Source organism: Chiloscyllium plagiosum, unplaced genomic scaffold, assembly GCF_037043375.1.
Source record: "Chiloscyllium plagiosum isolate Xiang-an unplaced genomic scaffold, Cpla_swu_hap1 HiC_scaffold_39, whole genome shotgun sequence".
Taxonomy (NCBI): Eukaryota; Metazoa; Chordata; class Chondrichthyes; order Orectolobiformes; family Hemiscylliidae; genus Chiloscyllium; species Chiloscyllium plagiosum.
Window position 1 is genome coordinate 42,309,399 of NW_028270177.1, and position 121,896 is coordinate 42,431,294.

General features: G+C 43.5%; 1 protein-coding gene across 2 annotated transcripts; it reads left to right on the top strand.

Annotated features, from left to right (window-relative positions):
- Positions 1-2,483: 2,483 nt before the first annotated feature.
- On the top strand, positions 2,484-119,089 carry LOC122541109 (mitochondrial adenyl nucleotide antiporter SLC25A23-like). Of its 2 annotated transcripts, XM_043677674.2 has the most exons (7): positions 2,484-2,881; positions 63,979-64,146; positions 77,529-77,678; positions 82,451-82,558; positions 89,384-89,551; positions 90,619-90,769; positions 117,605-119,089. In XM_043677674.2, exons 2-7 carry the CDS (start codon positions 64,000-64,002, stop codon positions 117,787-117,789), a joined length of 909 nt encoding a protein of 302 aa, XP_043533609.1. In that variant the 5' UTR covers positions 2,484-2,881; positions 63,979-63,999; the 3' UTR covers positions 117,790-119,089. The 2 variants fall into 2 exon arrangements, with proteins under 2 accessions (XP_043533609.1, XP_087837298.1); XM_087981172.1 differs by lacking the exon at positions 2,484-2,881 and having other exon boundaries at positions 63,838-64,146.
- The last annotated feature ends 2,807 nt before the right edge of the window (positions 119,090-121,896 follow it).

Here is a 121,896-nt window from a genome sequence, read left to right on the forward strand (position 1 = left end):
CCCTGCCAAATTAGTTTAAACCCCTATGGGCAATTCACCTAACCCGCACATCTTTGGATTGTGGGAGGAAACCGGAGCACCCGGAGGGAACAGGGAGAACGTGCAAACTCCACACAGACAGTCGCCCGAGGATGGAATCGAACCCAGGTTCCTGGTGCTAACCACTGAGCCATTGTGCTGTCCTATTCTGTCGAATAAATGGGCAAAATTGGTTTTAAATAGTCGATCAAAGAGGGGAGTAATGAATATACCTAAGTAGAGAAAGCTCTCCTGTGACCATCTAAAGGGAAGTTAAGATTTGTCCTCAGGACCAAGCATTTTCAGGAGACCACCCATGGGCATGGCCTCTGATTTCACAAAGTTGAAATTATAATCCAAAAATCCACCAAATAAATTAATGCACTGAAACTGTTGGGTTTGATAAAAAGACAAGAACATCATCTGCATACACTGCTATCTTATGTGACTTTGCCCCACCTTCTGGAGCCGTTCTTTTATGATCCCTGCATATTGCCTCCACCAGTGGTTTGATCACCAATGTGAAAAGCAACAATGGCAAGGGACTGTCCCTACGAATATTGAAATTGCTTGACCGCACACCATTGGTGAGGACTGCAGCAAGAGGGTCACTATACAAAATCTTTACCCATCTGATAAAGACCTCGCCCAACCCAAACCGCTTTAAATATATCCTAGGATTATGTGGGAAGCAAGAGAGGAAATTGCAGAGCCGTTGGCAATGATCTTTTCGTCTTCATTGTCAACAGGGGTGGTACCAGGGGACTGGAGAGTGGCGAATGTTGTGCCCCTGTTCAAAAAAGGGAATAGGGATAACCCCGGGAATTACAGGCCAGTTAGTCTTACTTCGGTGGTAGGCAAAGTAATGGAAAGGGTACTGAGGGATAGGATTTATGAGTATCTGGAAACTCCCCCCCCCCCCCCCCCAAGAATAATATGCTGAGATGCGAGGTGAACCAGTTTAGAAAGTGTGTCTGTCAAGAACTTGAGGGGATGGGCCAGGGGGCAATAAACATTTAAGATCCCACATTCTTCCCCATTTATCAAAGCCTTAAGGATTACAAATCTCCCGTGTGTGTCTTTAATAAACCCGAAGAACTTAAATGGGAAATTCTTCCTAACAAGTATGGCCACCACCCTACTCCTCATATTGACAGATGAGAAATGAACCCAGTCATATCCATTCTGTTGCAGTTTCAGATACTCTGCATCATCTGGGTGTGTTTCCTGCAATAAGCAACATCCACCCTCTCCCTTTTAAGACTGGAAAGTACCTTCTCCTCTTGACCGGGGAGTGACTGCCCTTAACGTTCCAGGTGCACCATTTGGACACATCCTTAGCCATTTAGATTCCAGAGGGAGAATTCGAACTACAAATCGCTGAGCTTCGGTACAAGAAAGTCCATAAAACACAAAAACTACATAAACTAAAACAGCTACAACCCATAAACCTACAAAACTTGTAAAAACTATATACACCAAAATGAAAAAACACACAAGGGCCAAAGGCACTGATTAGAGAAATTTACCCCCCCCACCACCGTATTCTGGGGGCACCTACACATCCCAAAACCCTACTAACCATCCCCACCACCCTCTTAATTCCTACTAGCTAGGGTCACGCCACAAACACGGATACCCAGTAGAGAAAAAAAAATTAGCAATGTATACAAGTAAGTTAAAAGTAAATACGTCACCCATTCTTCGGTGTAACTTAATTTAGAAATTAAAGGCATCCATCCCCAGTATAATTTAATGCAACTTATTACCAACAAAAGGAGACTCCACCAACTCCTCTCAAAAGAAAGACAAACCCGAACAACTCTGTTATCTGTGCCGTGGGCGGCACGGTGGCACAGTGGTTAGCACTGTTGCCTCACAGTGCCAGAGACCCGGGTTTAATTCCCGCCTCAGGCGACTGACTGTGTGGAGTTTGCACTTTCTCCCCGTGTCTGCGTGGGTTTCCTCCGGGTGCTCCGGTTTCCTCCCACAGTCCAAAGATGTGCAGGTCAGGTGGTCATTGGCCATGCTAAATTGCCCGTAGTGTTAGGTAAGGGGTAAATGTAGGGCTATGGGTGGGTTACGCTTCGGCGGGTCAGTGTGGACTTGTTGGGCTGAAGGGCCTGTTTCCACACTGTAATGTAATCTAATCTAATCTTTTCAATCGTCCAGGTTAAGTCAGTTTGTCCACATAGTTCCACAAAGTGAATCAAATAAATGTACCGATCCATATAATTAATCCAAAGCACCACTAGATATCTTAGAGACTACTGGATCCCAAGCTCTCTCAGTCTCTTCTTGATGCCATCGTAGGACTTCCCTTTCCAAATCACTGCCGCTGAAATGTCTTGGAAAAACACGACTCTGGAGCCTTCGTACACCAACACCCTCTGATCCTTCCCTTGGGCTCTTGAAGCTTCCATGACACTCAGCTTGTCTTTCTAATAATGGAACCATGTCAGGAGAGGGCAAGGGCGCTGGTACATTCCTGGCCTTTGTGCTGTGATCCTGTGGGCTCTCTAAATCTTTATCCTTCCCTTACAGCCTCCAAACAATGGAATTCTGGGAACCACTTCTTAAAGAATTCCACTGGCTGCTCACCTTCTGTCCCCTCTAGCATGCCAATAACACGAAGATTCTTTCTTCTGCCCCTGTTCTCAAGGTCATCTACCAGATCCAGCAAACCACGGACCTATGTTTCCAGGGCATCAATCCGACTCTTGGATGTGTCAGCCTCTGCCTCCACCCTTGTGGCCCAGCGCTCAAGCTCATCAGTCCTTTTCCCCAAGTTTTGCAGCATAGCAGAGACCAGGACCAGCTTTTGGACCTCGCAAGATTTGGCAAGCTCCTCAACCAACACCTGGTGAGTAAGCAAGCCTGCCACCTCAGTGGATTGAGCCGTGGCCCCAGCTCCAGGCGAATGTCCTTTTTTCAGCATTCTCCTGCAGCAAAAATGAAGGTAAGGAAAATTTTAAGGTCTGTTGCTTTATTTTTTGTTCATTTACTCACAGTAACATGGATGGGATGGGTTCTAGCTCTGTCCTGCTAAAGTTATGGCGTGGAGCCCAGAAAACACGATTCTCCTAGATCGCTGCCATCTTGAACCCCCCCCCCCCCCTCCCCACTGAGTCTAGTTTTTATTTCTTATGACAACATCATACAGTATTCAGAGATAATTGACAGCCCTGTATGGGATCTGGTAACTGGCAGCGCCATATGCAGGCTGGGGTAATGAATAGGCTGTATGAGGTCCAGGTTAAGTGACAGCAATGTATTGGATTTAGAGGGGGTGGGGAGGGGGTGGGATTGGGGGATGGTAACTGGCAGCAGTACATCCTTAGAGAATGTACATAATGGATTGGAATGTGATTACTTGAAAGGAGCCAAGACTGGTTTGAGTTCCAGCGTCTGAGAACTTGCATATACACAAAACTGGTAAACTAGCCTGTATTCCTGAAGCTGAGAAACAACCGTTGCTTTACCAGACCACACAACCACCTCAGATTTTGTGCTTGTATAGATCCCAGGACATGTGCACATATCTCAGAATTCTATATTGCTACTAGGGGTAACTGACAACACAATATGATTTATAGAGTAATTGGCAGCACTGAATGGGTTTCAGGTGTAACTCTCAGATCTGTATATGGTTATGGGGCAGCACTGCATAGGGTTCAGGGGTAAATATCAGCATGACACGGCATCTGGGGGTAAAAGACATCATTGTATTTGGTTCAGAAGTAACTGAGAGAGGAGGGTTCCAGGAACAGAGATGACAGCAAGCCTCTGTCTTGAGTTTTTGCGACATTTATCAGAGAACATTGTAGAATTCTGAGCTATGTGTTAGGATGCAAGTTCTCAGATATTGGAACTCAAACCAGTCTTGGCTTTTATCAAGTTAGCATATTCCAATGCAGTACATTTCTCTTCTCAGCAAACCTATTCCTTAATACATTGTAAGCTGCATTGTGATCTAAGATGTGCATTGTGGCCATTTACTGCATCCATTGCTCTTGACGTGGTCTCCTTTACATCAGGGAGACCGAGGGCCAACTCGCGGAGAGGTTCAGGGAACATCTCTGGTCTGCATGCACCAAACAACCGCATTGATTACAGATTACATTACAGTGTGGAAACAGCCCCTTCGGCCCAACAAGTCTACACCGACCCGCCGAAGTGCAACCCACCCATACCCCTACATTTACCCCTTACCTAACACTGCGGGCAATTTAGCATGGCCAATTCACCTGACCTGCACATCTTTTGGACTTTGGGAGGAAACCGGAGCACCCGGTTGACCTGTGGCCAACCACTTCAACTCCCCTCCCACTCTCCCAAGGACATGCAACCCTAGGCCTCCTACACAGCCAAGTCAAAGCCACCCGCTGAATGGAAGAAGAACACTTCATCTTCCACCTCGAGACCCTGCAACCACAGGCATCAACATTGACTTCACCACTTTCCAAATCTCCTCACTCCCCAACTCATGCCAGATCCAACCCCCCAATTGGGCACCTCCCTCTTGACCTGTCCTACCTGTCCATCTTCCTTCCCACCTATCTGCTCCTATCACAATCACCTTCCAATTGAATCGACCCATTGCCATCCCACCTATCTTCCTCCCAGCACCATTCCCACCTCCCTATTTATTTCTCCTGCTCTTTGAATGCTGTCTGACCTGTGCTTTTTCCAGTGCCATACTTTTCGACTCAAGACTCTTGAGCATCTGTAGTCCTCATTTTCTCTTCAGAAATGTTTCCAATAATTTCCTGACTAACCAGTCTGTAATTACCTGGCCTATTCCTGGAGCCCTTCTTGAACAAAGGAACCACATTAGCCATCTTTCAGTCATCTGACAGTTCACCTGTGACCAAGGAAGTATTAAATATCTCTGCCAGGGCTCCAGCAATCTCCTCCCTTGCCTCCCACAGCAGCCTGGGAAACATCTCATCAGGCTTTGGGGAGTTATGCAAATTTATGCCTACTAAAACATCAAATGCCTCCTTATTAATCTTAACATGTTCTAGAACATTACCTTTCCAACTGAAATCTCTAGCTAAATGTCTTTCTCCTCGGTAAATACAGATGAAAAATATTCATCTAAAACATCACCTTTGTCCATTGGTTCCAAGCACAGTTTTCTCTTTGGTCTCTAATAAATCTCATTCTTTTCCTGGTCCTCTTGCTCTTAATATACTTATAAAATGTCTTCAGGTTTTCTTTAATCTTTTCTATCAAAGATGTTTTGTGGCCCCTCCTTGCCCGCCTAATTTCTTTTTTAAGCAATCTTCTACATTATCTATACTTCTGAAGTACCTCCTCTGAGATTTATGCACTGTACTTGACATTAATTTCCTTCTTTTTCTTCATGAAACTCTAAATATCCTTTGACATCCAGATTTCTGTGGACTTGCTGTCCTTTTCTTCACTTTCAGAGGAACACACTGGCCCTGAACTCTCACTATGCTACTGTTAAACGACTACCACTTTCCAAATGTAGTCTTACTGCATGTAGTTGCTCCCAGTCTCTGTTTGCCAGCTCTTGTCTAATAATTTTGAACAAAGAACAAAGAAAACTTACAGCCCAGGAACAGGCCCTTTGGCCCTCCAAGCTTGAGCTGATCCAAATCTACTGTCTAAAGCTGTCGTTCAATTCCTAAGCATCTGTATCCCTCTGCTCCCCACCTACTCATACATCTGTCTGGACGCATCTTAAATGAATCTACCGTGTCTGCCTCTACCACCTCTGCTGGCAACACGTTCCAGATGCCCACCACCCTCTGTGAGAAGTACTTGCCGCATGTTTCCCCCTTAAACTTTCCACCTCTCACCTTGAAAGCATGACCTCTCGTTATTGAATCCTTCACCTTGGGAAAAAGCTTGTCTCTATCCACCCTGTCTATACCCTTCATGATTTTGTAAACCTCAATCAGGTTCCCCCTCCATCTCCTTTTTTCTAATAAAAATAAACCTAACCTACTCAACCTTTCTTCATAGCTAGCACCTTCCATACCAGGCAACATCCTCGTAAACCTTCTCTGCACCCTCTCCAAAGCGTCCACATCCTTTTGGTTATGTGGCGACCAGAACTGTACACAGTATTCTAAATGCGGCCGAACCAATGTCTTATACAATTTTAACATGACTTGCCGGCTCTTATACTGAATGAAGGCAAGCATACTATAAACCTTCTTGACCACTCTATCCACCTGTGCCGCAACCTTCAGGGTACAATGGACCTACACTCCCAGATCTCTCTGCCCATTAACTTTTCCCAAGGCTCTTACGTTCATTATATAATTCGCTCTAGAATTAGTCTTGCCTAAATGCATCACCTCACATTTGTCTGGATTGAAATCCATCTGCCACTTTTCCGCCCAACTCTCCAGTCTATCTATATCCTTCTGTATTCTTTGACAGCCCCTTATGCTTTCTGCTACTCCACCAATCTTTGTGTCATCTGCAAACTTGCTGATCAGACCAACAGTGCCCTTTTCCAGATCATTTAGATTAGAATAGATTAGATTCCCTACAGTGTGGAAACAGGCCCTTCGGCCCAACCAGTCCAAACTGACCCTCCGAAGAGTAACCCACCCAGACCCATTTACCCTCTGACTAATGCACCTAACACTATGGGCAATTTAGCAAGACCAATTCACCTGACTTGCACATCTTTGGACTGTGGGACACGCAGACACGGAGAGTGTGCAAACTCTACACAGACAATTGCCCGAGGCTGGAATCGAACCTGGTACCCTGGTGCTGTGAGGCAACAGTGCTAACCACTAAGCCACCGTGCCACCCTTTATGTATATCACAAACGACAATGGCCCCAACACTGACTCCTGTGGAACACCACTGGTCACCTTTCTCCATTTCGAGAAACTCCCTTCAACTACTACTGTCTCCTGTTGCTCAACCAGTTCTTCATCCACCCAGCTAGAACACCCTGCATACCATGTGACTTCACTTTCTCCATTAGTCTACCATGGGGAACCTTATCAAATGCCTTACTAAAGTCCATGTATATGACATCAACAGCCCTTCCTTCATCTATCAACTTGGTCACTTCCTCGAAGAACTCTATTAAGTTGGTAACGCACGATCTCCCCTGCACAAAACCATGTTGCCTATCACTGATAAGCTCATTCTTTTCTAAATATAAATAGATTTTATCCCTCAGTACCCTCTCCAGCAACTTTCCTGCCACCAACATCAGGCTCACTGTGTGTAGTTACCTGGAATATTCCTACTACCCTTCTTGTACAGGGATCAACATGAGCAACCTTCCAGTCTTCTGGCATCTCACCTGTATTTAAGGATGCCACAAAGATTTCTGTCAGGGCCCCAGCTATTTTCTCTCTCGCCTCCCTCAGCAACCTGGGATAGAACCCATCCGGTCCTGGGGATTTGTCCACTTTAATAACCTCTAGCCTACCCAACACATCTTCCCTCCTTATGACAACGTGATCCAGACTACTCAAACTTCTATCTTTAATCTAAAGATTCATCATGTTCCTTCACTCAATGAACACTGATGCAAAGTAATCATTCAGAATCTCACTTATTCTCTCAGGTTTGACACATAGCCTTCCTTCAATATCCTTTAGTCAACCAATCCTTTCTCTTGTTACCCGCTTGCTTCTCATATAAGAATAAAATGCTTTGGGATTCTCCTTAATTCTGCTTGCTAAAGCTATTTCTTGACCCTTTTTAGCCCGCTTGATTCCTCTTTAAGACTTCTCCTACTCTTCTGATATTCTTCCAGGGCCTGTTCCGTTCTTAGCTGCCTAGACCTTATAAACGCTTCCCTTTTCCTCTTGGCTAGTCGTACAATTTCTCCTGTCATTCACGATTCATGAATCTTGCCCTTCCTATCCTTTGCCTTCAGCGGGACATGTCTATCCTGCACTACCGTTAACCTATCTTTGAAAGCCTCCCACATCTCAAATGTGGACTTCCCTTCAAATATCTGTGTCCAATCCACATTTCCGAGCTCCTGCCTAATTTTGATATAATTTACCATGGCCCAGTTTAGTACTCTTCCCTTAGGATCACTCTCATCTTTATCTATGAGTATTCTAAAACTTACAGAATTGTGGTCCCTGTTCCCAAAGAATCCCCCACCGCAACTTCTACCACCTGTCCTGGCTTGTTCCCCAGTACCAGGTCCAATAGTCCATCCCTCGTTGGACTATTGACATACTGCTCTAGAAAACTCTCCTGGACGCTTCTTACAAATTTTACCTCATCCAGACCTCTGACGCTAAGTGTATCCAGTCAATGTTGGGAAAATTAGAATCTCCCATCACCACTACCCTATTGCCTCTACATAGAAATTCACCTTCTCCCAATTTAGACACTTGCCTTCGGCACTATCCTTTTCCCTTTCCATACTGACTTTGAAACTTACAGATATGGTTACTTTCCTCAAAATTCTCACCTTTTGAAACTTGGATCACTTGACTAGCTTCATTCCCAGGGAATGGGTCTATCACTGTCCCATCTCCTGTGGGACTGTATCTAATACTGGTTCAAAAAGGTCTCCTGGGTGCACTTTAAAAATTCCATCCCATCTTATCCTTTCAGACTAAGCTTTTCCCAATTAATGTGAGCAAAATTGATACTGTTACAACTATAATCCTGTTTCTTTCATACCTCTCTGCAATTTGCTGTCATATCTGTTTCTTTATCTTGCTCTGACTGTTGGGAGGCCTGTAGTATAATCCCAGCAAATACCTCATTTTTTTTTCCTAAACCCTTCCCAGATGGCTTAATTTGGTGACCCATCTAGGACATCCTCCCTCATTGCTGCGATCATGGTTCTCTTTATCCATAATCCAATGAACCCACCTCTCTTACATTCCACCCCTTCCATCATGCCTGGAACTTCTATACCCTGGAATGTTCAGCTGCCAGTTCCATCCTTCCTTTAACTATGGCACAGTGATTGCAACAATATCATATTTCCATGTGCTGATCGATGCTGTAAGTTCATCTGCCTTGCCAGCCAAGCTCTTTGCATTAAAATAGATACAGTTTAGCTTTCTAGACCTTCCATGTGCCCTATGCTGCCCATGTCTTCTCTGTCTATTGGACTGGAGTTAGATATAGTTCAAAAGAATCAAATGATTGAGAGAGAAAGTAGGAACAGGATACTGAGTTAGATGATTAGGCATGATCGTATTGAATGGCAGATCCATCCTTGTCACCTGCACTTTATAGCTCCCCTTTATCTGTTACCGTCTCTCACCTTCACCCTTCCACATTTCCAGAATTTTTAATTTCTAGGCTAATGAGTCAAATAAGTCTCACTATCTAATTATTTAGTTAGAGGTTGAGGCTCTGTGATATTCTATAGCATCATAGAAATATTAGGAACCTTACAGAAAGATACCATTCAGCCATCATGTCTAGGTTGGCTGAATAAATTAGCCACCCATTCTAACACCATTTTCCAGCCCCTGATCTGTAGCCTTGCAGCTTACAACATTTAAGGTAAGCATTTGAGAGTTATAAGGTAGCCAGGAAGGATCTGAAGAGAGAACTAAAAGCAGCAAGGAGGGGACATGAAATGTCCTTAGTTGGTAGGATTAAGGAAAACCCTAAGGCTTTCTATAGGTATGTCAGGAATAAAAGAATGACTAGGGTAGGAATAGGTCCAGTCAAGGATAGTAGTGGGAAGTTGCGTGTGGAGGCTGAAGAGATTGGGGAGACACTGAATGAATACTTTTTGTCACTATTCACTCAGGAACAGGACATTGTTGCCGATGTGAATATTGAGTCACAATTAATTAGAATGGACGGCTTTGAGGTATGTAGGGAAGAGGTGTTGGAAATGCTGGAAAGGGTGAAAATAGATAAGTCCCCTGGGCCTGATAGCATTTATCCTAGGATTCTCTGGGAAGCAAGGGATGAGATTTCAGAGCCATTGGCCTTGATTTTTATGTCCTCGTCTACAGGAATAGTGCCAGAAGACTGGAGGATAGCAAATGTGGTTCCCTTGTTCAAGAAGGGGAGTAGGGATAACCCTAGTAACTATAGGCCGATGAGTCTCACTTCTGTTGTGGGCAAAGTCTTAGAGAGAATTGTAAGGGATAGGATTTATGAACATCTGGATAGGAATAATGTGATCAAGGATAGTCAGCATGGTTTTGTGAAGGGCAGGTCGTGCCTCACAAACCTTATTGAATTCTTTGAGAAGGTGACTAAGGAGGTAGATGAGGGTAAAGCGGTAGATGTGGTGTATATGGATTTTAGTAAGGCGTTTGATAAGGTTCCCCATGGTAGGCTACTGCGAAAAATACGGAGGTATGGTATTGAGGGTGAGTTGGAGGTTTGGATTAGGAATTGGCTGGCTGGAAGAAGACAGAGGGTAGTAGTTGATGGTAAAGGTTCATCTTGGAGTGCAGTTACTAGCGGTGTTCCGCAAGGATCTGTTTTGGGACCATTGCTGTTTGTCATTTTTATAAATGACCTGGAGGAGGGGCTAGAAGGTTGGGTGAGCACGTTTGCGGATGATACGAAAGTCGGTGGAGTTGTTGACAGTGAGGAAGGATGTGTCAGGTTACAGCGGGATATAGATAAGCTGCAGAGCTGGGCAGAAAGGTGGCAAATGGAGTTCAATGTAGCTAAGTGGGAGGTGATTCACTTTGGTAAGAGTAACAAAATGATGGGGTACTGGGCTAATGGTCAGATACTTGGTAGTGTGGATGAGCAGAGGGACCTTGGTGTCCATGTACACAGATCTCTGAAAGTTGCCAACCAGGTAAATAGTGCGGTAATGAAGGCATATGGCGTACTGGCTTTTATTGGTAGAGGAATTGAGTTCCGGAGCCCTGAGGTCATGTTGCAGTTGTATAAGACTCTGGTGTGGCCGCATCTGGAGTATTGTGTGCAGTTTTGGTCGCCATACTATAGGAAGGATGTGGAGGCACTGGAACGGGTACAGAGGATGTTTACCAGGATGTTGCCTGGTATGGTAGGAAGATCGTATGAGGAAAGGCTGAGGCACTTGGGGCTGTTTTCATTGGAGAAAAGAAGGTTTAGGGGTGACTTGATAGAGGTGTACAAGATGATTAGGGGTTTAGATAGGGTTGACCATGAGAACCTTTTTCCACGTATGGAGTCAGCTATTACAAGGGGGCATAGCTTTAAATTAAGGGGTGGTAGGTATAGGACAGATGTTAGGGGTAGATTCTTTACTCAGCGAGTCGTGAGTTCATGGAATGCCCTGCCAGTAGCAGTGGTGGACTCTCCTCTTTATGGGCATTCAAACGGGCATTCGATAGGCATATGGAGGATAGTGGGCTAGTGTAGGTTAGGTGGGCTTGGATCGGCGCAACATCGAGGGCCAAAGGGCCTGTACTGCGCTGTATTTTTCTATGTTCTATGTTCTATGTAAAGGTGCTGGTTACCTTTAAGTGAGTTTGAGAATATCTGGCCTCGAATAACAAACCGGGTAGTGAATTCCAGACACTACAGCTCTCTGGGTGAAAACATTTTTCCTCATGTCACCTCAAATCCTTCTACCAATAAACTTAATTCTGTGTCCCCTGGTAATTAACCTCTCTGCGAGGAGAAGTAGATTTTCCCTGACCACTCTTCCAAGCCCCTCATTATTTTGTGAGCATGAGTGGCAGGGAAAGTGACGGAAAGAGCAGATAATCAGTTGACACTGGAAGATACCTGTTCTTTCCTACCTCTTTAGCAATTAAGTTCAAAATCACTCAATACCAGGTTATAGTCCAACAGGTTTATTTGGAAGCACGAGCTTTCAGAGCACTGCTCCTTCATCAGGTAGCTGTGGAGCAGGATCATAAGACACAGAATCTATAGCAAATCATTACGGTGTCATGCAACTGAAATGATATATCAAATAAACCTAGATTGCTGTTAAGTCTTTCATCTTTTAGAATGGGTCGCAGGTTTTGGTTCATTAATATGTAAATCCCGGAACTTCTTTTCAGTTACATTCTCAAGATAACTTAAGGTTTTGTTAAAAAAAGGGTGAAATCTCAGCTCAGACAATGCATTAAAGGTTAGAGTCTGTCTGTATCCCAATTTTGAGTCAGACTGGTTCTATTTTCAAAGTGGAATTTACAAAACATTACATGGATTGAAAGTTTGCAATGACTGCCTGCAGGTTGTGCACCTTTTTGTGCATGCTTGGTAAAGTGTGTGTGTCAGTGTGATGGAGTATAAGCTTGTGGGTGGATGGGTGTGTGTCGGTGGATGGGTGGGTGTGTCAAGCTCTTTGCATTAAAATAGATACAAATTAACTCTCTAGACATTCCATGTGGTGTGTGTGTGTGTGTGAGTGAGTGAGTGTTCACAGTATTGGGGTCACCTGTAGTGTGACATGAACCCAAGGTCCAGGTTGAGGCCATCCCCATGAGTACTGAACTTGGCTATCAGCCTCTGCAGAGCCAAAGGTGAAGGAGTATCACTCCGAAAGCTAGTGCTGCCAAAGAAACCTGTTGGACTATAACCTGATCTTGTGTGATTTTTAACATTGTCCACCCCAGTCGAACACTGGCTCCTCCACATTCAGCAATTAAGTATCTGGGAATGAACATCCATGTGGTTGGTCTTTGCTGACAATTCACCATTTAAGACCCATAAGAGATCAATAAATGTCCATCTAAGGGGTTCAATACACACCAGGCTGATTATTGGCCTTCCCACTGTCAATAGTGGAATGGTCACATTGGTGGAAGAACTTAAGCCATTCTGAGGGCAATTGGGAGTGGGGCAGTATAGTGGCCAATGAAAATCACACCTCTGACTTTGCCTGTGAAAATGTCTCTTCCCCAATCTCCATCCTCCACCCAGTGTGACCTCCAGCAGCTTCATGACTGCACAACAGTGACCTCCAACCCCTACCTGGCTGCCTGGCTCTGACTGACCGGCAGCTACTGGGAGCTTGGGATTTCAATGTCAAGGCTCCTGATAGGCTGAATGGCTAACTGGACATCTCTGTAGTGATTGATTGGAGGTCAATCTGATGGTGTTTCAGACTGGGCAGAAAAGGTAAATCACTCTTGAAGATGTCTCTTTACTTTGTGCAGAGACATTTCCATGCACTGGACTATCATTGTATTTAGGTATTCCTGTATCACTGGCATTGGTAATTCGAATGCTTGGGTATTTAGCACTATGAAGGCTTCAGTAGCTCATGTGTATATTCACTGACCTATTCTTGGAGTCTGCAGTCATTTCTTCCTCCACCCATGTCACTTAAATTCTGTGTTATGATCGAGCCCTCCACAATCACCTGATGAAGGAGCGTCGCTCCGAAAGCTAGTGTGCTTCCAATTAAACCTGTTGGACTATAAACTGGTGTTGTGTGATTTTTAACATTTTTACTGGTACTTTTCTTTTGCACATGTGTCAAACTACAAACTGTTTACAAACTGCAGTTGAGCTCCATGAAGTAGCTCTCATATTGAGTTAATGCCACGAAGAAACAAAGGCTAATGTTGCAGATTTGTATTTCAAACAACACCCAACTCAACATCACTCCCACTCCCTGAGTGCTGTACTTTGCTGAAGTCTCAGACTGCTCGTGCTGACATTCAGTCCTTGATGAGCCAAAATTCCTTTCTGTTAAACACGGAATCCATGGCCCCATTGTCATTGATCCCTCTCGCCAACCGCATTCTCTAGTCTCCTTTATCATCCCTCCTTCTAACATCTATCAGAAGCTGAGTCCGAAGATTCACAGCCTTAGTTTCAGATGCGATAAGCTTCCAGACACAAATCCTGTCCAAATCCAAAATCAACCACCTTCATCTCTGCAACACCCATCCATTCTGCTCCTGCCTTGGTCTTTCTGCTGCTGAAACCTCTATGTAATGGCTATGGCTCAGCTGGTGGGGATTTTACCTCTGGGTTAGAAGGCTGTGGGATCAAATTCAACACAAAGTCTTTAAATATTGAAGATAATAGTGAAGTGCAGTATTGAGTGGATGTTACGCAGTCAGAGCTGCTACATTTTGGATAAGACCGTAAATGAAGCTTCTGTTGCTTTCTCAGGTGAATGTAAAAAATCCCAAGGCACAATTTGAAGGAAAAACTAGAGGGTTCTCGCCAGAATGCTGGCTAATATTTATCTGTTAGCCAAATCGTTTGGAAACAGATGATGTGGTTGTAAGTTTTTTGGTTTCCAGAAGTTTGAAATCATTTCATTTTTCAATATTTTGTAGAGAAATGTAATAGTACTTAGTGTATTCACTTGCTGTGACCTTTTCATTTGCTCTAAGTGTCTTTGTGTGCAGTGTGTGGCAGCAATTAAACAGATCTCTTGAACCATGGTGTCAAGACTGGTGCAGCTATAGATTTTTAGAGCTGTTAAAATAGTCAGTTACTGAAAGAAACAGCAAAGTGCAATAAAAAAGTAAACAGCTGTTTGCAACTTTGATTTACTGTATGATGTAAAATAGCTGTGTATTTTCCATTCCCAACTCCTCTGGAAATGAAATCAGACATGAAACAGAATTGGAATATTTCCACTTTCAACAGTAGACTGTGAAATAGCTGTAGAATTAAGGTTAAAAAAAACTGAACATGTAAGAGTAGCATTACTAATATTACTGCTGAGGAAAGAATGATACAAGCTGTATTGCAGATCTCATTGGGAAGTAGAAATGAAAGATGACAGAGATTTTGAAGGATTTGAACTTCATATTAATGTTGCTTATGCACAGTACAGGTTCAATATCAGGGCTTGGGGAACAGAGAGACCGCTGATCAGTATGTGACCACTCCAATACATCTAACTGGATCCTATGAGTTGAGATAACTGAAAGATAATCTCATTAGGGATAGAACTTTCAAAATCAAAAGACTTCTTGCCACGTGAGCACATCTGCTGAGGGAGGAGAATGTTACTCTCAAGAAAGCTATCGACATACGAAGAAGCTGTGAATTTATCAATCATTAGCTTAAAGTGTATTAGATAGATAAAGCCAAGACAACTGTGGGTGCTGAAAATCAGAAACAAAAACAGATATTGCTGGAGAAAGTCCTGAAGAAGGGTCACTGGACCCAAAACATTAGCTTTGATTTCTCTCCACAGAGAAAAGTGAGAGCTAAGATGAGCGAGGAGGGGACATGAGAAGTTGTTGGCAGATAGGATCAGGGAAAACCTCAAGCTTTCTATAGGTACCTAAGGGATAAAAGAATGACTAGAGTAAGATTAGGGCCAATCAAGTGGTAGGAAGTTGTGCATGGAGTCAGAGGAGATAAGGGAAACGCTTAAATGAATACTTTTCATCCGTATTCACACTGGAAGAAGACAATGTTGTCGATGATAATACTGAGAAACAGGCTAATAGACTAGATAGAATTGAGTTTCACAAGGAAGAGGTGTTAGAAATTCTGGAAAGTTTGAAAATAGCTAAGTCCCCGGGCTGGATGGGATTTATCTGAGGATTCTCTGGGAAGCCAGGGAGGAGCTTGCCGAGCCTTTGGCTTTTGATCTTTGTGTCATCATTGCCGACAGGAACAGTGCCAGGAGACTGGAGGAGAGCAACTGTCCCCTTGTTCAAGAAGGGGAAGAGAGACAACCCTGGTCATTATAGGCTAGTGAGCCTTACTTCGGTTTTGGGCAAAGTGTTGGAAAAGGTTATAAGAGATGGGATTTATAAATATCTTGATAGGAATAAGTTGACAGTCAACATAGTTTCGTGAAGGGTAGGTTGAGCCTCTCAAACCTTATTGAGTTTTTTGAGAAGATGACCAAACAGGTGGATGAGGGTTTCAGTAAGGCATTTGATAAGGTTCCCCATGGTAGGCTACTGTACAAAATACGGAGGCATGGGATTGAGGGCGATTTAGTGGTTTGGATCAGAAATTGGCTAGCTGAAAGAAGACAGAGGGTGGTGATTGATGGGAAATATTCATTCTGAAGTTCAGTTACTAGTGGTGTGCCACAAGGATCTGTTTTGGGGCCACTGCTGTTGTTATTTTTATAAACGACCTGGATGAGAGTATGGAAGGATGGCTTAGTAAATTTGCTGATGACACTAAGGTTGGTACAGTTGTGGATAGTGCTGAAGGATGTTGCAGGTTACAGAAGAACATAGATAAGCTGCAGAACTAGGCTGAAAGGTGACAAATGGAGTTCAATGCAGAAAAATATGAGGTGATTCTTTGGAAGGAGTAACAGGAATGCAGAGTACTGGGCGAATGGTAAGATTCTTGGTAGTGTAGATGAGCAGAGAGATCTCAGTGTCAATGTATGTAGATCCCTCAAAGTTGCCACCCAGGTTGATAGGGCTGTTAATAAGGCATATGGTGTGTGTTAGGTTTTATTAGTAGAGGGCATGTGAGGCAGCATATAAATCACTAAGTCCCTGTATCATCCAGATCTCTGATGTCTCAAAGTGGATGAGGGTGTGAAAGCAATACAGCAAAGGAAATTTTGGCTGTCCTCAAGTTTAGCCTGTAAAACAAAATAGGAAACCTGGTCGATATGGAAAGTTGGCCCGAAAGGCTTATTCCTGTGCTTAATGACTCTATGAGTCAATCACAGGGAAAGAACCTTTGTTAACTGGTCCCTCGTCCACAAACCAATCAGCTTTACTATTAATAACAGCTCGGCTCCAATTCATCTGCATTGCTAACCCACAGCTATGCCAAGTTCAAAGGTATCAAATTCCATACTTTCAACCCATGCAATGATCATTATAAATTCTTGGCTTTCAAAATAGTTTTTTCTAATTTCAGTCCACAGTTTTAAAAATCTCAGAAATAAAAAGTCACAGTCCTTAAAAAAGAGGGATGCTTTTTTTGCTTGTGTGCTATTTTGCCTCATCACTAGGTGTCCTAAGTGAATCTTCAGATTTGTGCTCCCAACACTCAAGTTCTGAAAGCAAATGTTGTATATTGTAACAGCCCCTTGTCCTTCTCCATTGTATGAATAAAAGCTCTGCATTTATCATTACAGATAGTTTTCCATTTGAGAAAGGACAATATGGTTGTTTTGAGTGTACATTCTCATTGTTCTGCATCTGATTTACCCTCAATAAAATGAACATTACAATATGTAAAATGGCTCACATGATGTAATACTATGTGCTACTGTAACAATTATTGGATGGTTTTATATACAATTTAGCAATCAATAATCATTATAATAGAGCTGGCTAAGTCTTTGATATTATTTACTGATCTCCACTTTGGAATCATCCTAAATTTGTAACAGTGTTTCATAAACAGAAGAGGAATATTATCCAACATTTTGAAGTGAGAGTGGCTTTAGGCAAAAAGGACTGAAAATGTGAAGATGAATCATTAGTCACAGTGCTTTTTACTTATCTTCAAAAAATGAATACATTTCCAGGCCACTTCAAATGAGACAAATTATTAATGCTTAAATGGATTGATATATGAATTTTCTATTTTGTTTACTTTCTTTCTGTTAGGATCATGGACCACTACGAGTGCATCAACTCACCAAAGTAGTTCAACATTTGATGCAGTTAGTGTCTCTGATCCAGATTAATGGCATAACATCACCTTGCTGAATTACATACAATTGAAGTGAAACAAAGGCCATGGCAGTGCCTTGCACACTATTTTCCAGTGAGGCCCCATTTCAACCTTCTAAAAGGGCAACTACAGGAGCAACAAAAGCTCACCTTGCCAGCAATGCCAATATCCTGTGAATGAATATAAATATAAAAGAAATTCATTAAAATTAGCATGACCTCAAATGCCAGCAATAACAAAACAGCAATAAAGCAGCATAGCAACATTCAGCATTAAATTTCACGTTATTGATCAATGCATCAAAGAAATATGTAATTCTTCATTTTTGAATTATTTGTAAAAATGTTAGATTTCAGCCAAGCTCTCAATATTTCCTAATGACAAAAGATGTAGTGAAGCTATTCTTTCCCCATACATATAGTAATCAGCTAATTTCCTCAAACCTCACCAGAACCCGCTTCTTAATCCTGTTCACCAGATAAACTCGGCAGCCCCACTTCCCAAGCCCCTGCCTCCTCACTCATGCTCACCCTGTCCACTCAGCCCCTCATCCTTCTCCATTTTATCCCACTACTAGGATTTCTCCATCTTAGGAGAATGTGAGGACTGCAGATGCTGGAGGTCAGAGTCAACAAGTGTGGAAAAGCAAAGCCGAGGGTCAACGTTTCGAGTATAAACTGATGAATAGCTTATGCTGGAAACATTGACTCTTCTGCTCCTTGGATGCTGCCTTACCGGATGTCCTTTTCCAGCACCACACTTTTCTCTTACACAGACTTGATCTCTTGTTGCTGCTACCTCCCACCTCAGTGGATGATTCCATACCAGCACTTAAACTAAGGGCAGGAACTTACCAATTGAGCCCTTGAGTCTGCTCCACCATTTGATAAAACCATGGATGATCTAATTGTAGCCTCAACTTCACTTTGCTGCTTACCTTCTGTACCCTTTAACTCACTGGTTGGCCAACAATCTATCAGACCTGCCGTAAAGTATTCAATGAACCAGCTCCCAATTCTTTCAGGCAAGGGAATTCAACAGAATAATGACATTCATCTCCTACTTAAATAGGAGCCCTCTTATTTTAAAACATGGTCATTTAGTGTTACTGTCTTTCAGACACAGAAACAACCTCTGAACATACACCCTATCAAGTGTGCTCAAGATCTTGCCTATTTCAATAAGTTCATCTCTCAGTCTCTTAACCTCCTAAGGATACAGTTCCAATCAGTTCAGCATTTTCTTGACATAACTCCCTCATCCTAGGAATGAGTCTGCTTCTAATGCAATTAGGTTATTGCTTAAAACTGTACACAGATGCGGTCTCACCAATGCTCTAAATAATTGCAGCAAAACTTCCCGACTTTTACAGTTTATTTCTTTTGTAATAAATTAAAACATTCTATTTGCTTTCCGAATCACTTGCTGTACATGTGTACTAACCTTTTATGATTTATTTACCAGACACCCAGATCCCACTGTATGGAACACTGCAACCACTGTCTATTTATTTAGCAACCATGATTTCAGTCCTTTCATCCAAGTCATTGATATTGATTGTGAGACGTTGAGGCCCTGGCACTAATCCATTTGGCACAGTATTCATTACATCTTACAAACTTGATAATGACCCAATTCTCTGCTTCCGGTTTGTTAACCAATTCTCTGTCCTCTGTAAGAAATTAGGTCTCTCATTAAGTTGTAACTTTGCATAGTATTGCATAGTAACTGCTGCAGCAGCAAAACCCTCTCTCTAGAAAGGCAAAAACAGTTGGGCCGTAATACATAGGAGCAGAAATTAGGCCATTTGGTCCATTGAGACTGCTCCACCATTCAACCATGGCTGATAGGTTTTTCAACCCCATTTTCCTGCTTTCTCACTGTGACCTTTGATCCCCTTGGCAATCAAGAACCTATCTATCTCTAATCTAAGTATACTCAATGACCTGGCCTCCACAGCCTTTTCTGACAATGAACTCCACAGATTCACCACTCTCTGGCTAAAGAAATTTCTCCTTATCTCTGTTCTAAAGGGTTTTCCTTTAAAACATTGAACATAGAACAGTACAGCACAGTACAGGCCCTTTGGCCCACAATGTTGTGCCAAGCATTTATCTTAATCTAAGATCAATCTAACCTACACACCCCTCAATTTACTGCCATCCATGTGCTTCTCCAGCAGTCACTTAAATGTCCTTAGTGTCTCTGATTCTACTACCACTGCTGGCAGTGCATTCCATGCACCCACCTCTCTCCTCATAAAGAACCTACCGCTAACATCTCCCCAATATATTCATTCAACATCTTAAAATTAAAATTATGACCTCTCGTGACAGCCATTTCTGCCCTGGGGAAAAGTCTCTGGCTATCTATTCTATCTATGCCTCTTATTACCTTGTTACACCTCTATCAAGTCACCTCTCTTCCTTCTTCTCTCCAGTGTGAAAAGCCCAAGCTCAGTCAACCTCTGTTCATAAGAAAGGTCTCCAAACCAGGCAGTATCCTGGTTTCCTCTTCTGCACCCACTCTAAAGCATCTACATCCTTCCTATAATGAGGCGACCAGAACTGGACCCAAGTTCCAAGTATGATCTAACCAGGATTTTATAGAGCTGCAGCAAAACCTCACAGCTCTTAAACTCAATCCCCCTGTTAATGAAAGCCAAAACACCATCCACCTTTTTAACAACCCTATCAACTTGGGTAGCAACTTCGAGGGATCTATGTACGTGGACCCCAAGATCCCATTGTTCCTCCACCAGGCGACACGGTCGCTCAGTGGTTAGCACTGCTACCTCATAGTGCCAGGGATCTGGGTTCAATTCCTGTCTTGGGTGACTGTCTGGAGTTTGCACATTCTCCCCGTGTCTGCGTGGGTGCTCTGGTTTCCTCCAACAATCCAAAGCTGTGCAGGTCAGGTGAATGGGCTGTGCTAAATTGTTCATAGTAATAGGTGCATTAGTGAGGAGTAAACATAGGGTAGGGGGAATGTTTCTGGGTGGGTTACTCTTCGGAGGGTCAGTGTGGACTTGTTGGGCCAAATGGCCTGTTTCCATCCTGTAGGGAATCAGTGTTTAACCCTGTAATCTGCATTCAAATTCGATCATCCAAAATGAATCACTTTGCATTTGTCCAGATTGAACTCCATCTGCCACTTCTCAGCCCAGCTCTGCATCCTGTCAATGGCCCTCGACATTATCTACAACACCACTGACGTTTATGCCATCGGCAAACTTACTAACTCACCCTTCCACTTCCTCATCCCAGTCATTTATAAAACTACAAAGACCAGAGGCCCCAAAAGAGATTCCTGTGGGATATCACTGATCACCGACCTCCAGGCAGAATACTTCCCATCCATTACCACTCGTTGTCTTCTTTTGGCCAGCCAATTCTGTATCCAGACAGCCAAATTTCCCTGTATCCCATTCCTCCTAACTTTCTGAATGAACCTACCGTATGGAGCCTTATCAAATATCTTACTGAAATCTATATACACCACATTCACTGCTTGTCCTTCGGCAACTTGCTTTGTTACATTCTCAAAGAACTCAAAAAGGCTTGTGAGGCATGACCTGTCCCTCACAAAGCCATGCTGACTATCTTTAATAAAACTATGTTTTTCCAAATAGGATTTCAGAGTCCTTTCCAGTACATTGATTACCACAGATATAATACTGATGTGTCTGTATTTCCCAGGAATTTCCCTGTTCCCTTCCTTGAAAAAAGGAACAACATTCACCTCCCTCTGATCATCCGGTACTACCCCTGTGAAGAGTGAGGATGCAAAGATCATCACCAGAGGCACAGCAATCTCATTCCTTGCTTCCTGTAGTAACCTTGGATGTATCTGATCTGGCCCTGGGGACTTATCTATCTTGATGCTTTCCAGAATTTCCAGCACTTTCTTAATATCAATCCAACGTTCATCCAGCTCCAGGTCCAGTTCCCTAACGTGGTTTCTGTTGAGCTGGAGTTGGGTGCACTTCCTGTAAATGTAGTCAGTGGGGACACTATTGGTGACCTTTACCTCCCACATCCTACAGGAGGAGCGTGCAACTGCCCTAACATCCATTCCCACTGTTCTGAATTCCCGAAGAGACTATTGAAAACAATCTTGCTGAATCGGCACACAGAACCATTTTGTCTGGTTAGAGGAGGAGGATGGGAGGGGAGACAATCCCTAAGTAGTATTTCTAGTAACGTAACCGCACCTCTACTCTAATGCTGTGCCCTCGGTTCCTCATCTCTCCAGCCAATGGAACTATCTTCCCAACGTCCACACTGTCCAGGCCATTCAATTATCTGTAGGTTTCAATCAGATTCCCCCTCATCCTTCTAACCTCCATTGAGTAAAGTCTCAGAGTCCTCAAACATACCTCATATGTTAAGCCTTTCATTCCTGGGATTATACTCATGAACCTCCCCTGAACCCACTCCAGCGCCAGGACATCCTTCCTGAGGAAAGTGACCCAAATTGCTCACAATACTCTAAATGTGGTCTGACCAGTGCTTAATAAAGCCTCAGAAGTACAACCATGCTTTTCTGTTCAAGTCCTCTTGAAATAAATGCCAACATTGTATTTGCCTTCCTAACTACTGACTCAGCCTGCAAGCTTGCCTTGAGAGAATCTTGGACTAGGACTCCTAAGTTCCTGTGCACTTCAGATTTCTGAATTTTCTCCACAACTAGAATATAGTCCATTCCTCTATTCTTCCAACTAAAGAGTATGACCCTACACTTACCCACGTTGTATTTCATCTGCCACTTCTTTGCCAACTCTCCTAACCTGTATAAAACTTTCTCCAGCCTAGCCATTTCCTTCACCTATCTTTGTATCATCTGCAAACTTCGCCAGGATGTCCTCAGTTCCTTCATCCAGATCATTAACGTATAAAGTGAAAACCTGTGGTCCCAACACTGACCCTTGTGGAACACTGCAATTCACTGGCTACCAACCCGAGAAGGACCCTTTTATCCACATTTTCTGCCTTCTGCCAAACAGCCACTCTTCTATCTATGCTCGTATCTTGATTCTAACACCATGGGCGTTATCTTACACAGCAGCATCCTGTGTGGCACCTTATCAAAGGCATTGTGGAAGTTCAGGTAGATAACATCCATTTGCTTTCCTTGGCCTAACCTGCTTATCACCTCCTCAAATAATTCTAAATAGTCCCTGGAAATGTCGATCACTTTGTTTAGCTTCCACATTGACATTTCTAAGTTGATACTTGGTGTGTTGTATACCTTCTTATAAATGCAAGTGTTTAGAAAGGAGTAGGAAGTGACCCCAGTATGACGTAAACCAAAAATGTCGAACATAACATCTTAAATAGTGTATTAGAAAAGTCCAAGATGCAATGTACAACTTACTAGAATTAAAATATGTTGTGAAATGCTTGTAGACAATCAGTGGGAGAAGGGGGCAGTGCTTGTCAGGCAGTTACCTTCTTCAGATGGAAAAGGCCAACAGAAAAGGAAGGAAGGAAGGAAGGGAAAAGTCCTTTAACACTTCAGCTAAATAGCAGGATACTGCCTCCTCAACTACTGAGATCAAAACACTTTTCTAATCGTCTATTCAGTTTTCAGTAACAGTGAATCACCCTTACCTGTCACAAGTTGTACACTAAGAGCAGCATGGTGGCTCAGTGGTTAGCACTGCTACCTCACAGCACTAGGTACCCGGTTTTGATTCCCTCCTCAGGTGACTCTCTGTGTGGAGTTTGCACATTCTCCCCGTGTCTGTGTGAGTTTCCTCCGGATGGTCAGTTTTCCTCCCACAATCCAAAGATGTGCAGGGTCAGGTGAATTGGCCATGTTGAATTGCCCATAGCGTTAGGTGCATTAGTCAGGGGTAAATATAAGGTAGGGGAATGGGCTGGAGAGGTTACTTTTCAGAGGGTCAGTGGACTTCTTGGGCCGAAGGGCCTGTTTCCATACTGTATGGAATCTAATCTAATCTACACTTATAGGGTCAAAGAGTCACAGAATCATATGGCACAGAAACAGACTCTTAGGTCCAACCAGTCAACACCGAACATAATCCCAAACTAAACTAGACCCACTTGTTCTTGGTCCATATTCCTCCAAACGTTTCCTATTCATGTACTTATCCAAATATCTTTTAAATGGGTGGCATGGTGGCACTGTCGTTAGCACTGCTGCCTCACAGTGTCAGAAACCCAGGTTTGTTTCCAGCCTCGAGTGACTGTGTTGTTTGCCCATTCTTCCCGTGTCTGCGTGGGTTTCTTCCAGGTACTCGGGTTTCTTCCAGGTACTCCGGTTTCTTCGCACAGTCCAAAGATGTGTAGGTCAGGTGAATTGGCCATGCTAAATTGCCTGTAGTGTTCAGGGATATGTAGGTTAGGTGCATTAGTCAGGGGTAAGTGTATGGACAATAGGGTAGGGGAATGGGTTTGGGTGGGTTACTCTTTGGAGGGCCAGTGTGCACTTGTTGGGCCAAAGGGCCTGTTTCCACACTGTAGAGATTCTATAAAACGTAATTGTACTGACATCCATCACTTCCTCAGGAAGTTTATTCCACATGTGAACTATCCTCAGTATAAAACATTGCCTCTCTTGTCTTTTTAAAATCTTTCTCCTCTCAACTTAAAAATCTGCCCCCAGTCTTGAAATTCCCCCATCCTCTCTCTACCCCTCATTATTTTATGAATTTCTATCAGGTTACCTCTCAACCTCCTACACTCCAGTGAAAAAGGTCTCAGCTTATCCAACCTTTCTTTACAACTCAAACCTTCCATATCCGCAGCATTATAACTGGGTGGCCAGAACTGGACACAGTATTCCAGAAGAGGCCTTACCAATGTCCTGTTTCTTTCACCCGCTGCATCATTTCTGAACTGCTATTTTTTAATAAACTAGTTTAAAGATATTTACCCATAGTTGTCCTTGCTTAACTGTCGCCCACAAAATCTAAACCTTACACAATATTACCCACTATAGCATCAGCTCTTATTTTGATCTAGCGCTCTCTGGAAATCCATGCACACCATATCCATGGATGCCTCTTTATTCCTGTTGTGTTTACTTTCTAAAAGGACTCTAATTTATCAAACATGATTCCCCTTACACAAAATCATGTTAACTCTGCTTAATTGCATGAAGTTTGTTTTAAGTGACCTGTTGTAATCTTCTTAATTGCATTGCATTACAGTTGCATCTGTGGTTCAGTGGTAGAATTCTTCCCTGCCACGCAGGAAGCCTGGGTTTCATTCCTGGCAAATGCATGGCAGCTATTTCTTCTAATCTAAAAACCAGAGAAAACAAGAAAAAAATGCAACAGTATAAAAGAAGGTTGAAAGAGCTTGTTTACATATCTAAAAGGTTACGTGGAGGCAAGAGTTGACATTGGACAGCTGGAGAAGACCATAATGGGGAGCAAATGAACGGTCGAGGAACTTAATGGCTCAGTGGTTAGCACTGCTGCCTCATAGCACCAGAGTCCCAGGTTCGATTCCAGCCTCGGGCAAGTGTCTATGTGGAGTTTGCACATTCTCCCCATGTCTACATGGGTTTTCTCTGGATGCTCCAGTTTCTTCCCACAGTCCAAAAATGTGCAGGTCAGGTGTATCGGCCATGCTAAATTGCCCGTCGTGTTTAGTGTTTAGTCAGAGGGAAATGGGTCTGGGTGGGTTACTCTTCAGAGGGTTGGTGTAGACTTGTTGGGCCGAAGGGCCTGTTTCCACACTGTAGGGAATCTAATCTTAATGTAGAATCCAGCATTTTCCCTCTGACAGACGTTAAGCTAACTGGCTTGGAGTTTCTTGTTTTCTGTCTCTTCCCTTTCTTTAATGTAATGAATTTTGCTAATTTCCAATTAGCTGGCATCTATTCAGAATCTAGGGAATTTTGGAAAGTTAAAATTTATGCATTCACCATCTTCGATCTTTTAAGATACCAGGATGAAATTCATTAGGACATGGGGACTAGTCAGCTTTTCATTGTAATAATTTTCTCAATGTCATTTGCCTGCTGATAGTTATTGCTTTTAGATCCTTTCACATCTTCACTACCGATAAGTAGTGCTTGGGGAACAGTGCTGGGACCACAATTGTTTACAATTATTATTAATGACTTGGATAAGGAAAGTGAATGTACTATAGCCAAGTTTGCAGATAATGCAAAAATAGTGGCAGGGCAAATGGTGAGGATGATACAAAGAGCCCACAGAGGGTGAATGGGCAAAAAAATTGGCAGATGGAATATAATGTGGAAAAAGGTGAGGTTATACACCTTGGCAGGAAGAATAGAAGAGCTGAATATTCATTAAATAAAGAAAGACTACAGAAATCTACAGCACAGAGGGATTTGGGCATCCTCATGCGTGAATTACAAGAAGCCTGTGCACAAATTCAACAGGCAATAGGGAAGAAAAATAAAAAACAAAATGAAATTGGCCTTTATTTTGAAGGGAATAAAAGACAAAAATAGGGAAGTATTGGTAAAAGCACACATGGCCCATAAACTATTCCCACAAGTGATTTCTTATCTTTATTTCTTCTCCCTACCCAAACTGATTATACATCTTGTTCTTTAGAATTAAGTTGAAAATTCATCATAGTAATGTTATCCTTAATTAACAGAACCAACCATCCACCCCTTTTAGTTTCTTAATTTTCAGAAATATTCTGTACACTGTACATTCAAGTTCTGGCCTTTATTATATTAGAGCAAGGGTGGTTGAGTGATGTTATGATTATGGGAGCTGAGGCATCAAGCATGAGAGACTAGAGTTTGTGATTGGAAGAGTAGCTATGTCTTTCCCGCATTTGTTGCTATTCCAATCACTGTTCAATTGTCAGTTCCTGCTCTCAGAAGCTGACAGTTGTTGAAAGTGGGAACTGCTGCTTCTCTTTGGGTAGCTTTATGGTTGACTAGCATTTTAGAACTTCACATTGTAATTTTCAGAAGTGGCAACAGCTCCAAGGCAGTCTCCTGGGTGTCCAGCTCAGTTTCAGTTCTGATTTTCTAATTAAAAAACTGGTGGTTTATCAGGGAATCCCTACAGTGTGAAAAACCCATTGGGCCAAACAAGTCCACACCGACCTTCAAAGTGTAACCCACCGAGACCCATTCCCCTACCCAGTTACTCTACGTTTATCCTGACTAATGCACCTAACCTATGCATCCCTATAAACTATTGGCAATTTAGCATAGTCGATCCACCTGACCTGCACATCTTTGGACTGTGGGAGGAAACCAGAACACCTGGTGGAAACCCACACAGACATGGGGCAAATGTGCATGCTCCACACCTGCAGTCACCCGAGGCTGGCGCTGTGAGGCAGCAGTAAATTGTTGACAAATGTGTAGCTCAGAATGACAGTAAGATGAGTTTTGCTTCTTCCATTGACAGTGGCATTTCATGAGGAAACTGGTGGCCATCTGAACATATTTTTCTATACAGGTGTGTCCTTTTTGGTAATGTAGTGATTAGTGACTAGTGGTGTCCTGTAGGGATCAGTGCCGAGACCTCTAATATTTGTGATATGTTTAAATGACTTAAATGAAAATGTAGATAGGTGAGTTAGTACGTTTGTAGACGGTACAAAGATCAGTGGAGTTGTGGATAATGTGGAAGATTGTCAAAAGTTACAACAGGATTTTGATCAGTTGCAGATATGGGCGGTGACATGGCAGATGGAGTTTAATCAGCTAAGTGTGAGATGCTGCACTTTGGAGATCAAATGTTCAGGAAAAGTATACAGTTAACGGCAGGACTCTGAATAACATTAATGTACAGGAGGATCTTGGAGCTCAAGTCCATTGTTCCCTGAATGTGGCCGTGCAAGCAGATAGGGCGGTGAAGAAAGCATACGGCATGCTTGCCTTTATTGGTCGGGGAACTGAGTACAAAAGTCAGGATTGTATGTTGCAGCTTTATGTAAATTTGGTTAAGCCACACTGAAAGAGTACAGCGTTCAATTCTGGTCGCGAGAAGGATATGGAAGCTTTGGAGAGGGTGCAGTAGAGGTTTACCAGGATTCTGCTTGGATTAGAGCATATGAGCTATAAGGAGAGACTAGAAAAACTCATGTTTTTCTTGAGTGGCGGATGCTGAGAGTAGACTTGATAGAAATCTAAAAAATTATGAGATACATAGATAGGTTTAACGGTCAGAATCTTTGAAATGTATAATAGTAAGGGGCATGCATTTAAGGTTAGCGGGGGAAAGTTCAAAGGAGATGTGAGGGGCAAGTGTTTTTACACAGAGCGTGGTAGGACTCTGGAATGCACTGCCGGGTGGTGGTAGAGGCAAATATGATCAGGACATTTAAGGGACTTTTAGGTAAGCACATGCAAAGAATGGAGGGATATGGACCAAGGGCAGGCAGAAGGCATTAGTTTAATTTGGTGTCATGTTTGGTACAACATTGTGGACCAAAGGGCCTGTCCCTGTGCTGTACTGTTCCATGTTCTATGTTCTGTGTACTCTGATTTAATGTTCAACAATACCTCAAACTGCCTGGAGGTGAATTGTTTCCACTATCACATATTTCACTTTCAAGAAGCCCTTGCTCAGCAACAGAACTCATATTGCTGAGTTAATTGTTGTAGCTTTCAACAGTTTCACTTTTCAAATAAAAGGGAATTTTGAGTCATAGTCTGCCACTATTAAATACCATTCAGATTGTGTAAATAGAATGGTTCGGACATCATGCACAATCTGAATGGTACATCAGTTTCTATCATCTCATATTTATCATAGAACATAGAAGGTTACAGGACAATAAAGGCCCTTTGACACTCGATGTTGTGCCACCCTGTGAAAATAATCTGATGCCCATCTAACCTACACTGTTCCATTATTATTCATATGTATGTCCAATGCCTATTTAAATGCTCTTAATGTTGGCGAGTCTACTACTGTTGCAGGCAGGTCATTCCATAGTGAAGAAACTAACCCTAATATCTGTCCTAAATCTATCACCTCTTAAGTTAAAGCTATGTCCTCTCGTGTTAGCCTTCACCATCTGAGGAAAGTATTCTATGTGTTTCCTGTGTGTTTCTATAGTTATGGTAAATGCTGCATGCAGACAACGTCTTGTGGATACCCCTCCAGTACATAACTAATCTGTTTCTCTATTCCCATTTGGCTTTCTGGAACAGGTCTCTAATACCCTTCAGATCCATAAATAAAAGCAAAATGTTGCAACTTTGGGCATTTGCCCCATAATTTGGTTGGTTCTTTTCTATCAAATTTCAGTTGTTTTGGAGATGTTACCATGGCATTGCTCAGTTCGACTGCTTCTTTCTTGGGTAACATTTTTCTTTCAAATTTTCCATGAAGGTTGATTTGGATGAACATAGAACATAGAACAATACAGCACAGAACAGGCCTTCGGCCCACGATGTTGTGCTGAACATTTGTCCTAGCTTAAGCACCCATCCATATACCTATCCAATTGCCGCTTTAAGGTCACCAATGATTCTGACTCTGCCACTTCCACAGGCAGCGCATTCCATGCCCCCACCACTCTCTGGGTAAAGAACCTACCCCTGACATCCCCCCTATACCTTCCACCCTTCACCTTAAATTTATGTCCCCTTGTAACACTCTGTTGTACCCAGGGAAAAAGCCTCTGACTGTCTACTCTATCTATTCCTCTGATCATCTTATAAACCTCTATCAACTCACCCCTCATCCTTCGCCGTTCCAGTGAGAAAAGGCCTAGCACTCTCAACCTATCCTCGTACGACCTATTCTCCATTCCAGGCAACATCCTGGTAAATCTTCTCTGCACCCTTGCCAAAGCTTCCACATCTTTCCTAAAGTGAGGCGACCAGAACTGAACACAGTACTCCAAATGTGGCCTAACCAAGGTCCTGTTCAGCTGCAACATCACTTCACGACTCTTGAATTCAATCCCTCTGCTAATAAACGCTAATACACTATAGGCCTTCTTACAAGCTCTATCCACCTGAGTGGCAACTTTCAAAGATCTATGAACATAGACCCCAAGATCCCTCTGCTCCTCCACCTTACTAAGAACCCTACCGTTAATCCTGTATTCCGCATTCTTATTTGTCCTTCCAAAGTGGACAAAGTGGATGGTATTACAATGTTCCAGTTCCAGTATTCAGATTTATAATTAGACTGGAAGACCATACAAAATAGGAACAGGGGTCATCTGCTTGTCCACTTGACTTTGCTCCACCATTCAATAGGATCATGGCTAATCCAACATTCCTCAGGACCACTTTCGTACCCTTTCTCCATAATTGTTGTTTGAATTGAATTGAATTGAATTTATTGTCACGTGTACCGAGGCACAGTTAAAAGCTTTGTCCTGCAGGCAATACAGGCAGATCACAGAGTTAAGTAGCATAGATAAGTAAATAATAGGTAAGATTAGATTAGATTACATTACAGTGTGGAAACAGGCCCTTCGGCCCAACAAGTCCACACTGACCCGCCGAAGCGTAACCCACCCATACCCCTACATTTACCCCTTACCTAACACTACGGACAATTTAGCATAGCAAATTCACCCGACCTGCACATCTTTGGACTGTGGGAGGAAACCGGAGCACCCGGAGGAAACCCACGCAGACACGGGGAGAACGTGCAAACTCCACACAGTCAGTCGCCTGAGGCGGGAATTGAACCCGGGTCTCTGACGCTGTGAGGCCCACAGCACGGTAAACAGCAGCAAAAACAAAAATACAGGTATAGGTGAATGTTAAGAGTTTGTGAGTCTATTCAATATTCTAACAACAGTAGAATAGAATCTGTTTCAAAGCTGGCTGGTGCGTGTGTTCAGATTTTTGTACCTTCTCCCCGATGGTAGAGGTTGTAGAAAAACATTGCTTGGGTGGGATGGATCTTTGAGAATGCTGGCGGCCTTTCCTTGACAGCGGGCCTGGTAGATGGATTCTCTAGATGGGAAGTTGGCCTTTGTGATTGTCGGGGCCAAGTTCACCACTCTGTCTCCAATCTTGAATAGTACAGTTACCATACCACAAAATGATACATCCAGATAGAATGCTCTTGATGGCGCACCTATAAATGTTGTAAGGGTATTCACTGTCATGCCAAATTTCCTCAGCTGCCTGAGGAAAAAGAAACATTGTTGGGCCTTTGTAACCAGTGTGTCCACATGAAGAGTCCAAGAAAGCTTGTTGTGAATGACCACTCCCAGGAGCTTGACACTCTCCACTCGTTCCACCTCTGTGCTGTTAATGTGTAAGGGGGTATGAGTAACATCACACCGAAAGAAAATATTGGGTTCCTTGGTTTTGCCGGCATTAAGAGCTAGGTTGTTCTCAGTGCACCATTTTTCTAGGTCTTCCACTTCCCGTCTGTAGTCTGTTTCCTCTGCTTCTCCTGATCAAGAATCTATCTCTCAGCCTTATATATGTAAAGACTCTGCCCCAAAACTCTGTGAGGAAAGGAATTCTAAAGACTGTCAACCCTCTGAGAGAGAAAATTACTCCTCATCTCACTCTTAAACTGGTGTCCCTTTATTCTGAGACTATGCTCTCTGGTCCTGTAGTCTTCCATGAGGAGCAACATCCTCTCGGCATTTGTCCTGTCAAGCCCCTTGAGAATGCTTTATGTTTCAATGTGATCACTGAAATGCCAATGAGTAGCATCCTAACTTGTTTAGCCTTTGCACATAAGAGAATCACCCTCGTGAACCATCGCTGAACTGCCTCCAAAGAAATGATATCTTTCTTCAAATGAGAGGACCAAAACTGTTCATAGCAATCCAGATGTGGTCTGACCAGCACCTTGTACAGCTTGTTAAAGACCAGGCCAGACTCCCCTCGAAACATTTCAAGAAAATAGTCTGGACCCTAACTTTGCTAGTTGTTTTAAGCAGGTGTATAATAGATGTCTAGGAGTGATGCAGCTGGGCCACAACTTAGTTTTAAACAAAACAGAATTTATTTGCAAGATTATCAAATGAAACACAAATAAAAGAGAACAGAATATAAAATAACTTAACCTATCTGAAAACCCAACTGATCATCCCAACTTAATGATGCTGTTCCAAATACTTGCAACAAGCCCCATAAACACTTCTTGGCACAAAAGGAAAAATCAAACACAGGGTATTACAGGAGAGATGTCAGAGAGAGGGAGGATCAGCATGGGTCCAGCAGCTTCTTTGGGTCCAGCAGCTTCACAGCTCAACTGCTTGCTTGCTAAAAATCAAACCAAATCAGAGAAAAACTGAGCTGGGAGAACTGGCCACTTCCCTTTCGGTATACAAGTTTTTTTAAAAAACCTGAAAGCCGCTTTACTGAGGCAGTATCTGTTAACTATAATCAAATTGGCCCTCAAACCCTTCAAACCTAGAGCTTTTGGAATTGCTGTTTTTATGACCTCTGAAAGAAAGTCAAGGACAGCATAGCCTTGTTAAAGGAGCAGCACCATCACACCATCCCCCTTAAAAAAGAAATGAACCATCAATATCCAAAGATGGCTTCATTTTAAAACCCCTTAATCTTAAATTGTTAATATACTACAACACACATATATAATACATTGACAATAATCATACAAACGTGCACTACTACATTTGTTTCAGTCTGTTTTATTCCTGCCACCGAATGCCTCCGTTTCTCATTCAAGTCTTGATAATGCATCAACAGTCATGTTTTCTCATCCCACCACATGCACAATTTTCAGATTGAATGACTGTAATAACAAGCTCCATCTAAATAGTCTGGAATTTTTGTCCTAAAGCTTCTCCACAAACTGCAATGGAATTTGATCAGTGAATATGATTGTCTCACATTTATTACTGAAAATGTGAGACAATCTTAACCTGCAATCTTCTTCCTGACCTCTCCGCCCCCACCCCACTCCAGCCTATCACCCTCACCTTGACCCCCCTCCACCTATCGCATTTCCAACGCCCCTCCCCCAAGTCCCTTCTCCCTACCTTTTATCTTAGCCTGCTGGACACGCTTTCCTCATTCCTGAAGAATTGCTTATGCCCGAAACGTCGATTCTCCTGTTCCTTGGATGCTGCCTGACCTGCTGCGCTTTTCCAGCAACACATTTTCAGCTCTGATCTCCAGCATCTGCAGCCCTCACTTTCTCCTCACATTTATTACTGGTAACATAAACATTGAAATTTTGTAAAGCCAACACTAAGCTCAAAATCTCGTTCTTAAGTGTAGAAATTTTCTGCTGATGAATGGCCAATTTCCTGGAGAAATATCCAATAGATCTTTCTATTTTCTTGTTGTCTTCCTGTAAGAGCACAGCAGCATCACCCACATCACTCGCATCATTAGCCACTTCGAATGGCTTTGCATAATTAGGTGTGGCTAATACTAGGGTAGTGGTTAACACAGCTTTCAGGCTGTCAAATGCCTTCTGACTGTCCACTGTAATTTCTTGCCTTTCTTTAGCAATTCAGTGAGTGGAACAGCCATACTGCTAAACATTGGTATGAATTTTAAAAAAAATTCACTCAATCCCCAGAATTGTGTACAGTTCTTTTTGTCAATATTATGGGAAATTTCCCAATTATGCATTCTATGGGGCCATTTGTCCTGTCCAGTAACATGGCCCTGGAATGTGACTTGGGCTTTGGCAAATTCACTTTTAGCACGGTTTATCACCAAGCCTGTCTCAAGAAGTCAATTGAACAATTCTGATAAATGTTGCAAATGTTCCTACCATGTGTGAGTAAAAATCACCAGGTCATCTAGATATGTGACACAATTGGGTAATCCAGCAATGACATTATTGGTTTGTCTCTGAAATGTGGCCGGCGCATTTTTCATACCAAACGGCATGACTTTAAACTGATATAGTCCATTGTCTTTGCTCTTTCAGATGAAGGTACCTGCCAGTACCCTCTGAGCAAGTCCTACTTAGAAATATAAGTTGCTTGTCCCACAGTCTTCCAAATGCAGAATCAGATTTGAGTCTTTGTAACAGTATTGACTTTGCAATAGTCCACACACAACCGATGGGCACCATCTGGTTTTGGCACCATTACTATGGGTGAGCTCCAGTCACTGTAACACAATTCGATTATGCTAACTTGGACCATGCGCTCAATCTTCCTTCTAAACTTGTGCTAACTTTAGAGGGTTATGCCTATAAGAATGTTGTTTAATCAGAGCAACATCTCCTATATCCACATCAGGTTAGTTCTTCCCAGCTTATTTCCACTTGTCTCCCCATGTTTTAGTAATAGCTCTTTCAGGTCATTTTGATTTTCCTCTGGAAGGTAATGCAATAATTTATCCCAATTTTTTGACAACTTCCTCATTGTCCAATTTAATTTGAGAAATGTCCAATTCAGAATACTCTGAACTTGGTTCTTCACTTTGTGTTGTAACCAATAACACAGTCTACTTTGGCTTTCCTTCCCGGTCAAAATACCTTTTGAGCATATTCACAAGACACACTCTGTGTGATTTCTTTCTGTCTAGAATCCTTATTCAAATAGTTCATGAAGGAAGGGCTGTAGATGTCATATACATAAGAGGGCATTGTTCTGATCAGTAAGTTTGCAGATGACATGAAGATTGGTGGAGTAGCAGAAAGCATAGGTGACTGCCAAAGAATACAGATAGACTGGAGAGTTGGGTGGAGAAGTGGCAGATGGAGGTCAATCCAGGCAAATGTGAGGTGATGCATTTTGGGAAGTCTAATTCTAATTGTAAAGTTTGCACATTCTCCCATGTCTGTGTCAGGATTCTCTAGATGTTCCGGTTTCTTCCCACAGTCCAAAGATGTGCAAGTTAGGTGGACTAGCCATAGGAAATGCAAGGTTACAGGGATAGGGTAGGAGGTAGATCTGGGTAGAATGCTCCTCGGAGGGTCAGTGTGGACTGAATGAGCTGAACGGCCTGCTTCCTGCACTATAGCGATGCTATAATTCGAAATGTTAGAGGAGTTGGAGACCTTGAAAGTGGATATGTCACCCGGGCCAGATGGATTGTTCCCTAGGATGTTGAAGGAGGTCTGGGAGGAAATAATAGATGCTCTGAGGATTATTTTCCAATCTTCACAAAACAAAGGTGAGATGCTGGATGACTGGAAGTATGCAAATCTAGTTCTGTTGTTTTAAAAGTGTACACAGGAAATGTTAGACAATTATAGGCCAGTTAGCCGCCTTTAGGAGCAAATTGTTAAGATCAATCCTGAGAGATTGGATAAATTGTCACTTCAAAAGTCATGGACTAGTCAGGGATCATGATAAGGCCTTGTTAAGGGAAGATCATGCCTTACAAATTTGTTTGATACTCTTTGTTATTTCCTCAGAATTCAATGAGGTTAGTACAGTAGATATTGTCTACATGGATTTAGTAAGGCATGAGGGTTTGTGAAATTGGATCCAAAGTAAGCTCAGTAACAGGAAAGAAAGTATAATAATCAATGGCTATTGTGCGAATGGAAAGCCATTTCAAGCAATGTTCCACAGGGTTCGGTGTTGGGACCCCTTCCTGCTTGATTTATAAATTAACAATTTGGACTTTAACAAATGGGGCACAACTGGGAAATTTGAAATATACCAAAAATTGGCTGTGTAGTGGATAGTGTAAAGACTAGCTGTCAGCTCCAAAATGATATAAATGGGTTGGTGGAGTGGACAGCAAAGTGGCAGATGAATTCAACTCTGATAAGTGTGAGGTAATGCATTTACAAGGATCAAACAGTAAAACACAATAAACAAGACTGTAATGACAGGGATAGATGAAGTGAGTCATCTTGGTGTGCAAGTGCACAGGTTTCTAAAGGTAGCAGTACAGGCAGATGAGGTTGGAAAGACAACATATGGAATGCTCTCCTGCATGGGCAGAGGTATCAAATACAAAAGTAGAGATATAATTATGGAAGTGAATAAGACACTGGTGAGGCCACAACTGGAGTATTGTATGCAGTTCTGGTGCCCATATTATAGAAAGGATGTAATTGTTGTGGAGACAATACAGAGAAGATTTACTAGAATGTTGCCAGAGCTGGAGAATTGTAGCTAAGAGGAGAAAATGGAATTACCCAATAAATGGAGATTGAGGAGGTTCGGCCTGAATTCTCTGAAGCGATGTTCTCATTGAAACTTAGAAAAATCTTAAATTCTGGGACAATGAAGAAAAGAAACAAATATAGAAATTGCTGGAAAAACTCAGCTCTGACAGCATCTGTAGAGAGAAATCAAAGTTAATGTTTTCCTTTGATTAAGTGATCTAGAACAAGAGAACACAGTCTAGGGACAAACATTTTAGTCAGAGGAAAGGAAGAACCTTTTCACACTTCAGAATGCAGAGACTCTTTCAAATTCTCGACACTTTTCTCCTTCCATCCCGTCCCCTCCTCCACCTCTCCCCCAGTCATGCATTGTTGATCTCTCTAAGCCACTTTATGACCTCAGAAAGATGGATTGTGACATCTGAATGGCTCGTTTCCTTCCCAATAGCCCACTCTTTCAGTACTCTGGTGCTCTTGAGCAGATGGGTTCTAACCTTCACGAATGTAGCAAGGACAATGTTTCTCAGAAGCATTTTTGATAGTATCTGCAGGTTTTTTAACTCAAAGCCTCAGAAATTCAGCCAACCTGCTAAATTTTCCTTTCCAATCAATTCAATATTCTTTTATTTAAATTCTCGGTCAGTGCTGTTTGACAATGATGATGAGGTAACAGTATTCACACGTATTTTGAATTGATTACTGTTTAATGATGTCTGTTTGTTTAATGACCATGACCTTTTTTTCAGGGTTAGTTTATGTGGTTAAGTTGTGATATGGGCAATTTGGTAAGTTTCACCAGATTTTGAGTGTAGGCAGGGTTCTCATGCTCTTCATTGGTTGTATTCAAGAGCTGGGATCTAATTATATATATGCATGTTTAATATAAGATTAGATTAGTTTCTCTGCAGTGTGGAAACAGGCCCTTCGGCCCAACCAGTCCACACTGACCCTCCGAAGCGTAACCCACCCAGACCCATTTTCCCTCTGACAAATGCATCTAACACTATGGGCAATTGACCATGGTCAATTCACCTGACCTGCACATCTTTGTGACTGTGGGAGGAAACCGGAGCACCCGGAGGGGACCCACGCAGACACGGGGAGAATGTACAAATTCCACACAGACAGTTGCCCGAGGCTGGAACCGAACCTGGGACCCTGGTGCTATGAGGCAGCAGTGCTAACAGACTGAACCACTGTGCCATCCCCTTCATTCTTAAAGGGGAAGTGCATTGTGGAAGTGGTTGGTATATTTTTGGAAATTAATCTGGGATGTCATACTTTGGATGAGAGCAGAACATACTGGGAACCAAGATTTTCAGACACTGCAAAGGACGTCTTGATAGAAGAGGTAGAAAGGAAGCGAGTTACCCGTTATAGAATCATACAGCCATACAGCATGGAAACAGATCCCTTGGTTGGACTAGTCCACATCAACAAGGTTCCCAAACTAAATTCATCCCAATTGCCCACATTTGGCCCACATCCATCCAAACCTTTCCTATTCATGTACCTGTCCAAATGTCTTTTAAATGTTCTAACTGTAGCTGCATCCACCACTTCCTTTGGCAGTTCATTCCACACACAAACCATTCTCTGTGTAAAAAAGGTTGCCCCTCACGTCCTTTCATAAACTTTCTCCTCTCACCTTAAAAATATGCCCCTTAGTTTGGAGAACATTCCAGACTAAAGCTCAGCAGGTAGTGGGGACAACCAGTAACAGGGGTCAAAGTCAAGAACATGGGCACAGCAGAAGAAGTTTTTTTGTGACCTCACATGAGTTGTTAAGGTCAGTGAGGTCAGCTTCAAATATGACATCAAATCAGCTCCACTACTAGCTTCATTAACTGCTTAATACACCATATACAATCTCTGTCAATTATTACACAACCCTACATTTAATACCCTCCAGTTATTGTCATACTTAGAATGCCATTGTGAGGTGAATACTGTTGGGGGAGATGGCTTGCCAGGGGAATGCAGCAGTAGCCAGGTTCATGGCACCGTGGTTGGTTCTGCTGTACAGAAGGGCAGGAAAAAGAGTGAAGGGCTATAGTTATAGGGGATTCAATTGTAAAGGGAATACATAGACGGTTCTGTGGTCGAAAACGAGACTCCTGAATGGTATTTTGCCTACAAATGCACAAGCCAGGGATATCTCAGGTCAGTTGCAGAACATTCTGAAAGAAAGGGTGAACAGCCAGCTGTTGTGATGCATAGAGGCACCGGTCATATGTGTAGAAAAATAGGATGAGGTCCTAGAAGCAGAATTTAGGGAGTTAGGAGCCAAATTAAAATGTAGTACCTCAGAAGTTGTAGTCTCAGGATTGCTACCAGTTCCATGTGCTAGTTAGAGTAGGAATGAATAGACAGGATGAATGAGTGGTTTGAGAGATGGTGCAGGAGGGAGGGGTTCAGATTTTTGGGACATTGGGACCAGTTCTGGAAGGGGTAGGACTGTTATAAATTGGACAGTCTACACCTGCCTGGACTGGAACCAATGTCCTTGAGGTGCTTTGGCTAATGCTGTTGGGGAAGGTTTAAGCTAATGTGGCAGGGGGATGGGAACTGAATGAGGAGGTTAGTGGACAGTAAAGAGGTAGTAACTCAAGCCTGTAAGGGTCTAGGTAATGAAGTCAGCATGACTAATGGGAAGAGTAAGCAGTGAGCAGATGATGAATGCGAAGGGACTAAGGTGCATTTGTTTTAATGTGAGAAGTGTATTGGGTAAGGCAGATGAATTTAGAGCTTGGATTAGTACCTGGGAGTATGTTGTTATTGCTATTACTGAGACTTGGTTGAGGGAAGGGCATGATTGGCAACTAAATATCCCAGGATATAGATGCTTCAAGCAGGATAGAGAGGGATGTAAAAGGGGTGGAGGAATTGTGTTACTAGTCAGAGGGGATATCACAGCTATGCTGAAGGAGGGCACTATGGAGGAATCAAGCAGTGAGGCAATATGGGCAGAGCTCAGAAGGGTCGGTAACAATGTTGGGGCTGTACTAACAGTGATCATGAGATTGAAGTACAAATATATAAACAGATTTTGAAAGATGTATGAGCAACAGGGTGGTGGTGGTAGGGGATTTTAAATTTCCCACCATTGACTGGGATTCACTGAGTGTTCGAGGTCTAGTTGGAACAGAATTTGTAAGGGGCATCCAGAGGGTTTTCTAGAGCAGTATGTAAATAGTCCAACTGAGGAAGGGGTCATATGGACCTGGTGTTGGAGAATGAGCCCGGCCAGGTGGTTGAAGTTTCAGAAGGGGATTACTTTGGGAATAGTGATCACAATTCTGTAAATCTTAGAATACTAATGAACAAAGACAAGAATGGCCCTAAAGGAAGAGTGCTAAATTGGGGGAAGGCCAAAATTTGGCAGGACATGGGGAATGTAGATTGGGACTAGTTGTTTGAAGGTAAATCCACATTCGATATGTGGGAGACTTTTTAAGAGAAGTTGATTAGAGTGCAGGAGAGACATGTTCCTGTGAAAATGAGGAATGGAAATGGCAAGATAAGGGAACTGTGGGTGTCAGGTGAAATTGTGAGACTAGCTAAGAGGAAAAAGGAAGCAGTCCAGGAGACTGAAAATTGACGGAGCTTTGAAAGAGTATCGGGAAAGTATGACCAATCTGAAATGAGGAATTAAGAAGGCTAAAAGGGGTCATGAAATATATTTGGCTAATAGGGTTAAGGAAAATCCTAAAGCCTTTTATTCATACATAAAGAGCAAGAGGGTAACTAGAGAAATGGTTGGCCCACTCAAGGACAAAGGAGGAAAGTTATGTGTGGCGTCAAAGAAAATGGGTGAGATTCTTAACGAGGAGAGGGACATGACGGATGTTGAGGTTATGGATTGATGTTCGATTACTCAAGTCGGCATAAGGAGGGAGGAAGTATTAGGTATTCTACAAGGCATTAAGGTGGACAAGTCCCCACGTCCAGATGGGATCCATCCCAGGTTACTGAGAGAAGTGAGAGAGAAAAATAGCTGGGGCTTTAACAGGTATCTTTGCAACATCCTTGAACACAGGTGAGGTCCCAGAGGACTGGAGAATTATTAACATTGTCCCCTTGTGTAAGAAGGGTAACAGGGATAATTGAGGTAATTACTGATGAGCATGACGTCAATGGTAGGGAAGCTGCTGGAGAAGTTACTGAGGGATAGAATCTATTTACATTTGGAAGAAAATGGACTTTTCAGCGTGGTTTTGTGCAGGAAGGTCATGTTTTACCAACTTAATAGAATTCTCCGAGGAAGTGACAAAGTTGATTGATGAGGGAAGATGTCTTATGCATGGACTTCAGTAAGGCGTTTGATGTGATTCCCTGATGGTAGGCTGATGGAGAAAGTGAAATCTCATGGGGTCCAGGGTGTACTAGCGAGATGGATAGAGAACTGGCTGGACAACAGGAGACAGTGAGTAGTAGTGGAAGGGAATTTCTCAAAATGGAGACCTGTGACCACTGGTGTCTCACAGGGATCCATGCTGGGACCATTGTTGTTTGTGATATACATAAATGATTTGGAGGAAGGTGTAGGTTGCCTCATTAGCAAGTTTGCAGATGACACTAAGATTGGTGAAGTAGTAGATAATGAAAGGCACTGTCAGAGAATATAGCAGAATATAGATAGATTGGAGTGTTGGGCAGGGAAATGACAGAAGGAGTTCAATTCGGACAAATGTGAGGTGATGGATTTTGGAAGATCAAATTCTAGAGCGAACTATACAGTAAATGGAAAAGCCCTGGGGAAAGTTGATGTGCAGAGAGATCTGGGTGTTCAGGTCCACTGCACTCTGAAAGTGGCAATGCTGGTTGAAGGAGTGGTCAAGAAGGCATACAGCATGCTTTACTTCATCGGACAGGGTATTGAGTACAAGAGTCGGCAGGTCATGTTACAGCTGTATAGGACTTTGGTTCGGCCACGTTTGGAATACTACGTACAGTTCTGGTCGACACATTACCAAAAGGATGTGAATGCTTTGGATAGGGTAACAGGGATGCTACCTGATATGGAGGGTGCTAGCTTTGAGGAGAGGTTGAGTAGATTAGGATTATTTTCATTAGAAAGAAAGAGGTTGAGGGGGAACCTGAATGAGGTCTACAAAATCATGAGAGATATAGACAGGGTGGATAGTAAGAAACGTTTATCCCAGAGTGGGGGACTCAATTCTGGGAGTCATGATGTCAAAATCAGAGGGGAAAAGTTTAAGGGAGATATGCGTGGAAAGTTCTTTACATAGAGGGTGGTGGGCGCCTGGAACACGTTGCCAGTGGAGGTGGGGGTAGAGGGGAGCATGACAGTGTCAGTTAAGATGTATCTAGACAGATACATGAATGTGCAGGAAGCAGAGGGGTACAGATCCTTAGAAAATAGGCGACAGATTTAGATGGAGGATCTGGATTGATGCAGGCTTGGAGGGCCGAAGGGCCTGTTCCTGTGCTGTAATTTTCTTCATTCTTTGGTCTTTGAAATTCAGAGCCACAATTCACAACCTCCTCACACATGACATTATAGGATATTGTTGATGCCAGCCTACTGGAGGGTGAGCTCACACACAGTATATCTGAAGCAGTTGAATCAGATGAAGATGTTGATGGGTCAGATGAAAACTGATGAGGGGGCAGTGGCCTTGTTGAAAGCTGGGAGGGTGTCCTCCACAGCATTAGCAGTCTCCCTTAGTGAAAATAAGAGCCTTCTGCTAAATTTAAGTCACTGAAGAAAAAAATCTCAATTTAGACCTAAACTTGGCTCACTCGAATGTTTCCTTGTGGGAGAGGTGATAGCCAATCAATCCAGAGACTTGGTAATGTACCTAGGTTTGAATCCTGCCTTGCAGGTGGTGGAATTTGAATTCAATAAAGAAAATCTGGGATTAAGAGTCTAATGGTGACCAGAAGACCATTGCCAATTGTCATGGAAAACCCAATTGGTTCACTAATGTCTTTTAGGGAAAGAACCTATTATCCTTACCTATGGCCTATTTTGTGGCTCCAGACCCACAGCAATGTAGTTGACTTTCAACTGCCCTCTGGGCAAAACATGCTGACATAGCCAGTGATGCTCTCATCCAGTGTATGAGTTTTAAAAAGGACATAATTTATTGACTACTTAGTCACACAACTCATTGCACATTTAGTATCACATGTTTCTCTGTTTGAATTTACTCAGTCACTGAAGTCAGAGATCTACAGTGATCTACATTGCAGAAAAAGGTGCTTTGGCCCATCGGGTTTGCATTAGTCAAAGATAACCACCTCAACTGCCCTCCCAGGCAATGCATTCCAGACCCTCACCACCTTCTGGTGAAAAGACGTTTCTCAAATACCTTCTAAACCTGCTTTTCACATTAAAATGTGCCCCCCGTTTTTCTATAAATCCTGTCCGTGTCCCTCATGATCTATATACCTCTATCAGGTTTCCCCTCAACCTCAGACTATGCCTGTGCATATCCACTTCTTTGATAAGGTTAGCTGGCCTCTTCAGGTCCCTTGGTGTGTACACCAAATCCTTCCAACTCACCAACTCTTTACGTGGTATTTTTAAAATTAATTTAAAATCAATTTAAAAAAATAAAATCAATTCCAATTTGTTTGTATCACTAAATGTCTCGATTTTAAGGGCTTCCTACTTCTCATGATATTCCCAATCTGTTCTATAGTCCGTAACAAATTGTGGTCTCTACCCACACTCCTATCTCCTCTGCACTAATAGTTTAAGATCTCTTCCAACTGTGACCGTAATTCCTTTTGCAAGTTCATGATTTTTTTTGGCTTCCAGCTCCACTTTCAGAACTAGTACTATATTTTCTAACCTTCCACATCTTTATTTTGCCAATCCACTGGTCTTGCCTGCTGTCCCTCATCTTTCACATTTTGCCAATGTTTGTATTTCCAGATGGCTTTCCCAGATTTCCCTAGAATGGTGGCATTCATTGGTCCCTTCTAGCATAAAATTACTTTGGTGCATACTTTCAGTTGTTGTTCTCTAGGGCAAACGGCCTTGTTCTGCACCTTTGTATCATTTTGTCCATTTTCAGTCATCCCTTCAACTCTCATAATTTGGTTCTCATAATTATCCAATATATGTGCATGCAAAATGCATGATGCATCATCACTTTCTGTGATTTGTTTAGATACTGTAGGTGCATAATCAATGCCAATTTTCATGGGTCATTTTATAAATAACTGTTTAGATTTTTCGACCGTTTCTGTCCTTCCCTTTTGCAACATATCATGTCCCTAGATTAAGCTATATTTCTAATTGCCTTACACAATGAGTAAGGCTTGCTGAATTTTCTCTGAAACTTTAGCCTTAATAAATGACCCTCACCCTGCATACCGGGCCTCAAATGCTCAGAAAGCATAGAACCTTTCCTAAGTTGTCTTTTCCCAAGCTGGTGATAATTACTCACTATCAAAGGAATTCTTGGATTTTTCCCAAAATACGGTAATCTGATTTGTAACCTTTAACTATTTGCAGTGCGTTATTTCCATGGACTGCCCATGCCAGGGCAGATGTTGATTTTCATCACAGTTGGCCCATTAAGATTTTGTGAAGCATCTCATTTATTACTGTGTTTTTTTTCAAAGACACTATTACTAAAGGGATCTTTCACTTCTGTATTTATGACCAAAACGTTCATATTATCACATATGTCCCTAAATTCATCACTGCCAAATTCTCCACCATTGTCAGTTAGGAATTTAGCCAGTGGCCCCAATCTGGTCCCTATTTATTCCTCTATTATCTTGACCGCAATTATTCTTTTCTCTTGACCACATTATTGTAGGTGGCTAAATCTAATTTTCATCTTTATGAAGTGTAAAATGTAATTGTTTTTCTTTATCCCATGCATTCATTAAGTCCATGACCACCACTTCAGTAAGGTATCGAATAAACAGGACACTCACGATGGGTCATATTAGTTCCAACAGACACTACACTTTATCACTGATCTCTTCTATCAGTTTGGTTCACTCATCATTCCCTGTTCTTGCATTCTTCAATATAATTTTTAATCTGTCAGCAGAAGGATGGACTAACTACCAATATAATTTTAAAATACAGTCAGACTCAGAAATGTACAGCATGGAAACAGCCCCTTCAGCTCAACTCAGCCATGCCAACCAGATATCCTAAATTAATCCAGTCCCATTTGCCAGCACTTGGCCCAAGTCCCTCTAAACTCTTACTATTAATATACCCATCTAGATGCCTTTTAAATGTTGTAATTATACCAGCCTCCACCACTTTTTCTGGCAGCTCATTCCATACATGCACCACCCTCTGCATGAAAAAGATGCCCCTTAGGTTCCTTTTAAATCTTTCCCCTCTCACCCTAAACCTATGCCCTCTAGTTCTGCACTCCCCCACCTCAGGGAAAAGACCTGTCTGTTTATCCTATCCGTGCCCCTCATGATTTTGTAAACCTCTATAAGGTCACCCCTCAGCCTCCCATGCTCCAGGGAAAACAGCCCTAGCCTATTCAGCCTCTCCCTGTAGCTCAAACCCTCCAACTCTGGCAATATCCTTGTAAATCTTTTCTGAACTCTTTCAAGTTTCATAACATCCTTCTAAGAGGAGGGAGACCAGAATTGCACACAAGATAATAAACTCCTATCACCTGATGCCAATAAGACAGAACTCTAAAGGTGGCAGAACAAATTAAAAAGCTAATTAAGAAAGCATATTAAGAAGGTACTTGTCTTTATCAATTGTGGCATAGATTATATGAGTAGGAAAGTTATGAAACTCTGGGTTGGCTACAGCTGAAATACTGGGCATAGTTCTGATCATTGCACTATAATCATAGACTCCTTACAGTGTGTAAGCCGGCCATTCAGCCCATTGAGTCCATACTGGCCCTCCAAAGAGCATCCCACCCACACCGGCCCCCCTACCCTAACCCTGTGTTCTGCATTTCCCATGACCAGTCCACATAGCCTGCACATCCCTGGACACTATGGGCAATTTTCCCTGACAGATCTACCTAACAGGCACATCTTTGGACTGTGGGAGGAAACAGAGCACCCAGAGGAAACCCACACAGGCTTGGGGAGAACATGCAAACTCCACACAGTCACTTGAGGCTAGGATTGAACCTAGGCTCCTGGTGCTGTGAGGCAGCAATGCTGACCTCTGAGCCACCATAACTGCCTTGTCAGGATGTGTTTGTCCTGTAAGGGATGCATATAATTTTAAGGTGAAGGGCAGGAGGATTAGCTAGGATCTAGGGAAATTGTTTTTACCCAGATAGTGGTGGGAGTCTGAATGCACGGCCAAAGAGGGTCATGGAGGTGAGAAATTTCACAAACTTTAAAACAACAGTGGATAAGCACTTGAAATGGCTATGGACCAAGTGTTGGAAAGCGAGGGTAAATTGGGCCTGGTTTCTTCTCTGTTGTTTGACTCTGTTGCTTAATAGTTTGAGAAGGAGAAAGTGAGGACTGCAGATGGTAGAGATCAGAGTGAGGTGCTGGAAAAGCACATAAGTTCAGGCAGCATCCGAGGAGCAGGATGCTGCCTGACTGGCTGTGCTTTTCCAGCACCACACTTTTTGACTAATATTTTGATCAGCCAGGCCTTGACAACTGAATATAATAATAGAAGAAGAAAAATACAGCGCAGTACAGGCCCTTTGGCCCTCGATGTTGCGCCAATCCAAGCCCACCTAACGTACACTAGCCCACTATCCTCCATATGCCTATCCAATGCCCGTTTAAATGCCCATAAAGAGCTACTGGCAGGGCATTCCATGAACTCACGACTCGCTGAGTAAAGAATCTACCCCGAACATCTGTCCTATACCTACCACCACTTAATTTAAAGCTATGTCCCCTTGTAATAGCAGACTCCATACGTGGAAAAAGGTTCTCATGGTCAACCCTATCTAAACCCCTAATCATCTTGTACACCTCTATCAAGTCACCCCTAAACCTTCTTTTCTCCAATGAAAACAGCCCCAAGTGCCTCAGCCTTTCCTCATACGATCTTCCTACCATACCAGGCAACATCCTGGTAAACCTCCTCTGCACCCGTTCCAGTGCCTCCACATCCTTCCTATAGTATGGCGACCAAAACTGCACACAATACTCCAGATGCGGCCGCACCAGAGTCTTATACAACTGCAACATGATCTCAGGGCTCCGGAACTCAATTCCTCTACCAATAAAAGCCAGTACGCCATATGCCTTCATTACCGCACTATTTACCTGGGTGACAACTTTCAGAGATATGTGTACATGGACACCAAGATCCTTCTGCTCATCCACACTACCAAGTATCCGACCATTAGCCTAGTACCCCGTCTTTTTGTACCCCATCTTTAATGTCTGGATTGTCTGATTTCCCAAAAACCTGAAGCAAGTACGACTTTCAAACTCCTTAACCTCATTTCAGTCCTTATTTAGAAATTGAGGAAACAGTTTAACTAATCTCCTTCACATACAGAGGAACCTCGATTATCTGGCATTCAATTAACTGAATTTTGGATTATCTGAACGTGATTGCAACGTCCCAATGCGTGGCTAACTATGTTATCCGGCATCAATTATCCAACATTCTATTAACCAAACGAAATACTCCCCGCCTGTGTCGTTTCGATAAGCAAGGATCCTGCAGGCTTACATTGTTGTCCAACACAACACTATTGAATGACTCTGTGACCAGAAGATTTATGATAGCACTGAATCTCCTTGTCACTAGTACAATTCCCTTTCCCTGATCAGTATCACCATCTCCACCTTCTGAACTTTCCATGTTATCTGTAATTTCAAAAACCTTATTCTGCTTAACACAGTTCATTACATAATGGTATGTTGAGTCTGCATAAAACACCTGTTGACTGTATCCCTGGGTCTTCTATTATCGTGCCTGGTTACTGTCATTATAACTATCCAGTCTATCTCTATACTCATTCCTTCAGCTTTGATTCTTCTTTCAGATTGATGCTTTTGAGCTGTCTTGGGCAGTCTCAATTGTCACCACCATTGAATCCTCTATTTCTTATGTCACTGTTGAATGTCCCAAATGAATGTTTTCTAAAGAACTTTTGTTAGGTCTTCAAAAATCTTTCCAAAAGTGTGTTGCTTTCTCAAATTCTAAATAGCTACTGTTCAGAGTCTATGTTCAACACAATTCAACAATTTAAAGAATTAGGAATTTCCTAGTAGAATTTTTAAAATCTTTCATATAGTCTGTTAAGTTCTACTACATATCTTTCCATTAAATATCCATCCTACTTTCTAAGTTTATTAAGGTTTGACTGCATCTTATGCATTTATGGAATCATAGAATTTACAGTAGAGAAGGAGGCCATTTGACTCATCATGTTGATAGTTGAAAGAACTACCCAGCTCATCCCATTCTCTAGCCCTGTCTCTGTAGCTCTCTTATTTCATCACTTTCAAATATGTATCCAGTTCTCTTTTGAAACCTTCTATGGAATCTGCTTCCACCACTCTCCCAAGCAGCAAGTTCCAAATCCTAATGACTATCTCAGTTAGGAGGTTTCTCAGACTTTGCTTTCTTATTGACAATCTTGAAATTGTGACTTTTAGTTATTGACATACCAATTTTTGAAAACAGAAAACTCTTCTTTATCTTGTCAAAATTGTTCATAATTTTTTTGATTAATAAGGTCACCTTTTAATCTTCTCTGCTCCAAGGAGAACAAGCCCAATTTCTCTAATCCTTTCTTGTCTCTAAAATCCCTCATTCCTGGTATCATTCTAGTAAATCTTTCCAGGTCTTTAATTCTTCCATAATTAAGGTGTTCAGAATTGAATACAATATGTCTGACTAATCATTTTTAGAGGCGTAACATCACTTCCTTGATTTTATACTCTAGGTCTTCATTTCTAAGGATCTTCTAAATCTTCTCATCAAATGTTTCAAATTGCATAACCACCTTCAGAGAATTATGCACATGAACCCTGAGCTCCTCAGCTCTTCAACATTGTACCATAGAAGTTGTACCATTGAGCCTATATTGTCTCTGCGTTTCTTAAAAGAATAAAGAAAAAAGAATAAAGAAAATTACAGCACAGGAACAGGCCCTTCGGCCCTCCAAGCCTGCGCCAACCCAGATCCTCTATCTAAATCTGCTGCCTATTTTCTAAAGATCTGTATCCTTTTTCTCCCTGACCATTCATGTATCTGTCTAGATATATCTTAAAATACGCTATCGTTCCCACCTCTACCACATCTGCTGGCAACGTGTTCCAGGCCCCTACCACCCTCTGCATAAAGAACTTTCCAAGTATATCTCCCTTAAATCTCTCCCCTCTCACTTTGAACTCATGACCCCTAGTAATTGAGTTCCGCTTTCTGGGAAAAAGCATCTTGCTATCCACCCTGTCTATACCTCTCATGAGTTTGTAGATGTCAATCAGGTTCCCCCCTCAACCTCCACCTTTCTAATGAAAATAATCCTAATCTATTCAACCTCTCTTCATATCTAGCACCGTCCATACCAGCCAACATCCTGGCGAACCTCTTCTGCACCGATTCCAAAGCATCCACATCCTTTTGGTAATGTGGTGACCAGAACTGTACACAGTATTCCAAATGCAGCCGAATCGAAGTCCTATAGAACTGTGACCTGATCTGCCAACTCTTGTACTCAATACTCCATCCGATGAAGGAAAGCATGCCTACTTGACCACTTAACTGACCTGCGGTACCACCTTCAGGGAACAATGGACCTGAACACCCAGATCTCTCTGAACACAAAATTTTCCCCATGGCTTTTTCATTTACTGTATGGTTTGCTCTTGAATTGGACCTTACAAAATGCACAACCTTGCACTTGGCCGCACTGTTCTAGGGCTTACAGCCCACCCACTTTTCCAGGACTCATGGCCCACACGTTGTTCCAGGGCTCGCGGCCCACACTCTGTTCCAAGGCTCACAGCCCACACTCTGTCCCAGGGCTCACGGCCCACGCTCTGTTCCAGAGCTCATAGCCCACATGCTGTTCCAGGGCTCACGGCCCACACGCTGTTCAAGGAGTCACGGCCCACACGCTGTTCCAGGACTCACGGCCCACACTCTGTTCCAAGGCTCACGGCCCACAGACTGTTCTAGGGTTCAAGCCCACACGCAGTTCCAGGACTCACGGCCCACACTCTGTTCCAGAGCTCATAGCCCACATGCTGTTCCAAGGCTCACGGCCCACAGACTGTTCTAGGGTTCAAGCCCACACGCAGTTGCAGGACTCACGGCCCACATTCTGTTCCAGGGCTCATAGCCCACATGCTGTTCCAAGGCTCATGGCCCACACTCTGTTCCAAGGCTCACAGCCCACACGCTGTTCCAGGACTCACGGCCCACGCTCTGTTCCAGAGCTCATAGCCCACATGCTGTTCCAAGGCTCACGGCCCACACACTGTTCAAGGGTTCAAGCCCACACGCAGTTCCAGGACTCACAGCCCACACGCTGTTCCAGGACTCACAGCCCACACTCTGTTCCAAGGCTCATAGTCCACACGCTGTTCCAAGGCTCATAGTTGTTCCAGGACTCACGGCCCACAGGGTGTTTCAGGACTCACGGCCCACACTCTGTTCCAAGGCTCACGGCCCACATGCTGTTCCAGGACTCATGGCCCACACGCTGTTCCAGGACTCTTAGCCCACACGCTGTTCCAAGGCTCACGGCCCACACGCTGTTCCAGGACTCATGGCTCACACGCTGTTCCAGGACTCTCAGCCCACACGCTGTTCCAAGGCTCACGGCCCACACGCTGTTCCAGGACTCATGGCCCACACACTGTTCCAGGACTCTCAGCCCACACGCTGTTCCAAGGTTCACAGCCCACACTCTGTTCCAAGGCTCATGGCCCACACTCTGTCCCAGGGCTCATGGCCCACACTCTGTCCCAGGGCTCATTGCCCACACTCTCTTCCAAGGCTCATAGCCCACATGCTGTTCCAGGACTCATGGCCCACACGCTGTTCCAGGGCTCACGGCCCACACTCTGTCCCAGGGCTCACGGCCCACACGCTGTTCCAGGACTCACGGCCCACACTCTGTTCCAGGGCTCATAGCCCACACTCTGTCCCAGGTCTCACGGACCACACTCTGTCCCAGGGCTCACGGACCATACTCTGTCCCAGGGCTCACCGCCCACACGCTGTTCCAGGGCTCACAGCCCACACGCTGTTCCAAGGTTCACAGCCCACAATCTGTTCAAAGGCTCACAGCCCACACGCTGTTCCAGGACTCACAGCCCACACTCTGTTCCAAGGCTCACGGTCCACACACTGTCCTAGGGCTCTTGGCCCACACTCTGTTTCAGGGCTCATAGCCCACACGCTGTTCCCGGGCTCATAGCCCACACGCTGTTCCAGGGCTCATAGCCCACACGCTGTTCCAAGGCTCACAGCCCACACGCTGTTCCAGGTCTCACAGCCTACACACTGTTCCAAGGTTCACAGCCACACTCTGTCCCAGGGCTCACGGCCCACACGCTGTTCCAAGGCTCATAGCCCACATGCTGTTCCAGGGCTCACAGCCCACACTCTGTTCCAGGACTTACGGCCCACACCCTGTCCTAGAGCTCCCGGCCCACACCCTGTCGCAGGGCTCATGGCCCACACGCTGTTTCAGGGCTCATAGCCCACACGCTGTTCCAAGGCTCACGGCCCACACGCTGTTCCAGGACTCACGGCCCACATGCTGTTCCAGTGCTCACGGCCCACACATTGCACCAGGGCTCACGGCCCACAATCTGTTCCAGGGCTCATAGCCCACACACTGTCCCAGGGCTCACAGCCCACATGCTGTTCCAGGGCTCATAGCCCACACGCTGTTTAAGGGCTTACAGCCCACACGCTGTTCCAGGGCTCACGGCCCAGACACTGCTCCAGGGCTCACGGCCCACAATCTGTTCCAGGGCTCACGGCCCACAATCTGTTCCAGGGCTCATAGCCCACACGCTGTTCCAGGGCTCACAGCCCACACGCTGTTCCAGGGCTCACGGCCCACACACTGCTCCAGGGCTCACGGCCCACAATCTGTTCCAGGGCTCATAGCCCACACACTGTCCCAGGGCTCACAACCCACACGCTGTTCCAGGGCTCATAGCCCACACACTGTCCCAGGGCTCACAACCCACACACTGCTCCAGGGCTCATAGCCCACACACTGTTCCAAGACTCACGGCTCACACGCTGCTGCAGGGCTCACGGCCCACACGTTGTTCCAGGGCTTACAGACCATATGCTGCTGCAGGGCTCACGGCCCACACGCTGTTCCAGGGCTCACAGCCCACACGCTGTTCCAGGGTTTGCCGGTCTGTGACCTTTTTTGGCCATGCCCGAGAGCAGGCAAGTGACGAGATTCTCTTCTGCATCTGCAGTCCTCACTTTCTCCCCCTCAAAATTCTGCATCGGGAGCTGAAAGATCAGGAGCATGAGGTTGAAGTGTGACCATGAAAACAACATCAGATTTGTTAAACTAAATGTAATCAGCCAAAAAGACTTGTGTGATCCAGTGATAGGGTCCCAGCCACTGAGATAGGAATGTTTGGTCCCATCTGCTTCAGAATTGTGTAGCAGCACATCTGTGCATGTTGATTTAAAAAATAATTGCAATTCTCCATAATCAACGTACACATGGTGCACAGATTCTACAACAATTCAAAATAAACAGTTAGGCCTGACCAACTCTCAGGAAACACAGGAGGAAAGATGTTCAGGGAATTTCTATGAAGTTGTGTGGTGCAGCCTTCTTGTTCAAGGGTTTGGAACTTGGAGCCAATGTGAATTCCCTCTGAGCAGCAGGTACACATAAGGCCTGACATAAGGTCTCAGCTTTGCTGGTTTTGTTTAATAGACATTCACCCCCACTACTTTGCCATTTCCTGCAGCAACATCCAGCCCAGGCCTCCCAGCACCAGTCCCTGACTCTTGTCTCCCCTCCAGAAATGGCCCTCCCCTCCAGCAGCCATTCAAATCCATGAAGATGGAGGTGCCAAGTCCTGATGGTAGCTGCTACTCTTGATAGTGAGAAGACCCAGTGCAAGTTGACTATATTCCAAACATTAGTCAGATGATTAGGTTAGATTAGATTCCCTACAGTATGGAAACAGGCCATTTGGCCCAACAAACCCACACCGACCCTCCAAGAGTAACCCTCCCAGCCCCTCTTCCCTCTGACTAATGGGCAATGTAGAATAGCCAATTCGTCTAACATGCACATCTTTGGACTGTGTGGGAGGAATCTAGAGCACCCAGAGGAAACACACGCAGATGCATGGAGAATGTGTAAACTTCATACAGACAGTTGCCCGTGGTTGGAATTGAAGCTGAGGCCCTGGTGCTGTGAGATAGCAGTGCTAACAACTGTGCCACCGTGCCACCCCACATGCTGGTAAAGACAAAGCAGTATTCTGATGGAGACCTGAAGACCCTTGCAGTCAGTGAACAGGAGCTGCAGGTCATGCACCCGAAGAAGAAATATGTCCCAAAAGCACAGCATTTAGCTGGAGGCTCAACATAAAGTATCTGAAAATGCAACATCACCACCTTGGTGCAGAAACACTCCAGCGAATCATCACCCTCCTTAAGGGGAGACTCAGAGCCTCTACCACAATCCAATGTATCTTCTTGTTGTAGAAGAAATTAATTAAAATTCTCTGCAAAAGAAACTAGCCAGTATGACAACATGGAGGTCGCCAGTTGGTTTATACCCAGTGTTCTGCTCCTTCAGATAGGACTTGGTGCAGTCCTGTCCAGTGGCTTAGGTAAGATGAGACTTTGCCCCACTAGTCCTGCCAGTTCACCAGCCAGGATCCCTCAGCCAGGCTGGGATACAACCCAGACACAGGAAATGAGGAGTACCTCCAATGACCACCCCCACATCAATTCTGCGCAGAGCCAATCATAGTGTAGAAAGAGACCACTCAGCCCTTTGAGTCTGCACCGATCCTCTGAAGGGTATCAGACCCACCCTGCCACGCCATCCCTGTAATCCCATGTGGGGTTTTTACCAGGCTATGCCACCCTACCTCCACATCCCTGGACAGTATGGAGCAATTTAACATGACTAATCCACCTAATCTGCTAACCTCTGGACCATGGGAGGAAACTGGAACACCAGGCAGAAACCCATGCATACACAGGGAGAATGTGCAAAATCCACCCAGTGAGTCATAGAGTGATACAGCACGGAAACAACCCTTCAATCCAACTTGTCCACACTGACCAAATATCCCAATTCGATCTCGTCCCATTTGCTAACATTTGGCCCATATCCCTCTAAACTCTTCCTATTCATACACCCATCCAGGTGCCTTTTAAATGTAATCATACCCATCCCCACCACTTCCTCTGGCAGCTCATTCCATGCACGCACCACCTTCTGCTTGAAAAAGTTACACCTCAGGTCCTTTTTAAATCTTTCCTCTCTCATCTTAAACTTCTTATGGCCACTTATCTTGGAATCTCCCAACTTCGGAAAAAGACCTTGATCCATGCCCCTCATGATTTTATAAACTTCCATGTGGTCTCCCTCAATCTCTGACAATCCAGAGATAAAAAGCCCAGCCTTTTCAGCCTCTCACTTTAGCTCAAAGCTTCCAATTCTGGCAACATCCCTATAAATCTTTTCTGCACCCTCTTAAGTTTCACAACAGCAGCACAATGGCTCAATGGTTAGCACTGCTGCCTCACAGCACCAGACACCAGATTTGATTCCAGCCTCGGGCGACTGTGTGGAGTCTGCACATTCTCCCTGTGTCTGCTTGGGTTTCCTCTGGGTGCTCTGGTTTCCTCCCACAGTCCAAAGATGTGCAGATTAGGTGGATTGGCCAAGCTAAATTGCCATTAGTGTTCAGGGATGTGTAGGTTAGGTGCGTTAGTCAGGAAACTTGTAGGGTAGGGGAATGGGTCTGGTGGGATACTTTTCAGACCAAATGGCCTGTTTCCATACTGTAGGGATTCTATGAATAACATCTTTCCTATAGAAGGGCGACCAGAATTGTATGCGGTATTCTCACCAATGACCTGCACCACTGCAACTTGACATCCCAATTCCTGTACTCAATGTTCTGACCCATGGAGGAAAGCATGCCAAATGCTTTCTTCCTTACTCTTCCACCCAAAACTCCACTTTCAAGGAACTAAGTACCTGCACCCCTAGGTCTTTTTATTCAGCAACACTCCCAGCACCCTACCATTAACTGTGTAAGACCTGATTTGCCTTATGATATCTGGTCGGCGTGGATGAGTTGGACTGAAGGGTCTGTTTCTATGTTATACATCTCTATGATTCCATGACAGTGAAAATGCAATACCTCACAATTATCTAAATTAAACTTCAACTGTTACTCCTCGGCCCATTGGCTGATCTGATCAAGGTCCCATTTTACTCTGAGATAATTTTCTTTGCTGTCCACTATACCTCCTATTTTGGTGGACATCTGCAAACTTACTAACCATACCTCCGATGTTCACATCCAAATCATTTATATAAATGATAAAAAGCACTGGACCTAGCACCGATCCTTGTGGCACTCCACTGATCACAGGCATCCAGTCTGAAAAAGAACCCTCTACCACCACCCTCTGTCTCCTGCCTTCAAGCCAATTTTAGATTAGATTAGATTGCCTACAGTATGGAAACAGGCCATTTGGCCCAAAAGTCCACACCGACCCTCTGAAGAGTAACTCACCCAGACCCATTTCCCTCTGATTAATGCACATAACACTATGGGCAATTTAGCATGGCCAATTCACCTGACCTGCACATCTCTGGATTGTAGGAGAAAACTGGAACACCCGGAGGAAACCCACACAGGCAAGGGGAGAATGTGCAAACTCCATACAGACACTCGCCTGAGGCTGGAATCAAACCTGAGGCACTGATACTGTGAGGCAGCGGTGCTAACCATTGAGTTGTCCCTTTTGTATTCAATTAGTTAGGTCTCCCTGGATCGCATGTGATCTAACCTTACCAACCAGTCTACCATGCAGAAACTTGTGGAATACTTTGCTGAAGTCCATATAGACAACGTCTATTGCTCTGACTTCATCAATCATCTTTGTCACTGCTTCAAAAAACTCAATCAAATTCATGAGACATGATTTCCCACGCACAAAGCCATGTTGATGCTCTCTAATCAATCCTTGCTTTTCCAAATGCTTGTAAACCCTGTCCCTCCTCCAACAATTTACCCACTACTGATATAAGGCTCACCCGTTTATAGTAGGCAAAAGTGAGGACTGCAGATGCTGGAAACCAGAGTCTAGATTAGAGCGGTGCTGGAAAGACACAGCAGGTCAGGCAGCATCTGAGGAGCAGAAAAATCAACATTTCGGGCAAAAGCCCTTCATCAGGATTTAAAGGCCTTTGCTGAGGACTGATCGTCCACAGTGAGGGGGAGGTCTGGGGGGGATGGTGAAAACCCGGCAGAGCTGGGAGCTAGAACCTGGTGTGGGTGATGAAGGGCTTTTGCCCAAAACGTCGATTTTCCTGCTCCTCAAATGCTGCCTGACCTGCAGTGCTTTTCCAGCATCACTCACCAGTTTATAGTTCCCTGACGTTTCCTTGCAGCCTTTCTTAAATAATGGCACCACATTAGCGAACCTCCAGCCTTCTGGCCCCTCTTGTGACTGTTGATGATACAAATATCTCAGCAAGAGCCCAGTAATCTCTTCCCTAGCTTCCCACAAAGTTCTGGGAAACACCTGATCAAGTCCTGGGGATTTATCTACCTTTATACGTTTCAAGGCCTTCCGCACCTCCTCCTCTGTAATATGAGCTCTTTTCAAAACATCACTATTTATTTCCACAAGTTCCTTAGATTCCATGTCCGTCTCCACAGTAAATACAGACATGAAATACACGTTTAGTGTCTCAAACACCTCCTGTGGTTCCACACATAGACGGCATATTCTCTCCTTAATTACTCTTTTGCCCTTAATGTACTTATAATAGAATCTCTTTCGATTCTCCTTAACCCTATTTGCCAAAGCTATCTCATGTCTCCTTTTCACCTCCATGATTTCCCTCTTAAATACACTCCTATTGCCCTTATACTTCTTTAGGGGTTCATTTGATTCCAGCTGTCTATACCCGATATGTGCTTCCTTATTTTTCTTGAACAGAGCCTCAATTTCTCTTGTCGTCCAGCATTCCTTACCAGCCTTACCCTTCACATTAACAGGAACATACGGTCTCTGAAGTCTCATTATCTCATTTTTAAAGACCTCCCACTTTCTAACCATCCCTTTACCTGCAAAATAGCCTCCCCCAATCAACTTTTTAAAGTTCCTGTCTAAAACTGTCAAAATTGGCCTTTCACCTGTTCAGAGCTTTAACTGTTTGATCAAGTCTATCCTTTTCCATAAAAATTTTAAAACTTTTAGACTTATGGTCACTTACCCCAAAGTGCTCCCCCACTGACACTTCAGTCACTTGCCCTGCCTTCTTTCCCTAAAAAAGGTCAAGTATTGCTCCTTCTTTAGCAGGTGCATTCACATATTGAACAAGGAAGATTTCTTGTACATACTTATAAGTTCCTCGCCATCCAAACCCTTAACACTATGACAGCCCCAGTCTACGTTTGGAAAGTTAAAAACCCCTACTTTTACAACCCTATTATTCTTACAGGTATCTGAGATCCCCTTACGTATTTGCTTCTCAATTTTTCAATGACTATTTGGGGGTCCATAATACAATCCCAACAAAATGATCATCACTTTCTTATTTCTCAGTTTTACCCATATAACTTCATTGGACGATCACCCAAGAATATCCACCCCCAATACAGCCGTAATGATATCCCTTACCAAAAATACTACTCCCTCTCCTCTCTTGCCTCCCTTTTCAATCTTTCTGTAGCATCTCTACCCCAGAACATTAAGCTGCCAGTCCTGTCCATCCCGGAGCCATGTTGCTATAATAGCGATGATATCCTAGTCCGATGTTTCCAACCATGCCCTAAGTTCCTTGCTTTACTTGTTAAGTCTCTTGCATCGAAGTAAATGCAGTTTAATTTATCAGACTTACTTTAGTCTCCTGTCTGCTTTAACTATTTAACTTGCTCCCCCTATCTACTGCACCAGCCTCAACTTTTTCTCTTTTCTGTCTTTTTTTTGTTTTTCCCACACTCCCCCAAGAGTTGCAAACCTCCCAAGTAGCAATAGCAAATCACCCTGCAAGGATGATGGTGCCCTTCCGATTCAGGAACCTGTCCCCTTGTACAGGGCATCCCTGAAGGGATCCATAAATGTGAATCCTTGCCCATGCACCAGCTCCTCAGCCACACATTCATCTGCTCTATCGTCCTATAACTATTCTTGCTAGCATGTGGCACCAGTAGCCATCCAGATATTATGACATTTGAGGACTTACTTTTTAACCTCCTGCCTAGTTTCCTACATTCTCTCTGCAGAACTTCATCCCTTTCTCTACCTATGTCATTGCCACAATGATCTCCTGCTGGTCACTCTCCCCTTTTAGAATATTCTTCACCCTCTCTGAGACATCCTTGCCTCAAGGCTGGGATCGAATCCAGGTTCCTGATGCTGTGAGGCAGCAGTGCTTACCACAGTGCCACTGTGCCACCCCAACCTCCTCTGCAAGAGTTTACAGGAAGGACTCCACCGATAGAACACAACTGGCAGGACTGGGGCAGCCCTGATGGTCTCCTCTCTCAAAGCAAAGGGGCACCATCATGGACCCGTTAACTTTAATCAGACATTCCTTGGTGTGTCACAAAGCTGGTCCCTTTTGTCTAAAAGTTGTTCTTTGTTTCAAGGATACTGTGTCCTTGGTCTTTTTCAGAGAAGTAATAAACCACTCTGGTTCTGATTAGTCTGGTTTGGTATGGAGATTAAAGGGTATTGAGAGGCATTTTTGTTTATATGTAAACAAATGAGACTTCAGGCCAAAGTGGTCATGTTTTAGAAGTGACCTATATAATGAAAGGGGAGTGGTCAGCTCTCGAGCTGAGTGGTTCAGTCCAAAACTAGTTAGGAGTTCCACAGTGGACTGTGTGGAAACTCTCTCTCTTTCTTCCCCTTCTAACTTCAACCTGTAAGATCTGTTTCTTTTTTTAAAACTGTGTTTTAGCAGGGTTTGCTTATTGGGACTGTTGTGTATATTCGGAACAGCATAAGTTTGGATAGACTGAGTTCTGTAGGGGTTCTTTATTCTGATTAGATTAGATTAGATTAGATTAGATTACTTACAGTGTGGAAACAGGCCCTTCGGCCCAACAAGTCCACACCGCCCCGCCGAAGCGCAACCCACCCAGACCCCTACATTTACCCCTTACCTAACACTACGGGCAATTTAGCATGGCCAATTCACCTGACCTGCACATCTTTGGACTGTGGGAGGAAACCGGAGCACCCGGAGGAAACCCACGCAGACACGAGGAGAATGTGCAAACTCCACACAGTCAGTCGCCTGAGGCGGGAATTGAACCCGGGTCTCTGGCACTGTGAGGCAGCAGTGCTAACCACTGTGCCACCGTGCCGCCCACCGTGTTCTTTGTGTTTCATTGTGAATAAATTTCTGTCTGTTTTAAAGCCTCATAGTCAATCTAGCTAGCTTACTGTGGGTACTTTTCATCGTACACTTACTAAAACAAATCGCAAAGTTATGGTCTCGGTTGCCTGCTCAAGAATGGTTTGAGTGGTCTGGCCTAGTCCATTACAGGTGGCGTACAAAAGTCAGACACAGGTGACAAACTGTGTCCTGAACCTGAATGCTTGCAGAGTCCTGAGCAGATGCAACCTGACATGCACCTTTCCCTCATTGAAGGACAGGAAGGCACATGACTGGCCTGTCCACTGGGAAAAGTGGATCAAGTCCTGGAGCAGATGGACATTGTCATTGATCCTCTGTTGGGAGCCATTTAGGACTGTGGTCCAGCACAGATCCCAGGTGAGATGACAAACCCTGGCAAAGTTCTTGTAATCCATACTGAGGAGGAAGGCCAGATACCAGTTTTTTAAGAAGTGAAGGTTCCCTTTCTTGAACACCAAGAAATACACCAATACACCAGGAAAGGCTCTCTGGCCGTAAAATATTCTTCCAGTGATCACTCAATTGTTCTCCACAATGTCCCAGAATTCCCTGAAGAACTTCATGGTAAACCCATCCAGCCCTGCAGATTGCCCCTTGAGATTCAGGTAAGAGCCAAGTCAGCTCCTCTAGGTGATGGGAGCATCAAGCATCCTGGCGTTCTTCAGGCTGACCTGCAGTAAGTCCTCCCATAAACTCTGTGAGCATCCTCGCTGGATGGATTCAGAGAGAACAGAAGCATGTAATAGGCTATGGTTTGGGTTCTGATGCTCTCCGGACCTGAGACGATGGCCAGCAATGGAACTGCTGGTGGATCCCGTGCCTTTCTCCCAGTGAGTAAGAAAAGGGTGTGCCTTGGTCCAGATCCCGGAAGACTCAGATTCGCGAACTCATGTATGTAACCCAGGACCTGATAAGCTGCAGTGTGTTCTTCTTCTCTTTGCTCTGCAAGTCTGGGTCCTCGTTGAACAGACTGAGACATGACTCCAGGTCAAGCACCTCCTTCTTCAGTTCCTCAATCCTGGATTTCTGTCTGTTTGTTGACACTCTTTCGAACTGCTGACAGAAGTCGTGGATATGACCATTGCCCACATTCCACCATACCCTCAAGGTGGGAAGCCACCTGCTTCCTTTTCTAGCTGGCCCAAAACTGACAGAACAAATCCTGCAAAAGCTCATCCTCAGCCTGACATAGAATGACGTGGTGGTCCGTGCATGGCATATGTTGCATGCCATTCACCAAAACTCAGACAACATACACCAATGTTATGTACTGATGATTGATTCTTGACACTCTGACTCGAGGCCTCACAAAAGTAAAAGTCATGGAGTCAGGATAGAGATTTCTCCAGTTGTCCAACAGGTTGAAGGACTTGACCTGGTGCCTCAACCTCCTGCTTGACACTAGACCAATCTGAGTGCTGCAACGGTGCAGTTAAAATTTCTCCTGTGAATATCTTACTGGCCTTTGTTGATGGAGGTGCAGTGAGTGGACACTTCTTCAAAGAAGTGCATTTGCCTTGCTCTGACCAGAGGAGCATACACATTTACAAAATGAAATATCACACCTCCTTTTTGGACCATCTGATGAGCAAACGACCTGGCATTGGCCCCTTGACCCTCAAGATCTCCAGCTGAAAATCTGGTGCCAACAAGCTAGTAACCCCACCAGAATTGGAGACAAGGTGACTCATGTAGAGCACGCCTTGCTACTACAGGACCCAAGTGGTTTCATCTCTTGTGGTGGTACGGGTTTTCTGCAGGAAGCACATTGCATACAGGAACCTGAGTAGTAGCTTCCTGTTGCCATCGATGTTGAGGTTGGCTATTATTGCCTTCATGCCAAAGGCACAATGCTCACATGAACAACGCCCTCAGTGCATGGAGCACACAAAACCCTTGTCTCCTTCTGGAGCCCACCTGGGGAATGTGCTGTTCCGGTATTCCAGTGCATTCCAGGTGGTATTCTGAACTAGAGTTGCAAAATGTGGTGCTGGAAAAACACAGCAGGCCAGGCAGCATCCGAGGAGCAGGAGAATCGACGTTTCAGGCATAAGCCCTTCTTCAGCCCTTATGTCCGAAACGTCGATTCTCCTGCTCCTCGGATGCTACCTGGCCTGCTGTGTTTTTCCAGCACCACATTTTGCAACTCTGGTACTCCAGCATCTGCAGTCCTCACTTTCTCCTAGGTGTTCTGAACTACCAGGGTAGACCAAAGACCAGTTTGAAATGATTACTTCAGTCCAAGACCAATTGGACTGAAGTTCAAGAAGCTCCCTCAGAAACTCTTGGACGTCCTCAGTGTTGAATGACTAGAAGCTGAGTTAGGGATGGGGGGGGCATTGGAATTTTGGGGGATATAAATTTTGCATTGTCACCAAAGCCAATGGGTGAGCCCTCACCCTCCACTGGGTGGTCATCCTCAGTGTTGACCCCTGTCCCACTGAGAGAGTAGGGATTGGTTCAGTACCACTAGTTGGTGATGTTCCTCGGATTTCCGACAGGCTGTTTCAAGATGGCCTTCACTGGGATGAGGTGGGGGCAGGAGTTATTGGGTGGCAGGGTCTTGGAGTTTTGCACTCCTCCCAGTAATGGGTCATCACCTCCCGGGGAAAAGGTTCTCCACTCCTGGACTGAGGTGCTCAGTATGAAGATCTGGGGAGGAAGCTGAAAGATCTTACCTATCCTGGCCGTTACCCTATGATCCAACAATATTAGAATGGCCAAAGTGGATTCTGAGAGACAGAATTTAAGATTATTTGAAAAACATGGTTTGATTACAGATAGTCAGCATCGCTTTGTGAGGGGCAGGTCATGCCTCACAAACCTTATTGAATTCTTTGAGGCTGTGACAAACGCATTAATGAAGGTAGAACAATGGATGTGGTGTATATGGATTTTAGCAAGGTGTTTGATAAGGTTCCCCATTCAGAAAGTAAGGAAACATGGGATACAGGGAAATTTTGCTATATGCATACAGAATTGACTGGCCTATAGAAGACAGAGGGTGGTAATAGATGAAAAGTATTCAGCCAGGAGCTTGGTGACCAGTGGTGTTCCACAGGGATCTGTTCTGGGACCTCTGCTGTTTGTGATTTGGATGAGGAAGTGGAGGGGTGTGTTAGTAAATTTGTCAATCCCACAAAGGTTGCTGCAGTTGTGGGTAATGTGGAGGGCTGTTGTAGGTTGTAACGGGACGTTGACAGGATGCAGAACCGGGCTGAGAGGTGGCAAATTGAGTTCAAACTGGAAAAATGAGAAGTGATTCATTTTGGAAGGTTGAATTTGAATGTAGATTACAGGGAGAAAGTGAGGACTGCAGATGCTGGCGATCAGAGCTGAAAATGTGTTGCTGGAAAAGTGCAGCAGGTCAGGCAGCATCCAAGGGGCAAGAGAATCAACGTTTCGGGCATGAGCCCTTCTTCAGGGCTCATTCCTGAAGAAGGGCTCATGCCCAAAACGTCGATTCTCCTGTTCCTTGGATGCTGCCTGACCTGCTGTGCTTTTCCAGCAACACATTTTCAGCTGTAGATTACGGGGTTAAAGGCAGGATTCTTGTCAGTGTGGAAGAACAGAGGGATCTTGGGGTCCACATCCATATATCCCTCAAAGTTGCCACCCAAGTTGATAGGGTTGTAAGAAGGCATATGGTGTGTTGGCTTTCATGAGCAGGGTGATTGAGTTTAAAAACCACGATGTTATGCTGCAGCTTTAGAAAGCCCTGTTAGACCACACATGGAATATTGTGTTCGGTTTAGGTTGCCTCATTATAGGAACGATGTGGAAGCTTTAGAGAGAGTGCAGAGGAAATTAACCAGGATGCTGCCTGGACCAGAAAGCATGTCTTATGAATAAAGGTTGACTGAGCTAAGGCTTTTCTCATTGGAGTGAAGAAGGATGAGAGGTGACTTGATGGATATGTACAAGATGATGAGAGGCATAGATAGAGTGGTTAGCCAGAGACTTTTTTCCAGGGCAGAAATGGCTATCACAAGGGGGCATAATTTTAAGGTGATTGGTAGAAGGTTTAGGGGAGATATCAGAGGTAGGTTTTTTACACAGACAGTGGTAGGTGTGTGGAATGCACTGCCAGTGGTGGTGGTTAAGTCAGATAGATTAGGGACATTTAAACAATTCTCAGAGAGGCACATGGATGATAGTAAAATGTAGGGTATGTAGGTTAGTCTGACCATAGAGTAGGACAAAAGGCCAGCACAGCATCGAGGGCCAAAGGACCTGTACTGTGTTGTACTGTCCTATAAAAACCGTTCTATAAAAGCTGCAACTCTTGACGTATATGGTCTGAATAACTCTACCAACTGTCCAAGGACTTGTAGCATGGACTCAAGGGAGTCACAATAACTGAATCCGCAGTTAACAAAATCCTCCCCTTCAAGGAATAATACCTCTTTCAGGTGGTGGTGGCCTCTCCTCTCCAATCAACCCCTCTCTTCTAACCTCTTCCTCCTCCTTACCCAAGTCTTTACACAAAAATGAAAGACTGAGGGAATGATGGGCTCAGGGAAGACCATGGTGACTCATTCTGAGTGCACCTGTGCCAGGGTGGTGTGGCCCTATTGCTGGAATCTTATAGTCACAGGGTTGGGTAATGGGGAACTATGCAGTAGTGACACAGCTCAAGGTGTAAATCTTGTGGGGGCGCAGTAGGCCTGGAGCTGCCTGGGAGCATGCCCTGTGTCCTTTGCCTTCAGGGGTTTAGCTTTACGCTCTGTCTTCCTTCTGTAAGGATGCTTTCACCTCCCACCTCACTGACAGCAATGGTGGCACCAGCTATTAGTGAACACCCCTGCTGTGGGGTTCAGGGTAGTGTGTCATTTTAGTGGGTGGAGGTGCATCAGTGCCAGTCTTGGCCCCCAGAGTGGAATTGACTACCTTGGAGTTGGTGCATTGGGACACATATACATGCTGTGATGACAACAGAAGCCGTTTGTTTTAGTGCACCTCAATTGCTATTTTTGAGTGAATGTGGCTCTTTACTTTTGTGGCTGTTGATCAGCAGCTTAAAAGATGATGGGGCAATGGGATCTGAGGAAATGTGGAAGCGTCCTACCACTCGTGATTGTGGTGTTATTATCATGGACACCAGATTTATAACACTCCCATTTATAACAATAAGTAGTAAACAAGGAAAAGAAAAAGGAATGACTTTTGAGAAGAAAAGACTTGATAGAACAGGAGAAGAGGTGAGGACCAGACATCCAGAACTAATGGGAGTGATGTTACACTGAGCTGGGTGTGTGCTTCTTCTTTGTTGATTGTGGTATTGATAGCAGTAATAACAGACCTTTAAGGATCATGTCATGTTATTTTGCTTGAACAAGCAGTAAATTAAAGTTTGTGTTGCAGGTGATTTGGAGCTGAATTGGTGTGCAGGTGCAGATCCATTTGGAAACAAGTTAATTGGTCTGTAGACTAATGACAGTTATCAATGGCAGAGACCTTTTGCCTGCCGACAAATGTGTGATTGGTTCTCAGGTAACAGAACACGTCCCAATGTCTTGTCTTCCCCAGATGATGTGTTCTCCTTCAGCTCCTTGCCCGATCTCTCTCAACCCATAGCTCAATCACATCACTATCCCTGGTCCATTCAACCTCTACCTTATTCATTGCCACTCCATTAGTGCATGTCTGTGTTATTCACATGGAATAGCGCACATGCTCCATGGTGTCAACAAACACAGCCACTGACCAATGCACTGACATGCAAATTCAATGGATGGACCTCTATTGACAGTGCAAAGGAATCGTTGTCTGAGAGGTTCTTCTCTTAATGTGCTCACTAGCCACACTTGTTGGTCAGTTATTCAGCTGGTGTACTTTACACACTGAACTTAAATATCAACACTTGCCTCTGGGGAGAAAGAATGGAGAAACATTTCTAGAGGATTCAAAGGCATTTTTTAACCTCACCTTTTCTGCTTACAGAATCATTACCTTGACTCAGGCATGTACGGAGGGTTCTTATTCCCAGAACCCCTAAATTCTGAGCCGTATGTGGCAACCTGGTGGAAGCAGTTGCTAGCAGGAGCGATGGCAGGAGCAGTGTCCCGTACCTCAACTGCCCCACTTGACCGACTCAAAATCTACATTCAGGTAAAATGTGGGTATAGGTGGCAAAGAGGAAATTAAAATAATTGACCGAGCTGTGAGATGTTGAGGGGTCAGCGTGTTCTAATATAAGAATTATAAAAGGGTAAAATGCCAGTGCATTCAATAAGTAGGAAAGTGTGAAGAATATTTTGTTTTTGTGAGGGGGATTGAATGCAAAAGAGGAAGTTCATGCTTCAGTTAAACAAGGTACAGGTTAGACCATATCTGGAATACTTGTGTACCGTATTGACTTGGAGGTGCTGGTGTTGGACTAGGGTGGACAAAGTTAAAAATCCAACAACATCAGGTTATAGTCCAACCAGTTTATTTGAAACACTAGCATCTGAAAGCTAGGACTTCCAAATAAATCTGTTGGACTATAACCTGGTGTAGTGTGATTTTTAACTGTGTACAGTATTGGTCTTTTTACTTAAGCAAGGATGTAAATGCATTGAAAAGAGGTCAAAGAAGGTCTACCAGACAAATATCTGGAATAAACCAGTGGAGAGGATAGTTCCTCTTCATAGAATCACAGAATTGTTATGGCACCAAAGAAGTCCATTTGGCCCCTCGTGTCTGCACTAGTTCTATTACCTAGTGCCAATCTCCTGCCTTTTCCCCACATCCCTGTATACCATTTCTATCCAAATAATCATCCAATGTTCTCTTGAATGTCTTAAAATAATTGAATTTCCATCATTGTGGGACTTGAACCCAGATTCCAGAATACTACTTGAGTCTCCGGATTGCAAGTCCACAATTATCCCCACACTAACTCTGATGGGAGAATCTTGGACTCGAGGTTACGGTTTCAAAATTAGGGTTATTCATTTAAAACAGGGATGAAGCAAAACATTTTTTTCATGAAAAGAAGGCAACGGTTTTCCTCAAAAGGCAACGGAAGCAGAAACTTTTAAGCCAGATGTCAAGAGATTCTTGGAAAGCAAGGTGGTGAAAAGAAATCTAGGGTAGACGGAATTGTGGGGTTGGAGTTACAATCAAATCAATCATGATGCTCTTAAATGAGACAGCAGACACAAGAGATCAAATGACCACTCCTGCCTCCTGTTTAAGGAGCATAAATTATAATACAGAGACCATTCAGCCCATTGTTCTTGTTTTAGAAATATTGTGAAAATTTCTGTTCTTATTCTGTCATCCAACTCTTTGTCTGGATCTTTCGATATTATCACTTTTCAAATATATTGACTTCCCTTCTTTTGGGTAGTGATCTCAACCCAGCTATAAGAATGATGCGAAGGAGCTGGTGTTGGACTGGGGTAGACAAAGTTAAAAATCACAGAACACCAGGCTATAGTCCAATAGGCTGATCTGGAAGCACTAGCTTTCAGAGCACTGATTCTTCATCAGGTAGCTGTGGAGCAGGACAATAAGACACAGAATTTTTAACAAAAGATCACAGTGTCATGCAGCTGAAATAATATATTGAACAAAAGACTGAACAGCAATCAATGTTTGTTCAATATATCATTTCAAAAGAGAAAGCATTTAAGTGGTGAATGACAATGGGAAACCAGAGGATTGGGAAGTTTGCAAAGACAACAGAGGGCAAAAAAAAAGAAATAAGGAGGGAGAAGATTAAGTATGAGGGTAAGCTAGCCAGGAATGTAAAGGAAGACTGTAAGAGTTTCTTTAGATATATAAAGGGAAAAAAAAGTGGCAAAAGTGGACACTGGGCTGCTGAAAAATGACGCTGGAGAGATAGTAGTGGGATACAATGAAATGGCTGAGGAACTGAATAAACAACAAAGAACAAGGAAAATTTACAGTCAAGGAACAGACCCTTCGGCCCTCCAAGCCTGAGCCAATCCAAATCATGTGTATATATGGTGGGGGCTGAAAATGTGTTGCTGGAAAAGCGCAGCAGGTCAGGCAGCATCTAAGGAGCAGGAGAATCGACGTTTCGGGCTTGAGCCCTTCTTCAGGAATGAGGAAAGTGTGTCCAGCAGGCTAAGATAAAAGGTAGGGAGGAGGGACTTGGGAAAGGGGCGTTGGAAATGGGATAGGTGGAAGGAGGTCAAGGTAAGGGTGATAGGCCGGAGTGGGGGTGGGGGGGGGGAGAGGTCAGGAAGAAGATTGTAGGTTAGGAAGGTGGTGCTGCGGATATGGAAGGATCCCTTGGGGTCTTGGAGGGAAGTAAGGGGGGAGGTGTGGGCGCAAGTTTTGCATTTCTTGCGGTTGCAGGGGAAGGTGCCGGGAGTGGAGGTTGGGTTGGTGGGGGTTGTGGACCTGACGAGGGAGTCACGGAGGGAGTGGTCTTTTCGGAATGCTGATAGGGGAGGGGAGAGAAATATATCCCTGGTGGTGGGGTCCGTTTGGAGGTGGTGGAAATGACGACAGATGATACGAAGTATATGGAGGTTGATGGGGTGGTAGGTGAGGACCAGTGGGGTTCTGTCCTGGTGGTGATTGGAGGGGCAGGGTTCAAGGGCGGAGGAGCGGGAAGTGGAGGAGATGCGGTGGAGGGTATCGTCGATCACGTCTGGGGGGAATTTGCGGTCTTTGAAGAAGGAGGCCATCTGGGTTTATCGGTATTGGAACTGGTCCTCCTGGGAGCAGATGCAATGGAGACGAAGGAATTAGGAATATGGGATGGCGTTTTTACAGGGGGCAGGGTGGGAGGAGGTGTAGTCTAGGTAGCTGTGGGAGTCGGTCGGTTTATAGTAAATGTATGGTGTATGTATGGTGTATGTATTTTTATAGTAAGTGTATTCCTATGTATGGTGGGGGACTCTTGACAAAGTCGCTTGAAGATATACGATTTCCCTTTGAATGAAAAAGCGAACCAAAATTCTCTATCTTTGTGCACCGGTCCACTAAAGAAGGCATTTGCTATATCCACAACAGAGAACCATTTACTATCCGGTGGAATTTGAGCCAATATAGTATAGGGGTTGGGAACATTTGGGGCACGTGGAACAACAGCGTTGTTGACTGCCTGCAGGTCTTGAACAAATCTCCATTCCTCTGGTTCACCTGGAATATTTGCCTTTTTGACCGGAAAAATTGGGATTCTCACCGATGGGTTTTCACAGGGGATTATCATTCCAGCCTTTAGGAGAGATTCAAAGACTGCTACAGCCTCGGGTTTTAAGGGGTATTGTGCTTTGCAAGGGCGATACTCAGACTTTGGGGTTATTCTTATGGGTTCACAGCCTCGTATTGCCCACAACTCAGTAGGGACCTTTCTCAATCTTGGGTTCGAGACTTCTACCTTAGGAAAACGCCAGGCTACCCTCCTCGGCTCTTCAGGGCTAGCGGGGGTTACCTGGACTGCCCTATCTGCCTGAGTTAGCCAATTTAGTTTCTTCCCATATGTCTGTGTATCTTCATTGAACCAGATACCCATCGTCCCGTAAGACCCAATCTTTCATTTTTTTGTGCCTTTAGTATCCATGGTCCCAAATCCTGCCACCTTCTGGACACCTTCGCCAATGACACGTGAGGAGCGGAGCCTTCCACATGAAAAAGACAGGGTTTACTTGCTGTCACAGATACTTTACATAAGTTCACACTGTCTGTGCATCTGTGATCACTCCAATAAAATTCGCACAATAACAACTGATCTGGTTAAAACAATCTCCTAAACCAGTCCGTCTCATATGATTTGGCAGGGCCATAGCGGTGTATGTGTGCTGTGCAGTGCAGCATATCTCCAGCAAGAAAATCAGTGTTATTAGGATTAACATGGTTACTTGCTTCCAGGGCAAGTGAATTGCTCACTGAACTTATCACTCTATGGCTTAATCACCACTTATAGACATACATCAGGGGTCGTGGGTCATATTTTACAGCCTGCACTGGTATTTCGTATTACCTGCAAGCCCATCGGGTAAATCCAACCGAGTCTCACTATGAGATCCCGAGCCATCAGATTTAAAGGACAGAATTCCGATAACAGAAATGAGAATTGGAATGTTTCCCCATTACTGGTTTTGCACAACAGGGGTGCAGTAAATCTCGTATCACAATTCTTGATACACCAATGAGTTCAGGAACCTTCCGCTTATCTTTATTTGCGTCGACTTTCTGAGCTGCTTGATTTAAGGACTGAATATGTTGCCCCTGTATCTACCAAAAAGGGGCAACATATTCAGTCCTATGTTATATGTCATATGTGGTGTACCTTCCACATATAACATAGAAGTCGGCATTGATTTATACGCGTCATCGTTATACTGAACATATGGTCCACGCTCCGCAATCTCAGTGCTCAATATGGAGGTGGGACATGTTTCAGTGCCTGTAAGGTTAGTAGAAGAGAGTAGAAGAGAGTAAGCGAGTCTTCATTGCCAAACATAAAGGAAAAAGGCTTACCTGTCCCTTGTGGGCTGCCCACCTCTACCTTAGCCTTCCCCTGTCAGTCACCCTGCTGTCCAGCCTCCAGGGCTGACTGAGGCTGTCTGCATGGGCACTCCTTGCCCAGTGGTCCATTGCTCCGCAAACAATGCACCTGCTTTGATGACGCCACTCCTTGAGTATTGTTTGCAGTTTTGGTCTCCTAGTCTGGGGAAGGACATTCTAGTTATTGAGGGAGCCCAGTGGAGGTTCACCAGACTGATTCCCAGGATGGCAGGACTGATGTATGAAGACAGACTGGATTGACTGGGCTTATACTCACTGGAGTTTAGAGGAATGAGGGTGGTTCATGTAGAAACTGGATGAGACTGGACAGGCTAGATGTTGGGGAAGTGCAGAAATTGAGGTCATAGTCTAAGAATAAGGGGTAAACCATTCAGGACTGAGATGAGGAAGAACTTCTTCATTCATTGTGAACCTGTGGAACTGTCTCCCACAGGAAGATGTTGGGGCCAGTTCATTAGATATGTTCAAGAGGAAGCTGGATGTGCCCTTGCTGCTAAAGTGTTCAAGAGAGAGAGAGAGAAAGTGGGAATGGGATACTGAAATTGCATGATCAGCCATGATCATACTGAATGGTGGTGCAGGCTCAAAGGGCTGAATAGCCTACTCCTGCACCTATTTTCTATGTTTCTATATTTCTATCTCTGATTGGGCAGTTAAGAGTCAAACAGATTGATGTGAATCTGGAATCAAGTATAGCCAGAGCAGGTAAGGGTGGCAGTTTGCTTCCCTAAAGGGAATTACTGAACCAGATAGGCCTTTCCAACAATGATAACATGGTCATCAATAGACCCTTAATTCCAGATTTTTATTGAATTCAAATAGCACCTTCTGCTATGGTAGGATTCAAACCTAAATTGCTAAAACATTAATTGAGTCTCTGAATTAATAGTTGAGATTTAATATCACTAAGCCATATCATTCCCCCCATAGTCACCATTAGTCTATTTTTTAATGCCAGATATTTTTACTATAGTAAACTTTCACCATCTGTCAAGATAGAATTTGAACCTGTGTCTGCAGAATATTAATATGGGGCTCTGGATTACTAAGCCAATCACATTACCACTTGCCCTGAAATGCTGCTGAATTTAAAAGTGATAAGGAGAACGTATTAGACTGATTATTATTAAAGTTGATAAGTGCAGGATCTGCAGGTGAATTCACTATGGAGCATTTATGAGCACTGCTAGGTGTATTTAGGCCCCCTAACAGAAATAGAAGAATAGATGTGTAGGCAAATTTCAGAGATGTGTACAAGTGATAGCGTTGTGATAGTATGGGATTTCAGCTTCCCCAACATTAACTGGGGTAGTCATTGTTTGAAATCTTTGGAGGGAGCAGAATTATTACAACACATTCAGGCAGCCTTTTAAGACTCAAAATTGCTATGGGAAAGGACAGGATGGGCCTGAAATCAAGTTCTCAACTGGGAAGTATGATCAGATGTGATTTGGCGAGAGTGGACTGGGAGCAGATCATTTCAGGAAAACGTATCTCAGACCAGTGGAAGGCATTCAAGAAGACAACATGGAGAGTACAGGGCCCAACATGAAGAAAAGGAGGAGGACCAATAAATCCCATGAACCTTGGATACCCAGGGATACCACGCCATTGGATTAAGAGAAAAAGGGAGGCTTATGGCAGATAACAAGGACTGAAACAGCAGAAGACTTAAAGAAGTATAAATTGTGCAAGAGGGACTTAAAAAGGTTAGGAGAGATGAAAGGGGATATAAAAGAATACTGGCAGGTACAATAAAGGAAAATCTTAAGTTGTTTTATAGGTACATTAGGGTAAAAAGATAATAAGGGAAACAACAGAACCCATTAATGATCACAATGGCAATATGTACGTGGAGCCAAAGGATGTTGGTACGTTCTAAATTAATACTTTGAGTCGATGTTCACTATTAAGAGGGAATATGATAGAAATGAAGGACAAAGTCTGTGATGCAATTAAGGAAATTTGCATAGATAGAGAAAAGGTTCTGAGTGGTGTGACTGCTTAAAAGTAGATAAATCTCTAGCACCAGATGAAATGTATCTCAGGTTTTTGACTGAGGCAAGGGAGGAAATAGCAAGGGCATTGGCAAAACTTTTCAATTCTTCTCTGGCCACAGGAGAGGTGCCAGAGGACTGCAGGACAGCCAATGCGTTACTCTTGGAGTAGAATGACCAAATGATTCACTCGACACCCAGGAATCATAAAATCCCTACAGTGTGGAAGCAGGCCACTTGGTCCATCAAGTCCACACTGACCCTCTGAAGATCAGCCCACCCATACCCAGCTCCCCCCTACCCTATCCCTATAATCCAGCATTTCCCATGGCTAACCCACCTAGCCTGCTCATCCCTAGACACTATGGGCTATTTAGCATGGCCAATCCACCAAACCGCACATTGTTATACTGTGGGAGAAAACTGGTGCACCCGGAGGAAATGCACTCAGATATAGGGAGAAAGTGCGGACTCCACACAGACAGTGGAATCAAACCCAGGGCCCTGATGCTGTGAGGTGGCAGTGCTAACCACTGAGCTAATGTGTTGCCTCATCATAGTTCATTTCCAGTATCAAAGAGTTTATTCAAATTGCCCTCTGAAAATCCAGAGAACTCTTTCCCAAATAAAGGAAAGACACACATTTACTTCATCCTGCCTTTAACATTCTCAAACCAATCATATTATTAATTAGTTTAATTGGAAATACATTTAATTAATCATATGACTGCGTGGCTAGAGATGAACCTCTGATCCTCCATGATCTTCATGATATTTACCAGACTCTCTTATCTCCCTTCTTCAGGCTTTTCACATTAGACTACAGAAACTACATTAGTAGTTTCTTTCTCAGCCGGTTTGCTAGGCACCCCTATCTTTATCCTTGGGTGTCTTACAATGTATACATTCAACCCACATTCCAATGTCTCCTGGTTTCTTTACTTGTGATTCAATTCTCCCTGTAATGATATGGGGGCTGATTTTACTGTCTGAAACTGGTTTGCTTTCATGACTTTTTGAAAATATTTTCCTCTATTGCTTTTAGTGATTTTTTTTGTATAGGTGAATCTATAACTACTATGATTTTTGGCAGATTTTAACTAAAACCTACTAGTAGTATTATAACAGATTGATTAATAATTAAAGAGAGATTTGTTAATTAAATGTAGTGTGAAATGTTCTTATCTATTGCAATTGCAAATGCATATCACAGTTCTGCTATCATGGATCCATGGACCCACTATTGTTTAAACTTCTGCAGGCTTCATTAAGTAAATATTTTCCAATCTTCCCAAGACTACTGTCAGTCATGTTTTTATTGCTTTTGCCATGGGCAATCATCAGCTATTTTATGCTGCTCAGACATGGGCAGAGTTGATAAAGTGTGGGGCTGGAAAAAGCACAGCAAGTCAAGCAGCATCAGAGGACTAGGAGAGTCAATGTTTCAGGTTGGAACCTTTCATCCAGACAGCTCTAACAGTACCATTACTCAAGAAAGGAACAAGGTATAAATCAGGAATCTAAAGGCCAGTCGATTTAAACTTGGTGTTGGGGAAACTATTGGAAGCAATTCTGAGGGACAGAATTGAAGAGGCAGGGATTAATCAAGAACAGTCAGCATAATTTTGTTTAGGGGAGGTTATATCTGACCAACATGATTGAATTTTTCAAAGAGCTGACCAGGTGTGTAGATGAGGGCAATGCTTTTGATGTAATTCTCTGCAGTTCAGCAAGGTTTTTGAAAAGATTCCACATGGGTGACTGATAGTAAAGGAAACAGCCCATGGGATCCAAAGAAATTGGGCAAATTGGATCCAGAATTGGCTGAATAGCAGGAAGCTGAAAATGTGTTGCTGAAAAAGCGCAGCAGGTCAGGCAGCATCCAGGGAACAGGAGAATCGACGTTTCGGGCATAAGCCCTTCTTCAGGAAGCCAGGAGTAATGGTTGAGGGGTATTTTTCTGACTGGAAATCTGATACAATGAGGTCTCAGTTGAGGCCCTTGCTGTTGTGGTTTACATAATTGATTTAGATGTATGTAGGAGGCTTGATCACTAATTGGCAGATGATAAAAAAATTGGTGGTGTTGTAAATAGTGAGGAGGATTGCTTTCGACTACAAGAGGATATAGAGAGAGACTGGTCAGAGGGCCTGATCAGTGGCAAATAGAATTCAATCTGGAAAAATGTGAGGTGAGCAGGACAAACAAGGCAAGGGGATCAGAGGAACTTTGGTGTGTATGTATACCATTCTCTTAAGTGATTAGAACAAGTGTACAAATTGGTACATGCCTTTAATTTCAAGACATAAAATTTAAGAGCTTCAAGAGGAGATAGTGCTAAAACTGTATAAACTGATGGTTAGGCCACAGCTAGACTATTATGTGCAGTTCCATAATCCACATTATAGAATCATAAAATCATAGAATGCCTACAGTGTGGGATCAAGCCATTCAGCCCATTGAGCCACACCAATCCTCCAAAGAGCATCCCACCCAGACACACCCCGCAAGCTCCCGTCCCACCAACCCTGTCTCTGTAACTCTACATTTTCCATCACCTAGCCTACACAACTATGGATGCACTAGACAATTTATCATCGCCAATCCACCTGACCTGCAGATCTTTGGACTGAAGTGATGTGATAGCACTATACCAGATACAAAGGAGATTTACCAGGATGTGCCTGGGCTGGAGAGCTTCAGTTTTGATGAGAAATTGGGATAAAACAAAGAACTGTGGATGCTCGAATTCTGAAAAATGAACAAAGGTTGCTGGAGAAACTCAAAAGTCTGGCAGTATCTGTGGAGAGAAAGCAGAGTTAACATTTTGAGTCCAGTGACTCTTCTTCAAAATGGAGATTTTATTTGGTCAGACTGGGTTGTTTTCCTTAGAGCAGAGGAGATTGAAAGGGGACATGATTGAGATGTATAAAATTATGACAGACATAGATAGGGCAGACAGGAATAAACTTTTCCCCTTGTTGAAGCGATAATTGACCAAGGGGCATAGATTTAAGGTAAGGGAAAGAAGGTATGGAGGAGATGTGAGGAATGGACTTTTTCACCCAGAAGGTAGTGGGAATATGGAACTCACTGCCTGGAAGGGTGATAGAAGCAGAAACCCTCATCATATTTAAGCATTTAGATGTGCACTTGCAGGAACTATAACAAACACTAAATTGGACAAACAGGCAGAAACTAGCCACCAGGATACATGTACATCAACTAGCCACAAAAAGACATGACCCACTCTCACTAGCATCCTTACATACGGATGACGAAGGACACCACTCAACTGGAACAATACATCCATCCTAGAACAAGCCAAACAGAGACACGCACGAGAATTCCTGGAAGCATGACATTCCAACAGGAACTCTATCAACAAACACATTGACTTGGATCCCATTTGCCACCCCTGAGGAAAAGAACAGGGAATGACATCAACATAGGAAATGATATCACCACATGAAATGGCATCACAACCCAAGGAAACTCAAACATAGATAGAAAGCAGGCTACACCACCAGTCTTTCATCCAGAGGCCCACTGAAGATGTTACCTAGTGTGGTGATGAAATGTCTGAAAACGAACCTTCCAGCTCAGTGAGCAAACCTACATCCAGATGTACACTTATGATGACAAGGTATTATAAGCAATTGAGCCAAATGCTGGAAAACGGGATTAGTGTAGTTAGATGGGTGATTTCGATCGGTATAAACACAATGAGCTGAAGAGCGTTTTTCTGTGGTGTAGATGCATATATCCAAGGCTGCTATGGGAGACACAGGAGGAGATTGTTGAGGCCTTGGCAGAAATAATTAATAGTTCACTGGCCACAGGTTAAAGTGCAAAATGACTGGAGGTTAGCTAATGCAGTTCCTTTGTTCAAGAAGGTCAGCAGCATGGGGAAATTCTGATAAAAAATCTGAAGGACTGGATAATTCATACTTTGAAAGGCAGGGATTGATCAGCGATAGTGAGCATGGATTTGTTAGATGGAGATCTTGTCTGATTAATCTAATTGAATTTTTTGGAAAGGTGACTTAATATAGTGATGAGGGTGGTGCATTCGATATGGTTTACAGAGACTTCAGTAAAGCCTTTGACAACATCCTGCATGGAAGGCTGGTCTAAAAGATAAGATTCCACGGAATCCAAGTCAAGTTGGCAAACTGGATACAAAATTAATTTATAAATAGGAGCCCACAAGTGATGGTGGAAGGTTGTCTTTATAACTGGGAGCCTGTGATCAGCGGTGTAGCATAAGAATCAGTGCTCAGACACTTGCTGTTTGTTAGGTATGTTAACAACTTGAATGTGAACGTAGAAAGTATATTTAGTAAGTTTGCAGATAACATGAAAATTGATACTGAGAAGGATGGTGTTAAGCTAGATTCTGATATTGATCAGCTGGCAAATTGGGCTGAACAGATGGAATTTAATCCTGATAAGTATAAGGTGATACATTTTGGGATGTCTAAAAAGGGAAGGACATTTGCAATGAATGGCAGTTCCCTAAGTAGTACTGAGGAAGAATGGGACCTTAGTGGTTAAGTCCATAGATGCCTAAATATATCAGTACAGGTAGACAGAGTAATGAAGAAGGTATACAGGATGCTTGCATTCATGAGTCAGGCAGCAAGCAAGGAAGACTTCTTACTACTTTATAAAATATTGGTTAGGCCACAGATGGAATACTGCATGCAATATGTTGCCACAGTACTGGAAGGACATGATTGCACTGGAGAGGTTGCAGAGGAGATTCACCAGGATATTGTCTGGGATGGAAAGTCTTGATTATGAGGAGAGACTGGATAGGCTGAATATGTTTTCCTTGGAGCATTGGTAATTTAGATCGTGAGAATCTTTTCCCTAGGGCAAATATGTCTAAGACCAGAGAGCATAACCTGGTGAGGAGCAAATGACTTTGAGGAGTTCTGAGAAAAAAATTTCACCTAGAGGGTGGTAGAAATATGGAACATGCTGCCTGAGCGTGTGGTAATGTCTGGATGAATACTTAGAATGCCAGGCATAGTAGACGATGGACCAGGTCCCCGTGAAAGGTGTTCATTGGTTGACATAAACATGGTGGGCTGAAAGTCTTGTTCCTATGTTGCATGACTCTATGGCTTTCTGAGATCTCAATGATTCTATGATCAAGTAAAAGTGTTCAATGATATTGAGGGAAGTAAGGATGGAAATTGCACTGGCCATGATTTTTTAATGCTCCTGAGGGATAGAAGTAGTGCCAGCAACGTGGAGAATTGTAAATTTCACAGTCTTTTTCAACAAAGGATGTGAGAATAAGTTCAGCAACCACAGGCCACTCAGTTCCAGAAATAATGCTGTGCACTTCAGTTTACGTACATTTTCAAAAAACTGGCAGCTTTCTGTTTCTCTTATTTCTTGAATAGTGGTGATAGATTTGCAGCTTTCCAACCCGAAGGGGCATTTCTGGAGTCTTTGAAATTTTGGAAGATTACAGTGGCACAGTGGTTAGCACTGCTGCCTCACAGCGCCAGAGACCCGGGTTCAATTCCCGCCTCAGGCGACTGACTGTGTGGAGTTTGCACGTTCTCCCCGTGTCTGCATGGGTTTCCTCCGGGTGCTCCGGTTTCCTCCCACAGTCCAAAGATGTGCAGGTCAGGTGAATCGGCCATGCTAAATTGCCCGTAGTGTTAGGTAAGGGGTAAATGTAGGGGTATGGGTGGGTTGCGCTTCGGCGGGGCGGTGTGGACTTGTTGGGCCGAAGGGCCTGTTTCCACACTGTAAGTAATTTAATCTAATCTAAAAAAAACCCATTCTTTCTGTACTCACTTCCTTCAGACATTTGGATGCAGACCATCAGATCCAGAGGATTTAGCATCCTTTAGTCTACTCATGGTAAACTCACAGAGATCTGCTATTGTCTCCAGTCATAAGTACTTTACACCTTATCGCCATCAAAACAATCTAAACCTTCCTTTGCTCTTGAACAATCAAACCATACTGTCAGGCAGAGTACAGAACAGATCACATGACCCCATTTATTTAAGCTGCTGTCCCAAAATCCTTGTTATCCTTGCAATAATAACAATCTTAGCTCTTGGAATAAAAAGTTGTTTTCATTAGGAATGCAATGTACGGAAGGCTGATGAATGCAACCTCAAATTGTAGCTTTAAATGCAAGTCAATGAGAAAAGAGCAGGGAATTGATCTTTGAAAATGCCAATGCAGACCTGATGGGCTAATTGGCTTCTTTCTGTGCTTAGCTATTCTTTGATTCTAAGTGTTAGTCACATCAACCACTAACTCAGTTGGCTGGATGGCTGGTTTTCATTGACATAAACATTGTGGGTTCAATTCCTGTACTGGCTGAGGTTACAATGCAAGACTCACATTTGCAAATTTACATTCTCATTTCCTGAGGCATGGTGGCCTTCAGGTTAAACCACCATCAGTTGTCTCTCTCTGACAGCAGGATTTTATTTTACTTACAACTGTGCCACCAGCTCCAACTGTGTTGGGGGTGATGGGGTGAAATAACTCAGCAAGTCACCCTTTATTTATACACAAACGGTCTTTGACTTTAGTATTGCCTCATTTCAGGGTCAGGTACCAGAGTCTCTCTCACACTCACCCTTTTTATCTGTCAGCCAGGACTCCCTGATTGACCAGATTAACAGCCCTAATCAGGGAACTCATATTCTCTGAAGTCCAGCTGGCTGACCTTGTCTCAGTCACTAAAGGGGGAAGTACAACAATTGTGTAAATCAACAAAATATAGCACACTGCATTACAATACATTTTATAACGTGCTATTACACTGCAACATTTCAAAACGCTGTACAACACTGCTTGATATCACACCATTACAACAGTGCCTCACAACATGATATTTCAACCCCAGGTTACAGCATAACATTGCCCTATTGCCTTATAAAATTGTAAGATTAGATTAGATAAAATTAGATTAAAGGGGAGTTTGGTTGTTAACAATCCTGATACCCTTTTCTCTAGGTGTACGCTGCAAAACAGCATCTGAACCTGGTCAGCAGCTGGAAGGCAATGGTGGAAGAAGGTGGCTACCTCTCACTCTGGAGAGGAAATGGAATGAATGTAACAAAGATAGCACCAGAGACTGGCATCAAGTTTCTGGCTTATGATCAGGTAATTGCTACTTTTTAGGGAATTCTCTTCTCAGAAATCTTTAAACATTTATTTTGTAAATTTTATTTCATGAATATAAGTACTGACCTCATTTGGCTCATGACTGTAATACTGTTACAACACAGCGATGAACCCTTCTGTTAATTAAACCAAATGCTCAGAAAAGCTCACCTCACCTTGTAATCTGTTAAAATATGAGTGACTGAGAAGCCCCAAATTCCACTATTTAAAGAAAATAATATTAATGTATTCTTTACCTCTAAGCGTGAACATTAAACAACATCTATTCACAACTCCAAACACCCCTCTTTCTCTTAACTGCTTATTAACTACCTCCAATAATATACTGTTTCAATAAACACTTATTAAAATTACACTAACTTAATTTCAAAACCATACAGTGGCTGTCATTGTCAGTATATTTCTTCTTCGGCTGAAGATTTCCCTGGGTCGTCTTCTTTCTTTCACTGCAAATATGTTTGATATGAAAAGGTTCCTTTGATAGAGAGTGTTCCTAATTTCTTGGATCTGTCTTGATGGCAGTTACTCTGTCTGACTAATGGAGACATGGGATTGAGGGTGATTTGGCGATTTGGATCAGAAATTGGCTAACTGAAAGAAGACAAAGGGAGTTGGTTGATGGGAAATGTTCATCCTGGGTTCAGTTACTAGCGGTGTACTGCAAGGATCTGTTTTAGGGCCACTGCTGTTTGTCATATTCAGAATTGACCTGGATGAGGGCATATAAGGATGGCTTAGTAAATTTGTGGATGACACTAAGGTTGGTGGAGTTGAAGGATGTTGCAGGTTACAGAGGGACATGGATAAGCTGCAGAGCCGGGCTGAGAGGTGGCAAACAGAGTTTAATGCAGAAAAGTGTGAGCTGATTCACTTTGGAAGGAGTCACAGAAATAAAGAATACTCGGTTCATGGTAAGATTCTTGGTAGAGTAGTTGAACAGAGAGATCTCGGTGTCCATGTACATAAATCCCTTCAAGTTGCCACCCAGGTTGATAGCATGATGAGATTCTCAATTGGCATACACTGTGTTAGCTTTTATTGGATTGAGTTTAGAAGCAATTAGGTCATGTTGCAGCTGTACAAAACTCTGGTGCAGCCACACTTGGAGTATTGTGTACAGTTCTGGTCACCGTATTCTAGGAAGGATGTGGAAGCTTTGGAAAGGGGTCAGGGGAGATTTACCAGGATGTTGCCTGGTATGGAGGGAAGGTCTTAAGAGGAAAGGCTGAGAGAAAAGAAGGTTGAGAGGTCACTTAATAGAGACATATGACAGGTGCTTGTAAGCTCTCAGTGCAGAACAGCAATGATTCTCTCTTAAAGGTACAGAACATGCCTTCAACTTCATAGCAATACTGACTATTTAAAACAATGGATTAAGTCTCAGAAAACTTCGTAGATTGCTGCAAAATATAAGAACCCTTCCAGCTCTCCGTCTGGAACCTAACTGATCAACTTACTGAGTGGAAATGCTGTGCAAATACACAATGTCTCAAGTGTTGCTTTTTTTGTTAATGTGCAGAGAGAATAAAAACAGAAACACAGTAACATGCATTTAGACACACAGAAGAACAAACAAAAAGTTACAGGTACATACAGAGATACACAGACAGCAAGGCACATACACAGGCACACAGAGACCAACACACAGTCATACTCAAAAGGTGGAATCTTATAGAGGCACGAATTATGTGAGCTCTGGTGTGATGTATGGTAGAACTGAACAAGAAGTCTGTTGAGAACCATCCTCGCAACAGTTGCAACTTGTACCATCTTTTTTGCTTTTCACAAGCAGCATGATGAGATTCTCAATTGGCAGCGTGTGTTGCTAATTAAAGGGGATAATTGTTTGTTTTACACCTTGGGCCCAACTCATCTCATTAATATTCATCTTCCTGTCTTGCAAAACTTGTTAAACAAGCTGAACGTTGAGAGAATTCGACTGGAAACCAGAGTGAATTCAGCATGTTTGTTCTGGCACTGGGCACCAAAATCTCAGGGCATGCTCCATGAGCACTAGCCACATGCACCCCATATTCACGGGCATTAGTATCTGATATGTGCTAGCTTCTAAGAACACTCATGACACATCTCCAATCCAGTTACATGACACTTCTGCACGTCGGGCTGCAGTGCTAACTTTCATTGTAATGCTACAGGAAGGATACTGTGTGCTCAGGGATACACACCCAGTTCATGGACTGGACCGGGCTGCATCTCCAGGCTCTTCACTTACTCTTGTGGCACTCACTCACTCACACAGAGCATTCTTGTGCTTTGCCCCCTCAGCCAGAGATTTGAGGCTTTTATAGTTTCTGCCTGCCTTGCCACAATAGAAGGAAGCCTGTCATGGTTATCAGCAGGCCTCAGTCAAATCAATCTTTTGTTTGGAGAGTCCCTGGACTCACAGCACCGGGAACCCGGGTTTGACTCCCACCTTGGGCGACTGTCTGTGTGGAGTTTGCATATTCTCCCAGCATCTACGTGGGTTTCCTCCGGGTGTTCCGGTTTCCTCCCACTATCCAAAGATGTGCAGGTTAGGTGAATTGGCTGTGCTAAATTGTCCATAGTGTTAGGTGCATTAGTCAAGAGTAAGTGTAGGGAAATGGGTCTGGGTGGGTTACTCTTTGGAGGGTCAATGCGGACTTGTTGAGCCAAATGCCTGTTTCCACACTATAAGGAATCTAACTTAATCTAATCAAGTCTTCAGTACCAGTGTAGGGCTATAGAAATGCTCTGTCAGCCATTCAGGGCATTAGAGTCAGGATGCTGTCCATGTAGAAGTTGGGAGGTGAATGCTGGGCACTTTGAATTTTTCTGCCCTAGATTGAGCCATTTTCTTCCTGGAATGAGAGAGAGGTGAGAGGTGAAAGTGGGAGGCACATTTCTATTGCTGGTACATATGAAGAGGTGACTAAGTGACTGGGCAGTGCAAAGGGTTAGCTATGTTAGCTGTGTTAGCTATGGTGGGTTTTGGGATTGGTGACAGCAAATGAAGGAACATGTTTTGGGCAGTAGTGAGAGTGGCAAAGCATGCGCCTTGGTGGGAGGTGGGGATAATAGCAGAGATAGAGTGAGTGTGAGATATGAATCAAGAAAAGCACAGCAGGTCAGGCAGTATTCAAGGAGCAGGAAAATTGACATTTTGGGCAAAAGCCCTTCATCAGGGCTGGAGAGAAGATGGTAACACACATGCTGGCAGAAAGGAGAAGATCAGTGATTTTTTTTTTTAACATTGCTGTGAATTCTCCCAATAGCTGAGAATTTATGACCTGGATGGCAAATTCAGACAAGGTTGGCAGGGTCTGGTGTCTGCTGGTCCTGGGGTAAGAGAAAGTCCTGCCTCTGCACTAGCCAATCCAGCAGGACTTCCAGGTCCCTGCCACAAAATGGGGCACAAATTTCCCCCTTTTGCCACTTCCTGGACAAATAGTAGGAACTGTTTGTGCCGTTCAGCTCCAGATAGATGGTGATTGTTCGGGTACATAACAGACTTTAAAGACGATCAGGGATGCTGGTATTTCCATAGACATTCTTAGACTGGCAAGATGTTCTGGGAACAAAGTGTGGTAAGATAGGATGGAAATTGAGTTTGAGATATGCCATACACAGACACAGACATCCATACGCATATTCAAATAGACATGGAAGCACTAAATAAAAACCAAAATAACTGTGGATGCTTTAAATCAGAAACTAAAACAGAAGTTTCTGGAAAAGCTCAGCAGGTCTGGTAGCATTTGTGCAGAGAAATCAGAACTAATGTTTCAGATCCAGTGACCTGCCTCAGACATGGAAACACATGTGCAGGCATACAGAGACCTATGCACAGACACGTAAAAAAGCGAATGCATGCATACAAGGGAGCACACACATAGAGATGTGCATGGAACCAGAAAGAGATGAACAAAGATGCAGAGGGACACCCACAGTACAGAGCAGACATATAAAGAATTAAACACAGAGACAGCAAGCATGATGGACAGCAGAGACATGGAAATATCGCAGATCCACATATATGCGGAGAATGACACAGAAATGAACATGATGCACAGAGGCACGGAAGTGATGAAGAATTTGTGGAATCAGAGATAAGTGTTCCCTATTACTGTGTTTCCTATGACTGGGTTGTCATTGTCTTCTCCATTAATATCACTGTGTTCCTCATGCTTTAGCATCCAGATTCCATATTTCTTGCTGCAGTTCTATAAATACACACAAATTAAAAATTAGATGTCATAGAGTTTTAGCAGCTTGCAAAACTGCTTCTTCCCTCATATTCCAGTTTTTCATTCTTCACAAATTTTGGAATTGCTCCTGGAGAATGTGGGGTCAATAAGCTTTGATCCATTAAGAGGCATGATTCCAAAGCCAACAATCACACTTGTCATAGTGTATAGGAGTGTGCAGATAGGTTGATTAGCCATGGGAAATGCAGGGTTACAGGGGTAGGACAGGGGAGTGGGATGCACTTCGGAGGGTTGGTATGGACTCGATGGGCCAAACGGCCTGCTTCTACACTGTAGGGATTCTATGATTCTACTTTATTGTACTCTGGGATATGTGATTGCCTGCTTTCATTGGAAGCCTTCTTTAATGACTTACTCAAATGTTAATGATTATAGATGTCCATTCATATTTGATTATCATCAGGCAAGCTTACGAAATTAACAGAAAAGCATTAGATGTTATTAAATTAATTACATAAGAATGATTATAATGAAGATATTCTCCTGTTCTGCATTTTTGAACAGTATAAGAAGTTTTTTGATGAAAGCCACTCCAAGCTAGATATCCATCAACGCTTTTTAGCAGGATCGCTCGCTGGGGTTACTGCTCAGACTATCGTCTATCCAATGGAGGTAGGGACTCTCCTAACTTGCTGTTTTCAATCTGACACTAAAATTAAAACTAGGTATTGTGGAAGGAAAAGTTTTACTTGGTGGCTGCTCGGAAATATACTGGATAAAAAAATTCAGTTTGTAATTACTCATTTTATTTTTTTTTTACATTTGTACAAACACCTTGTAGTTTGACCGAATCAGATTGTTTCTGTTCATAGGTGTATTAAGGGAGGATGCTTGGCTGGTGTTTCCCACAGGTAAATATACACCACACAGTGTAAAATGTTGCCAGTGACAGCAGGAAAATTCCTTGTATGATCCAGGCTAACTCTCACAGTGTAATTCTGGTAATATTAATGGCTAAGGAAGAAATGGCTGGTACCTGCTCCTGGTCATTATCTTCAGAGTCCAGTCATTCTGCAAGATTAGTTTATATCTATATGTGAAAAGCTTTGCAAGTCAACATATAACAACTGAAGCAGGAGTCTATGTTTTAGAATCCTAGATTAGAATCACAGAATCTTACAGCAGCGACTGAGGCAATTCAGCCTGGTGTGCCTCTTCCCATGTCTTTTATCAGGTCTGTCAAATTTATGGAGTCAGAAAGTGAATATGACATTCAGTTTGCAAGTGAGAAATGTGAATCTGTAAGTAACTTCTTAAACTCATTCATAATATATTCCATCGAAGAGGAAAGATTGAAGAACAATGCTATCAAAATAAATCTAAAAGCACACAATGCTTTGAAAATTAATGGTAGGCAGAGTAATGCTTTTAATGAGGTCAGCCAGATGGATGACATAGAATATAAATTCCCTGACTGAGGCTGTTAGTTTGGTCCAGTCAGGGAGCTCTGGCTGACATATAAACAAGTGTGTCAGAAGTTCTGTTCACTCTTGAGAGCTGGGTCTGAGGAAGCTGGATCAGTATCAAGGATTTTCCATGTGTAAGTAATGGGTGACTTGGTGATGGGATATTGGCCTCTGTGAACTTGTTTCAGTGCAACAAGAGAAAAGCACACTCTTGAAAAAATTTCCTCACAATCGTCGTGTTTGAATTGGGGTAAGCATCATGCCATTATTTGGGAAGCATGACTCTTCAATCCTGCCATTTAAGACTGGGCCTAGTAGGTGGAAAGAATGCATAGGCAAATGACATTGGGGCAGACAAGAAGCAACAAGTAATCCTCCTGACAGCTTATGGAGCTCTTTTGGATATTAGGAGCCTAACTTTTCTTGAAGTATCAGAAACTAAATCCTTTCAAGTGCAGTTGAATTTAGGAAAGCAATGTTAAGACCCCAAACTTCCACTAATTCTAAAATACTATAGGTTTTAATCATCAATTCAAGAACCAGGGGACTCTGTATGGGGACTTTTGACTAGGCTAAGGTGACTGACAGAGGCATGTATGTGGTTTAGTACTTAATGAGATGCTGAGGAACTGTTTGGTATGTGGGATTAAAGGTGTAACCATGCAAAAGTGCCTACTAGCTGAAGCCCATCTAGACTTCTAACAGGCACCGCAACTGGCTTTATCTTTTGAATATGTGGCAAGTGGAGCATATGAGTTACATGGTATTCTAATGGAAGTAGACAGCCTCGCCACTCTAACTAAGGTGGGGAACAACAAAAGATTGAAGGCAATGGTATAGACTCACCCAGGACATATCTGAAAAGAGGGATTCTTGGTCAGCCCACAGCAAAACCCCAAAACAAAGCCAAGCCTCAGCCAAAAGGATAAAATTGTCTTCAGGATGTGGGACAGCAAGCTGTTATATTTGTTGTTGGTATACAGACCCAAGACAGTAAAGGAATCCCACGAGACCTGAATTGAATAATAGAATTCATAGTCCAATATCCAGGAGCACACCCCAGGAAGTCCTCCTACATTTGGTTTAGAACAGTTGCATAAATGGTCACCAGGTTCCAATGGAAGTCAATACTGGCGCAGACATTTCAGTGATCGCAAAACTAATCTTTCACAAAATTCACTGTGGATTTCAACCCCTAAGCTTGTGCAAGACTCAGCTAGACTGAGAATCTTTTGCCAGGGAACCTTTACAGATTAAAGATACAACTTTACAGAGGGATCTTGTGGTCCATGTCATAGATCCCTCAAAGTTGCCACCCAAATTGATAGGCTTGTTTGTATGGTTTGTTGGCTTTCATTAGCAAGGAGAAAGTGAGGACTGCAGATGCTGGAGATCAGAGCTGAAAATGTGTTGCTGGAAAAGCGCAGCAGGTCAGGCAGCATCCAAGGAACAGGAGAATCAATGTTTCGGGGATAAGCCCTTCTTGGATGTTCCTTGGATGCTGCCTGACCTGCTGCGCTTTTCCAGCAACACATTTTCATTAGCAAGGGGATTGTGTTTAAGAGCAATGCGGTTATGCTGCAGCTCTATAAAGCCCTAGTTAGACCACTCTTGAAATATTGAGTTCAGTTCTGGTCACCTCATTATAGGAAGGATACATAAGCTTTAGAAAAGGTGTAGAGGAGATTTACCAGGATGCTGCCTGGACTGGAGGGCATGTCTTATAAAGAAAGGTTGAGGGAGCTAGGGCTTTTCTCATTGGAATGAAGAAAGATGAGAGGTGACTTGATAGAGGCATACAAGATGATGAGAGGCATAGTTAGACTGGGTAGCCAGAGACTTTTTCCCAGGGCAGAAATGGCTATCACAGGGGGGCATAATTTTAAGGTGATTGGAGCAAGGTTTAGGGGAGATGTCAGAGGTAGGTTCTTTACTCAGAGTGGCGGGTGCGTGGAATGCCCTGCCAGCAGTGGTAGTAGAGTCAGAGACATGAGGGACATTTAAACGAGTTTTGAAGAGGCACATGGATGATAGTAAAATGGAAGATATGTAGGTAGTTTGATCTTAGAGTAGGATAAATGCTCGGCACATCATTGAGGGCTAAAGCACCTGCACTGTGTTGTACTGTTCTATGTTCTAACTTGAGTTGCAGTTTCTCATAAGAAGCAGCTGGTTAAGTTGTCACTGATGGTAGTAAAAGACTCAGGCCCAAGCTTGATGGGGCAGAATTGGTTGAGAAAGATTCATCCAGATTGATGCAACATCTTTTGATTAGAACATAGAACATTACAGTGCAGTACAAGTCATTCGGCCCTTGATGTTGCGCCGACCTATGAAACCAATCTGAAGCTCATCTAATCTTTACTCTATTCCGTTATCATCCATATGTTTATCCAATGACCATTTAAATGCCCTTAAAGTTGGGGAGACTACTACTGTTGCAGGCACCGCGTTCCACACCCCTACTACTCTCTGAGTAAAGAACCTACCTCTGACATCTGTCCTACATCTACCACCCCTCAATTTAAAGCTTTGTCCCCTAATGCTAGCCGTCACCATCCAAGGAAAAAGGCTCTCACTATCCACTCGATCTAATCCTCTGATCATTTTGTATGTTAGAAAATGGTTGCCTGAGTGAAGTCCTAATTAAATGCCAGGAAATTTTCAGGTAGATCTCAGGACTATCAAAAGAGCTAAGGCAATCTTTTATGTTGACAAGAAAGCAATTCCACGATTCTGCAAGGCCCACCCAGTACCTTTTGCCTTGTGGGCAAAAGTAGAGGCAGAAATCAGAAGACCGGAAAGCAAAAGAATCATCAAACCAGTCCAGTTTGTGAAATGGGCAACAGGAAATGGAACACCACAGTTGACTAGTGGTTCGGTTGCCTTTCTAACAATTTTAAACAGTGGGAAACCATTTTTTGCAGCTGGGTAAATACCCAATCTCTCGCATAGATGATTTATCCACACAGCTGGCAGGGGTGCTATCCTTTACAACGCTGGATATAAACCATGAGTACTTGCAATTGCAGTTCAACAAGGATTCCCAGACGTAAGCTACAATTAACACCCATAAGGGTTTGTATTTATATACGAAACTGCCATTTGGGGTATCACGAGCCTCTGCACTTTTTCAGTGGCCAATGGAGAACATTTTACTGGTACACTCCCAGATTGCTATTTATCTAGACTATGCGCTAATAACAGGGAAGACAAGTAAGGAACACTTAGAGATCTTGGACATGATTCATAGACATTTCTCCCAGGCAGGTGTGCACTTAGAAGGAAAAAATGCATGTTCCAGGCACCCCAAATGACCTACTTGGGTTATAGATTCGGCGACCCAGTGAAAAATAAGTTGAGGTTGATCAAAGGTGTCTTGGCTCCCACATTTGCACCGGAGCTTAGGTCTTTCCTAGGAAGACCTAAGAACAGGAAATGACATCACCAACCCAAAGAAACCCAAACATATAAATAGAAAGCAGGAATCATCAGAAGTACTTCGCCTGGAAGCCTATTGAAGATGTTATCTAGTAGGGTGACAAAGTGTCTGGAAATGAACCTTCCAGCTCAGCGAGCAAACCTACATCCAGAACCTCAACCTGAGCTACAAATCTTCTCAAAACTTGTTCTTTCCTAAGGCTGGTGAACTACAATAGAAAGTTCATACATAACCTGGTCTCTATCTAGGCACCTTTACATCAACTCTTAAAAATATCAGCCTTGGAAATGTTCCCAGAGCGAAGCCATAGTCCTCAGGCAAATGAGGAAACAGCTATTATCCTCGAAGGTACACTATGATCCTTATGATAACTATGGCACAGTAAGATCTGGTTTTGACATCTGATCTCTCCCTCAATGGCATTGGGTTATTATAAGCTCATTGGTGGCCCAGTGAAGTGGAATGTCAAACAGTGTATGTATTCAGGACTTTGGCTAATGTAGAGTGTAAATTTTGCCCAGATAGAGAAGGAAAGTTTGGCAGTCATTTTTTTAGATTAGATTAGACTCCCTACAGTGTGGAAACAGGCCCTTCGGCCCAACAAGTCCACACTGATCCTCCGAAGAGTAACCCACCCAGAACCATTCCCCTTTGACTAATGCACCTAACACTATGGGCAATTTAGCATGGCCAATTCACCTGACCTGCACATCTTTGGACTGTGGGAGGAAACCGGAGCACCCGGAGGAAACCCACGCAGACACTGGGAGAATGTGCAAACTCCACACAGACAGTTGCCCGAGTCTGGAATCGAACCCGGGTCACTGGTGCTGTAAGGCAGCAGTGCTAACCGCTGAGCCACTGTGCCACTCCAATTTCATTAGCTTTTCATTAGCTTAAGAGGTCAATAACTCAGCAGGAAGTTCCACCAATACCTTTACGATATATATATTTGTAATAATAAAGTACAACAAATCCCTGCTAGGTCTAGTTAAAAAGGGAAAGACAATGCTGCCCATAATCTCAGACCGAATTCAAAGGTGGTCTCTAATACTAAGTGCATATAATTGCAAGTTGGAACACCATCCAGGACCCAAGTAGCAAATATGGATGCATTGAGTCACCTCCCACTGGCAGAAACACGAGTCATGGTACCACCGCAGGAAGAATTTGTAACAGTCCCTTTTTTTAAAAAGCTCTTTCCTCTCACCTTAATAACATGCCCTCAGTCTTGAAAACCCCCAACCTAGGGAAAAGACACCTACCATTAAATGTATCTATACCCCTCATGAGTTTATAAGCCTCTATAAGAACACTCATCAACCTCCTATGCTCCAGTGAAAAAGTCCCAGACTATCTAGTCTTTTTTTATAACTCAAACCTTTCATCATGGTGATAAATCTCTTCTGAGCCCTATGTATTATATATGCAGTAAGAAAATCACTATGCTGCTGTTCTTGTACTGTTTTCATTAGCTTAAGAGGTCAATAACTCGACTGAACAGATTTAGGACAATCAACAGAAGAACCAGGAGAAATACAAGGAACAGCTTTTATGCAACTTCGGTGGTGGGTTCAGATTCCTTCAAAAAGTGATTTACTAAAAACTTGCCAGAGAAAAAAAACATTCTAGAGTATGTAGAAAAAGTGGAGAGTGAGCTAACTGGAATGTACTTTGAATGACCTTGTACAGATGTGATGAGTTTAACAGCCTCTTTTGAATGCTATGCAGATCAATTATTCTTTAATTTTAGCTTTAATCTATTTTCTTTGGTACTAATTTGAATGTCACTAGAAACTGTTTATTAAAATACTTCATTTTTACAATGTAACAATATCTTGCTTTAACATTCCCTCTACATAGAGAACAATCCAACTTCTCCAGCCCTTCTACATAATACTGATCTCTCATCACTGATACCAGTTAACCTGATCTTTAGCATCTGCAAGTCCTTCACTGTGATGTCCAGAATTCCATACAATATTCCAGCTGAGATCTTAAATTCCTTGCTTTTTGTACTCAAAAGCCCAGGATCCCTGCATCTGTACCATTTTGCCTTTCCTCAGTCTTCCTAAATTAAATGTATCATTTCACACTCATCTGCATTAGATTTTATCTTCCACGTACTTGCTCATATTACCAGTATGTTTGAGTGCTATCAAAGACTGCATGTCCCTGTTCTTGTGTTTCATTTTATGTGCAAACTTTATGATGATGCCCTCTGTGGCCAAGCAATGAATATATATCTTTGATATTGACTCCTGTCGCATACCTCGTTGCAGTCTGGAAATCAACCATTCAATATTACTTAGATAATTTTTTCATCCACAATGCCACACCCCCTTCAATTCCATGAACTTTAGTTTTGTTGATAAGTCATATCAAATGCACAGCTCTCACCAACACTGTCCCTGGGATATTTTGAATTGCTGTAAATGTCTGCAGCTTGGTAAAATCTCTGGAATTTTATTTTGTCTGTTACATTTGGAAATTCCCTCTAACCCAAAAACAACAAAATGAAATGAAATCTCAACATCTATCATCACTGACAGTCTGACAAGAAGTGCTTGCTTCTTTTCTGAACTTTAGGTACTGAAGACAAGACTTGCATTGGGGCACACGGGCGAGTACAAGGGCATCATGGACTGTGCAAGGATCCTTATCAAAAATGAAGGCATCTCTGCCCTTTATGTAGGATACATTCCAAACCTTCTGGGCATCATTCCTTATGCTGGGATTGAGCTTACTGTATATGAAGTAAGTTTCAAAATAAATACAATAGATTTGCATGAAATTGTGTCCCTGTAAAATCTATTCCTTATAAGTAATGTAATTTGGATATTTGGTCCAGTGTCAGTGAGAATACATGGAATTGTGGTGCTCTTGGCCCAGAAGTAATTTGAAAATTACCATGCAGCCTCCTTAGACTGCTGTTCCATAAGACCTCGTCATTGGTACCCTGTCATGTGGTTCTGCACATGGCCTGTGCCATGCTGCCTCTTCACAGTTTATGCCATGCTGCCTCCTCATAACCTTTATCTGCTCCCACCATGTATCTTCAGAGCCGGAGTGTTTCCCAGCTCTAATATAAAACAAATCTGCAATTCTGGAGATCTCAAATATAAGCCAAAAAGAACTGGAGAATCTTGGTCTGCTAGACTTGCTGAGTTTCTCCAGCAGTTTGGTTTTCACATGTTCAGCATGTGCAACATTTTGTGTTTATTAATAAAAGGGGAAATGACCTCCAAAATATTGACTCAATCTTCTCACTTGCCCTTTACTCTTTGGTCAAGTGTGCATGGTTATTGACAGATTTGGATAGTGGTTAGAAGTGATATGTGTCCTATATAAATGCCAGAAAATGCTGACTATGCAATTGAGTCACTTCTCTGTCAGTATCATATACATGACTTGTTGATCCCCAGCCAGTCACTTCTACAAACATAAAGACAAAAATGAGGGGACCTTGTCCGAATCCTCTCCACCCATCTTTGCTGTCCTATCACTGATGCCTATCAGTAAGAAAGCATTCAATGTCATGTCATACTCTTAATTATACTCAAAACTCTCCAGCAACTAGACAAGGTCCAAGGCTAAAGATAAGTGTCCTAACAGGGATATTTCACACATCCATCTTCCCACAGTTCCTAGATCCCAGTGACAGCTGTTTAGCCTATACATCAACACAATAATGTAACTGAAAGCATACACTGCAGATTTGTGAACTGACCTGATTGTAAGTACCTTATATTTAAACTTAGTATCTGCTCCTTTCCGTGTTTGAATTATTTTTTATTTGTGTATTTTATTCATATTCAATCAAGAGTGTGAAGAAAGCCTACTGCCAGAGATACGGCCAAAACCCAAGTGACCCTGGAATCATTGTTCATCTTGGCTGTGGCACCATCTCTAGCACCTGTGGTCAGCTGGGCAGTTATCCTCTGGCACTTGTGAGGACCAAAATGCAAGCACATGGTGAGGCCTGTCATATTTCACTAATTTTCAGGTACTACTTCTGTAATGAAGATTTGTGTGTAAGGGAAAGGCTGTTGCATAATGGTAGTGTCACTGGACTATTAATCCAGAACCCCTAATTTTCTGGGGACATGGGTTTGAATTCCACCATGGTAGTGGTGACATTTGAACTGAGGAAAGAAAATCTGAAGTTAAAAGCTAGTCTAATTGCAACCATTTATCCATCGTTGTTTGCAGTAAAATCCCACCGATTCACTAAATTCACTTTTGGGAAGGAAATCTGCCCTCCTCATTAACTGGTCTGCCCTACATGTGACCTCAAATCCACAGCAACATGGTTGATTCATAACTGTCCTCTGAAGTAGCTCAGCAAGCCACTCAGTTCACGACAAAAATGATGGCCCAGTCATTGATGCCTACACAAATGAATTTAAAAAAAGGATGAATGCAGTGAGTCACTTGCTAAGTAATAATATTGAGACAGTGGAGTAATTTATTGAAAATTGGGTTGTGTTGTTAGAACGTGGTGTACTTAGGTGTTAAATAGTGGCAGGGAATAGGTCAATGCCAAGGCTTATTGACACCCATCTGAAGAGGGATGGATAATTTGGGAAATTTGTCAGGTGTATTTGATTCAAAAGATGGAACCGCTCATGTCTGAGAGTTTTATTTTTATGCAAGGCTTTCAGTAAAGGGGTCAAGGTCTGGATGGCAAGGAAGTGAACAATTTCAGAGGTTTTGGGATTTGATCAGGGCAAGATGGTAGGGGTGAATTCAGGGAAGATGGGTACAGGTCGGAGATTGTGAGAGATTGTTTAATATACCACAGGGTATGTGTTGGAGATTGCAGGGTACTGTTTTATTATTGGGCAATGATGGAAATATTCCTGCTCTTCCTCAAGTGTTGTCAAAACTTGATAGATATGATCCTTCTCACTTTGACTTGCCCTTCTTTTTGATACTTGGGAAATCTATTAGTTAAATTGTTCTGTTAAACTGGAAACACGCAAAGACCAAAAGTCTTCTATGAATTCACCTGCATTCTTTCAAATAATTGTTCACCCTTTCCACCATGTTCTTGCGCCCTCATTCTTTGAGCTGATTTATTGCCTCCCATTCCTGATCAGTCTTTGTTAAATGCTGAAATGAATGATTTTGACATGGGTTGGGGTCAGGCTTAGAATTTAGAATATTTAATATTGCATCCGATTCAAGCATATTAGTCATTGGGGTTAAAACTACCTGATTTATTTCTGATTGCCGTTTTGGTTATGTTTCAAATGTTTTATCAGATGTTTCTGTCTTGGTGACAGTGTTAGAATTTTGGAGCACTATCGACAGTAAATCTGGTGTTACAAGCAAGGCTGGCGGGGTCACTGATTTCTAGTCTCACACTTTACCCAACACAACAAATTTTAAAATTTAACTATGGTGGTGATACGGCCAATTACATAGGCTTGAAACTATACCGTCGATTCATAGAATTATACAGTACAGAATGCATGCTTCAGCCCATCAAACTCGCACTGACAAAAAAAACTACTCTAAACCTACACTAGTACCATTGATTTAGTATTTGAAATAATTCAACCAAGCTTCTTTCATCAATAAAGAATAACTGCCGTAGTTGTGGGTGTGTTTGCCGAGTTGGGAAGTTGATTTGCAGATGTTTCATCCCCCGTCTAGGTGACATCTTCAGTCCTTTGGAGCCTCCTGTGAAGTGTTGTTATACTGTGTCTTCTGGAATTTGTTTGGTTACGTTCCTGCTGCTTCCAGTTGCTGGTTCTGGTTATTCATTGTAGTGGCTGGTCTCTTGGGTCTAGGCCTATCTGTCTGTTGATGGAATCTATAGATGAGTGCCATGCTTCTAGAAATTCTCTGGCTGATCTCTGTTTAGGTCTTGTCCTATGATCGTTGTGTTGTCCCAGTCGAATTTGTGGTCCTTGTCATCTGTGTGCGTGGCTACTAGGGACAGCTGGTCGTGGCGATCATGGCTAGTTGGTGTTCGTGGATGCAGATTGCTTATTGTCTGCCTGTTTGTCCTATACAGAGGAACCTCGATTATCCAACATTTGGTTGACCAAATTTCGGATGATCTGAACAAGGTTGCAAAGTCTCGATGTGTGGCTAACTATGTTATCCGACATCGATTATCCGGCATTTGATTATCCAAGCCAAATACTCCCTGCCCATGTCCTTCGGATAATCAAGGTTCCTCTGTATAGTGTTTCATGCAGTCTTTGCATGGAATATTATAAATTACGTTAGTTTTGCACATGTTGGGTACAGGGTCTTTTGTCCTGGTGAGTGTGCCTGTCGGTTTATGGGCTGTCATGAATCTGAGCAGTTGGAGAAGTCTGGCTGTTAGTTCTAAGATTTTTTTTTTATACAAGGTAGCATGGCTGGTGTGTTGAGTCATGGCATGTCCTTGTTTGTTGTTTGTCTGTTAGGCATCTGCAGATGAAGTTACAGGGATGAAGATGCAGTTCATGGTGAAGAATCAGTTCTTCTCTTTGCAGATTGGGAGTGCTACAGTGTGTTGTAGCCATTTTGAACAGAGTCCTAGTGCAACTTCTCTTGTATGTGTTCGGGTGGTTGTTATTGTAGTTCAGGATCTGGTCCGTGTGTGTGGCTTTCCTATACACTCTTGTGGGGCAGTCATTGTTCTGTGTTCTTTCTACCATCACATCCAGAAATGGGAGTTGGTTCTTGGTTTCCTCCTCTCTTGTAAGTCTGATCCATGTGAGCATGGTTATGATAATCCAGTGTGTGTTCTTGATCTCTATTTTCTTAATAATTACAAAAGTGTTGTCCATGTATCTGATCCAGAGTTTGGGTCAGATTTGTGGAAGGGTATTTCTTTCAGTCTTTGCATCACCACTTCCACTATAAGCCCAGAGATGGGTGAGCCCATAGGTGTTCCATTGAGCTGTTCATATATTTAGTTGTTGAATGTGAAGTGCGTTGTCAAGCACAGGTCTAGTAGTTTGAGCATGCAGTCCTTGTTTCCAGTTGTGTCGTCTGTTCTGTTTATCCAGGAAGTTGGCTATTGTCTTTCTGGCTAGAGTTTTGTCAATTGAAGTGAACAGTGCCATTACAGCGAGTGAGACCATTGCTTCATCCTTGTCTATATTTATGTTGTTGATGTCATCTAGGAATTTCTGTGATGATTGTATGGAGTATTTGGACCCACTGATAAGGCCTCCAAGCCCTCTGTTTCTTTGTCTCCCGCTGACCCAACCAGTACCCCTCCACTGACACACTCATTCGATTGGCGGACTGGTCTTCACCCTCAACAACTTCTCCCACTTTCTTCAGACCAAAGGGATAGCCATGGACACGTGCATGTGCCCTAGCTATGCCTGCATCTTCAAGGAATACGTGGAACAGTCCACCTTCTGGTCTTACCCTGGCACCACTCCCAACCTTTTCCTCTGCTACAGAGGTTGAACAGTTCATCAACTTCACCACTACCTTCTATCCTGACCTTAAGTTCACCTGGACTATCTTAGACATCTCCCTCACCCCCATCCTGGACCTCTCTGTCTCAATCTCCGGTGACCGACTCATGGACATCTGTTTCAAAATCACCGACTCCCACAGCTACCTGGACTATACATCCTCCCATTCCACCCCCCTATAAAACACAATACTTTACCCCCAATTCCTTTGCCTCCACCATATCTGCTCCCAGGAGGCGCAAATCCACTCCAGGACATCCCAGATGGCCTCCTATTTCAAGAACTGCAATTTCCCCTTCCACATGATCAACAATCCCTGCAGTGCATCTCCACCACTTCCTGCAGTTCCATTCTTGAACCCCTCCAACCACAACAAGGATAGAGCCTTCCCCCCACCCCCAACCCGAAACCCCACCTCCGGTCACCACCTTCCACCCCACCAACCTCCGAACACAGCGCATTATCATCTGCTATTTCTGTCACTTGCAATCAGATCTCACCACTAGAGATATATTCCCCTCCCCATCCCTATCTGTGTTCAGCAGAGACCATTCCCTCTGACTCCCTCGTTAGGTCCACCTTATCCCAGATCCAGCCTTCCAAGTCAGCACTGCTGTCTTAAACTGTCCTACCTGTCCATTTTCCTTCCCACCTCTCCCCTCCACCCTCTCTGCCGACCTATCACTATCACCCCTCACCTACATCTACCTAATGCCTTCCCAGCTACCTTCCTCCCACCTACACCCTTCTTTTTATCTCTCAGCTCCCTTTCCTGTCCCACATTCCTGATCAAGGGCTTATGCCCGAAACGTCGACTCTCCTCCTTCTCAGATGCTGCCTGAGTTGCTGTGCTTTTCCAGCACCACACTTTTCGCCTCTGATCTCCAACATCTCCAGGGGCAGCACAGTGGGCTCAGTGGTTAGCACTGCTGCCTCACAGCGCCAGTGACCCGGGTTCGATTCCAGACTCGGGCAACTGTCTGTGTGGCGTTTGTACATTCTCCCCATGTCTGCGTGAGTTTACTCCAGGTGCTCTGGTATCCTCCCAAAAACCAAAGATGTGCTGGTTAGGTAAATTGGCCATGCTAAATTGCCCATAATGTTCAGGAATGTGTAGGTTAGTTGCATCAGTCAGGAGTAAATGTGGCATAATAGGATAGGGAAATGGGTGAGTTACTTTTTGGAGGGTCAGTGTGGACTTGTTGAGCCAACGGGCTTGTTTCCACACTGTAGGGATTCTATGAAAGCATCTGCAGTCCTCACTTTCTCCTATTTATCACAAATACAACTTCATAGAGTCATAGAGATATAAAGCAGGGAAACAGACCCTTTGATCCAACTTGTCCATGCCAATCAGATATCCTAAAACAAATAATAAGGATAATGGATTTCTGATTGGCATGGACAAGTTGGATCAAAGGGTCTGTTTCCCTGCTTTACATCTCTATGACTCTATGAAGTTGTATCTGTGATAAACTAGGAGAAAATGAAGACTGCAGATGCTGTCATAGAATCCCTACAGTGTGGAAACAGGCCCATTGGCTCAACAAGTCCACACCGACCCTTCAAAAAGCACCTCATCCATTGCCCTACCTTATTACTCCATATTTACTCCTGACTAATGCAACTAACCTATGATTTGGAGATGCCGGTGTTGGACTAGGTGTACAAAGTTAAAAATCACACAACACCAGGTTATAGACCAACAGGTTTATTTGGAAGCACTACTTTTGGAGCGCTGCTCCTTCATCAGGTGGTTGCTCTGATGAACCACCTGATGAAAGAGCAGCGCTTCCAAGTATACCTGTTGGACTATAACCTGGTGTTGTATGATTTTTAACTTTGCACCTAACCTACACATCCCTGAACACCATGGGCAATTATCCTAAATTAAGCTAGTCCCATTTGCCAGCATTTAGTCTATATCCTTCTAAACCATTCTGATTCATGTACCCATTCAGATGCCTTTTAAATGTTGTAATCATACCAGTGTCCACCACTTCCTCTGGCAGCTCATTCCACACACACAGTACTCTCTGTGTGGAAAAAAAAAGCCCCTTAGGTTCCTTTTAAATCTTTTCTTTCTCAACTTAAACCTATGCCCTCTAGTTTTGGATTCCCCTACCATGGGGAAAAGACCTTGGCTATTAACCCTATCAATGCCCTTCATGATTTTATTAACTTGCCCCTCTTTTTTTAGCTTAATTAAGGAAACATGCAAAGATTATTGACAAAAACTTGGATTGTGCAAAAAACAGAAATATCCCATCATCCCAACGTTAAGCTGAGGCAAATATGTGTAGCAGACAATTGTAGAATACCTACAGTGTGGTAACAGGACATTTGGCCTAACAAGTCCACACTGACCCTCCGAAGAGTAACCCATCCAGACCCATTCCCCTATCCTATTACTCTATGTTTACCCTGGTTAATGCACCTAACTTACACACCCTTAAACACTATGGGCAATTTAGCATGGCCAATTCACTTAACCTGCACATCTTTGGATTGTGGGAGGAAACCGGAGCACCCAGAGGAAACCCAGGCAGACACGGGGAGAATGTGCAAACTCCACATAGACTGAGGCTCGAATCAAGTGTGGATCCCCGGCTGACCGCTGAGCCACCATGCCGCCATGATAGATGAACGAATCAAATAGCATCAAACAGTGAGGACTTGCAGATGCTGAAGGTCAGAGTTACGATTAAAGTGATGCTGGTAAAGCACAGCAGGTCAGGCAGCATCCGAGGAGCAGGAAAATCGCCGTTTTGGGTAGGAGCTCTTCATCAGGAATGAGGCTGGGAATCTCCAGAGTGGAAAAATAAATGGAGGGGGGTGAGGCTGGGGAGAAGGTAGCTAAGAGTGCAATAGGTGAATGGAGGTGGGGATAGGTTGGAGAGGAGGGTGGAGTGGATAGGTGGGAAAGAAGATTGGCAGGTAGGACAGGCCATGAGGATGGTGCTGAGCTGGAAGGTTGGAACTCGGTTAAGGTGGGGGGAGGGGAAATGAGGAAACTGGTGAAGTTCACATTGATACCCTGGATTTGAAGTGTTCCGAGGTGGAAGATGAGGCGTTCTTCCTCCAGGCAGTGGGCGGTGAGGGAATGGTGGTGAATGAGGCCCAGGGCCTGCAAGTCCTCGGCAGAGTGGGAGGGGGGCTTTGAAATATTCAGCCACGGGGCGGTGGGGTTGATTGGTGCGGATGTCCCAGAGATGTTCCCTAAAGCGCTCTGCGAAAAGGCGTCCAGTCTCCAGGAGACACCTTCCCCTGCCACCACAGGAATTGCAAAACCTGCGCCCACATCTCCCCCCCTCACCTCCATCCAAGGCCCCAAAGGAGCCTTCTACATCCATCAAAGTTTCACCCGCACTTCCACAAATGTCATTTGTTGTGTCCGTTGCTCCTGATGTGGTCTCCTCTACATCGGGGAGACTGATCACCTTCTCGCAGAGCCTTTCAGGGAGCATCTCTGCACCATCCTCATGACTTGTCTTACCTGCCAATCTTCTTTCCCACCTATCTGCTCCACCCTCCTCTCCGACCTATCACATTCATCCCCACCTCCATCCACCTATTGCTCTCTTAGCTACCCTTCTTCCCAGCCCCATCTCCCTCCCATTTATCTCTCCACCCTCGGATGCTGCCTGATCTGCTGTGCTTTTCCAACACCACTCTAAACAAGCATCACCTAGCAAGTTCTGCCCCAGCTTTGTTGTCAGAGCTCAGACATTGAAGAAAAACTGCTTCTGTGATTTCAACCTCACTCTCTGCTGTATTGAAATTGTGTATCACCTTCTTTCAAGCTCTTAGATGTCCCTGAACACAACTACATGTAGTTCATTGCTATTAATTGTATGAAGGTGTTTTCACAACTCCTAGGAATTACCTGAATTGCAGGACACAGTACTATTCATCCACTCGAGATGTCTCTCAGACCTAACTGCCCAGAATCCACACAGTTGCCTTTAGCAGCCCTGCCTGACCTGAAGTCTTCTTCACAGTTAACTATCACCCTAGAACTTCTTTTCAGCAAAATCTGAACTGTTTTAAGTGACCTACTGAACGTAATTAATGTTTTGAAACAGTGAAATGCAGCAATATTAAAATTTCATTTTCCTAAATAATGCCATTTCACAGAGTTCAAGCTTGTAGTGCAAATTGCATATAACCAAAGAAAGGAATTTGTCACATTATGGTTTGATTTTTAAGATTACAGAGGGAGTAGTCTTTTCATTGGAAGAAAATACACAGTGTACTTGTAGACAATGCCAGAAATATTTGTGTAGACAGCAGATAGCCTGTACATCTCCAAAGTCCCATGAAGGTATTGAAAAAAAATGCATTTTTGTAAATAATTAGAACTTAATTGCCCATTTGATTTCAAATGGAACAGAGTCAGGAGTTTTAACAATAGCTAATTAGTGTTTCTAATTGCATTCAAGATTCAAGTGATTCATGCTGCAAGAGAGGTAGCTTTGAAAGGTGTATAGAGTCATAGAGATGTACAGCATGGCAACAAATCCTTCGGTCCAACCCATCTGCACTGACCAGATTATTTTAAATTATCTATCCCCATTTGCCAGCATTTGGACCATATCTCTCCTAATCCTTCCTATTCATATATTCATCCAGATGCCTTTTTAATGTTGTAATTATAGAAGCCTCCACCACCTCCTCTGGCAGCACACTTCCATATGTGCACTACTCTCTGCTCGAAAACATTGCCCCTTAGGTCCCTTTTAAATCTTCTCATCACACCTTAAACCTATGCCCTCTAGTTTTGGACTCTCCTATTATGGGAAAAAGATCTTGGCTTATCCATGCCCTCATGATTTTATAAACCTCCTTCAGATAACTCCCCAGTCTCTGATGCTCCAGAAAAAAAAGCCCCAATTTAAGACTGGGCCTAGTAGGGTGGAAAGAATGTATTATTTCTTCTAGGCAAATGACATTCTAGGCAAAAACCCCAGTCTATTCAACCTCTCCCTATAGCTCAAACCCTCTAATCCTGGCAATATCCTTGTAAATCTTTTCTGAACCCTTTCAAGTTTAATGGTGACTGGGAAGACATTTTAGGACTGGGTTACAAGGTTTCCTAGAAATATGTGTCTGAACTTCATAGACAGGTCAGTTTACAGGGATCCAAGAGAGACAGAAGGAAAAGGCAGCAATAGTTCATGACACAGATGTGGATTGATGCTCATGCTAGGATTGAGAAAACCAAGTCAATGAGGACTTAAAATGAAACTGGAAGATGTACATATTTTGAGCTAGAAGGAAACTCTTGAGGAAAATAGTATCTTCTCAGGCTAGAAAAGAAAGTGCTGAGGGTGGAAGGCCTAGGTGTTTTCATTGTCACAAGGACACATTTGTGCATATTTCTGGAAGTTGAGGTAAATCCATGATACAAAAAAAAAGAGTACAACAGACCAGGATGTAAATCTACCAGCTGTCAGGCTAAGAACAAATACTGCCATGAGTGCTAGGGATGGAAACAAGATACCTGAGATTTAGAGGTAATTCTTATCAAAAAGAAAAACTCGCTATTGCTGAAATAAATATTGCTCACATAAACTTGGAGTTATATGAAGAGATACAGAAGCCATTTCAGTTCTTTTGCTTTTCACCAGTAAGGATATTGCACATTAGATTTTGGTAAATGGCTTTTGTGGGACTATTTTTGGTATGCAGTTGTGTAAGGTTTGGTGAGGTTTCTGCTGCGAAGCTTGGTGACATTTCTTGTCATATTGGACCAAACTCTCTTGCTAACTCATTCCCTGCCCCACCTGCAGTGCAATGGAATGCTGCTTTGTTGCATTCAAGTGTAACTGGAGTTTGGTGAAACAGTGAGTTAGGTGAAAGAGGGAGGAGGTGATCAGTTTCTCCTTTTCTATCATTGGTGAGTACTTTTGTTCTTTAGAATAAAACTAAGGTCTTAGGGAATCTGGGGCATAAGAGTGTCTTTTAGGAATTTTTTAGGATTTTAGGAACTCCTTACAGTGCAGAATACCAGAGAGAGAGAGAGAATCTGACAAGGAGCAGCTGCTTAGGTCCTGAGATGACATCAGGGTTCAAAGGTAACATGGGACAAGTGGAAGTTGCTGATAGGTTGAGTACAGGCTGGTGAGTATTTGCACTCCTATTATTACTTATAGTTTGTAAAAGTCTTTATTTTGATTTTGGTATAGTTTGTAAGGGCTATATTTTATTTTTAAGGAGGTAAAGGAAAGAAGGCTCCTAAAGTAATTGATATTATTTTATTTTAAGAGCCTTTTAAAAGGTTTAGTCCAAAGGGGCAAGTCAGGGCAAGAGACCTCAACATTTTGAGCATGTTTCCAGTGCAAGGGGCCAGTGTGTGTATAGTTGTGTCTCCATCTGCAGTTCCTGGAAGCTTATGTTTCAGAGCTGGATTGGTGGGTGCGACACCAAGCTGAGCATATCATGGAAAGCATGTACAGAGAAGTGCTCACACTACAGGCTACGTCTCCACAGGCAGAAAGAGAATGGGTACCCAGGCATTCAGAGGTCTAGGCAGACAGTGGAGGAACCCTCTGTAGCTATTCCACAGTAAAACAGATATTCTCCACTGACTCCACAACTCCACTGACCTTAGTGTCATCCACAAATTTACATCCTTCTATGCCCTCATCCAGGTCAATTATGAAAATGACAAACAGCAGTGACCCCCAAAACAAATCCTTGCGGTACACCGCTAATAACTGACCTCCAGGATGAACATTTCCCATCAAGCACCATCCTCTGTCTTCTTACAGCTAGCCAATTTCTGATCCAAACAGCTAAATCACCCCCCCATCCCATGCCTCCATATTTTCTGCAATAGCCTACCATAAGGAACCTTATCAAATGCCGTATTGAAATCCATATACACCACATCAACCATTTTTCCCTCATCCACCTGTTTGGTCACCTTCTCAAAGAACTCAAGAAGATGGTGAGGCATGACTGATCCTTCACAAAACAGTGCTTACTATCTCTAATCAAGTTATTCCTTTCTGGATGATTATAAATCCTATCTCTTATAATCCTTTCGAACACTTTACCCAGAACCGTAGTAAGGCTCACTGGTCTATAATTACCAAGGTTGTCTCTACTCCCCTTCTTGAACATGAGGACAACATTTGCTATCCTCCAGTGTTCTGGCACTATTCCTGTAGATAATGAAGCATAAAGAGCAAGGTCAAAGGATCTGCAAACTCCTCCCTAGCTTCCACGTGGCACAGTGGCTCAGTGGGTAGCATTGCAGCCTCACAGCACCAGGGTTCAATTCCAGCCTCAGGCGACTGTCTGTTTGGAGTTTGCACATTTTCTCTGTGTCTGTGTGGGTTTCCGTCGGATGCTGTGGTTTCCTCCCACAATCCAAAGATGTGCAGGTTAGGCGGATTGGCTGTGCTAAATTGCCCATAGTGTTCTGGGATGTGTAGGTGCATTAGTCAGGGGTAAATTGGAGGGTCAGTGTGGGGTTATTGGGTAGAAGGGCCTGTCCCCACACTAGGGATTCTAAGATTCCCAGAGAATTCTCGAAAAATCCCATCCAGCTCAGGGGATGTATCTATTTTCACGCTTTCCAGAATTGCTAACACCTCCTCCCCATAAACCTCAATCCCGTCTAGTCTAATAACCTGTACCTCAGTGTTATCCTCAACAACATTACCTTTTTCCTGTGGGAAAACTGATGAAAATATTCATTTACCATTCCTGCTATCTCCTCAGACTCCATGCACAATATCCCACTCTCCTTGACATGCCAAATCTTACTCAAGTCATTCTTTTATTCCTGACATACCTATAGAAAGCCTTAGCGTCTTCCTTGATCCTACCTGCCAACGACTTCTCATGTCCCCTCCTGGCTCTTCTTAGTTCTCTTTTTAGATCCTCCCTGGCTAACCTGTAACTCTCAAATGCCCTAACTGAGCATTCACGTCTCATCTTTACATAAGCCTCCTTCTTCCTCTTGACCAGGAATTCAACTTCTTTAGTAAATAATGGTTCCCTCGCTCGACCACTTCCTTCCTGCCTGACAGGTATATATTATCACAGTCATGCAGTGGCTATTCCTTGAACAAGGTCCACATTTCAGTTGTGCCCAGCCCCTTCAGTTTCCTTCCTCATCCGAAATCTTGCCTAATCACATCATAATTGCCTTTCTCCCAGCTATAACTCTTGCTCGGCGGTATATACCTATTCATTTCTATAGCTAGAGTAAATGTAACTGAATTGTGATCAACATCACCAAAATGTAACTGAATTATGGTTACTATCACCAAAGTGCTCACCTACCTCCAAATCTAACATCTGGCCTGCTTCATTATCCAGTACCAAATCTAATGTGGCCTCGCTTCTTGTTGGCCTTCCTGCATACAGTGGACAAAGACTGACCCACCTAAAGTACTCAAACTATAGCATTTCCAGTCAATATTTGGAAAGTTAAAGACTCCATAACAACCTACCCTGTTGCTTTCATTCCTATCCAGAATCATCTTTGCAAACCATCTTACTGCTTACTGGTATATTCTTGCAACCTAGATACCTTATTTATGACCTCACTACTCTCAACCTCCTGTACACTGGAGCTATAAATCAGGCTCCCATCCCTGCTGAATGAGTTTAAACCCTCCCAAAGAGCATTAGCAAATTTCCCTCCCTGGATATTGGTCCCCCTCTGGCTCTGGTATAGACTATCCTGTTTGTAGATGTCCCATCTAATCCAAAATGAGCCCCAATTATCCAGGTATCTGAATCCCTGACTCCTGCACCCATTCCTTATAGATTAGATTAGATTACTTTACAGTGTGGAAACAGGCCCTTCGGCCCTACAAGTCCACACCGACCCGCCGAAGCGCAACCCACCCATACCCATTCCCCTACATTTACCCCTGCACCTAACACTACGGGCTATTTAGCATGGCCAATTCACCTGACCTGCACATTTTTGGACTGTGGGAGGAAACCGGAGCACCCGGAGGAAACCCACGCAGACACGGGGAGAATGTGCAAACTCCAGACAGTCAGTCGCCTGAGGCGGGAATTGAACCCGGGTCTCTGGCGCTGTGAGGCAGCAGTGCTAACCACTGTGCCACCGTGTAGCCACATTTTCAACTGTTCTCGCTTTCTATTTCTCACCTCGCTAGCACGCTGCACGGGTAACAAACCAGAGATAACAATTCTATTGGTTCTACCTCTAAGCTTCCACCATATCTCCCTGAAGTTCTGCCTTCTATCCCCATTCCTTTTCCTACCTATGTTGTTGGTGCCTATGTGGGTCATGTCTTGAGGCTGCTCCCCCTCTCCCTTCAGGATCCCAACCACATGATCTGAGACATCATAAACCCTGGCACCTGGGAGGCAACAAACCAACTGTGAGTCTCTCTCCCACAGAACCTCCTATCTGTCCCCCTAACTTAGGAGTCCCCAGTGACTAATGCTGTGCTCATCTCCCTCCTTCCCTTCTGAGTATCAGGGACAGACTCTGTGCCAGAGACCTGTGCCCCATTGCTTACCCCTGGTAAGTCATCCCCCCTACAGTATCCAAAACTGTATACTTGTTAGTGGGGGAAATGGCCACAGGGGATCCCTGCACTGTCTGCCTGTTCTTTTTCTGTCTGTCCCCTGATTGTAACTCATCTACCTTCTTCCTGTACCTGAGGTGTGACTATCTCCCTGTACCTCCTCTCAGTTACCCCCTTAGCCTCCTGAATGATTTGAAGTTCATCCAGCTCCAATTCCAGAACCCTAACGCAGTTTCTGAGGAGCTGGAGTTGGGTGCACTTCCCACAGAGGAAGGCAGTGGGGAAACTAGTAGCGATCCTTATCTCCCAGGAGGAACATTCAACTGCCCTAACCCCCATTACCACCATTCTGAATTCCCAAATAGACTATTGAAAAACAAACTAGTAATCTTACTAATTTGGCACACAGAATTTTTTTTTGGTTAGAGGAAGAGGATGGGAGGGAGACACTACCTAAGTAGTTCTTTGGTTAAAGCAACCACCCAAATATATTACCTCACTTACTCAGCAGTCCCATGTCCGTTCCTGCTCGGTGTGCAGTCTGGTTATACACAAGGTAGAATTTTTAAAGGATTAATTTACCTTCCCGGCAGCCCCCGGTCCTCACTGTCACTGCTCCCACTACTGCTGAAAATGGAGCTGATTGGTTGAGTTGGATTTATCCTGCATTTGTGTATAGGAACTACCTGGGAAATTTTCCACATTGTTGGGTAAATGTCAGTGTTGTAACTGTATTACAAGAACATGGCTAAGGAAGCGGCAGGTTTTGGAGCGCAAACCTTCAGTATTATTGCCAGGGTCCATTGCCTTTGCAGTGTCCAGTGCCTCTACCTTTTATTAATATAGAATATAGAATAGACAAGTGCAGTCCCTTCGGCCCACAATGTTGTGCCGAGCATTTATACTAATCTAGGATCAACCTAACCTACGCATCCCGCAATTTAGCTGCCACCCATGTGCTTGTCCAGCAGTCGTTTAAATGTCCCTAATGTCTCTGACTCTACTACCACTGCCGGCAGTACTTTCCATGCACCCACTACTTTCTGTGTTAAAGAATCTACCTCTGACATCTCCCCTATACCTTCCTCCAAACATCTTAAATTTATGACTCCTCGTGACACCATTTCTGCCCTGGGGAAAGGTCTCTGGCTATCTACTCTATCTATGCCTCTTCTTAGCTTGTTACACCTCTGTCAAGTCACCTCTCTTCCTTCTTCCAGTGTGAAAAGTCCTAGCTAACTCAACTTGTCTTCATAAGAAAGCTCTCCAATCCAGGCAGCATCCTGGTAAATCCCCTCTGCACCATCTCTGAAGCATCTATATCCTTCCTATAATGAGACAATCAGAACTAGATACAATATTCCAACTAGATACAATATTCCGAGGATGCTCTCTGACCTGCTGTACTTTTCCAGCAACACACTGTTGACTCTGATCTCCAGCATCTGCAGTCCTCACTTTCTCCTTTTTTTTTTTACGAGGTGCAGCAAAACCTCATGGCTCTTAAACTCAATTCCCCTGTTCATGAAAGCCAAACCACCATAAGACTTCTTAACAATCTATCAACTTGGGTGGGAACTTTGAGGGATCCATGTACATGGACCTCAAAATCCTGCTGTTCCTCCACACTGCCAAGAATCCTGTCTGTAACTCTGTATTCAGCATTCAAATTCGACCTTCCAAATTGAATCATTTCTCATTTATCCATGTTGAACTCCATCTGCCACTTCTCAGCCCAGCTCTGTATTCTGTCAGTCATGTTGTAGCCTGCAACAGCCACTCGACACTAGCTGCACCATATCCACTGCTCGACCTTTGTCAAATTGTCTCGTCACATCCTCAAAGAACTCAATAAAGCTTGTGAGGCATGACCTGCCCCTCATAAAGCCATGCTGACTATCTTTAATCAAACTATGTTTTACTAAATATTATCAAATCCTATCTCTCAGAATCCTTTTCAGTACCTTGCTTACCACAGACATAAGACTGAGCGGTCTGTAATTCTCTGGGATTTACCTATTCTCTTTCTTGAACAGAGGAACAGCATTCACCTCCCTCCAATCATCTGGTACTACTCCCATAGAGAGTGAGGATCCAGAGACACTGCAATCTCATTCCTCACTTCCTGTAGTGACCTTGGATATATCTGGTCTGGCCTTGGGACTGATCTATCTTCATGCTTCCCAGAATTTCCAACACATCCACTCCCTCAATATTAATCTGTTCAAGCCCATTAACCTGGTTCACGGCATTCTCACTATCAACAAGATCCCTCTCTCTCGTGAATACTGAAGCAAAGAACTCATTTAGGGCCTCCCCTACCTCTTAAAGCTCCAGGCACAAGTTCCTCCATTATTCCTGATTTGCCCTACCCGCTCTCTGATCATTCTCTTATTCCTCACATAAGTGTAGAACGCCTTTAGGTTTTCCCTAATCCTTCCCGCCAAGGCTGTTTTGTGCCCCCTCCTAGCTCTTCTCAATCCATATTTGACTTCATTCCTAACTACTCTCTAAAGTAGCTTTGGCAGTTCCTTGCTTCCTCAACCTTAAGTAATCTTCCTTCTTCCTTTTGACAAGAAGCTCCTCTGCTCTTGTCACCCAAGGCTTCTTCACCTTACCGTTCCTTGCCTGTCTCAGTGGGACAAAGTTATCCAACACTCGCAACAAGTGCTCCTTAAACAGCCAACACATTTCTGTTGTGTATTTCCTGTAGAACAATTGTTCCCAATTTATGCCCCACAGCTCCTGTCTAATAGCAGTATAGTTTCCCCTCCCCCAATTAAATACCTTCCAATACTATCTGTTCCTATCCCTCTCCATGACTCAGATAAAGGTGAGGCAGTTATGGTCACTGTCACTGAAATGCTCTTCCACCAAGAGATCTGGCACCTGGCCTTGCTCATTGCTTAGCACCAAAATCATTATGACCTCTCCCCTATCTATGTATTGAGTCAGAAATCCTTCCTGGACACACCTGACAAAATCATGTGTGTGACGATACTGCTCCTTTAATAAAGTTTTCTAGTCCTTGGTGTTTTTTTTTCCAAAGGTGTTGTAAAGGTAGAGTTTCTAATATGTCTGGAAATATCTACTTGATAAAGCTTTTAAGTGTTTTTTAAACAATTGTACAATGAAAGAGAAGTGGCCAGTTCACCCAATTTACTAAGCCATCTTTCTACACCCTCATCCAGGTCATCTATAAAAATGACAAGCAGCAGTGGACCCAAAATAGATCTTTGTGGTATACCACTAGTAACTGAACTCCAAGATGAACATTTCACATCAACCACCATCTTCTGTCTTCTTTCAGTTAATCAATTTCTGACCCAAACCACTGAGTCACCCTCAATCCCATGCCTCCATATTTTGTGCAATAGTCTACTGTGAGGAACCTCATCAAAGACCTTATGGAAATCAATATACCTCACATCAACCACTTTACCCTCACCCACTTGTATGGTCATCACCTCAAAGAACTCAATAAGGTTAGTGAGGCACGATCATATTGACTATCCCAAATCAACTTATTCCTTTCTAGGTGATTATAAATCCTACCTCTTATAATCTTTTCCAACACGTTACTCACAACTGAAGCAAGGCTCACTTACTTCTGTAATTCTTCGTTTTACATTATAAAATATTGCCCTTTATGTTAGATTTATATCTCTATTATGTGTGATAAGAAGGGAAGGACCCAATTTTTGTTGCATTTTTAAGTTCTGTAGGTGTTTCGAGTTGCCTGGTTTAATTACATGCATATAAAATAATGCTTCTAAAATCCTTGAGGTGATTGTTTCATGCCTTAAGCAACAAGGGTAGAGGAAAAAAGCAACTACTCCTTAGCAACAAGATATTAGTGTTCTATAACACAGGAAGAGAGAGACAGAAATCAGCTTTTTTAGAATGACAGAATCATCCCAAAGGTCAGTAAGTGAACATGTTTTTTCTCAGGGCAGCATGCAATTGGTTTTGTTTTCTAGCGTTCTAAGGCTTGTACTTGCAGCATGGGCTTGTACTCGCAGTGCAAAGTTTATCAGTCTACAGAAATCAAATTATAGAGGTCTGGAGCACAGAAAAAGGACCTTCAGCCGATCAAGTCTATGCCAGTCAAAAACAAGCACATAGCTGTTCTAACCCTATTTTCCAGCGCTTGGCCCATTGCTTTGTATTCTCATTCCTGATGAAGGGCTCCTGCCCGAAACATCGATTTTCCTGCTCCTTGGATGCTGCCTGACCTTTTCCAGCACCACTCTATACTTGACTCTGATCTCCAGCATCTGCAGTCCTCACTTTCATCATTGCTCTGTATGCCTTTGCATCACAAATGCACATCTAACTGCAACTTAAATGTTATGTGGGTTTCTGGCTCTACCATCCTCAATGAGTTTAAAATTCTCACCACTTCCTCAGCGAAAAGAAGTTCCTCACATCTCATCTAAATCTCCTATCCTTTACCTTAAATCTATGCCCCTGGTCATCGATCCTTCCATCAAAGGGAAGTGTTTCTTTCATTTACCCTACCTATGCCCCTCATAATTTTCCCCACCTGAATCATGTGCCTCCTCAGTCTCCTCTACTCTAACGAAAACAATCACAATCTATCCAACCTCTCTTCATAACTAAGACTCCCCAGCCCAGCCAACATCTTAGTCAATTTTAAATTTTCTCTACACCCTTTGCAATATAATCACATCCCTCCTATAACGAGGGTTCCAAAGTGCACACAATACCCTGTTGTTTTAAATTACTTGATGAAATAATTTCAGGAGCTTCAAGCTACAGGTCAATCCAGAAAAGCTTCTGGTGTAGCATTCCATCTCAATGAGGATTCATCAGATTTTCAAAGGGTTGGTATGGACTTGATGTGATTACATTGTAGGTGATGTAGACAATGGATCATTCAAATTCCAAAACACCTTTTTTCATACATTCCAAAAGAGACATGGCACAGATGTTAACCCCAGTCTCAGCACTTCCTATCTTCCTAGGTGCCATCCTATCTCTTGTCTGAAGTCTATACTTCATTCCCATCCCTGACTAAACCCTATTGCTTTACCTTTCTTGTCATGGACGGGGTCGTCTTCACATTCCAATTCGAAGTAATGCTTCAAGGTTAAAGCTAGTTCAGCCACTTTGCACTTTCACATAAACTGACTGCTACATTATGTGATTATGTGTTTACATAACCATTCTTTTAAAATGACTACTTTCTTGAACAAGAATAAAAGAAAACAAATCTTAAACAATTTCCCGAGGAACCTCGATCATCTGAATTTTGGTTTATCCAAACAAGATCTTAGGGTCCCAATATTTGGCTAAACTGTATTATTTGAACATTTGATTATCCAAATGTTTGGATATCCGAACAAAATAGTCCTCGCCCATGTTGTTCGGATAATCGAGGTCCCTCTGTATATGATTACTGCCTATTAACTGAAACTCTCTCCATCATGCTAATCCCAGCTGGAATTTCATACCCAACTTCTTCCCTTACAACTAAGTGCAGCCTAACCAACATTTATACAACACAATCTCCCTGTTCATAAACTCTATGCCTCAGCAAATAATGGCAAGTTTATTATATGCCTTCTTAATGACTTTATCCTAATTATGTCCTGATATCTTAAAGAACCAATGGACATGCACACCAAGGTCCCTCTCATCCTCAGTGCATCCCAGGGCCTTTTAATTCAACATGTATTTTCCTGCTTGCAGATCCTGCCTAAGTGCATCAATCGCATTTATCCAGACTGAAGTCCATTTGCCACTGATCAGCTCATCTGAACAGCCTATCCAAATCCTCCTGTAGCTTAAGGCTATCCTCCTCTCTGTTTAACCACCCCACCAATTGCTATATCATCAGCAAACATACCAAACAACTCTCCTACTTTTAAGTCTAAATCATTTATATATATCACAAACAGCTAGGAGTCTGTAGAAACCAATTGAACAAAGTTTCCAGTCACACAAATGTCCCTTTACCATCACCTTCTGCTTAATGCTCTGCGAGGGTGGAGCGAATAGGTGGGAATAAAGATGGACAGGTAGGACAGTAACTATTAGCTAAAACATTGTCCTCCAACCTTTTCAAGCACAGGATAACTTTTTTAATTACATGAAGAAAATATCGAAGGCATACAGAATGCTTGTCTTTTTCATTCAATGTATAGGCTATAAGACCAGGAAGGTTATTGTTGGAGCTCTACAGAACTTTGGTTAGGCCACAGCTGGAGTATGATGTGCAGTTCTGCTCACTAGTATAAGGAAAGATGTGGTTGCACTGTAGGGGTACAGAGCAGGATGTTGCCTGAGATGGAGCATTTAGCAATGAAGAGAGGCTGGATAAGCTCTGTTGTTTTCTTTGGAGCAGAGAAGGTTGAGGGGGGACCTGATAGAGGTGTATAAGATTATGAAGGTCATGTAGGGTGAGTAGAAAGCAACTGTTTTCCTTAGTGATAGGGTCAAGATTGAGAGGGAACACTTATACGGCTAAAGGCAGGTGATTTAGAGATAGAACATAGAACATAGAACATAGAACAATACAGCACAGAACAGGCCCTTCGGCCCACGATGTTGTGCCGAACTTCTAACCTAGATTAAGTACCCATCAATGTACCTATCCAAATGCCGCTTAAAGGTCGCCAATGATTCCGACTCTACCACTCCCACGGGCAGCGCATTCCATGCCCCCACCACTCTCTGGGTAAAGAACCCACCCCTGACATCTCCCCTATACCTTCCACCCTTCACCTTAAATTTATGTCCCCTTGTAACACTCTGATGTACCCGGGGAAAAAGTTTCTGACTGTCTACTCTATCTATTCCTCTGATCATCTTATAAACCTCTATGAAGTCACCCCTCAGCCTTCGCCGTTCCAACGAGAAAAGGCCGAGAACTCTCAACCTATCCTCGTACGACTTCCTCTCCATTCCAGGCAACATCCTGGTAAATCTTCTCTGCACCCTCTCCAAAGCTTCCACATCTTTCCTAAAGTGAGGCGACCAGAACTGCACACAGTACTCCAACTGTGGCCTAACCAAAGTCCTGTACAGCTGCAACATCACTTCACGACTCTTGAATTCAATCCCTCTGCTAATGAACGATAATACTCCATAGGCCTTCTTACAAACTCTATCCACCTGAGTGGCAACCTTCAAAGATCTATGTACATAGACCCCAAGATCCCTCTGTTCCTCCACCTGACTAAGAACCCTACCATTAACCCTGTATTCCGCATTCTTATTTGTTCTTCCAAAATGGACAACCTCACACTTGGCAGGGTTGAACTCCATCTGCCACTCCTCAGCCCAGCTCTGCATCATATCTAAGTCCCTCTGCAGCCGACAACAGCCCTCCTCACTGTCCACAACTCCACCTATCTTCGTATCATCTGCAAATTTACTGACCCACCCTTCGACTCCCTCATCTAAGTCATTAATAAAAATTACAAACAGCAGAGGACCCAGAACTGATCCCTGCGGAACTCCACTTGTAACTGGGCTCCAGGCTGAATATTTACCATCTACCACCACTCTCTGCCTTCGACCGGTTAGCCAGTTTTCTATCCAATTGGCCAAATTTCCCTCTATCCCATGCCTCCTGACTTTCCGCATAAGCCTACCATGGGGAACCTTATCAAATGCCTTACTAAAATCTATGTATACTACATCCACTGCTCTACCCTCATCCACATGCTTGGTCACCTCCTCGAAGAATTCAATAAGACTTGTAAGGCAAGACCTACCCTTCACAAATCCGTGCTGGCTGTCCCTAATCAAGCAGTGTCTTTCCAGATACTCATAAATCCTATCCCTCAGTACCCTTTCCATTACTTTGCCTACCACAGAAGTAAGACTAACAGGCCTGTAATTCCCGGGGTTACCCCTATTCCCTTTTTTGAACAGGGGCACAACATTCGCTACTCTCCAGTCCCCTGGTACCACCCCCGTTGCCAGTGAAGACGAGAAGATCATTGCCAACGGTACTGCAATTTCCTCTCTTGCTTCCCACATAATCCTAGGATATATCCCGTCAGGCCCGGGGGACTTGTCTATCCTCAAATTGTTCAAAATGTCCAACACATCTTCCTTCCTAACAGGTATCTCTTCTAGCTTACCAGTCCATTTCACACTCTCCTCTTCTACAATACGGTCCCTCTCGTTCGTAAATACTGAGGAGAAGTACTTGTTCAAGACCTCTCCTATCTCTTCCGACTCAATACACAGTCTCCCACTACTGTCCTTGATCGGACCTACCCTCGTTCTCGTCATTCTCAGGTTTCTCACATACGCATAAAATGCCTTGGGGTTATCCTTGATCCTATCTGCCAACGATTTTTCATGCCCTCTCTTAGCTCTCCTAATCCCTTTCTTCAGGTCCCTTCTGGCTATCCTGTATCCCTCCACTGCTCTGTCTGAATCCTGTTTCCTCAACCTTATGTAAGCCTCCTTCTTCCTCTTTACCAGACATTCAACCTCTCTCGTCAACCAAGGCTCCCTCACACGACCATTTCTTTCCTGCCTGATAGGTACATACATATCATGGACACGTCGTATCTGCTCTTTGAAAAAGTTCCACATTTCCACCACATCCTTCCCTGACAGCCTATGCTCCCAACGTATGCTCCTCAAATCCTGCCTTACAGCATCGTAATTTCCCTTCCCCCAATTATAAAATCTACCTTGTTGTGCGCACCTATCTCTCTCCATAACCAAGGTGAAAGTCACAGAATTGTGGTCACCATCACCAAAATGTTCACCCACTAACAAGCCCATCACTTGTCCCGGTTCATTACCGAGTACCAAATCCAATATGGCCTCCCCTCTGGTTGGACAATCTACATACTGCGTTAGAAAAGCTTCCTGGACACACTGCACAAACACCGCCCCATCCAATCTACTTGATCTAAAGAGCTTCCAATCAATATTTGGGAAGTTGAAGTCGCCCATGACTACGACCCTGTGGCTTCTGCACCTTTCCAAAATCTGTTTCCCAATCTGTTTCTCCACATCTCTGCTGCTATTGGGGGGCCTATAGTAAACACCCAACAAGGTGACTGCACCTTTCCTATTTCTGACTTCAGCCCATACTACCTCCAGAGGCAGATCCCCCTCAAACTTCCTTTCTGCAGCCGTTATACCATTTCTAATTAGCAATGCCACCCCCCCTCCTTTTTTCCCACCCTCCCTAATCTTACTGAAACACCTGTAACCAGGAACCTCCAACAGCCATTCCTGTCCCACATCTATCCACGTTTCCGTGATGGCCACAACATCGTAGTCCCAGGTACCGATCCACGCCTTAAGTTCACCCACCTTATTTCTGATACTCCTTGCGTTGAAGTATACGCACTTGAGCCCATCTCTGTGTCCGCAAGTAGTTCCTGTCAGTGCTACCTTCTCCACAGCCTCCCTACAGTCTTGGGCATCCTGACAAACAGCTAACCTACCTGCTGGACTACAAGTCCGGATCCCATCCCCCTGCCAAATTAGTTTAAACCCCCCCGAAGAGTGCTAGCAAACCTACCCCCCAGGATATTGGTGCCCTTCTGGTTCAGGTGCAACCCGTCCTGTTTGTACAGGTCCCACCTTCCCCAGAATGCAGTCCAATTGTCCAAATATCTGAAGCCCTCCCTCCTACACCAGCCTTGCAGCCACGTGTTCAACTGCACTCTCTCCCTATTCTTTGCCTCACTGTCACGTGGCACCGGCAACAACCCAGAGATGACGACTCTGTCTGTCCTAGCTTTTAGCTTCCAGCCTAACTCCTTGAGCTCTTGAATGACCTCCCCATGTCGTTGGTGCCAATGTGCACCACGACTTCTGGCTGCACGCCCTCCCCCTTAAGGATTCTGAAGACACGGTCTGAGACGTCTCGGACCCTAGCACCCGGGAGGCAACAAACCATCCGTGAGTCTCGCCCATGTCCATAGAACCGCCTGTCCGTCCCTCTAACTAGAGAGTCCCCTATAACTAGCGCTCTCCTCCTCTCCCCCTTTCCCTTCTGAGTCTCAGAGCCACAGACCCCTTCACTGCAGCTTACATCTGCAACGCTGTCCCCCCCAACAGTTTCCAAAGCTGTATATTTATTTTTTAGGGGAACGACCACAGGGGAACCCTGCACTACCTGCTTCTTCCCCTTCCCACCTCTAACTGTTACCCAGCTACCTCTGTTCTCCGGCGTAACTATGTCCCTGTAGCTTCTATCAATCACCCTCTCAGCCTCTCGAATAACCCTCAGTTCATCCAACTCCAGTTCCAGTTCCCTAACTCGTTCGGTGAGGATCAGGATCTGACTGCATTTCCTGCAGACGAAGTCGGCAGGAGTATCGGTGGTCACCCCTACCTCAAACATCCTGCAGGAGGAACATTTCACCGCCTGCGCTGCCATGACTGTACACTTTCTCCAAAAACAAGAACACTGAGTCAATAACACTGAGTCACTTACCTGTGGACTTTAAAGTTAGGTTAGAGGAGGAGGGTGGGAGGGAGGCCCTACGGAAGTAGGACCTGGGGTCTAGAACACACCCACTCAAATACTAATCACTTACCTTCCCGCCCAGCTATGCGCTCCAACCTCACTTCCGCTGCTCCCACTCAAATGACCGTTGGTGATTAAAGGGTGAGTATTTATACTCACAGTTCTCCTTCCCGGCTGCCCCTCTGTTTGCCGTCACTTCCTCTGCTGCTCCCGCTCTTTTTGTGAAGAGAGAATAAAAACACCGCTGCCCGCTACAGGTAAGTAATTTTGAAACAAACTGTTTTACCTTAGCTGTAGTCTCCCGGATTCGCCTTTACTCGGCCGCTGCTCCCACTCAAAATGATTTGAGAAAAAAGATTTTCACCCAGAGGATTAAGATGAAGGAACTAAATGTTTGCAGTATCCAAGTTTGCAGAAAATACAAAGTTGGGTCAAAGATTGAACTGTGAGGAGGATGCAAAGATGCTTTAGTGTGATTTGCACAAATTGAGTAAGTGGGCAAATGCATGTCAGATGAAGTGTAGTGTGGATAAATGTGAGGTTACCGAATTTGGTGGCAAAAACAGGAAGGACATTTATCTGAATAGTAATAGATTGGGAAAGGGGAAAGTGAAACAAGATCTAGTTGTCCTTGTATGCCAGTTACTGAAAGTAAGCAGGCAGGTGCAGCAAGTGGTAAAGATGGCAAGTTGGCTTTCACAGCGAGAGCATTTGAGTACAGGAGCAGGGATGTCTTGTTAGGGTTGTGGTGGGCCTTGGTGAGACCACACTAGCAGTACTGTGCACTATTTTGCTTTCATTATCTGAGGAAAGATGTTCCGAGGAAAGTGTGAAGTGATTTGTTTTGGTAGGAAGAAGAGACAATATACATAAATGTACAATTCTAAATGGAGTGCATAAACAGAGGGGTGGATATACCTGGATGAACTGAAACTTACAGGACTGATTTAGAGCACAGTTTAATAAAAAAGGGTCCTGATCTCAATGAATATGGGCGTAAAATACAAAGGCAATGCAGTTATTTATAATAAACCTGTATAAAACACTCATTTGTACCTAATTGGATGACTTTTCCAGTTCTGGGCACCACACTTTGAAGGATGTGAATGCATGAAAGAGATAGATGAAAAGATTTACAGGAATACATTTTTTTTTTCTTCATGGATTATGGATGTCACTGGCTTGTACCAGCATTTGTTGCCCATCCTTAATTGCCTTTTGATCCTTTTGAACTGCTAGGACACTTCAGAGGGAAGTTAATGGTCAACCCTATTGCAGTGGGTCAAGAATCACAGTTAGGCCAGATCAGGGAAGGACAATAGTGAACTAGATGGGTTTTTATGACAAGCAACAGTGGTTACATGGTGACAGCTAGACTAACCTTCAATTCCAGAATTTTTATTGAATTCAAATTTCACATCAGCTATGGTGAGATTCAAACACATATCCACAGATTACCTGGAATTGTGGATTACTATTTCAGTGACACTACCCCAAAGGAGCAGAAATAGGCCATTTAGACAATTGTGTTTGCTCTGCCATTCAACAAAATCATGGTAAATCTAGTAATCCTGAGTTCCTCTCTCCTGTCTTTCCCTAGAACACTAGATTCCCTTACTGATTAAAAATCTGTTTGTCTCAACCATGAATATTTTTGACTTCCCAGACTTGACAGCTATCTGCTTAAAGAATCCACAGATTCTCTTCCCTCAGAGAAGAAACTTCTCCTCATCCCTTACTTGAAGATTATTCCCTCTTGTCTTAGACTATCCCACAATGGGAAATATCATCTCTGATCTACCTTGGCAAGCAGCCATCTAAGAATCTTATAGTTCAAATAAGTTGCCATTCAATGACTCTAAGCCAAACAACTCAACATCTCCTCATAAGATAATACCTTCATACCGAGGAACAACCTAGTGAACCTTCTCTGGGCTGACTTCAATGGCAGAATATCTTTCCTTAGATCAGTGTATCACAACTGGGCAAAGCATGGTGGCTTAGTGGTTAGCACTGCTGCCTCACAACACCAGGGACCTGGGTTTGATTCTAGCTTTGGGCGACTGTCTGTGTGGAGTTTGCACATTCTCCCCATGTCTGCGTGGGTTTCCTCCCACAATCCAAAGATGGTGCAGGTCAGGTGAATTGGCCATGCTAAATTGCCCATAGTGTTCAGGGATGTGTAGATTGGATGCATTAGTCAGATGTTAAATGTAGGTGAATGGGTCTGGGTGGGTTACTCTTTGGAGGGTCGGTGTGGACTTGTTGGGCCAAAGAGCCTGTTTCCACACTGTAGGGATTCAATGATCTATAAAACTGTTCACTTGGTCAACCTGGTGTCTTGTACAGCTTTAGCAAAACCTCCCTATTTTTATAGTCCATTCTCTTTGAAATAAAGGTTGACCATTCTCCTTCCTTATTTACTACCTGCTGAACCTGTACATAAGTATTTTGTGATTCATGCATAAATGTGTTGCAACTTTCTACAGTCTTTCTCCGTTTAAATAATATTCAGATCCTCTATTTTTCCTGCCAAAGTGCAAACCTCACATTATATTCCATTTGCCAAGTTTTTGCCCATTCACTTAACTTGTTTATATCCCTCTGTAGTTTTAGTGATGAGAAAGTTTGCTGCTCATAATATTGTATATCTATCAAATTCCTCTCTCAGCTTCCTCTGCTCCAAGGAAAACAAAGTCAGCTTATCCAGTCTCTCCTCATAACTGAGACTTTCCATCCTAGACAACATCTTGGTGAATCTCCCTGCTTCCTCTCCAGTGCAATCATATTCTTCCCATAGTGTGGTGACCAGAACCGCACACAGTATTCCAACTATGGCCAACCAATATTTTACAAAGTTATAACAACATTTCCTTGTTCCTATAATCTATACCCAGGCTAATGAAGGTGAGTATCCGATATACCTTCTTCACCACCCTGTCTACCTGTGCTGACACCTTCAGGGATCTATGGACTTGCCACAAAGTTCCCTTTATTTCTCAGTACTCTTTAGGGTTGTGCCATTTGTTGAGTCTATCCTTCATTTATTAGACCTCCCATAATTCATCACCTTGTACTTAGCAGGATTAAATTCCACTTGCCATTGCTCTATCGACCTGGAATTGATATATGTGTTGCATCACATGTGTGTATGTGGTTGCATGCAAATTGGACAAGCGTGCCTGCAAATTCTGGTCCAAACTGCTTCAACACATGTGAAGCATGTTGCTTGTCAGCTCATACAGGATGGTACGTTGACATGGCAGGTCGTATAATCCTTTTAAGCAAGATGGGAAAGGAGACAAAATCTTCAGGTTGGATAACACTTTTCCTGGACTAAAATACTCAGCTATTTTTCTTTACACAGCCATTGTTGGAGGTGGGCCACATGTGAGCATGCACCAGCACTTCTCCAACATCATACGAGAAGAAGGCTTATTCGGTCTTTATCGAGGATTCACGCCTAACTGCATGAAAGTGGTCCCTGCTGTAAGCATCAGCTTTGTTGTTTATGAGGAAATGAAAAATCTCCTTGGCCTCACCTCCTATTAACAGCCATGAAAAGCCAAAACATTTAATTCACTCTTCCCCTCCTTCTCTTCAATCCTGAACCAGAAAAGCAGGACCTGATGGAATGGAGATATTATTAGCAGATGTGATGAGCAGAAACTCTAGTGGAAATCTAGTAGAGCTATCCAGTGCACCCATAGTCTGCTTAGTGGCAAGCAGACCACTAGCCCTTAGCCAAAAGCCATTTGCAGACTAATTAGTAGCTTCCAGAACTGACCCAAATACTCTCCAGAAACTAAATCATTCACTAAAGGCCAGCAACCAAACAATGCTGTCCAGCAAAGGCCAGCACACCAATCAGAAAGTACACAAGGGACCAATCCCATGAGCAGAAATCTTCCAAACACTACTTTAACCAAGGCCAGCTTACCAACCAGCTCAGCCACCAGAGCCTATTTCATCACAAAGGCAATTGACCAGAGAACAGGTCACTAGCTCGCCGTTCCATCAAAGGCCACTGTTACAACTTCTCAATTCATCAAAGAACAACTTGCCAACTACCCAATCCACCAGAACGAACTGGGCAATTCACCAGAAACTAATTAGAATACGAGCCAAGTTACCAGAAACCAGCTCACCAACAAACCAATCCACCAGCGACCAGCTCAACAACCAGCCAATGCACTAACGACAATTCGCCAATGAGTCAATTCATCAGAGACAGGCGTACCAACTAGGTAATCCAACAAAAACCACTAAGCCAGCAGAGATCAATTCACCAAAGTTATTTCATCAAAGACCATCTCTACAACCTTCTAATCTATCAGAGTATATCTCATTAACCATTTACTCCAATGGAGGCAGCTCACAAACCAACCAACTGCTTGAACAGAAACAGTTGATGTATACTTTGTTCCACAACTCCGGACGATACAAGTTTCTGTACAATGGTATTTGCTTTATTATCGGACAGCCAACGAGAGATTCAAAATGTCCCCAAAGTAGCCGTGTCTACTTGTGGTGACACTTCTCCATAAATCTCTGCCCTACTCACAAAGACAGTATTTTTATAGAGATTAAACAAAAGGTTTATCAGTCACATGGTCGATTGTCATTACGATTATGAATTATGAATTTACAAAACCTGATAAATGTTGATGTCCTGTGATAACTTGTGATTGGATTACAGAAATCGATTATCATATTCTTCATGATCATGTGTTGATGGGAATAGATTAAAACAGAAGGATTTTGCCTGTTCTCATTGGGGGATTCACAAACCTATGCTAATCTGGAGAGGAAGTAAAACAGTGGGCGCAGGGGGCAGTTTAACAGGGTTGTGGCCAAGGCTATCAGTCTTGTCTGGGAAGGGCAAATACTTGTGTCTGATGCTACAGGAGAATTCACATCGGTGGCTCCACAAGGCTGCATTCCTGAGGTAGAGTCAGCCTCCCCCCTTACTAAGATGTTCTGTCTGTATTGTTATCAGTTGATTCTGCAGTAAGTCCTTTGGTAGTGGAATGTTTAACCCTCGAGTCCCTAATTTGTCCTAAAAGAGAAGCAAAGCCTGGAACTGACCCCCCCGTGGCATTTTAATTTCCTCATTCCCTCCTTTTGATCATTTGATGATCAACCAGGTCTCCTCAGAGTCTATTGTGAAAACATCTGGACAACAGTGGCCACAGCCACCGAAGCACTAGAATGCAGGATATCACAATTAGTATTGTAATTCCGATATGCAGGCCTCCCAATCCTCCAAGAATGCCCCCTAGTGACCACCCTCCCTTGCCATCGCTGAAACCTTTGTCGATAGTTTGGAGAAACTGAATTTCCTGTGTGATGTGTTTAAAGAGGTCAGTGATGTTAGTGGACTCATTAGGAATGTAGGTGCAGCACAACATACCCCATGGAGCATGATCCCTAAAGGGGTTGGCTTTCAACCCTTGTAAGCTGTCAGGGTGGAAACAGCACACCACCCCACAGCCTGGGAGCAGGATTATTCCAGAGGTGGCCTGTGGTTCTGTTGTGGATGCCAGACCAATCAAATATAAAGTACACATATTCTGTTAAGTTCGCATAGGTTTGACCCAGGGATGGTAGAGGAGCATTCACTCATTCCCACATAAGTGCCTTTGGTGGGCTTCCCTTCCTGCCTGAAACAAATGGTGTAGTTGATGGTATTGTTGAGAACAACAAGGGAGGGGGCCTACACAATTGGTTGTAATTAGGGTGATACCAGCCCTTAAATGAAGTCAGATTATACCCTGCCGACTGCTACTCTCCTGTGTCATCGGTGTGAGAAATGTCACCGGAAATGCTTCAACGCCGTGGCCATTCGGCCAGTTCGTGCCAGCTAAAAGGTATGGGTCACAAAGGGATTCCTCCCACCAAGTGGGGGGAGGCATGTGGGCACATACTCAGCAGTGGATGTGTCTTCCCATTATGTGGGTTGTCTGATAGGCTAGGTGCAAAAAGGTATTATGCTGAGGGCTGTGAGTCTGGAATCCATCTATTCTCAAGGCCCCCCTCTCCCAAAGTCACCAAGGTCACAAGTATGGAAAACATCCTTGTCCTTAGTTGTTGTCTGTTTCTGCACTGACTCTTTTGCAGTCGGTTCTGTGTAACCACCGAAGATGGCCTTGTACTTTCACAGCCGTGAGAATTATTAGCAGCACTTCCCATCTTGGTCCTAGGCTCTTTCATTCCCAGTCCTGGCTCAGCAGTGGGATAGTCTCCTTCAGGCAGACTGTCACTTTCTCTGTAAGCCTGGCATACCTGCAAATGAAAAACTTTGGAAAGATTTGGTTAGCCCCTGTAGGTACACCCTCACCTCCCCTCTCGGGGTGTTCATATCTAGTCTCCTTGGGACGGGGTGGGGTCAGACTATCCCTGGTCCCCATGGGGTCCTCATGAGCTTCCCGTAAACCACCTCAGCAGGAGACTGACTGGTTTTGCGTGAAGGGATAACCCTCATGTGGAACAGGGCCAAGGGTAGGACCTTCAACCAACTGAGGCCTGTTTCTTGTTTTGGCTTTGTCAGCTTATTTTTTGAGGGTACCATTTGCTCATTCCACCACTCCAGCTGCTTTTGGGTGGAGAGTGCAGTAGAATTGTTGTTTTATTGCTAGTTCCCTGCAAATCTCCTGGTTAATCTTAGCCCTAAACTGTGGCCCATTGCCTGAGCTTATTGTCTCTGGGAGTCCATAGTGGGGAATTATTTCCCTCAACAATATTTTTACCACTGTTGCAGCCGTGTTATCCCTTGTCAGGATTGCCTCAATCCATCCACTGAAGACATCTACTATTACCAAACAATACTTATAACATTGTACCCTGGGTACCAGGCAAGAGAGTAGTCCCAAAACTGCAAGGCATTCTTTTTCCAGCATTTTCTTTTGCAGATCAAGCATGCTTTGGCTCGTTTCTCAGCCATTGTTTTGGGAATCAGGGTGCCGCCAGGTTTGTAGCAAAGTGCTGACTATTCCCTCCTTGCCGAGGTGTGTACAGTTATGTACATAATCCACCAAGATTGGTAAAAGCAAAGAAGGAACACAGACCTGTCCCACAGTTTGTTATGAACATCAAGGGTGCACCCCATCTATGACCCACAGTCTGTGTTCCCCTGCAAAGGCGTCCCCTGTCAGCGACGTATCTCACCATGTTTGGCATACCCATCCTCCTAATTTTTGTAACAAGGTGTTGCTATGAGCCCAATGGAACCAGGAAAGTGGGGCATTAGGCTGCCGGGTTGGCGGCGGCATCTACTAGTGCATTGCCCTTGGAGTCAGTCAGTGGCACCAGTGTGAGCTAAATATTTGATCACCACTGGGCTGAATCATACTGTGAGGCCTGCAAAAGATTATGCACAAAAACAGCATTACTAATGGGTTGCCCCATGGAGGTTAAAATCCCCTATGCTCCCATGAGGCTCCGTGGTCGTGGGCAATGCTGAAAGCATAGCAAGAGTCCCTTAAATATTGGCTGAACTCCCTTCTGCCAGGATGCAAGCCTGAGTGAGGGCAAACAATTCAGCCTTTTGTGCTGACTGTGGAGTATCAAAACCTGCACATTCAACCACTTCAGAATCCATAGTAATTGCGTATCCAGAGCATCGCTAACCTATGGGTGAAATAAAGGAGCTGCCATCCA

Coding starts and splice junctions, on each gene's coding strand:
- LOC122541109 (XM_043677674.2), top strand. CDS start 64,000: ATGTACGGAGGGTTCTTATTCCCAGAACCCCTAAATTCTGAGCCGTAT. Junction 64,147..77,528: donor GACTCAAAATCTACATTCAG/GTAAAATGTGGG, acceptor CCTTTTCTCTAG/GTGTACGCTGCAAAACAGCA. Junction 77,679..82,450: donor AGTTTCTGGCTTATGATCAG/GTAATTGCTACT, acceptor ATTTTTGAACAG/TATAAGAAGTTTTTTGATGA.